Genomic DNA, 111,050 nt, shown 5'->3' on the forward strand with positions numbered 1-111,050 from the left:
GCACACCTGGTTCCCATATAAGGTACTGATTCCCTGAAATTAGAGTAACAGACAGCTGTGAGCCAACTTTCTCTAGAAGTGAAGTCAGTGCTCTAGTCTCTAAGTCAATTTCCTTAGCTCAAGGAAAGTCCACATTTCTAATAACACTCTGGTCTTCTGAGCTTTCAGAACATGCCTATAAATCTTTGATCACAGTGTTTTAGACATTTTGTAACCTACTTCTCCAAACTCTTCTAAAGTACTCTCACAAAGCAGTTTCACAGTGGGTGGGTCTCACCTCAATTAATCTAGTCAAGGAAATCCCTCACATCATGCTGAGCAGCTGGTCTTTCAGATGACTCTAGATCTTGGGTTGACAATTGAAATAGACCACCATAATAATAATAGAGTACTTTCTTGAAAACACCATGGGTCTTGTTACAAATGAATCATTTAGTATTATTTTTGCTATGAAAAGCCTTAGGGTAGAAATCAGGAGATTTGGAAATTAGCCAACTTGGACTCTCACATTAGGATGGGGACCACAGAGAGGTTGTTTGGATTTTTTAAGATTTACTTTCCCAGTCTTCCAACCTTGCTTTATTGCCTGTCCCACCTGCAGCAGTTCGGGTTTTGAGGCTGAGTGTAGAAAGAAAAGCCCAGAAAAGGGTGTGGTTATTCCATATGTCTGCTTTGGATTTGAACCAGGAATAAGTTAATAGTCGACCTTTGGGTCCCATCAACTAAGACCAAGTGTTTTGGCGTCACCAAATATGGGGTCACCAAATATATCAGCCAGGCCTTTAGTTGCAAAAGTCCCAAAACCAACAGAACAAAACAAAACCAAAAAAAAAAAAAAAAAAAAAAGATGAAAAGCCAAAATTTCTGGCTACTATAATCAAAATAGGAGCTCACTGGGGGCTTACCTTGAAGGCCTCAGAATAGACAGAGTGTCTGAACACTGAGCAGGAAGCACAGGCAAGATCACACCACAGAAACACTGGACTAGGAACACTCCTCACACTTCACAGGGCCATGCACATCAGTACCACCATTAGCACAAATTCTAGGCCTTCCAAGATTTTTAGGTCGTTCTGCTTCAGATTTGAGGTCTCTGGTGAGACTGGATCTTATGGTCCAGCTGCCAAGGACGTAGGGGAGTGACTGGCCTCTTCCAGGTTCCATAAGTGGAAGACAGAAGACATACTCTGTCATCCTGTGTCATAAAATGCCAGTTTTCCAAGGTACGAGAAGGGGGCTCATATGCTAAGCAGCTAATAAGAATGCCAGCCCCACCCAAGACAGGACTAAGGGAAGTGAGACACTGATGAAAGCTTGAAAACTCAGAGTAGGAGCAATTTATTGACCAGCAGCACAGACTTGAGACTGACTACATAGTCTTCAAGGTCCTGGGGACAAAGACATGATGCTCAAGGTACAGCTAGAGAAAGTAGTACTAACACTGTTCTAAGGAAAAGCTGTAACTGCCTGTGAAAAGGACAGTGGAGGCACAGGCAAAGGACAGAGTCTAGAAATCAGAGAGTTTCTCAGAAAAGCTTGCACAGGGGAGATGAAACTTGAAGGATTGCATAGAAAGCAAAGCCAGCTCTGGTATTTGTTAATCTTGCTCATTAGCCAGAATCTGGGTCATGGTATTTCCTGTCCAGTCCTTTCCTGTTGCCATGAACCGCAACACATATGCTATTACAGTTAAGGTCTAAAATTAGCATTATTATGGCCTCAGAGTTATTAGGGTTCTGTTTGTGCCTGTGTTTTCTTCCTTTGCTCTCCCCAAGTTTTGACAATGGCAAAACTTACTGACTACGTGTGCTGCTTTTGGCTATTTTAGCTGTAAGTGTACACTCAGAACTTGCATTTTAATTATAGCTCAGCCATGGACTGCTAATACGATCTCCCTAAGACCTGATTCCTCAAAGATAAAACAGGAATGAAAAATATTCGCCTCCCAGAGCCACTATGAGGATTAGCCGGGGAGACATCCTGGGAGCGCCAGCATAATGGCCATTAGCAGGGTCAGGCAGTTCACACATCTGTGGAATTGGGGATGATCCTGTCCTTCCCCAATTAAATGCTTAAGGGGTTTCATGAAGCAGCGGAGGGGCTACAAGAAGAAAATGTCTTCCAGGAAAGCAGAGTCCCAGAGGTTGTGCCAAAAATGTAAGACTATTGTAATAAAGCAGAAGCAGACAGAAGTTTCTTGAGCAATGAGACCCCCACCCCAACACCTTCCCTGGAGGTAGAACTGAGAGCCGGCTCCTAGACTGGAGTGCAGCTCTTCAGTCCTACGAGGCTGATTTCAAAAACAGCTGTCCTGACTCCAGGAAGGTTTGCCTCTGCTCTTTATAAGAAACGATGTGGCCAGATGCTGGCCAAGGCGGGGTCCCTTCTCCATCAGGATCTCAGAAGGGTGGAGAACAGAATGTCTGTTCAGCAGACATTGTCACATGCTGTCCCTACAACATCTGAGATATGTGCTGGGCAGAAGATTGAGGGGCACTGGCGGGGAGCAGCTCCCTGCCCTGTCCGAATAATAAACACAATATTTGAGGGGAATGTGCCACAGGCTGAAGAAATTTACTAGAGGCCAGATCCAGACATAAACACGCTGGGTGGCTCGCAACAGACAGTGAAGTGTGTGCGTGTGAATTTGGTTCTCCTTCTGAAGAGTCCTTGATATAATTTAGGAGCCTCTTCTTGCCAATAAGCCAAGATGTTCCCTGCCAGTCTGGCTGTCTGAGGAAATTCTGATCATCTGTTCCTAACATAGCTACCTTCTGAGTCCTTCGCATCCCAGGCATTGGAGGGAGACATGGGCTCTCTGGTTTCATTCTAAGCAAGGCGAGGAAGTTGCTTTGTAAAAATCCAGCCTCTGCCTTTTGAGCATCACTTGTAGGAAGGGTGTCTGCCTCTCTTGACTGCATATGGAAAAAATAATTTCATGCAGAGAACTCGGTTCTGGCGTTTGCCAAGCCCCTCATCCATCTGGGGGCAAGCCCAAGACTGGGAGCCACAGAGCAGCAGATCATGTTGCTATGGAAACTTGGCACCACACACCTTTGCTCCTCTGTGTCAGCCTCCTCCCCAGTCCCCCAACCCCAAGCCTCCGCAGTACCTTCATAAGCAGCACACCTTTTCAGAATATGGAAAACATTTCTTAATTTTCACACAGCTAGTTATAAGGACACCTTCCCAGGCACTCGGACAAAGGGAGAGTGCTTCCTTTTGAAGGCCGAAGCTCTGCTGATCTTGCTTCCTGACACTCAGCTGTGACTGAGACCCATGTTCTCCTATCTTTCTGGAAGACTTCTCTTTCAAATCCCTTTCCTGCACTGGTGGACTTTGTCACCATGCTGACGGCACCTCAGGCTTAAACGACCCGAAAAGACAAGAAAGTGAGCTTATTAGCCATTCTGGGCCTACACGAAGCCATGTGAGGTAGCACTAATTTTCCTGCTTTGCACATGGGGAAATAAAATTAAACAGTCAGTGAGCATAAGGGATGGTGAGCTAGTGAGATAGCTCCGTGGATAAAGGCACCCGACGCTAAGACTGACCCGAGTCCGATGCTCGGGACCTGCATCGTGAACTTCTGAACTTTGTCCCCTGACTCCCACAAGCATGCTATGGTATGCATGCACCTATGCACACATGCACACTCATGCATGCGTGTGCACGCGCGCGCACACACACACACACACACACACACAAACACAAATGAATATAAAAATATTTGAAAAATGAGGAATGGAACAAGGTCTCTGGACTGCTCTTACATTTCAAATGATCTCCAATCTCTTTCAGCCTTTATTTTACCAAAAAAATAAAAAATAAAAAAATACAGATGCATTCAAAGCTTTCTTTCTTTCTTGTCTGTCTTTTCTCTTTTGTTTTTGAGACAGGGTCTCTCTGTGTAGTCCTGGCTGTCCTGGAACTTGCTTTGTAGATTAAACTAGCGTCAAAGTCACAGAGACTGGCCCATCCTGCCTCCTGTGTACTTTGGTTTCTTAGAACCAGCTTTATCAACCAGGCTCAGTGGCACACGCTCTGGCACTAAGAAGGAAGATGGTGTCTGCCCTTTATGACAGGTGATAATTCCAGCATGGGGGCGGGGGCGCTGAGGCAGGAGGATATCCAAAAGTTCAGTGTCAGCCTAAATGACATAGTGAGCTTGATCCAAGTCTGAACGACTTAGCGAGCCTCTGTCTCAAAAAAGAAAGAAAGTACCCACTGGTTACAATCACACAAGGCAATGATTTTTAAAGTTTGTAAGGTGAGGAATGTACTGGGGCAATTCACATATACATATATGTAATGTGTAGAAAGGTACACATATTATATATATATATGTATGTATGTATATATATATATAGTATAATGTGGTAATATGGCTATGTATTACACTTCTTCCTGTATATGTATATGTGTGTTATGTATTAATCTATTTATATATGAACAAATAATACATAATTATGTATTAATAAATATACATACTTTTGTATATGTGTGTGTGTTTCTTCATGACTGCCTTTTACTAAGTAAGCATAATGATGTTTTCAAAGCTCATCCGTGTTTGGATGCAATAGTGTGTCCATGTATTACATTCAAAGCTCACCCGTGTTTGGATGTAATAGTGTGGCCATGTATTACATTCAAAGCTCATCCGTGTTTGAATGCAATAGTGTGTCCATGTATTACATTCAAAGCTCATCTATGTTTGGATGCAATAGTGTGTCCATGTATTACATTCAAAGCTCACCCGTGTTTGGATGTAATAGTGTGACCATGTATTACATTCAAAGCTCATCCGTGTTTGGATGCAATGGTATGTCCATGTATTACATTCAAAGCTCACCCGTGTTTGGATGTAATGGTATGTCCATGTATTACATTCAAAGCTCATCCGTGTTTGGATGTAATGGTATGTCCATGTATTACATTTCTTCATTCACTCATCAGTTAGTGGACATTTGGGTTGTTAGCTTTTATTGTTATCAGAAGTGTTGCTGTGAATGTTTGTATATAGCTTTTTGTGTGGAGTCCTGTTTTCCAAATGCCACACTGTTTCCCAAGATGATGTCACCCTTTTACATCCTACCAAAAAAGCACACAGTCCCAGCTCTGCACCCTGTTGCCAGGCTCTGGTGTGATTCAGTTCTTTCTTTGCTCTATTCTACTTCTCAGTTGTCCTCCCATGTGCACATGGTTATGGGACTTTGATGGTTACAGCGTGCTCTGAGTCAGTCGGTGGGCCGTTGTTTAATCGTAGCTGTGAAGCTGAGGCTTTGGATCATATCCAGTTTCAAACGTTATCAACCATAGGACCTAATCGTCGCCATTGGTTGCTTCTCACTCTCGGTCTCTTCCCTTGATGTAGGTTCCAAAGCAAACAGTGGGTACACACAGGTTTGATGTTGCTTCTCTGATTACCCTGCACAAACCTTGTCTGCACTTAAGATGCCACCAGTAGAGCTGGTGTTTGTCTCCCTCCCCGGAGCCTCTGTTAGCATAAGGCTTTGCCTCATGACTGTGAGCACTAATAGCACTGGTGTATTGTATAAAAGAGCCATAGGTTGCTTTCATTTGTGCTTCTTTGGCTGTTGGAGACTGACAACGTTTAACGGCCATCAGATAGCCCGGTTGAGTCACTGAGCCAGAGAAGTCACGCAGTGCAGGAAGGTCCATGGATCAAAGCAAGAAGCCGTTGAAGACGTTGAAAGAAACTCCCTGTGTGTGTGAATGGCTCAGTTCTGGTGGATGAAGGGCCACAGACAGCGGTGATGGACTGTCTAGAGACACACCCTTCTCCGATACCTTCATCCGGCACCTTCCTCCGACCTTTGCTTCTCCCTCTCTGACCATTCTTTCTCATTTCCTTTGAGAGGTTTTTCCATTGCTTCCCTCTTCAGCATTGGTACTCTCTAGAATTTCGTTCCTGAATTCTTGATCTTTTGACATCCTGGGTGATCTCTGTCTTTCTGATACTAGGAAAATTACAGAAGCTCTCATATAGTTACCTTGAGCTCAGATTTTTCTCTGAGTCCCAGTTCCAACTGTCTAGTTGACTGAACATCTCCACAGGAAGTCCTCTGGGCACTTCAAGTCCAGTGTTTCCCCTTAGGCCTCCTCTTCTTCATATGCCCTGTCTTAGTGATGATAACTATGTGGGCCCCATCTCCTCAAGTCGGGAAATCATTCCAAACTCTCCCTTACGCCAAATATTCCTAACCATACATGGTTTCCTCCCCAAAGCCCGCATACTAGTCTGATTTGTGTCTTCGTTGACTGTAGCATGCATTAGAGTTGTGTTGGTGGAAGCTGTCACTTTAGGAAAGAAAATAAATAAAAATGAAAAAAAAAAAAGAAAGAAAGGAAGAAAAAGGAAACAAAATGAAGCTGACCTGAATGAATATGCACATAGAATGAAGGTGGGCTCACTGTGGAAGGGCAGCCATCATGGAAATTGTACAGGCTTTGACAGAAATGTCGTTTTCCTGGGTCTTTTTCTAAAGCAGTGGTTGTCACCCTTCCTGATGCTGTGACTCTTTAACACAGTTCCTCATGTTGGGTGACTCCCAACCATAAACTTAATTTTGATGTTACTTCATAACTGTAACCTTGCTAATGTTATAAAATACAGTGTAACTGTGTTTTCTGATGGTCTTAGGCTACCCCTGTGAAAGTGTCATTTGTCCCACAAAGAGGTCATGATCCACAGTTTGAGAATCATTGCTCTAAAGTGTCTACACCAAATGTGACCTGTGACAATGCTAAACCTTATGGCTAAGAAAGTGGGAGTTGGGTGAGCTACCGCTGTAAAGAATCGCTGTGGAGAAAGATCCTTGTATAGTAGAGAGTTGGTCTGAGATGGAGAATCTTCTGGAAGCTGCTTGCCAGCTTGCTGTGACCTCTGACCCAGTCTTTCAGCTACTAGTCTTATCTTTCACCAACCTATTGTGATGGCTAAAGTTCTATTTTAAGTTTAATTGCTGTGCTTAAGAGATCTATAAAATAAAACTTCCTCTAACCCATTGGTTCTCAACCTGTGGTCACAACCCCTTTGTAGCACAAACGACCCTTTCTCAGAAGTCCCCTAAGGACATCTACATATCAGATATTTAGATTACAATTCACAGCTGTGGCAAAATTACAGTTATGAATTTATGAATGAAGTATGAAATAATGTTCTGGTTGAGGGTCACAGGGTTAAGAAGGCTGATAACCACTGCTCTAGCCTGTAAGCTTCACTTGCCCAAGAACCGATAACTTCCGGGGATGCTGAGGGCTGTTGTTCGTGTGAGATGACAAACCACAAGTTTGGGATTTTTGTAAGCAAGCTTGATTGCCCCAACAAGGTGGACCTGATCCCACACAAGTGGGAGATATGTAAGAAGGAAGTATGCCAGGATGTGTGCCTGCCCCTGATTGGACAGGGGTTTACCTTTATACATCTGGCTGAAGTAATTGGATGCCAATGATGAAATGTCAGTTTCGCCTCATATGTATGCTCTTGCATAATTTATTTCAGTATAAGCTTGGTTTTTGTTTTTGTTTTGTTTTGCTAAAATTTATTTATATGTGAATACTTTATCTGCATGTATATATGAATGCCAGAAGAGGGCATCAGATCCCATTACAGATGGTTGTGAGCCACCATGTGGTTGCTGGAAATTGAACTCAGGACCTCTGGAAGAGCAGTCAGTGCTCTAACCACTGAGCCATCTCTCCAGCCACTAAGCATCAGTTGATTTCTCTGAAGAATAAACATAATAAAATGGTACCAATGCTATCAGGAGGCTCAAATGGCAAAGGCCACGGAATGCACTTCGAAGTCACCTATACTTAACACTGTGAATATTCCTTGAAATCCTCCTGCCCCTCTCTCTACTAGCAACTACATCATCAGCATTTTCTGTTCACAGCCAGTCGGTGTGTCCGTTTGTCTGTACTGCTGCACTGACTATACTCTGAGATCAGGAACTCGGCCAGACCTTCCCGTGTCCCTAGCCCAGGGCTGAACACAGAGCTCTTGTGTTTACCAAGGCAAAATAGAAAACCGAGTCTCCGGGGAACACACGCTAACTCTATTCTTGGATTGTTTCTTTAAAAACATTCATTGCATTCTTATCTTCCTGCAGAGCCAGCCTTAAAATATTTCATCTGTGCACCTTCTATTTAAATAAAAGTCAACTGTACAGAGCTTACCCTTCTGTACTTAGTTCCTTTTGTCTTCCTTTGTCCTAGTCACTTCCTCTTTTCTGACTTCCTCCGGCTGAAGCCCATCTCCAGCTGTGTCGGTTCCACCCTGTTGTTTTTTTTGGGGGGGGGGGTATTTTTGTCTGTGCTGAGAGACTTGTCCCTAAAATTCACATTATTGCTGGGTTCCCAGAAATCTGTGTGGAGTTACCGTAACAGGGGAAGCGCCACCCTTCCTTTTCCCTTTCTGCAGCAAGCCCTTGAGGCCTCAGAATATCTGCAGCCTTAGCTCCAATCAGCCTGAGTTCCCATCTCCCAGCAGGATCCAGGCATGTAAACTTTTGACTCAGAGTCAGGAGCTATTAGCTGCATATCGTAGCTCAGGCCTGTCCAACTCCTGAGCTCAGTTGTGACAAAGTTGTAACACTGTCTAATGGATTCATAAAATTCTCCATTGGGTTTCACAGACCCTTTGAACTCTTCCCTTTGAACCCCAGCCTTGAGTATCCAAAATGAAGGCTCATTGCCTGATAATGAACCCTACACCAATAATTATCTTGATCTACCTGTAATTTAACCTGAACTTTTTGGTATATAAACAAACATTAAACAAAATATAAGATTGAATGGGATTAAAGTCACTGGATGGACCTGTGCCTTAAATCTGAGCACTGGCCAGAGGGCAAATCTCTGTGAGTTGGAGGTCAGCCTGGTCTAGATAGTGAGTTCCAGGCCAGCTATATAGTGAGACCCTATCTCAAAAGAAAGCAATAACGAAATAAAATACATTATGGCTGGTAAAGGAAAAATACAGTAAGACGTAATTAGAAGTAGACCAGGTGTAAGACACTAGAACATCTTCTCTGTCCCATTTAGGTTGGCATACAAAGTAATCATTTTCACCACGGTACACACACACACACACACACACACACACACACACACACACACACACACACACACGAAGACAATTAAGATTCTTGTTTCAGCTGCCTCTGTTGGTGGAGCACTGGCCAAGTCTCACAACTTCTGCTATTAAACTGAAGAGTTATTCAGCATGGCATCTGGAACTGAGCTGTGGGTTTATTGTGTCAGTTCTTGCCGAGAAATGAGCCTTAACGCCAGGTGAGGTTCTGGGATGAAAAGACAGACAGAAGAATATGGTGGCGCTGCAGACAAAAGCATCAGTCAGAATAAGGGGCAGGAGCTTTCAGACCCAGCAAATGCTCCATTCAGAATGCAAGGACTAGTGGGGCTGTGGGAAGGGATGAGGCATAGACGGGAACCATGGATGTGAAGCTGCAGGTCATAAAAGTTTCATTTTCAGTAAGGAAAGAGAAGACTGGCTTAAGGACTGGGATCTGGATGTGCGGAAAATACGTGGAAGACGAGAGTGACGGTAATGTCTGCGATCGCATACATTTGAACTCGGGCAGGCAAGCTGTGCATAAAGACAGAGGCTGGTCTGGCAGGGACTTTGAAGGCAAACTAAATACTGAAGCATATAAAGAGGAGGCAATCTGAGGTCAACACGGAGTGTAGATTTTGTTAATGAAAGAAAAGGGGTACTGGAGACACTTCAGGGGAATTTTGCCATTTCATTTGTAGACATGAGCATATATCAATAGCTTTACTGGGAGACATTTAAACCAGGCATGCTTCCGTAAGTGGTGAGAAGTGTATTATTTTCAGGCCAGGTTTATTTTATTGAATATTCTCTATATTTACATCTCAAATGGTATCTCCATTCCCCAATCCCATCCCTCTCCCCCTCCCACTGCTTCCATGAAGGTGCTCCCTCTCCCAACCACCCTCTCCACCTCAGCACCTTGGCATCCCCTACAGTGAAAAATGAGCCTTCGCTGGACCAAAGGTCTCTCCTCCCATTGATGCCAGAGAATGCTATCCTCTGCTGCATATGCACCTGGAGCCATGGGTCTCTCAATGTGTGCTCATTGGTTGGTGTTTTAGTCCCAGAGAGCTGTGATGGGTTTGGTTAGTTGATAATTTTGTTCTTCCCATTGGGGTTACAAACCCTTTCAGCTCCTTCAGTCATTTCTCTAGCTCCTTCATTGGGGTCCTTGTGCTCAGTCCGATGGTTAGCTGCAAACATCCTCCTCTGTATCAGTATGGCTCTGGAAGAGTCTCTGAGGAGGCATTTATATCAGGTTCCTGCCAGTAAGCACCACTTGGCATCAGCAATAGTGCTTGGGTTTAATGGCTGCATATGGGGTGGATCCCCAGGTGGGACAGTCTCTGGATGATCTTTTCTCCAATCCCTGCTCCTCAATTTTCCCTTTATTTCTTCCCGTGAGCGTTTTGCTCTCCCTTTTAAGAAGGACTGAGGTATCCACCTTCTGCAGACCAGGTTTTTTGATCATTCACACATTTTTGAATGATTGCAGGCTACTCCATTATTTATAACTTAAACTCATCTCCAATGAGTCTGTCCTACGCTCTGCTGACCTCCCTGCCTACAGTACACATGTTGGTAATATGGACAGTTATGTTAGTAAAGATAAGTTAATTCATACTCATACTCATATTCATACTCTCAGTGGTTGAAAAGTAGTTTTCATTAGTGTTTTCCTTTATATTTCCCCATACCCTTATTTTTTTGTTTTCATGAACAAAATCCAAACCCTTATGTACGCTAGGCAAGTGCTTTCCAGAACTTTCCAGAACTTTCCAGAACTCTGCTGCTCACCGACACCCCCAATCCCACTTCTATTTAATTGGCCAGAACAGGTCACGTGCCATTGTTTTCAAAAGAGCTAAGTATTCCCCCGGTGTCTGAATGCAGAGGTCAGAACTCTCTGTAAAAACCCAATGCACACATTTCCTTGGATGCCTATCTGCATCTGCTATGTTTGTAGTGTCACTTAAATGTCCTTACGACCAACATTGTGTAGCCAGCAGTGGCACAGCACAATTGTAACAGACCCCCATACCTTAGCACCATTCGACCCATAAGACAGCTAAAGCAAACCCATTAATAACCCATTAAAGCTCATAGTTCTGGGGAAATGTCTACATGTACTAACTTCTGTAGTTCTGCTTCTGGCTAACTGTTCTTGTTAACTGAAGTATGTCAACCCAGAATATGATTATTGACCTTAAAATTTCATCCTGAGAATGACTGGGGGCTACCCTGGGGGTCCCTAACATTCAGTGTAGTCACCATTGAGCTAATAAAGACTTTCTACTGGCTGAAATTCGTGTCCAAATAGTAGTCTCTGGTGCACACCCCTCAAACGCAATCCCTACAGGAACAGTTGTTTTGATTCTTTGCTGGTTCTCTCGTGTTTTATTTATTTATTTTAAGTTTGTGGGGGGGTGGGGGAGTGTGGGTGGGTGTGTGGGTGGGTGGGTGTGGTGTGTACTTGCACTAAGGTAGGTATCTGTGGGGGTCCAAGGCATTGCATACCTTCAGCTGGTTACAGCTAAGCTGCCTGATGTGGGTGCTGGGACAGGTGCTCTCAGAAGCAGTAAGTGCTCATAAGCACTGGACATTATCGCCAGCTCTCTTCAGTGCCAAGTCTTGTATTGGTCGAAACGACAGGAGTTACATCGCTCTTTACTTCTCTCTGCCCTGAGGCCCCACTTCCCTAGCTTCTCTGGAAGACTCAGCCCCTTCTGCCCTCTGTGCACTTCCTCTTCCCCTTCCACTTCCTTATTGCCTGACACACGAGACAACCCACAGGACAGACAGCAAACATTGCCCAATCTGCTATTTGTTCTTCCTGACTCTGACTAGTTACCAGATTTTTCAGTCTGTGACAGCCTATGATTTGTTGGTTAGATAGCCCAGGTGTTAAGTACTCTCCCTTTGTACGGGATTCCACAGAGCAGCCTTTGAATATTTGATCAGATCATCATGGACACCCCCTGCATTAAGAATTCGTTTGGCTTTGGTTAAGTTTGGTTTGGTTTTGTACATAATTCTTTAATCCATGATAGTCATACTTATAGATAAATGACAGTACATGGCCAAACATCATTAACCCATTGACAGATACTATATTTTAAGAAACTGACTGCTAGTTTTAGCTACACTGAAGTAGATCTTGGTCCACAATTACAAGTATTAGGCTTTTGTTCATAATCAGAAAGAAAGGAATGTGCTTCAAATACACTAAAATACATTTTTCTCATTACTTTTCTATTTATCATGTCCTATGTTGTAGTAGAGTGTTATTGTTTGTTTATAATTCACACCACAACAATCTTCTTCTTCTTCTTCTTCTTCTTCTTCTTCTTATTCTTATTCTTATTCTCCTTCTCCTCCTCCTTCTTCTTCTCCTTCTTCTTCTTCTCCTTCTTCTCCTTCTCCTCCTCCTCCTCCTCCTCCTCCTCCTCCTCCTCCTTCTTCTTCTTCTCCTTCTTCTTCTCCTCCTCCTCCTCCTCCTCCTCCTCCTCCTCTCCCTCCTCCTTTTTTGGATAGAGACTTTTTTTTTTTACTGAGATAGAACAACAACCAAAACAAATAATTTCTGGGGCTAGAGAGAAGACCCAGTAGTTGTGAGCCTTGGCTGCTCTTCCAGAAGATGTAAGCTCAGTTCTTAGCACTCACACGGCAGCTCACAGCTGAATGTAATTCAAATTCCGAAGATTCTGATACCCTCTCCTGGCCTCCATGGGCACCATGTATGCATGTGGTACACAGATATGCTTGGAGGCAAACCAGCCAAATATATGTGATTAAAAATTAAAACACACATGCAAACAAAAAGTGGTCCCTGATTCTTACGTGGCTGGTTGTCTGTCTTTCGCAGCTCTCATGTTTGTACCCTCTTCCTTCCTTCTGCCCTGTGATTCTCACTCTCTCTCTCTCTCTCTCTCTCTCTCTCTCTCTCTCTCTCTCTCTCTCTCTCTCCTGGGTTTTCTCTCCAGCAATCCTCAAAGCTCGGCCTCTGTCTCTGTGCCCAGTTATTAGCCACTGGTTCTTTATTGACCAGTCAAAAAAACAATTTTTGGCAGGGAACCAAAGTGGATGTGCAAATTCCCATGTAAGCATAAGTCAAATCCTCAACAGATGGTGCACACAAACACACACACACACACACACACACACACAGAGAGAGAGAGAGAGAGAGAGAGAGAGAGAGAGAGACAACAGCTATGCACACACACACACACACACACAGAGAGACATGCATACACACAAATAATCCATAAATGGAATTTATGAAATTCTTTATAAAAAAACAGAATAACTTTGACCTAAAAAATAGGAAAAGAGGTTTGTATTATTTTACTGCAATACCTTCTGGGAGACAGGAAAGTTTACCCAAAGGATGAAAGCTGAAACCACATCACTCTATGCTTGCTTTGTAGGAACCAAAGTAAATGTTCTACAGTGCCTTACACCCAGGCCTTTATGGCCCTCCACTAGGATGCAAGTCTATACAAAGACAAGGCAAAAGATGGCCTAAGGGCCTTTATAGTCCCACACCCTCATTACAGCTTCCCCCTCCCACTGAGGGTCTTACAGCGCTCCTCATTCACTAAGGGCTTTTGTGGTCCAGCACCCTCCAGGAAGGAGTGCTTCAAATTTATCTGGGCAGCCCCTGGAGAGTAGAGCAAGGACCTTGATATATGACCCAGACGACAAGCAGTACTTCTTCCCAGGGAGGAGTGTCTTATCTGAGTGGCCACTGGAATATAGGACATAGGTCCTGAGATGCAACCCATGTTGGCAGCAGCCAATCAACTTAAAAGTCAACTAAACCCACCAATGCTTGCATGCCTGGTCACCATTGCTGTAGCCCACCCATTACTAAGTGTATAAAAAAACTATACTGACAGAGGGTTAGGGATTGCCTCTCCTCTGGGTATAGGCCACCCCAGTGCACTGAACTAATAAACTTCTTGCTTTTGCCTTGATCTCCAATCTCTCATCTCATTCATGGGAGTCTCCTAATAGATAAGACTCAATTTGGGTCTTACAGCCACCCTTGGTACTCTAGATTACCTCTGTATCCAAATCCCCAGAGGAAAAACAGTAGAAACCAGACTCAGATCAATATCTTCTTACACTCAGAAAAGCTCCATGCCAGCTCCACACCCTCCCACTTAACCAAGAAGACCAAGGCTTGAACTTCCTGGCATCCTATGCCTGTAGAACTCCCAGTATGGGAAATGTTTAGACCCTGAGGAGTCCACATCCCTTTCTCAATGTTGTTATTTCAGCAACACTAAGAGAAAATTGTGGCAAGTCACTTTGAGGATATTTCTCAATTTACTAGTAACTTGCAGACCTGAGCTTTACCTTTTGATCTTACTCGGGTGACCTAATCTTAGTTCCAACTGCTTGTTGTACTACTGAAGAGAAGCACAAGACATGGAAGGAAACTTGGAAACACACAACGACTATGTCCTTGGAATCCTATTGGGCTAGAGTGTAGACCCTTTCATACCAGGAAGCAGCTGATCGAGACAATAGCAGGGATCTGCAGATGTAGGATGATGATACAGTCTCATCACAGGGACAAAAACTGTATTAAGAAACCTGTTGGACCAGAGAGATGGCTCAGTGCTCAAGGATATTTACTGAACTTACTTGAGTGAAGGTTTTAAGGAAGTAGCAGTGGGAGGTGTGACAAGCCTATCACAATGGTGCCACCATGAGACAAGTCCATGAAATGTAAAAGATAAGTGAGGAATAGAACCTCCTAGTGAAGACCGTATGGCCAAGAGCTGCAGAACCCGGCCAGATTAGTCTTTATTCACAACATGGACATCAATGCCCCTTGTGAAAGGGCTCATGTCTAGTCTAACTAGATGCACATCGAAAACTTGAAGCATAAATATATACTCTTCCATCTATATGAACTTACATTGATTTCCACAGCACTGATAAAATGTACATAGTAGCCCTCCTCCATGGAGGTATACAATAAGGAAACATTTACATATTTTTGGTTCCTGGCACAGCTCCTAACATACCAGGAACTGCTGGGATCCTAAGTATCTTGAATATGCTAAGTAGATAGCTGGCAGTTGGGAGTCCTTAGGAAGCTTCAGGGGTAAGGACAAGCAGGTTGGCAGTCTTGATTGGAAGTGTAAACCTCTTGCTTTTGCATTGATCTCTGATCCCTCGTCTCATTCATAAGAGTCTCCAAAAAGGGTTTCAGCCCTGTCCCTAAAAACCTGGGACAGAGGGGCTGGAGATTGAACTCAATCATCAATGGCAAACTGATTTAGTGATCACATCTACTTAACGAAAGCTTTGTGAAGAGCACAGCACAATGGGGTTCAAAGAGCTTTTCAGCTGGCAAACACACTTACCACAGCGCCGTAGACAAAAGTCCTCATCCTCAGGACCCTCTGCACCTTGTCCTATGGACATCCCATCTACCTGTTCATTTAAAATACACTGGCAGCGGGAAAGTGGTTTGTCCACGTCTGTAACCCTAACACTCAGTAGGTGGAGGCTGGCAGATCTACAGAGCAAGTTCCAGGACAGCCAGGGCCACACAGTGAAACTCTTACCTCAAAAAACAAAACAAAACAACAACAGAAGAGGAAAAGGAAAAAGAAGAAAGAGGGAAGGAAAGAAAGAAAGAGAAAGAAGGAAAGAAAGAGAGAGAAAGAAGGAAAGAAAGGAGAAAAGAGAGAATATAAATATATAATATAAAAAAAAGAATATAAAAAAATTAGCCTTCTTAAATTCTGTGAAACATTCTAGCAAATTATCAATCAAGCCCTACAACAAAGAGAGATAAAGTAAATGAGCCAAGGACACAATAAGACCAGAACCTTCAGCGCTGTCTCTTCTGAGTCGACCTCGTCTTCAAAAGTTTCTTTGCTCTCTCAGTGAGGCCACCTGTGACTCTCTGCCAGTGGATCAGCCCAAACCCCACAATCCAACGTGTCCCTGAGCTCTGCACTAGTGACCCTAGTGACCACTGAAAGCATTGCACCATGAGGCTTCTAGGAGGAAAAGTAATATCCAAACTATCAAATGACTTAACAGACTTTTTACGAAGATGTAAAAGTGGCCAACAGATACAAAAAAAATTCTCAACCTGACTAATCATCAGAAAAATTTAAAGTAAAACCACAATGACGGGCTGCAGAGGGGACTCGGTGGTTAAGAGCACTTGCTGAGGACATGGGGTCAGTGTGAGTGTGTGTGTGTGTGTGTGTGTGTGTGTGTGTGTGTGTATGTGTGTGTGTACATAAGGGCTTAGGAATAATGAGTGCTTTTAGCAGATATTGGGGTATACTTCATTACTTTTCCTCAAATATTCCAGGTCAAGATTTAATATTTGCTTGGTTTTTTTTTTTTCTACTTCATTCTTTTTATTTACTTTCCGAAAATGCCAAACAAACTTCCCGTGTTAGGAAATCCATTTCGACTCCATTGAACTCATCCACACCTCCTCTTGGTTCTGTCACGTTCTTCATAATTTAGCACATCCTTTATGGCCGTAATGGAAATTAAACTTCGGGAAAAAAATGGTGAAGGTTGCCATGTGATTGAGAAGACCTCATAGAACACGTAATTGAAGACAGAATTCTCTAAAGTGTGTATTTCCGTAGCTAGCCATGTTGATCTTTGATATCTACTTCTTTACTTGTTTTTAGACTGAGGGGTCGCAGTAGGTCCTTCTCTGTACTCACATGCATTCATTACCACCCCATTCCTCCCATGCCATCGAGGATGAGTCCCTCACTGGGGTGGGAGGTGTACAGTAAGACTTCTTTTCTTTTTTAAAGATTTATTTATTATATGTAAATAAGCTATCGCTGTCGTCAGACACACTAGGGAGGACATCAGATCCCATTACAGATGGTTGTGAGCCACCATGTGGTTGCTGGGATTTGAACTCAGAACCTCTGGAAGAGCAGTCAGTGCTCTTAACCACTGAGCCATCTCTCCAGCCTGGCTCTCTTTTCTTTTCCTTGAGATTGGGTCTTACTTATCCCTGGCTGGCCTAGAACTTGCTATAGACAGCAGGCTGGCTTCAAGTTCACAGAGGTCCAGACACTTCAGCCACCACACACAGCCTCTCCAGTAGACTTTTAATTCATGGGTGTTGAAAGAATTAATGATGGTGTTGGTGTGATCATCTTAATCATGGCCATTCGAGCTAACTAAGATACTGACAGGGAGCAGGCCTCTAATTATACTTACAAAAAATTTAAGAAAGATGTTATACGTTTGTATGTTATGACCTTGTTTGGAAATATCACAAAAATGAGCCATTTTTTGACAATAGAGTATAGAGTTTTTATTATATACCAGACCATATACTTGTATATATTCCCAAAATGATATAAAATAATTTTATTGTGTGTATGCTCCCTCTCCCAGCATTAGTTTTTGTTGTTGTTTTACAAATAAAAAGATGGCTACTCAGAAGACACAACATCCAAGTTCCTGTGGCCCATGGGTAGGTGCATCAGGATCTGAACCTAGCTTTGTCTTCATTAAAAGCACAGGGCCATTTCTTCTCACTGTACTGAATTAATTGTTGGGTTAATCCAAAGAACCTTTTACGAGACTAAGGAGGTTGTCAGTAAATACTACTAGGTATGCAAGTGAGGTCAGATCCCAATGATTAAGAATAACCTCGGTGGTGAGCGCAGCTCAGCATGAGTGCAAGCCAGGCAGGCCGTGGGAGAGCCTGGTGCAGTCAGCACTGGCCACCGCCTCCTCCTGAGTCACCACGGCCACTCTCGTCCCAAGCTGAGCATTCTTGGCCCGAGCCCTCAGGCTCCCAAAACTGTTGTTCACAAAGTCCTGAAATAGGGAAAGATGGACGGATCAGCCATGTGGCTGACTTGTCTGTTCCAGTGGGTGAAGAGAGGACCCTCCAGAAGATGCTCTCACTGTCTTGACAGCTGAGGACAGGCAGCAGTTGGAGGAGTCCTGCCCACCATGTTATTTCATGGATAAAATAAAAGAAAATTGCTTTCAAAAATAAAATAAAGAAATTAGTTTGGCCATCGAGGTCATTGAGGACATCAAAGAGAAACGAACCATCATCCATCAAGCCGTTAAATCTTTTTTCTGCCTGGAGAGATGGCTCAGTGGTTAGAGCACTGGCTGCTCTTCCAGAAGTCCTGAGTTCAAATCCCAGCAACCACACGGTGGCTCACAACCACCTATAATGAGATCTGATGCCATCTGATTTTAATAAGTACTCCATTCATGATGTGGTGATGTCTTTGCCTGGTTTTGATGTCATCTACTTCAAACATAAAATCAACGAGGCCTGCGGGGAAATGCTTGCCTCAGACAACCCTGATATTGACAACATGAGACACACGATTCGAGATGACTCCTTATCAGGGACCTACTGAGAGATCGTCACCCGGCCTCCGCGTGTCAGCTGGGAAGTTGCTGCATACGATGGTCCTAAAATTCCACCTTTCAACACGGATGTGGACAACCTAGCAGGAAAACCACCATCAGTCTTAGCTTCAGACAGCAGACACAGGGCTCTGAAAATGGACTTCCCTCTTCCTCCTTGGCCATTCAGAATGGACTCCGGTATCAAGAACCAGACCCGGCTAAACACAAGCTGACTGCGGTGAGCGCCGCGAGGCTCCGAGCACGCAGACCTGCTTCTGACCTCTTCCATCTTTTTAAGTGCCGACTCTCTTTGGAATACGAGACTTTTGTGGTAAAGGATTATTTGTACATTGTAAAGTTTTTATCAGCATACTTTGCAATGCTTGTATACACGTACAAATCCTGAGGATCCTAATTATAGCTCAGAACATTTGAATCGGTCAGAATATCCTGTAGGTGCTTAAACCCTAGCACAGTTTCGGCTTTGTGGCTTTACAGCAACAGAGGGGGTTTGGTTTACGGTTGCTGCTTTAGGTTTTGCTACGCACCTGAAGTGCAAACGAGGCTCGTGTAAGCTTGGGGTGGGGTTACACAGTGGCTCGAGTCAGAGCAAATGCAGCAGACAAACCCTGCTGGAAACTAGTGCTGCACACTTAACACGCGGCACTCAGGTTGCGGTCAACGATAACTACACACCCACAGGTTTGTAAACACGGTGTGGTTTTGTTGTGCGGCTGCGTTAGATTCAGGTAAGCGTTTATACACATCTTACCTTGCGGTGGCTTTGGCGGGTAGTGTATCGGCGTCTTTCACGGGAGCCTTTTCCTTGATGTAAGCTTTCACTGGGTACAGTCGGATTTTACTCTAGGTGCCTTTTCCCTTTAGAGCCCTTTCCACTGGACGCAGAAGTAACTAGTGAGAACTGGGAAAATCTGGAGAGCTTGGAAGGGCTCTGCCTTCATCTGCAGCCGCTTACGGATTTCCGTCCTGGGCGCGCGGAAAGCCTCCTGCCGAAGAATGGGTAGGCCTTTCTGATGCTGTGGAACGCGACTCAGCCAGTTTTATTTTCTAGTATTTCTAAAAGCAAATGTAGTAAATATTCTTAAGAACTCCTTTCTACTAATTATGTGCCTTGCAGCCCTGAGGACCTAAGTTCTATAACTGGAATCTGTATAGGAAAATTCAAAAGCCAGCTGCCGTGGCAGGAACACGTCATCCCTGGAGACACAGAGACAAGTGCACCCCAGGGCTCGCTGGGCAGTCAGTCCAACCCCACAGAGCACCGATGCCAAACGAGAGAGCATGTGCTAAAAAGCAAGGTAGACAGCGTCAGAAGAGTGATACCCAAGATTATCTTCTGACCTTTACCCACACCTTCACACACGGAAACACATACATGCACACACACACACACACATACACACACAGACACATATACACACACATACACACACCTACACAGACACACACACAGCACACAGACACATATACACACACATACATACAAACATATACATACACACACACAGACACATACACATACATAGACACACATACACACAGAGACACACAGACACATATACACATATATACACACATACATACAGACAGACACATATACACACACATGCATACAAACATATACATACACACACAGACACATACACATACATAGACACACACAGAGACATACACACACATACACACACCTAATAGTCTCCAGTTACTTCTTTGGTGTCCTGTTTTGAGCTAGGATTTCACATAGCCCAGGTTGACCTCGAACTCACTATATAATGTCAACTGGCCTTGAACTGTTAACTCTGCTGCTTCTGTCTGCCAAGTGCTGGCCTGACAGGCCTGATTCACGGTGCATTCTTCTGTTCTTTCTGAAGAGCAAAACTTAGAGGGCAACAACGCTGTGGTCAACTCAGCCAACCAAACTCGGTAAAAATGTATTGAGTTGAAGCCAAGCGGTGGTGGCAGCACACGCCTTTAATCCCAGCACTCGGGAGGCAGAGGCAGGTGGATGAATGGGTTCCAGGTCAGCCTGCTCTACACAGATAAACCTTTGTCACAAAACAAACAAAAAGTGGACCAAGTGGACAAATAGAAAGTAAGCAGGGGCCAAATTCAAGATGAGGTTCCAGAATGATTAGGATGTGCTACAAGTAGGCCAGACATCTTGAGAAAATACCCATGTAACTCCATACACATTATGGATAGATATGGTGGTTAAAGCAGTTATACACCCATCTCTGTGTGGGTTAGGCAACTTCTCCCAAACACCCACACACTCTGCATCAGCGGATGAGCTAACTAATCCATGGTGTCAGAAGGATGCTTCTGAGTGATTCAAACTTCCAGAGTCCGTGTTGAATCCTTCCTCTAACCTGGTCTTCTTTTTCCTTAAAGAATATTTATTCATTTATTTTATATCTATGAGTATATTGTAGCTGTCTTCAGACACACCAGAAGAGGGCATCAGATCCCTTTATAGATGGTTGTGAGCCACCATGTGGTTTCTGGGACTTGAACTCAGGACCTTTGGAAGAGCAGTCAGTGCTCTAAACTGCTGAGCATCTCTCCAGCCCCTGATACCCTGGTCTTAGAGCTGCTTATTTTCTTGTTAATTTTTTTTTCAGGCAGGATCTTGCTGTGTAGCTTTGGTTAGCTTGGAACTTGTGATCCTCCTACCTTAGCCTCCCCGCCACCCCCAGTGATGGGCATTCACCACACCTGGTTTGGATGAGCTTTTTGTGTGTTAGCAGTGTGGGTGTGTTAGCACCTTGAAGGGTTAATGAAGAACACGTGGAAAGCAGTGAACAGTCCGAAGCAGTGGATATACTCTAAACCCAGGGTACAAGCTGCTTAGGATTTTCCTCTGAATGGTAATGGCTTCAGATATGCTGATCTTGTCCGGGAACAGGCATTGAACACCAGTGCATGGGAATTCCCTCTGACCAGACAGAGGGACCACTCAAAAGTCTCCTGATTCTGGCTGGAGGGAAGGTTCCTCGAGGCCTTTGACAAAAAGTTCCTATTGTTGTTTTGTTTTGCTTGCTTAAGGCAAGGTAGCCTTGGCTAGCCCACAAGTTACTTTGTAGACCAGGCTGGTCTTGAATTTATACTGATCCACTGACCTCTGCCTCCTAAGGTTAAGATTAAAGGTGCGCATCACCAGACCCATCACAACACAAAATTATTTCAGGAAGTATTAATTAACGGGAGTCTGAATGGCAGGAGGGAAACTGCTGAAGCCCAAGAGCAGAATCAGTAGACTGGCGAGGTTTGCAGCTATTAACCGTTCCTTCTTAGGACCCCTCAGTGTGAACAGTCACCTCAGAGGAATGACTGGGAAAAGAAGCCCTGAGCCGGTGTCAAACTCCCGCAGTAGGGAGGATCTCTGGATGCATCAGTAGAAAACAAAGAAGCAGACACGGTAGCGCTGACAGGATGGTCCTCCGGGCAGGTCCTCTGGACGGGGTGAAGGGGCTCCACCAGTACACTTCCAGGGTGTAGGCACTTGGGCTCAGTCAAGTGTTCTCCTTCTATCTGGGCACCATTGTTATCCCCTTAATGCCTCTTTGTGTTGACCTTGTTCTTATCCACTACTTATTGGTTTGCTTTTGTCAAATCTGTGTCTGCTGCTGTCTGTGTTCCGCTCAGAGTCACATTGAAATAAACCACGCAACTGATATGTATCTGCCTCGGGGTGGCAGCGAAGGCTAATCATTCATATTAAATAAGCTGTATTGTTTAAACTGGTGTCCACGTGAGTAACTGTTAAAATGGTATTATTCTCTGTTCTTACTTTCCTTGTCATCACAGCTTTAAACCTCATAAAGTCCCGTCACACGTAGTTCTCGCTGGAGACATTCATCAGTGCTTATACACAATGCCATGAGATGTAAAGATGTCGGCTGGAAAGGGAAGAAAATCAGAAAAAGAGATGTACCTTTCTCTCCTTACTCTGGGATTGAATGCTCTGTTAAGTTGCTAAGTGGTTCTAAAACTCTAGACCTCCTATGCTCTCTCTCGGGGGCTTTTAGCTCCTCTCCTAAACTCATGGTGGGACTGCTATGACATCTCACTGCCACACATCACTGCTCCACGACCTCACCGTTGGCCTCCTGTAGTCACGGAGACCTTCTGCATTTTAATCGGAGAAAGCTAGATCCCTCCCTCCCTCGAGGCCAGCAAGGGCTTAGCCCACAGGGTCAGCCTGTAAGTAGGGCCTTGTCTTGGGGAATGCCCAGTGTGGTGGGAGGGCTGGGTGAGAGATTGGATGTCGCCCACAGGTTTCTCCACTTGGTTTCTCTAGTGTTCTCCTGGGGAACCCCAGCTCACTCATCTCGTTGAGACCACAGCGATCTCTCCCCCGGCTTGCCTTTGGTGGGCACAGACGGCTGAAGCAAGTGTCCTCACCTACACCTCACATTTCACACTGCTCTACGCAAGTTTTACACATTGCAGTCCTCTGAAAGTAATGCTCAGGTTAGTCAGAACCACTAATTCTCTTTCAAACAATGAGTAACAGAACTCAAATGTCCTCTAAGGCAGGCTGAAGAGCTGCTTACCTGCTCAAGTCTGCTGGAAAAAAATTCTTTAATGAACTTAGAAATTTGACTCAATAAACGTTTGTTAAGGAGGAGGGCCGTGAACACTGAGAGCGAGGTTAGTGGATTTGGAGAAGAGCCGCAGCTCTGTGGGGTCAGGGCCTCTGCCTACAGCAGGAGTTGTGTGTGACAAACTCTTCCTATAAAACCCTAAGCAGTGCTCCTCTACAAAGATCATCTCTTCTCTCGCATTCTTGATAATAGCTCATGAAGGCTAGTACCGCTTACCTCTTGCTAGGCCACTTGAAATAGAAAGAGATTAGGTGGGACTGGTATTGTGGGCCTTCTATCCCAGCTGCTTAGAAAGTCAGGACTTTGGGTTCACAAGTTCAAGGCCTGCCTGCACACACATACACACACACATACACACACATACACACACACTCACACTCAGAAGTCTGGAAATCTTACAGTGCATTTCTATGTAAAATGATAAAACAAAAGTGTCTCAAGCATGGAACAATAGTCGTACATTATCTATTTTTAAAGGAACATGCTATGAGGTAAACAGCATAAAATAAGGAAAACATATTTGCAAAAATAAGAATTAAAATGAGCAAAGAGCGACTTAGGGCTCCACTTGGGCTGGACAATGCACAGACGCTGTCAGAAGAAGGCACTTAGCAGACGAGGACCCTAGGTTGCGTGGAGGAGCTGCCCTCTGACCCGAGCCACGAATAAGCTTCATCTCTTTCCTTTACTTCCTCTTGGACTAGTACAACTGAGCAACTGCTCCTCTCTCTTAAATTAACTTATTTCTACCCAAGAACACATCTTGTTTGTAGATGAGGAGCCTACTTAAGGCAGGCACTGCCCTGCATTCCTTAGAATGCCAGCCAGTGCTGAAGGTTCTTCTAGGTCGTGAAGAGGTCAGTCTTGTTTTGTCTTCGAGGGGCGGCTAGGTTTATCAATGGTTCTCATTTTTTTCTTTTCTGCCCATCTTCCACCCTCGTTTTTTATTGTTTGTTTTGTTTTTTTTAAAGACAGGTTCTCACTGTGTCTGACTATGGCTGACCTGGAACTTGCTGTGTAGACCAGGCTATCCTCTCACAGATCTGTGAGTTCTGCCTCTGGTGGTGGGATTAAACGTTTGTACCATTTCACTTGGCTCCCCCGACAATCCCCCCCCCCCCGCCCGCACTGGAAATTGGTTTTTTTCTCCACCTTATTTTCATTAATCAACACTTGGTTAAGACTCCCTCATCAAGAATCATATTCATCAACTCCCTGCTTCCAAAGTTCGGTTCTCTATGCCATACAATCAGCAAACGGAAAGAATCTGGCTAGGATCCTGAATGGTGCACGGTTCTCAATGATTCTCCCGCAATCGTGAACAAAAGATGCTGGGATCAAAGGCTTATTCTTTCCTGCCAGCTCAGGCCAGGTCTCAACCCCAGCAAGACTCTGCCTCAGTAGCTAGCAGGACAAAGACCTCTAAGGAGGATACTTTCTCCCTGGTGACTTAATGTTCCAGTCATCAAAGACGGTGAAGAAATGAAATATAAAAGCATTAAAGGAATCATCCAAAGGATCCTGAAGTTATTAATGAGAAAAATGTCTTGGTTCACTTCCATTAGCCCCTGTACCTCTTCTTAATACCATTCAGTCCCCTTTCTGTCTTGTCCTGGATTCTTCTTAGAGGGCTCTTAAAATGAAGGATGGAGATCTTGAGCTCCCCCATGAGGCCGAAGTGTGTAAGTACATCTCCTTGGACTGGTTCTTGAATTTTGGAAGCTGTTTTGTGCTTCCTAGGTTTTTAGGTATTATTTAAGTCATTCTCGAATTTCTGAAGAGGTTGAAGACTGGATGTACCCCATTGTCAACTCAACCTGCTTCGTACTGAGAGATATGAAATAGATTTGAGGGAATGGTTTTCAGATGGTAATAGAAGCTAAAACCAGGACATAGTTCATGTATAGAATTGTAGTAAGAATTGTAGTAAGCCTTTTAGGTTAGGATAGATGGTAGAATGCTTTATCTAAATTGATAAATATGATGGACTAGGTATTAAGTGTACACTTTGTAATTTAATAGTTGTGCTCAATTTATATTTGAAAGGAAAGAGCCCTTTAACTGGACGAAGGCGGGGGCGGGGGGGTGTTGCGAGTTGCCCTGTGCTGCTTGTGTTCTGGTGTTAATTCTGCTTCCCCAAGAGGGGCTGCGCCGACTTCCTCCACATCTGAGCCATCTTTAGAATCCCACTGTAAGGTTTTAAAACAACTAATGACTTACCATATTCGGTAAGACAAAGGAGCAAAAGCCCCATTTTGCCGCACTCGCTGTTAGGTGTGTTTACAAACAATACTTTATCCTGAAGAAGCCTTATAGCTCTGTCTCCTCGATCAGAATTTCACAGAGGTCCGTTCATCTCGAATCCCAGCACTTGGCAGACAGAGACCGAGGACTGCTGGGAGTTCCAGGCAACCACAGGCTACAGAATCAGACCCTGTCTGCAAAGACACATAGAGGAAAGAAAGGAAGAGGGATGTGAGGAGGGACAGTCACACAGAAAGACATTGGGAGAGTTACCATGGAAGCTGAGAGAAGCAGGCCTGGTGGCACGTGCCTGCCATCCCAGCTTCCTAGAGGCTGAGGCAGGAGAATGGTAACAAAGGCTCAGAAGCTCACCCTGGGCTACAAGGTGAGCTCCAGGCCAGCTTGGGGTCCAGAAAGAAAAGACAAAGATTTGAAAATTTATGTATTTATTTATTTTTATTTTTGAGACAAAGTCTCACCATGTAGCCCAGACAGACTAAGAATTTACCTTAATCCCTCTTATTTCTGGGGTTACAAGTGATCGAGACCCACATGCCTGGGGCCACCAGTCTCAAAAATAGGGGCAGTAAGTAGAGGTTGTCATAGACAGTGGCTCAGACAGAGGTTATACAGAACAGAGGGAGCAGTCACTTCACACGGTGCTGCTGAAATCTGCAGGTCTTGTGATGATTGGAAGGGCATTAACTGGTGGGAGAAGTCGGATCTAACCACAGGCTTTAAGGAGGAGTGTTGGTTAGGGAATGGCTTAGTTACTGCTCTATTGCTGTGAAGAGACACCATGACCATTTCTAGCACGTGGGAGAGTCATTCAAAAATATTGAGTTAAGTTGTTGAAGGATGATTTCAAACACCTAATTTTCTGTAAGCAAATATAACTTCATTTTTTAAAGAGAAAAGTGGAAGCGGGAAAGGAGATGGTGGAAGGACAACAAAGAGGGGAAATAAAAAGAGAAGAAGGAAAAGTGCCTGGAAGCAGACGTCTTGAGACTCACAGTTTACTCCAGCAACAGCTCTGGTACAAGACAGCAGAACTGTACTCCAGCCTCTGGCACTGTTAACGAGTTAAATGGCTACCAACCTACTCTCTGAGCACCAACTTCTCTAAAGAAAAAACGAATAAATAAATAAATAAATAAATAAATAAATAAATAAACCAACAAACCTCAGTTATGTGCATTGTGAAATTATCTGGTTTATCTCTCCAACCCAGCATCCCGATGGTGGGCTGAACAATAGCGTTCAGGGGGCTGGAGAGATGGCTCGTGGTTAAGAGCACTTGCTGCTCTTCCAGAGGACTAGAGTTCTGTTCCCAGCAGCCACATGGAGCCTCTCAAAAATAGAACTCCGGCTTCAGAGATCTGACACCCTCTTCTGGTTCCCCCAGGAACTAGTACATACATGGTCTACATTCACAGAGATACCTACACGTACATAATTAAAATGCTAATGTTACAGTTCGAGTATAATGTTAGTTCCTCTTTTTACCCACATTTTCTGCAACAATCTCAGTCACCCCACCAGGTTCCAGTGTATTGCCCAGATTAATTCACACAGAGATGGTTCTGGTTAAACTAAATGGTCATAGAACCAAACCGAACGTCATGAATCTGGGAACTGGGGTGGTAAGGAGGACTAGAGATTGGCAGTGGTAGAGAGCTAAGAACGGATGGAGCAGGGGAGAGAGAGAACAGAATGCATCACATACACATGAAACTGACAAATAACTAAATTAAAAAAAATTAAAACATGGAAAACATTCCCTCTGTCGACTGAGGGTGATGCATCAGAAAGATTTGCTGACAGTGTGGTAATAAAGAATTCTACAACTACTTTTTGTTTATTAAAAACAATGTGTGGTGCTGGCAGTCAGAAGCAACACTCCACCATGAAGTTGCAATCTCCAACTCTATGCACCTTGACTGATAAAAAATTACTGTGGTTATTTTTCATTTGTAGCAGAATTATTCAAAGTTTGTATCATTCATTAAGCTGGATTTTTTTTTTCCTTCCAAGTCTTGCTAAATGCTGCTTCAAATGGAAGCTTCTATTCTGATACCAACTTCTTTTAAGTCAAATGAAGAACAGCTATACTTAAATCCCTCAACCTGGGATGTAAGAAAGTCACTTGTCAAGTAGGATTTAAGCAAGAAAAGAGACATCAGTTGGAAGCCAATCAAAAATGTAAAGGAGGGACCTGTGAGACGGACCAGTGCTCGGTGGGCAGACACTTGCCACTAAGCCAGAGGACCTGAGTTCGATTCTTGGAACCCACACAGTGGGAGCAGAGAAGCAGCTCTTGGAGGTTGTCCTCTGACCTACCCACATACCACATCAAGCCCTCCCACCCCAAATATGTTTCTTCAATGGGAAGGAATTTGAATAAAACACATTTAAAAAATACACAGAGTTCGGAGAACTAAACTGCAGTTTCTGAGACCTATGATGTGTATAGATATTTCAGATCTTAGAGGAAAAGGAGGTTTTTAGCTTTTTTTTTTTTTTTTTGTATGTTTTTGAAACTGTTACTCTTATAATGTTTTCCTGACTTCTTTTAGGCAATTTAAAAATATGTCTATGTGTCTGTACGAAGGCTTGTGTGGATACATGCGGGTGCCATGGAGGCCAGAAAAGGGCACATCTCTCTCTCTTTTTAAAGATTTATCTATTTATTATATATATAAGTACACTGTAACTGTCTTCAGACACCAGAAGAGGGCATCTGATCTCATTGTGGATGGTTATGAGCCACCATGTGGTAGCTGGGATATGAACTCAGGACCTCTGGGAGAGCAGTCAGTGCTCTAACCACTGAACAATCGCTACAGCCCATGGGCACATCTCTTGGAATTGGAGTTAGAGGTAGTTGTGAACTGCCTGATGTGGGTGCTGGGAACAGAGCACAAGTACTCAAGTCTTCTGCAAAATCAGTAGACATCTCTCCTGTCCCTCTTAAAGGGTTGTCTAAACACTGTCCTCGCAAACAAGTGTCGCTGTTGCCCCTCTGAGCCTGGTGTGCTGCCCGCTCCAGAAGACCGCTTCTTCCATCCTTCACAGTCTGTTCTCAGCCTTTGTGACGACATCAGTAGCACAGTGACCTACTGGTCTATCAGCCTTGACACATGTGGCCCCATCACCTTCATCATGGTGGTCATGGGTGTGTGAGCACCAGGCACACACAGTTGGGGGGCGGGGACAGTGAAGAAGGGACTGATTGGTACAGCAGGACTCAAGAGTGAGAAACGAGGGCTTTTCCTTACATAGCATCCAATGGCAGCATCTTCAGAAACAACAACAGCTCCATGTTGACCAGCCTGTGGCTTAAGGACTTCCTTTATCTTTTAGGGACCTTGACTTTGGTAAGATGAAATCACTGGGTTTGAGAAAGATCAGAAGTTCTGGACTAGCCAATATGAAGCAAAACTGGGGTTTATCATCCTCATAAATGGATGGTTTTAGTATCAATTTTAATCATGAGGATTAAAAAAGGAGCTGAAGGAGAAAGTAAGGCAGGCTTGAGCATGGCATGAACTCCTGTAATTGAAGCAAAATTCATTGTCTTTACAAATCACTTTTGATCAGTTTCATTTGCAAGTCCCGGGCCGTCCTCACTTCTGGTGGACCACGGGTGTTTGACAGTTTACAGGAACGGCCCGCAGATCTTAGGAGCGCAATGTGTTTATGTTTACCATTCTATTAAAGATGGTACAAGGAATATATTTTTGAGGAGACACACAAGGTGAGATCCAGAGGGATCCAGGAGCAGGGATCCTCTGCTCCCACAAAGTCAGGGAGTAAACACAACTCGCTCAGCAGCTTCATGTGGTCACTGACTGGGAAGCCGCCCGTCCCCATCCCTTGGTGTTATTTGTGGAGGTTTTGTAATATAAGCATGAATACTCAAGTAACTGGCCAGTAGTGAAAGAACTTAGTCCTCAGGCTCTGAAGCTGGAACTGGACTATAATCCTAAATTTCTAAGCAAGGCTTAGACTTCTTAGTTGCTAATCTCCATCCTGAATCTATCAAGAAGGTAAAAATTATTTCATTAGATTTTTTTTTTTTTTTTAAGTTCCCACCACCTTTACAATTCAGGAAATTCCGAGGGTTTTAGGATCTCTCTGCCAAGAACTTGGACAAAGACCAAATGTCTTTCTATGATACCACAAAGTGGCAATGAATTCAAGGGCATAAATTCCAGGGTATATGCAGTTAATAAGTAGTTTGTCGTGATGAAGCCAACAATGTTGTTAACTGGGTTTCAAAGGTAATGATAAATCATTAGGCTGCACTTATGTTTCATGGCAGTTGATTTCCTGGTAACTTCTTAAACTGACAAATTAATGACAGCAGCTTGTCTTTACTTAGTAATTACACGCCTGCCCTGCCCACTTTCATCTACTTCTAACACTCTTACTCTGGTTCATTTATATGATAATTAGATGTTACACATACTCATGGGACTGTGAGGCTGAACTGGATATTCTGATACTGTATTCCAGATAGCTTTTCTAAAACGGAGAAATAGATGCTTTTCAACCATTCATGTTTAGGCATTTAGATCTCAACTTTGCTTTTATATTCCAACACTTATCCTATCAAACCACGTGTTCTAACACAACCCACTAGACATAGCTAGATCCTTTAAGACTTACTTTATTTTTAAGTGTGAGTATATATATATATATGTATTATGTACCTACGTATGTATGTATTTATGCATGTATGTATGTGAATGCCTGTGGAGGCCAGAAGTCTAGGCTTAGATTTTTTTTTCAAATCCTACCTTAATAAGGATTTTTAAATGCTTTAACCTCTGTTCTAGCCAGAGATAGTGGAAAGGAAAGATAAATCTGGTAAGGGAGGGTGTGTTCTTTTGGGTGATTTTCATTCTTCATTGTCAGGACATCATCAGTTTAGTTCACACAAAACAACTGTAGCTCAATCCACTTGCAAACACTATTCACAAATCAGCAACAGCCGTATAATCCAGAAGAAACCACAAAGCTCTACCAATGAGCCCAAATCTGCAGAAGGGGCAAGAAGCCGCCCGAAGGAGAAGTTCTGTGGTGCGTTTCTCTTTATGAAGTCGTGACAAATGATGACCTGTGAAGAAGGCCAAGTGAGCTAATGTCAAAGTGTCATCAGTGGAAACCAACACCGTCAAAGCCCAACAGAGACCAGCAAAGAGAGGCAAGGCAAAGCAATGGCGCCACACAGCGTCTTCCACTGTCTCTCGGGTCAACCCTTTCTAAACATCATGTGTTAGCTCAAGTGTCTGCTCTAATGAAACATCACATGCCCTCTGTCCAGGCAGCATCCAGAAAAATACCATGTGTCTGCCTCAACAAAACATCCTCTCATAAGAGCTTCCAGAAAAACATCACATGACACAGCTGAGTCTCCAAAGAAACCAGAAATTTCCACTTTACAGAAGAGGGTATCTGGTGTGATCCCCTGGTACTGGTTACAGGCGGTTGTGAGCCACTTGACACTGGTGCTGGTAATAAAACGGGTCCTCTGCAAGACTAGTCCATGCTCTGAAGCGCTGAGCCACCTCTCTAGCCTCGATAAGTCAATCGTTTACGAGAATAAACCAGAGCCTTCTGTTCCTGACAGGGTTATAGGAAGTAGAAAACTTCTTTCTTCCACAAGACAGAATCTCCAATCCAGAAAGAAGGCCTCATTATAAACTGCACTGAACAGCACCTGGGTCTGTACTTTCTCGGGTCCCAAAACAACCAGAAAGCCTAACAGAAAGCAGAGATCCTCAAGACACCGGACAGTGTTCAACTCCCACATTTGTTCTTCAACTCTTCCTTTAGGGTTCCAGTACATCATGGGGGGCAGGATAAACATGCGTGGATAATGCTGGTAGTCCCGGCAACTGTGGATGATGACTGCAGTGCCTATAGAAACAACGAGAACATGGAATTATAAGTCAGAAATGTCATTCACAGTGTCTCTTGATGAGACCACTCATTGGGATGGCATTGATCAAGGTGGGGAACAAAGAAGTCCTAAGCCATTTAAACAGCAGGGCAAGTTAAAACAAAAGCCAAACAAAACAGAAATTACATTAAACCATAGGTCAGGTACAGTGGCACATACCCGTAATTCCAGCACTTGGGAGGAGACCGCAGAATCAGGAGCTAAAAGCCAGCCTCAAAAAATAGAAAATTCAGCGATAGTCTAAGCTAAGTTAAACCTTCCCGACAAAGACAGCTCACGGGGTAGCGGGCCTTGTGCACACACCCAATGAACCCAGCTGAGTTTTCCAATCTCAGTCATAGATTAAGCATAGAAAATGAGTAAGAATAGACAAAAAGACATTTAGAGACATGTGCATTCATGACTTTCTTAACAAAGACCCTAGAAACTAAATAGTCTATTTTACCCTGTGCTATTCTCATTAGAGAGAGGAGTATGGAACTTCTAACTGTGCTTCTTACCTTCACACACAATTTGTATGTTTTGAAACTGTGGGTGCTTCTGTTTTCAGTAGTGTGACTTTCGTGAGTGGCACAGACAGTGGCCACCTCATAAAGATTCAACAATGCAATCCCGGGTCTGTGACGCCTTAGGAATGTTTTCGCTACAATCCATGTTGGGGCGATGATAGTCGTTGTAGTGGAATCTGACCTAAAACAACAGACCTAAGCACAACTCTCCTTCAAAGAGCAGTCTGAGGGCTGATTGCATATGGATTTCCTTCCTAATGCAGGTTTAGACCAGATCATTTTAAAGCCTTCTACTTATATGGATTTTGAAACCTCTGGTAACATCTGTGCAGAAGCCCCAAACTATAAGAATGTTTCTGCCTTTGTTCAGCCATCTCTGGGAGCTTGTTGTCTTTTTAATCCTCTAAAATGTCAATACTAATGAGAGTGGGAAGCAGAGACACAGTGCTGATTCCACATGGCTAATGACCGGAGTTCAGTCTCTGCGACCCGTACGGTGGGAGGAGAGAGCCAACTCACATGGATTGTCCTCTGACGCCCACATATGCACTACGTAAATGTAATTACAATTAAAACAAATAAATTTTTTTTAAAAAAGCAAGCATGGTAGTGAAAACCTAGCATCCTAGTTACATATCAAACCTAAGGTCCAACCTGGGATACAGGAGACTCGGTCTTTTTAAAGAAGAAAGAGCTGGGTGTGGTGGGGTATTTCAGTAATCTCTGTACTTCTAGGCTAGCCTTGTTTACAGATTGGGTCCTGGACAGCCATGACAACATAAAGACCTTGTCTTAAAAACAAGACAAAACAACAACATCAGAAAGACAGACAGACAGAGAGAGACAGAGAGGGGAAAGAAGAAAGGAGGAAGGAGGAAGGAAGGAAGGAAGGAGGTGTTCTGTGGCATTGGTGTGGATGTGGTAAAGGTGGCACTGAACTGCTTTCTTGGGACTTTCTCGGTGTCCTGGTGCAGTGGGTCCTCCTCCGCTCACTCCTGTTCCACATTTTTTCTCGCTCTCCCAGCATCTGGGCCCTTGGAGGATTACGGACCTTTTGATACCTATGGTGACCAAGCTGCACTGGGAACATGACCAAACACACAAACAACAGTGTGAAATGTACCTTTGAATATTCAGTAATTGATTTCTCTCCTTCCCTCCAAAAAAAGAAGTAACTGGGGACAATAAAAACACGGGGCTAGCCTGGGACTGTGTATGGCCAGCTCAGAGCTGTAAACACACTAAGGTGTGGTTAAGCAATGGCTGTCATCATGATGTCATCGGGCATGTTTGAAAAGGTTGTGAGAACAGTATGTTCACTGTATGGTTGTCATAATTGCTTACACAACTATAGCATGGTTGGGGTATAGCTCAGTTGATAAAATGCCTGCTAGCATGATGAAGCCTTCCTGGGTTTGAATACCAGCACCATGTAAACCAGGGACAATGGTGTATGCTATAATCCCACGCATGCAGGAGGGAGCCTGGGAGAGGACAAGTTCCAGGTCATCCTTTGCTACATAGCAAGCTATAGACTAGCCTGGATTATATAACATCCTGGGTCCAAATAAAGATACACCAAAAATCCCTTGTTTCCAGTGTGTCCAACTCTGTGTGTATCCATGTCTCGGTAAATATAAAAAAGGACTAGATAAAAATAGCAATTATGGCTATCTCCAGACAGTGGAATTATGGGAGCATTTCTTTCTCTGTGCTTTTCTTCTAATTAACAAATTATCCAAATATACACCTTATTCTTGTCATTCCAAACAAATTCTATTTTAAGAAGAACCAGAAAGTAGCTTAGTTTTTTTTTTTTTTTTTTTCATAAAAAAAAAAAAAAGTCTCAACCAAATTCCCCAAAGGCAGAAACAGATTCAGGAAGCCAACTGTGCAGATGAAAACATTGCAATTGGAAACAAAGAAGTTATTTCCTAGGGGCTGGAGGGATGGCTCAGTGGTTAGAGCACTAACTGCTCTTCCAGAGGTCCTGAGTTCAAATCCCAGCAACCACATGGTGGCTCACAACCATCTGTAATGGGATCTGATGCTCTCTTCTGGTGTGTCTGAAGACAGCGACAGTGTAGTCACATACATTAAATAAATAAATCCTTAAAAGAAGAAGAAGTTATTTCCTATCCTGCCTAGAACACTCACAGGTGCTGTAGGGAGTATCTGAAGACCTTCATATCGTTATAATAGTTTAAGTTTTTTAAAAAAATGTTTACAATATGTATTTTTTACTATTTATAATATGCAAGTTGATACATACCATTTGCATGCCGATGCCAGTGGCAGCCAGAAGAAGGTGTCACAGCCCTACAGCTGGAGTTACAGGTGGCTGTGAGCGAAGTGGGTGCTGGAAACTGAACTTGGGTTCTTCAAAAGAGTAGTAAGTGTTCTTAACCACTGAGCCGTACCTCCAGTTCCCCTAATTCAAGGGATTTTAATTCTAGTATCTCTGGGATCCCATAAGAAGTCTCTCCAAGTATATCAGGCAGCTATGTGCCAGGAAGATCACTGATAGCCTTGAGTGATATCCTAGAATTTCTAAGAAAATGAGGCAAAATAGATCTTATCAGGAGACAGAATAGTATAGCCATTGTGGTGGTTTGAATATGCTTGGCCCAAGGAAATGAGTGGCACTTGTTGGAGGAAATGTGTCACTGTGGGGATGGGCTTTGAGACCCACCTCCTAGCTGCCTGGAAGTCAGTCCTCTCCAGGCTGCAGTTAGATCAAGATGTTGAACACTCAGCTCCTTCTCCAGCACCATGTCTGCCTGGATGTTGCCATATTTCCTCTCTTGATGATAATGGACGGAACCTCTGAACCTGTAGGCCAGCCCCAGTTAAATGTTTTTCCTTATAAGAGTTGTCTTGGTCATAGTGTCTCTTCTCAGCAATGGAAACCCTAACTAAGACAAATATTAAGAACTCAGACTCTATAGCCAAACATACCTCAGAATCCTAACTTCAAAACTGGTAGTTGGTGTGACCTCAGATCATTACTTAATCTCTGAGTGCCACAATTTCTTCATCTGTCAACGAAAGTATGATAATGTCTATTTATAATGTTTCAGCGATGACTAAAGTACTACTGCATATTAAATACTTAGCACAGTTTTGTACACTGTAAGTAGAAACCCAAAGAAGCTATTACTACTGTAATAAGTAACACAAAAGAGATGAAGTAAATCTTAGATCAAGAAAGGGCCTTGTGGTTGGTTTGAATGACAATGGCTACTCTAGGTTCATATACTTAAATGTATGGTCTCTAGTTAGCAAAACTGTTTGGGATAGATTAGGTGTGTCATTGGGTTTGAGTTTTCAAAAGATTCATTTTTCCCTAGGCTATTCTCTCTGTCTTGTGGTTCTAGGTCAAGGTACAAGTTTTCACCTCTTTCTTTGCTCTGCCATCACGGCCTCTAACTTTGCAACCATAGGTAAATCAAAGCTTCCTCTTATAAAATGCCTTGGTCATATTGTTCTATCACAGAAACAGAAAGGTAATTAAGACAGGCATACTCATTTTGATTGAAAAGCTGATGAAAGTCTTCACACATAAAAAAGAGAAAATATAACTATCCTGCAATGAAGGAAGGAGGCATTTGGGGAGGTGGAAAGATCAAAGCACAGAAGTGAGGTGACCATTGTGTGTGTGTGTGTGTGTGTGTGTGTGTGTGTGTGCTGTAGAGCTCTCAAGGAGCACCATCTCTTTGAAGACTGAGGAGAAAAGGACGGCAGGGACGGTTTATCTTACCTTAGGAAAGTTAATAAATGTGAATTCGTTCTAATCTTTATTCTGACACAGTTTTTACTTAGATATTTTGGGGGCGGGGCCGTCTCTCTCTGTAGCCTTGGGTGTCCTGGAACTGGACATACAGACTTAGCTGCTCTCATGGTCACAGAGATCTGACTGATTGTCTCCAGAGTCCTGGTCTTAAAGGGCACACCAGCATGCCTGGCTCTCACTTTTTGTAAAATAACATTGGATTTCTTTTTTATCAGTTTGTTTAATCTGAGTGTGTACTGAAATGCCTCAACTGTGCTCTTTGTGATCCCTTGGATCAGCAGATGAAACCAAATTTCAGCCAGTTTTAGGTCAAACAATCCTGTTCAAAGTTGTTTTCTGTGTCTTTATATACACATGGGATCCAAGCCTATGACTAGAGCACCGTGAGGAGGAAAGAGGTGACAGTGACAGTCCATCAGCAGGGGACTCCAAGGCTGGAACCCAAGCAAAGCCTATGAAACAAAGTTTCTTACTAACTTGCTGCTCTTGACTGGCTCATCTTGCTTTGTTATGCACCCCGGGGCCATCTGCCCAGAGATGGCACCATCCACAACAGGCTGGGCCTTCCCACTTCAGTCATAATTTTTTTTTTTTCAAATTTCATTGGATATTCTCTGTATTTACATTTCAAATATCACACCCTTCCCCCCTCCCCTCCTCCTCCCCCTCAACTTGCTTCCATGAAGGTGCTCCCTCTCCCAATCACCCTCTCCACCTCAGTGCCTTGGCCGGTTGATGGTGTTGTTCTTCCCATGGGGTTGCAAACCTTTCAGCTTTCAGTCCTTTCTCTAGCTCTTTCACTGGGGTCCCCCGTATTCAGTCTGATATTTAGCTGCAAGCATCCTCATCTGAATCTATGTGACTCTGGCAGAACCCCTGAGGAGACATCCATATCTGGTTCCTGCCAGTAAACACTTCTTGGCATCAGCAGTAGTGCTTGGGTTTGGTGGCTGCATATGGGGTGGTTCTCCAGGTGAGGCAGTCTCTGTAGATCTTTTCTTCAATCCCTGCTCCTCTATTTGACCTTCTATTTCCTCCTCTGCTTTGTTATCTCTTCTAAGAAGGACTGAGGCACCTACATTCTGGTCTTCCTTCTTTTTGAGCTTCATAAGTTCTGTGGATGGTTTCTTGGGTATTCCAAGCTTTTGGGGGGGGGGGCTAGTATCCGCTTATAAATGACTGCATACCATGAGTGTTCTTTTGTGACGTGGTTACATCGCTCATGATGATAACTTCAAGTTCCATTCATTTGCCTAGGAATTTCATGAACTCGTAGTTTTTAATAGCTGAGTAGTACTCCATTGTGCATATGTACCACAATTTCTGTATTCATTCCTCTCTTGAAGGACCTCTGGGATCTTTCCAGCTTCTGGCTATTATAAATAAGGCTGCTATGAACATTGTTAAGCATGTGTTCTTGCTAGATGTTGGAGCTATTTTTGGGTATATGCCCAGGAGTGGTATAGCTGGGTCCTCAGGTAGGACTATATCCGCCAGACTGATTTCCAGAGTGGTTGCACCAGTTTATAATCCACCAACAGTGGAGGAGTGGGAGACTTCAGTCATGAATTTAAAACTGCTCTATTGGCATGTCTGCAGGCCGATCTGGTGGAGGCATTTTCTCAACTGAGGTTCTCAAAGTACGTGTACAAACATACATACACAATAAATCTTTGTTTTCTTCTGTGGAGAACTCTAATATTCATCTTTGTTGTTTGACATAAGGATAAGTGACAGTAATAACCATTATCTCCCCCGTTTATCCTGAATGTGGACAGTCATGGTGTCATTTAGTGTGGAGCCCTAGCTGATGAATTTTGGAGCATTTTACTCAGTGTGCTTTCTTTTGCACTTTTAATTTGTGCATTCTGTGTTTCTGATCCAGTTACACTTTGAAACAGTTGGGGGAATAGAGGAGGGAGGAGAGGTTTACTGGATTCAGGAAATTCCCAACAAATGTACAAGGTTCTTCTCTGCCTTGTGTAAACAGTAAACTGGAGGAGAGGAGAGTCTTGGGTGGAGGGCCTAAAATTGTTTTGTAAAATCTGTGTAATTTAATCTATGTAATGACCCTTTTCCCTACAAAAACTTGCCTGTGCCGACCTACTCCAACAAAGACAGCAGCATCTGATCCGACAGAACAAATCAGACTTCATAGAACAATGGGAACACAGGTAGAAAAAGGAGAGCAAAGCTTTACAAAGGAATGAAATCCCAGGTGTGCACTTCTCTGGAGTGTAAAGTACCAGCTAAAGGCAGTGGCTACCTGTTAGCTGACTTTGACTCTTAGGAAACAGTGGCTTTCTCATGGCTGATTAACAAACTTTCCAACAGTGTAAAGATTGAAAGTCTTTTTTTAAATCTTCTAGTGTGTAGAGCTTTTCTGTATAGTCCTGGCTGTCCTGAAACTCACTCTGTAGACCATGATGGCCTTGAACTCAGTTATCTGTCTTTCTCTGACACCTGAGTGCTGTGACTAAAGCTGAGAGCAGAGGTTCAAAACAGTAATAACAAAATTCTTCCACACCAGCATTAAGTCCTAAACTTTATTTTTTCAGAACTTAGCATTTATCTGAAATATTCTAGGTCCTGAGATAAAGACCTTTGTTCAATTTAGTAGTAATTGTAGTCTTCAAGAACAAATAAACAGTGTACCAGAAAGGACTTACTCTTTAAAAAGCAATGTATTTACTTCTTAAAATCAACATTAGGCATAGAGATAGTTTTGTTTTTCAATGAATAAAGGAGAACTTGGCTATTTAAAGTAAATTATTAAAGTTAAAACAACATTTTCTCTTACTTCAAATCTAATACATGCTTACTACCAGAAAGACAGAGAAGCAGACAGACAGACAGACAGACAGACACGATGAACATATGGTTCTGTGGTACAGTACCTGCCTGGTGCATGTAAGGAACTCTGGGTAATATCTCCAGCAAGGGAGGAAGTGGATGGGAAAAAAAGATGAACATATCGGCAGCTTAGTGGAGAGCCATATGGTACTGAAAGAGGAACAGCCCAGAGTTAAGCTGTGTGGATCCAGGTCTCACCATTCCACATGTCACCTTTGTGAACTCAAGCTGTCTGATTTCTTCGCTTCAGTATCCTTATCTGTAGGTGAAATGATATAAAACAACTAAAGATTAAATTAGATAAATTCAGTGAATGTGACCTCTGGACACAACTTTCTAAGTTGCTAGGAGCATCTTAAAATGGGGATTGTGCTGGTTTTGATGCAGTTGAAAAGAACGCCTTCCATCTCAAAGTCACCTTCAACAAAAATATGCTTTCCTTCTCTTTTGTTTTTTGTTTGTTTGGGTTTTTTTTTTTTTTTTTTTTTTCCTTGCTAAATAGGAGAGAATTTCAGATAAAATCTTACTCTAGAGTTCACCCTAGTGGTGTGGGCATAGGGGAGCTGGTGGGCTGGCCACCTAACTTAGCTACTTCCCAGGCCCAGATCCAGGGCTTTGAGTTGGCCCACCCCAAAGTCTAGCCCAGCTATGATCCACCGGAGTGTGTGAAAGGGCTGGTCCTACAGATCCAAAGCTGCAGGTTCTCATGATACAAGGCAGCAACAGGATATCAGTCAGGAGTACCCATGCAGATCCAGTATTGATAGTGTAGCAGAAGGCAGGGGACTTCTCGTTGCAATGGACATCTGAAAGTAAGTGTGGACAAGGGGACACTGTGTGACACCCTGTGACACACTGCAGCTTCCACAGTGAGATTTTTTTTTAATTCTATCTTATTTTCTTTTGGGGAGGAGGTTGCAGGGGTGGAGGGCAGACACAGAGATGAGTGAAACTGGTGTGCATGATGTGAAATTCACAAAAAAGAATAAAAAGCTTATTTAAAACCTTAATCATAAAATTAATACTAATAATTCTAAAGCAAAGTAAGCTATGTTTTAAGTTTCAAGGTTTTATCTCCCAGAAATTTTCCAGATTGATAATCATTTAAGCTCGTTCATATACATTTAGCTTACACGGTTCCTTTGAAAGGCGACGGCACTGGAGGGCCAAGGGAAAATACATGTTATCAAGTGGGCCTCTAGCAAATGTCTGGTCTGTTTCTACCTCTTCATTTTACAGAAGACAATATAGAAACGATTCTGTCCTGAGACTGAGGTGAGAGGAAGCCCTTCATTCAGTCACCTCATGGCTTAACAACACACCCACCAAATCCACAAGGCTCACAAATTTATTACTTATCCATCAAGAGTGGACTGAGGGGCTAGTGAGAGGGCTCAGTGCTTAAGATCGTGGCCGCTCTCTTCTAGAGGACCCACAGGGTGGTTAACAACCATTTGTAACGCTAGTCCCAGAGATTCCACATCCTCTTCCAACTCTGTGTACCAGGCACACATGTGGGGCACAGACATCCATGCAAGTGAAACATACACATTTTTAAAAGATCTAAAAATGAAAAATTAAAGAAGTTTTATCACGATACAGGAAAATACAGTCAACTAACAGTTTAGTTAACTTTTCCTATATAAAAAAATTGCCTTTTATGTAATTCTCATGCAGTTGCTCACAATGATTATAGGTCTTGTCAGTTTCCTAGAGCCTCAGTTTTCAGCAACTAAAAACAACATTTTGAATATAAATCATGGCATTTCAGACCCATGTAATTTTATTTATTTATTTATTTTTGGAAACAGGGTCTATACTTGTCAGTTTCCTTAGAGCCTCAGTTTTCAGCAACTAAAAACATTTTGAATATAAATCATGGCATTTCAGAACCATGTAATTTATTTATTTATTTATTTTTGGAAACAGGGTCTATAATGAAGCCCAGGTCGACCCTGAACTCCTTGTGTGTGGACCAAATTGTCCTCTAAGACACACTTCAATCCACCTGTCTCTGTCACCCTAGTGCTGAAATAAAAGGCGTGCGCCCCCATACCCTGTCGATCCATACAAGTTTAAGATTATTTTTCTCAAACAGGTTTTTAATAGATAGCCCTTGATTGGCTCGGAACTTTCTCTGTAGACCAGGATGATCTAAAAGATTGAGGCCATCAGGCAGTACTTCTGTAGTTGTCTTTCCGATGTTGGATTCATGCATCATCATAAAGTATCTTTACTTAATGTAAAAAAATGTAATTTAAAATATACGTTTATTTAAACCAATAGTGGCACCAACTGGTTGACTATAACCATTCCCTGTAATAAGTAGTTACTACATAAAATAGCTGCCCAGAATGTATGCGTGTCTGTGTGTCTGTAGGTGCTGATCCGTACCGTTCCGAAAGCCTCCTGAAGGCTTCGGAAACCGTGGAAGGACTACCTGGTGCAGCAAATAAGAACCGAGAAGAGGAGGGGCCAGGAGAAGGCCGGTCAGCGCGAGAATACGCCTCGGCGCATGCGCACCTCCAGACCGGAACCGTCCATGTGCCAGATGGGGGAGGCGGAGAGAAAACCGCTTATAGATTTTGAAGTTCTACCTTCAAGAGAGAGTCTAGGCTGTGAGGAGCTTTGTGAAAAATATCTCCATGTTGCTCTCCCAAACTCCACATCAGGGTCCTCAGATAGACACCTAAAACAAGAGGTGCTTCTCGTTTCTCCCCCCTCCGCTGGGGCAGTGGTGGTCTGATCCAGGCCACAGACTTTCGCTCGTTTGCAGCGGGTTGGAGAGCGAAGGATTGAGCCAATTGCGGACCAAACGTCTTGGCAAGGAAGGGGGTGAGGGCGCAGCCCTTTGAGTTCCGCCTCGTCTCTAGGCGCTGGTGGGAAGGGGGACGTAGGAAACCCTGCCCTGTAAGCCAGCAGACCCGACGCCGCGCTGCACAGTGCCGAGCGGGCGGCCGGAAAACCGCCCGCCGGGACCCGGGGACGGGAAGCAGCCAGGAAGCCGTGCGGGAGGGCGCGCGCGCGCCCCTTTTTCAGCAGTGTGGCGGGGTCGCACGCACGCCCGCCTCGGCGGCTGGGCGCGGTTTGCGACAGTGGGGGGAGCGGTGGCGGTGGCGGTGCCGGCAGCTTTGCGGCAGGCTCAGGCCGGGCGTGCTTGACGGCGGTGTGGCGGAGGCCCCGCCCGAGGCGGCAAGAACCTGGAGGGAGGCGGAGGAATATGTCCGAGAGGGAAGTGTCGGCTGCGCCGGCGGGAACAGACATGCCCACGACCAAGAAGCAGAAGTTGAGCAGCGACGAGAACAGCAACCCGGACCTCTCTGGAGACGAGAATGTGAGTGCAGCCCCGCCCGTCCCGAGACCGAGGAGTAGAAGTTTCAGGTTCTTTGGTAACTGCGGACCGGGCGCGCGGGCGGCCGTGGGGGAGGGAAAGGTGTCACCCGGTGCTCGGGAGAACGCAGGCGTCCGGGGAAATCCAGTTTGTCTGGGGCATTCGAGCTGGAGCTGCGGCTGAGAGCAAGCAGAAAGTTGGTGAGGAGCGGATTAAAGGTCCCAAGGGTCAGATCATCCCTGCGTGGGAGAGGGAGTTTGTGCCTTTGGGGGACTTGACGTCGATTGCGAATCTGAGATTGTACTGGTTTAAAAGGCATGCTCGAGGTAAGAGATTGTTTTTGCAGGAAAGTTGGTAGGAGGGGGTCCTCCTAAGGATTCGAGGGGTTGTGTCACTGTAAAGCACTACCGAACCTTCCGGATCGAAAATATAGATCTCTGGCATGGGTTTACGTGACCATACGGCCATGTATGCCCTTTTCCATGGAAATGGGGCATTCCTTAGTGTTGACTTTGAAAGTTTTTGCTTAATATAAAGGGATTGTAAGGTTTCAGGCTACCGTGGTAAAGTCAGTGTTTGAGCCAAGTGTGAGGATTAACAGAAGTCATAGTGCTTAGAGAAAGGCTGTCCGGTAAAAAAATAATATGCAAGCGCTGTAAAAAGTACTACACACGTGTTCTGATAGTATAATAGGGTAGTGTAGGGGCCTTGGTCTTTCGTATAATAATTACTCAAAATTTAATGAAAATTTCAAATGTATTTATTTTTATAAAGATTTATTTATTATATATAAGTACACTGTAACTGTCTTCAGACGACACACCAAAAAAGTGCATCAGATCTCATTACAGATGGTTGTGAGCCACCATGTGGCTGCTGGGATTTGAACTCATGACCTCTTAACTGCTGAGCCATCTCTCCAGCCCCAAATTTATTTTTAATGAGGAAATTTGTCAGAGAAAAAAAAATTAAATGAAAGCTCATTTTATTTTTTCCGGACTTTTAAGGTACATTTTTGTGATGGTTTCTAAAGCTATATATAGCCAAATGATTGAATGATTGAGTTCACTTTTGCTTTGGTCTCTTCTAAAAGGGACTGAGCATTTTGGTATGTGTGTCTTTGACACATTGAGTCCTTTGGGTTCCTCTCCAAGGAAAAGTTTTTTGTTTGTTTAAGTCAGAATCTCCCTATGCAGCACAGGCGTTCCTCACACCTGTTACCTTCTTACTTTAACCGTCTCAGTACCTGGAATACACCACCGTGTCCTGCAAATTGAAGACCAGAGGCATAACAGCTCATTTGTAAAGCACATGCCTGACATATAGGAGGCACCAGGTTCTGTCTTCATCAAAAGATCTACTTCCCCATGTTGGTTTTTGTTTGTTTGTTTGTTTGTTTCGTTTTTTGAGGCAGGGTCTCACTTTGTATTCAGAGATCAGCATGCCCCTGCCACTAAGTGTTGTATCAAAGATTCGAGGCCAAAGGACTGGTTCCCCATTTAGATGGAGTCATATACGAATTTTTTAACACAGTAAGTTGTGGTTCAGCCTTGTTCTGATGGAACCATTGGTAGAAGTGATAGGCTGATTTTTCACGGCCTGCAACAGTTCTAAAACAAGATGGGATTTTTAACTGGAAAATCCAGAATTGGGACTTTTTGCATATAACAACAATTGACAGGTAAGGAGAAACAGATGAATGTGATTTTTCCTTTTAAATTAGGATCTTGATTATTCCCCTGCTGGCCTTTGCCTCCCAATTGCTGGGGAAACATGCCTGACTGAAAATGATTTCAGGCCAATTTAAACACGGAATAATTTAAATTTCCATTAGAGGCTAATTGTACATTTACATCAAATTTCAGTTCAATCACTTGTAAGTCACCTGCTTTGTGTCAAGTACTTCATTCCTAGGTGTTTTGTTGTTTGGTTTGTTTTTGAGTCTTGCTGGCTGGCTTCAAACTCATGGCTATTCTTCTGCCTCAACATTCCAAGTACTGGGATTATAGGAGTGAGACACTATGCCTAGCTTTATTTATTTATTTATTTATTTATTTATTTTTTGGTGTTATGTTCTAGAATATTGTGTTTTCTTAAGACATTTTATTTTGGACCAATGTGACATTTGAAAAACCTTAAGAACTAATGTTTTAAAATGAATTGGTGGTTTTTAAATACCTTTTGACACTTCTATTTGTTAATAACCTTTTGTAATACAAAACCAACTTTAGGAAGCAGTAACTTGACCACAAAAGCAGTGCAGATTTCATGGGCTTCGCTGTAACAGCTGTTAGACACACTCTGACAGAATGAATCCTCTACTGCTACTGCCCCAGGGGAAAAGATGGAAGTGCTCCAAAGACTGAAGATGAGAAGTTAGACTACTTCTCAGTATTTCCTGCAGCTCTATCTGTGTGGGCAGCTTATAATGCACAGACTTCATATGTGTGCACAAAGTTCAAGTTCATTTCCTGCATGTGCGTACAGTGTGGACCAAGGAGACTTCTTTAAAATTCTAAGTGGTTTATGTTATAAATAAGCAGACTTTGCATAACAGACGCTATTCAGAACTACATCGACATCTCCCCAGATGGCCACGCGCTCCTGCTTCAACCTGGGTAGCAGCCAGATCGGTTATGATGATGTGTAGGCCAGTCAGATTTATTCAGTTATGTGTTGGTGAAATATTGAATCCTAGCAGCTCTTTACCAGCAAGAGAACAGTTTTCCCCACATTTCCTTGTCCACTAGTGGCATTTTCCACAGACTGTGTACGAGTGAACGAGGCATTGTATTAGTGTTGCTGGTGTAGACCCGTGTCTTATTTAAAGCCCGGATTGCTTGTGTCCATTCTCTGCACTGTAAGTTGTCCACGGGTGTTCTAATGCATAACTGGAGTTTACTCCTGACGCTTCCCAACTGCGGCCAGGAATGCAAGTCCCATTTTTTTTAACACTTTTTTTTTTTAAAGATTTATTTATTTTATGTGTAAGTACACTGTAGCTGTTTTCAGACACACCAGAAGAGGGCATGAGATCTCACTGCAGATGGTTGTGAGCCACCATGTGGTTGCTGGGAATTGAACTCAGGACCTCAGGAAGAGCAGTCAGAGGTCCCTAACTGCTGAGCCATCTCTCCAGCCCTTATGAACACTTAATTCAGCCATCTTTTAATAGTGAAGTTCCTGGCTTTTAAATACCATGTGCATCTGTTTAATTAAGTCCCTTATTTACTGCTCATAGGACGATGCTGTCAGTATCGAAAGTGGTACCAACACAGAACGCCCGGACACACCCACGAATACACCAAATGCACCAGGGAGGAAAAGCTGGGGAAAGGGAAAATGGAAGTCGAAGAAATGCAAGTACTCTTTCAAATGTGTGAACAGCCTCAAGGTATGTACAGGAAGCTGTGGGCCGCAGGCTTCTCAGGGACTCACGGGCTCTCTGAGGTCTAAAGTATTTTAAAGCCACTGTGTTTAAAGGGTTTCTCTTTGTAAAAACTGAGTATTATAGTCTGTCACATTTAGTCAACTGATCTTTGTTTATCTTTGTCCTTTATTTAAATGGATTAATAGTGAGTATTGCAGGCTCCTGTTGGTTTATTTGTAGATCCAAATAAAGGACTTTAAGAAATGTTAGACATTCTAAATTTGGCTTACAGTTGTCTTTTAACAGAACATTGTGACATTTTTATAAAACTTCTGTGTTTTGGGTTCATCCACATGGCTCAGTGGGTAAGGGTGTTTGCTGCCAAGTCTGACAACCTAAGTTTAATCCTTGGAACCCAGATGGTAGATCAAGAGAATTGATTCCTGGAGTCATTCTCTGATGACCATGTGTCTGGTAAGCAGGCCTTCACACACACACACACACACACACACACACACACACACACACACACAATATATATATATATGGGGGGTGATTTTAAAATCTATTTGTACTTTTGGACATTAGTATTTTGCCGGTATGTATGTCTGTGAGGGGTTCCTGCAGGAGTGATTGGGAAGCAAACTGTACAAAGAGAATGAACACTTGGTACAGACTGACTTGATTATCTTGGACCAGACTAGTCTAATTAGATCAGGGAGTCAAACACCAGTTGGTTTTATTGTAGGCATGTTCAAACAGAATTTGGAAAAGGGTCTCCAGGTAACAGTAATTCCAGGAATACAGTAGCAGTTAGGGTATGACTACATAGAAACTATTTCACAAAGTATATGTGACCAGGAGGGTGGATTCTGTAAAAGACCTAGAATCTAATGTGGTCTCTGACAGATGGTGTAGATGTCAGCAGGCCATAAAGTATATGTGACTTTGGCTACGGACAGGTAATTGTTTAGAGGGGAAAGAGTGTATGATCATTTTAGGGAATTGGGTCCCTACTGAGAGCAGGATAGCAAAAAGGTCACAAGGTCTTTAACAACCCCCACTCTCAGCTTTCTGGATGGAATTTGGGTATTTGATTTTATCTCCTGCTTTGGAGAGGAACATTCCTGGTTCTCTTGGTGGTTATCTGAGTTCTGTGTCCTGGTTACTGTGCCCTCTGTAGTGTGGTTGCTGGGAATTGAACATAGGTTCTCTGGAAGAGCAGTATCTGCTCTTAACCACTGAGCCTTCTCTCCAGCCCCAGATCAATGTGTTTTCTGGTTGGTTTTGTTGTATCCTTGTGGTTTGTTTTGGTTTCTTTGTTTTTGTTTTTCTGAGATAGGCCTTTAACTCACAGAGATCCCCGTCTCTGCCTCCTGAGTGCTGGGATTGAAAGATATGTTTCACTGGTGCCCAGCAATACATATTTTCTTCTTAAGTTATGGTCTCTCTATACCTCTCTAACCTAGGCTTGCCTCAAACAGTCACGGCTCGGTCTTCCGAGTGTGCAAGTGCTGTGTCCAGTTTGATAACGTAAAGATGCGAGATTTAGAGGGAAACCAGGAGTTGGAGTTAATTATTGTATTCTTAGCAGCGTCGTTATTAATTGATAAAAACAGACCACTATCAGTAAGGACTGGTGGACTTTACATAGCTTATATATCCATTTACTGTTTTCTAAATTTTGTGGGCGTTTTTTCCTTGGTGTGTGTGTGTGTGTGTGTGTGTGTGTGTGTGTGTGTGTGTGTGTGTGTGTGTATTCTCTCCTACAGATGTAAATTTAACTTTATGAGGAAAAACCTTGAGTGGGAATTAATAATCTATAATATGCAAATAGCTTAAAGAGTTACCCTCCCCCCAAATCTTCTCCCTAAGCAGGCAGTGAAGTGAAGACACATCAAAAGATGAAGTAGGGCCATCCAGATGACTCAGTGGGTAAAAGCAATACCACATAAGCCTGTGCTCCTGACATCACCTTCATTAAAAACCAACTTCATAAATTGTCCTCTAACCTTTTCCTTCCCCAACACCCACATGCACAGTAATAATGAATTTTTATAAAAAGCCATGAATAAATAGATGAGATGTTCACCACCCTTAGCAACCAGGGATGTGAATCAAATGGCACAGATTCTGTCTCCCATCTCAGAGTAGTTGCTGGTTTTTAAATGTAGTGAAAGTGAAAACAGCTGTAAATTCTGGGGACAGAGGCTACCTGTACACTCTGGGTGGGGATGTAAAATAGTACAGCCATACTGGAAGCCAGGGACTCTTAGAAATTACAAGTACAGCTACCATATGATCTTGCCACACCGGGTCTACACATCTTAGAGGAACCTCTTTCCACATTTGTGGTAACTGTTCACAGTAACCAAGGCTGGTCAGCTTGGGTGCCCATCAGCAGCTGAGTGGACAAATGTAGGTAGAGTTATTTGATTCAGCCCTGTAGGATGAGCCTTAGGAGGGAGTTGACATCGGAAGGGAGCTAATGACAGTAGAGGGTGATACTTAAATTCAGTTAAAAGTTCTTCCTATGGGGGGGGAATTGTCTTAGAAGTCCATGGTTCTACTACAAACATATGTAGATTGTCCTGAAGTTGTTTGTATTTTAATGTTAATCCCACTTCTCGGAGAAGGGCTGGCTAGTCACTGAACCTTCCCATTTTAATTAGTAAAATAAAGGAAAGCCAGTGACTGCACTGGCCCAGGGAGGTGGAGAGGTGGGAGGAGGTCTGAGGACAGAGGGTGAAGGTCGAAGGTCATGGAACCTGGAGATTCCCAAGGACCAACTGGACCCAGGTGGGATTGATTGGCATTAAAAAGCTGTGAATGAACTTTAAGGATTTTATAGGTCTAATATCTCATGTAGAAGGGCAATTTGTATTTTTGTCTATTTGATGCAATCTTGCTTTGTAGAGGGTTTGTTGATTGAGTTGAATATATAAACCTGTATTAAAAGCTATCTGGCTATAGGGTTATATTTATGTGGGATTTTGGGGTAGAGAAACACCCCAGGACGGAGGCGGAGAACAGGTGGTAGAAAACCACCAGAGAAAGGAGTTGCATGGATAAGTTGGGCCTTGGTGGTGGCTCGAACCTGGTGCCAGAGGTGCGCGACTCCATATCAGGGTCCGGCCTGAGGAGTGAGACCTCAGGGCCAATAAAGAGATAAATCATTATTTATTTTTTAATATTTACTGCAACAAACATGTAGAAAGTACCCTAAAAAGAAACTGAAAACCTTTTCTCAATATAATTTTAGGTAAACTCTCAGCACATTAAGAAGCGAAGTGTCCATTATATTATGTTGGTGTTTACATTAACCTACTGGTTTTACATTCTGTCTCTAGGAGATGTTTTTATTGATTTATGTAATTTTGTGTTTGGGAGTGTCTTCCATAAATGTATGTGCATGAGGTAGTGGGGGGCTGGGTTCCCCAGGACTGTTCCAGGCTGTATTGACCCTCCCCTTCCCCCTACAAACACAGGATGCCAGAGCTGGTGTAGGGTTCACTGCAAAGCTACTGAGTCAACTCTGGGTGATGTTTTTAAGTGCCTTTTAAATAATTCTAAAGCAGAAGCCCTGGATTTTCAAGAGATAAGAAAATAAAAGCTAGAAGAAGTTAAAAGTGGAGACAAATACTTTAAAGTGAACTCAGAAGTCAGTGTTAAATACCAGAAGACTACAATAAAGCCCTAAGTCTGAACTGCAACTTAGAAAACTAAGGTGAACAACCCTGTGGTGTGCCACCCTGTGGTGTGTGTGTCTACCACATAGTCTAAGCTCTGTGTGTAAGAACTAAAAACAAACATCCCACAGAGTGCCCTCCCCTGGTGTATCTGACAGCATAGTTCTGACTCTCCACTGTTCAAATAGTCTTGAGGGGGTGATACTTGCCTATGATAATCCAGGTCCAAGGTTATTTAAAAACTCAAGATAAATTTGTTTGAATAGGACTGATTAATAAAAGCAGTGGCGGGGTGATTTAAGCCTAATACAGTCCAAAACCATTTGTTAGTCTATTATGTGAGAGAAATAACCATGTCCTCTGGGCTCAAGAACTTAAGATATAGCTACCAAAAGTTCTCAATTTATCAAGATTTAGAAAATGAAGGCTTGGTTTAAAAAAACAGGCAGACCAGAGTGTTTTGAAAATACATCTTCCTACCTTGAAATGTGAGTTTTTGTTAGAAAAAATCATATATTTTAAGATCTGGAAGCTTGTGTAATGTTACAATTTTAATGTCAGAAGTCAGTGTGTGTATGATATATATCTTAGTCAGTGTTCTATTGAAGAGACACCATGACCATGGCACCTCTTGTAAAAGAAAGCATTTATTTCGGACTTGCTTAGACTTTCTAGAAGTTTAGCTATTACCCTGGCTGGACGCAAGGTGGCTTGCAGGTACACTGCTAGATCAGGAGGAAGAGAACCTCCTCAAGCCCACACTTCCTAAGCATTCAGATGAGTCTGGGGCCATTTTTAGTCAATCAACCACAGTATGTAAGAGAGTGAGAGAGCTGAATTTGGAGGAGAGAAAGAAGGTTAAGTAGAAGTTAATTTGCTAATGGTTTTGTTTTTAAAAGTATGTTAAGGTTTTCTTATTTCATGGTGGTTTTACAGGAAGATCACAACCAGCCGCTGTTTGGAGTCCAGTTTAACTGGCACAGTAAAGAAGGAGACCCTCTGGTGTTTGCGACTGTGGGGAGCAACAGAGTGAGTGTGTGTCTGTGCACCGTGTGCATGAGGCGCTCACAGACACCATGAGAGCATCAGACCCCCTGGAATTACAGAGGATTGTTAGCCATGTGGATGTTGGGAGCAGAACCCGCTGGAACAATAAATATTTTAACCACTAACCTCTCTCCAGTCCCAGAAGTCTGTCATCTAAAAAAAGCTAGAATTAATTGTAATATACCAAGTATATTTAAGTAATAGTTTAAAAATATTAATTGTACATATTTACAGGGTATCAGTGATGTTTCAGTGTGTGTATACTTTATGTGAGGTTCTTTAATTAGTCATTGTTTCACGTTACCAAAGATGTTTTGTTACAAATATTAAAAGAGGACAAATCCTTATTACTTTTACTCACTTTGAAAAAGTTGTGATTACACAGATGAAAGGTATATTTAAATGTTTGGAAATAGAAATTATTACTAGGCTATTAAATATGGTTTACTATTACATAAAACGTACAGGATTTATAAGGCTTTGATAAGTATGCAGAGCTTTAAAGCAGTTTCTGTAATGTTAAGCTATAATTGCAACTAGAGTGAGAGGTAAAGAGAACGCTTTTCTGAGGCAACATGCATATTGTTTCTCCAGGTGACCTTATATGAATGCCACTCACAAGGGGAGATTCGGTTATTGCAGTCCTACGTAGATGCTGATGTATCCTTTTCTGAGTTTTTATCTTTGGTTTGCAACATTTATTTTGATAAGTACACCAAAACCTTAAAAAATTAATTCTCTAAAGTCACTGTCCCATCCTTCTTCAGGTAGGAGTGTTGTCCCCTGGGCTCCGCATCTGCCTCAGTTTGAATCTGTTAGGAGGATGGGTTGTGGGCGGGTGCGGGTGAGAGGAAGTGACGTGATTGGCAGAGACTAGCTGAAACCTCTGCTTGTTTGACCTGCTTGGAGCTTTACAGTTTTAGTACAGTTTCTGTGCTTCATTGGAAGTCCTTCTAAGGAATTTGATCAGCAGAGGTGAGGTGAAAAAATACGTGTGTGTAGTTAAGGAAATAACATATTCAAAAGTGAGTTATAAAGAAAAGGAAGGTCTTAAAAGCTAACAGATTAGCTCATGGAGATTTAAAAGCTGAGCGACTGTTGGAAGAAATATGACAGTGAGGCAAGGCGGCTTCAGTCTTCGGGTGACATGGGGGAGTGGACGCTCCCGTGACAGCAAGCCTGCGGGCGGGCGTACACCAAGTTTTGTAATAAATGTTATTGGAGACGGTCTTGGTACAGCAGTGGAGTGGAGCCGTTCCCCAGGCAGCTGGAGAGAAGTGTGGTGGGTGAGCTCAGTCGGCGTGGGTTTCAGCCTCAAAGTGCCGCTGTGAGTGTGTTTTTAAGAATGGGGCCTTGCTGAGTGGTCCTAGCTGGCCTTTCATTTAAGAGCACCCTTCTGCTGCTGCTTTTTGAGTCCAGGGACCCCTGGCTATGAGTATTTTCATATAAGGGAAGTGAGACTTACATATCCAAACCTTTACCAGTTGTTTGCAAGGTTACATTTATTGTGAACATTAGCTCTATTCTTTTTTTCAAAGTAGATTATGTTTCTTAACTGGCATTTCTCAGGCGGACGAAAACTTTTATACCTGTGCATGGACCTATGACAGCAACACCAGCCACCCTCTGCTAGCAGTTGCTGGATCTAGAGGCATAATAAGAATAATTAACCCTATAACAATGCAGTGTATAAAGGTGTGTCTTCTGTCCAATTGTAGATCATGCTACCTCGTGAAATGTCTCTAAGATGAACGTTGTCACTAACTTACGTACCTAATTTGATTTGTACCTTGCTTATGGTCTTTTTATTACTTTTACTTAGGTGTGTGGGGCGAGTGTTTCCTTCCCTCCTCCTACTGTGGGTCTTGAGGGTCCAGTGCGGCTTTCAGCATGGCCTGCACCTTACATGCTGAGCATCGAGTCAGCCCCCTTGCTTTATTTAGATTAGTCCTCTGGGGTCCCTGTAACAGAACGGTCGATAGTCACGCCTTTTTTGTTCAGTTTTTTAACTTTTCCTTCCCTTGCTTTGTGAGTCTTTAACTTTAAGAGCTTTTCCAAGGGACTGGGACTGGGAATTGTGGGCTCCGGGGCTCCCTGTAAGGAACACAAGGAAGCCAAGGACAAAAACGTTAACTGGACGCAGGTTGTAGGCATTGCTGATTTTAACCCTGGGTCACTGCCATCGTTTTTCTTTCTGTAAGTTTGATGGGTGATTTTCATATGTAGCCAAGGTTGAGTGAGAACTACTTGAAGGGAAAAGTTTTGTTTGGGGGACAGGGCAGCAGAGTTGGACACTGACTTCAGCCTTGCGTGTGCTAGGCTATTTATTGGACACTAGTTTGTGTCCCCACCCTTATGTTTCCTTTAAGGTTTATAAAAAAAATATTGGCTTTTGAGATTAAACAAAATGTTTTAAATTTATTATAGCACTATGTTGGCCATGGAAATGCTATTAATGAGCTGAAATTCCACCCACGAGACCCAAACCTTCTCCTGTCAGTGAGTAAAGGTAAGCTCACAAGAAACAAATGGCCCCTTAGTTCAGTTTGTTTTGGAATAATTGTTTGAAAGTGACTGGTTGTGTTCGGAGGATAAATAATTAAAATTAAAAGAAAAAAATGGCTTTACTAGGGGAAAGAAAGCCTTTATTAACATCTCATAGACCAAGACTTCAAAAATAGGCCTCTGCCTGTTAATGTCAGACATTGTGGGGCTGTGTCATCCTCGACTCTTCCTGTATGTGATAGTAGAACCTTATCCTCACACAAGTAAGGATATTACTGATAATGCTTTGTCAGTAGTGCGTGGATGCCAAGGTTAGGACTTCCAAAGGTTTGTAGTGGCTCAGTTCCCTCCAGGCTCCTCAGTAATGTTAACGGAATGTCGCATGTTACATAAGAGGCTGATGAGGTGGCACAGTAGATGAAGCCTGGCCATCCTCGGAGCCCACGTGCAGGTGAAGGAGAGAGCTACCTCCAGAGCTGACCTCCACATGCATGCCATGCACCCCAGGGCGAGTCCCTTCCCCAAAATATTAAAGGGAGAGCACTGAATAAAGAGCCAGTTTGTTTGTAAGAGATTTTGTTTTTGAATCCTATAAATTTCCTTTAGATAAGCCCTGCCTGATTTTTGTCAGTTTCTTATTCTGTATACCAGAGTAGCCACAAAGCCACAGAGAACTTGATCCTCCCGTCTTGGTGCGGAGGTTCCAGGTGTGAGCCACTACACCTGCTCCAACTTCCCTGGAACAAAGCATGGCGTTGCTCCTTGTTCCTGCACTGCTCTTAAAAGTTTACCTTGACTTAGACGAACTTTTCAGCTCCTTTTTGTTGTTGTTTTGTTTTAAAATGTATCAATGTTTTGCCTACATGGATATCTGCACTAATGCGGACCTGGTGCTCAGGAAGGCCAGAAGAGTTAGGTCCCTTGGAATTGGAGTTCCAGTTGGGAAGGTCAGCCAGTGTTCTTAACTCCTGAGCAACTTCTCCAGTTCCTGCTGTTTTTAACTGCTTCTGGGCTTTCTAAAATTCATTAGCTTGTTTTTTTTTTTTTCTACACTGTTATTTACCTCATCTCTTTATATTTCTACTTTTAAGTATGTACTTTGAGAATGATTTTCTTTATGAGTACACTGTCACTGTCTTCAGACACACCAGAGAAGGACATCAGATCCCATTGCAGATGGTTGTGAGTCACCACATGAGAACTGAACTAAGGACCATTGGAAGAGCAGTCAGTGCTCTTAATCACTGAGCCATCTCTTAAGCCCAATAATTTTCTTTATTATTTCTAATTATGGGTAGCTGTATAGGTATATGTGGGTATGTGCATGTGAGGGCAGATGCCGACAGAGGCTGGAGACATTCGACACTCTGGAGCTGGATTTAGAAACTTTTGTGAGCCACTTGTTACAGAAGCTGGGAACTGAACCTCGCTCTCCTGGTAAAGCAGCAGCTGTTCTTTCTTGCTGAGCCATCTCTTCTCTCTCTAGATTGGCCTTGAAGTCAAGGCTGCTCTCCTGCTCAGTGTCGAACACCGGCTCCCATCCCCTGGTCTCTTAGGGCTAGAATTATAGGTGTGAGGATTTTGCCTTTTTATCTCAGTGCTGAAGCTTGAAACTCAGGCCTTGGGTGTGCTAGGTGAGTGCTCTGAGCAGCATCCTCAATGTTTGCTGCAGTTTTCGTTCATTTCTGAGGCAGTCTCAGTGTGTGGCTTGAGACTTACTGAACATTAATAATCTACATGTAACTTAAGTTATATACCATGGGCAATAGTCTTAGTTTCATTGTACATAATAAAATTTTTATGGCTTTTACATATTAAGGGCGTACTAAATGTTTGCAGTAGGTGGGTGATAAAAGTCTGTCTTTCTGTGTTTACATTAGATCATGCTTTACGATTATGGAATATCCAAACAGACACTCTTGTGGCAATCTTCGGAGGTGTGGAAGGGCACAGAGATGAAGTTCTGAGTGCTGTAAGTTGAATCTGGGGTAATGGTCTTTGGTTTACGTGGTGACTGTCTTCCAGTGAACTTTTCATAGGCAAACATCTGCTTCATGCAGCCTGGCAGGCAGCCACTTTTTCAGTTCAACATAAAGATGTTGAACTAAACATGAAGGGGTGGAGCAAGTGTGCTCTGAAGTCCAATGTGACTCGGGTAAGCGGGAGGACATGGCAGTCATCCTCTCTGGATCTGGTGGTGGCGACATGCCGCTGGTCTAGGTCTAGACCCAACTTTTTTCTTTTTAATTCAAAAATCACCAATTGAGATTTCTGTGTTCTTGTTATTAAAGAACAAGCTTACCTAACTATATCTATAAGAAGTTGTTTGTTTGAAATAGAAATAAGTGATTTACATTGAGGAAGTCTTCTGATGTGCTTACTCTTGCATTTTACAGTGCCTCTTCTGCGTAGCATGCAAGACCAACAGTTTATGGTTTAAAAAAAAAACATTGTTCTTTGGAAACAAGGTCTCACTATACTGCCACTGGCCTGGAACTTGCTGTGTAGAGCAGATTGGCATCTGACTCACAGACAACCTGCCTCTGCTTCCTGAGCAGTGGGGACAAAGCCTGGGCCACTCCTTCTGCCCTTTCCTTCCTTCTCTCTCTTTCTTACACTTGTTTATTGTGTGTGCCTGTGTGAATGTGTGGATATACACTTGCCACAGTGCTCCCCCATGCTGCGATCGCAGGACAACTTGCTGGAGTTGGCTTTTCTGTTTCTGCCAGGTGTAAAACCAAACTCTGACTTGGTAACAGGCCTCTAGCAGGGGAGCTATCTCACTGTCCCAATTACATTAGAGAAAAGCTTTTGCTGTCTTTTTGCTGATACATTTTAATCAGGATCTGTCAGCTAGGACATGGTTAAGTTTTTAACTGCAGCCTTTGCAGGGTAACTCACTTGATTTTTTTTTTTTTTATGTTTATTACATAAATGAGTGCACTGTAGCTGTCTTTTAACTATTTAAAGATGAATCACTTTGAACCATATATGGAGGTGCCAAAACACTGAATTAGTTCAAGCTTATCTGCATTTGAGAATCATGACTACCTGATGCTACCATATCAGCTTCAGTATTTCTAGAAGACTTGGTATCATTCTACACCAGACTTTGTATGGAGTCAAGCAAGAGATGCCTGACTTAAGAGGGCTGGAACAATGGCTTAGCAGTTAAGAGCACTGACTGCTCTTCCAGCGGAACTGGGCTCAGCACTCCAGTTACAGAGCATTTTGTGTCCTCTTCTGTCCTCCATGGGCTCTGCACAAATGTGTGGTACACAGACACGCATGCAAAACACCAATAAACATAAATGATTTTTTAAGAATTTTTTTAAGCAAACACAGAGCCATTTTTTTGTTTGTTTTTGTTGATGGTGAAGTTATTACAAATAGTAACAAGTAGATTTATGAAATCAGTAAACACCAAAGCTAATGTTTTTGGTAAAATGGCTTCAGGTTTGTGTTGCTGCAGAATATCTAGGTGGGTATTAGATGTCCTCCTGGATAGAACTATCTGCTTTGTTTCTTTTTCCCTTTTGAGACAGGATCTCTTCATAGCACTGTTGCCCTGGAACTCACTCTGTAGGCCAGGCATGCCTCAAACTCACAGAGATCCAATTGCCTCTGCCTCCTGAGTGCTGGGCTGAAAGGCGTGCACCACCATACCTGGGCTTACCGATACTTGAAATGTCAGCAGGAGACACTCCATCCCTTCTGTCTAAATAGCATATCTGTACTGAATCCACCTGTGAGGTGATACTATAGTTAGTATTTGTTGTGCATTAGAAATGAGTAAACATTATGAAGTTATAAATCCCACATATATACTTGTAATACCGTGGGATGCTGATGTTAGAAGATTCTGAGTTCAAGGCCAGTTGAAAGAGAAAAACTAAAATTACTTTTTTTTTTTTCTTTTTTAGCCTTTCACTCATTTGAAAAGTGAGCCCTAAAAGCAATATAGGTTTGAAATGTTTTGAAATAAATTACATGGGGCAGGGAGCACTGATGGGACGGCCTCCCAGGTGGAGGCCTTGCTGCCCAAGCTGGGGCCTTATGTGCAGTCCCTGGTGGAGGGGGAGTGACTCCGGCCAGTTGTCCTCTACTGTCTGCATGTGCCGAGGCTCCTGTGTGCCACCTTCCCCCAACACATGCAACACACACTCTTGTTTAATTTGTTGCCGTATTTAAGTGTTTTAATGTGATATTTACTGTATCTTGCTTGTATTCACCCCCATCACTCCTCCCAGAGCTTTCTACACTTCCCTCCCTCCCTTTCTCCCTCTGCAGTGCAGTTTGGGTTGGCTGACAACTCCCGGGCGGGGCCTGCTCTGAAGGGAGGTGAACACACCAGGTGTCACAGCACTCAAGAACTGACTCCCTCTCTCAGAAGCAGTCTCCATTAGGAAAGGGACTTCATGTCCTCCTCCACTTCTCCGTGCTGGGATTAGTTCAGTACATTTAGTAAATGTAAGATTAAGTGGCACAAGAAAAAGTACAAGTTTAACAGTGGGAGGACTCGTGTCTGTTATAAATTGGAGTTGGACAAGAAAAGTAGTATAACTGTGTCAGAATGATTGTTTTCAACATTTGATGACCTTTAAAATTAAGGAAGATATTTAATATAGTTGTATAGATAAATGTAAGTTCAAGTAACTTGCTTAACATTTTTGCACTCTAGTAATGACAAATTAAAATTTGGGTGGAATATACTAGAATCTGACTTAGGATGTACCGAGGCGGTGCCCAGAATGTGGTCGATTCTGGACTGAAATGTGCTTGTGGCGCTGGGGACCTAGAAAGCGGTGTCTGAGGCTGAGATCATTTATGTGCACTTTTCTGCTTTACTCCTAGGATTACGATCTTTTGGGTGAGAAGATAATGTCCTGTGGCATGGACCACTCTCTGAAACTGTGGAGGATTAACTCAGAGAGGATGATGGGTGCCATTAAAGACTCTTATGACTACAACCCAAACAAGACCAACAGGTGACTGTTGTGTTGATAGGTGTGCTGTGACGTAATGCTGCTGCTGCTTTAGAAGCCCTAAAATATCCTAGCACCTCGGTATCACGAAGCTTCAGAGCTTTCAAATGGAAACCCTTATTTAAAATTTTCAGTCTGAATTGTTTTCATCTAGTTTATTGGCACATTTTAGTAACTTTGATGTGTGTGTGTGCATGTTCTTAACTCGTTATGTTGGAAGTATAAAAGTTTTAAATCACCTGAACCTACTGTGGGATAGAGAAGGGAAAAGACATAATAGTAAATTCTAATAATCTTCATTTGTTAATTAGTTATATATGAGTACACGGTAGCTGTCTTCAGACACACCAGAAGAGGGCATCACATCCCATTACAGCTGGCTGTGAGCCACCATGTTGTTGCTAGGATTTGAACTCAAGACCTCTGGAAGAGCAGTCAGTGCTCTTAACCACTGAGCCATCTCTCCAGCTCATAATAGTAAATTCTTTTCAATATAGTAAACCGTAATCGAAAACTGATTTCTAGCTATAGAATAGTTATAAATACAATCCTGCTAGACATAGTGGTAAACAACTTTAGTCCTCGTACTGAGGAGGCAGAGGCAAGGGCATTTCTGTCATTTGGAAAATTGGATGCCACCCTGGTCTACAGAGCAAGTTTCAGGCAGTTTAGGGCTACCTACATAGTGAGACCCCTAGATACGTAGGTAGGTATTGATAAGTTGATATAGTCTTGTAAACGATGCTTCCTTCATTATATAGAGAAAATTCAGATTGTGGAGTATTGGTCATTATACCACAGTGAAGAGTCTGTATTACTGAGATGCTTCACGTGTTTCTCTTGAAGTGCTGTAGACCTTAGTGTAACTGCCTTCTTAGTACTGGTTGTCAGGCACTTTTACTATAAATGTGTTCATGTGCTATACTTTCACCATAAGCATTATGTTTAAATATGCTAACTTTGCATTTTTATTTCAGCAAAGAGTTTATTTTCATGTTTCCAAATAAGATTACTAATAGGTTGTTTTTACTTTTGCTTTAGTAAGCTTTTACTTTACAAAGTTTTACCTTTTCTTTACAAAGCTTTAGTAAGCATTGGAGTACATTTATCATACTTTACTGACTTTTAAGAATTGGTACAACTTTTAGTTTCAACCTTTCAACATCAGGTGCAATGGTAAATTTATGTTTTAAAACAGTTGTTAGATCTCTGAAATATACATTAAATTTCACAGAGTTGCCCTGATCTTTTTGAAAGGGCTTTAACTAGTAATATATGCATTTGACCAGAAAGCAACTGAAATTGTAGCAGTTAGGAATTTATGTCGGCACGGCTTGGGGGGATGGGTAAGAGCACTTGCTATAAAGGCAGGAAAACCGGAGTTCAAATCCCCGGCACCCATGTAAGGCCTGGCGTGGTCTTGACTTACCTATAAGCCAGGGTTGGGGAAGGAGCTTGCTAGCTGGGCAGTCTAAGACCCACTGGCTTCAGGTCCAGTGGACGACCTTGCTTCACATTCATGGATGCACATGCACACACAGGTTTTTGGTGGTGTTTTGTTTTTGTATTGATAGCATCAGACCATCCTAGCAGGAGATCCTAGACTTGGAATTGCAGAGTTTGAGATGATAAGCTTAACCTGGGTTTATATGTGAGGGAAAAGGAAACATGATTGCCTAGGGTTATTATCATTCAATCTCAGATCGATAATTAACATAAGATGAGTCACGGTGGAGTGTGGCTCCAGTTAAACATTTGTCCAGCAAGGGTGATGTGGTTGTAGCCCCTTAACCAAGAAAGGAAGGCATCATGGAATCACTTGAAACTGGAATTTTCCACCTCCAGAATCTCTTGTTTATTTTCTCACAAATACATTTTAGCAGAAATGGAGGTCAGAAGACAGCTTTGTGTAGTCACTTGTCGTCTTCCTCCTTTTCATGGGTTCCTGACACTGAGCTCCGGTCAGGCCTGTGTGGCAGGTGCTCACAGCATCTCACCTACCCCAAGTTAATGCTGAGTTTAAACAGGAGAGGAAAGGAAGACATTGGAAAACTGACAGTGAGAGAATGAAAGTGAACAGCTTGGCAGGGTCAGCTTCATGTCTGTGCTGTGGAGCTGTAAAACTGAACTGGAAGGTGAAGGTAGGCAGAGCGCCTGCCTGATTGGTGTGAAGCCCGAGTTTGGTCCTGACTGCACACTGCAGTTTATAAATATAAATCCCAAACTGAAAAAGAAGGTATGATCCTACTATACTTTTTTCTTTTAACTTTTACATTTTCGTTCTTCCTTCAGGCCATTTATTTCCCAGAAAATCCACTTTCCTGACTTTTCTACCAGAGACATACATAGGAATTATGTTGATTGTGTGCGATGGTTGGGCGATTTGATACTTTCCAAGGTACGGAACACTAGAGTTAAGCTGTACTTGGTGTGTGTGTGTGTGTGCTCTGCAGGAAACAATTACTTATGAAAGTTATTAAAATCAATAAACTTTTAAAGTCTTATATTTTGGTGGATTTGCAGACATATTTAAAGAAAAAAGGTTGCTAGATATTCTTTACACTCTAGTGAAAAAAAGAATCAAGTTTAGAAGGTTCAACTGTCTGGGAACCAGTGATGTTGAAAATAAAGTTAAATCCTTATTTGCAAGATCAGGTGGGTGGGGTTGATGCTTACCAGCTACAGTTGCTCTGCCTTGTTGGTGGATCTGTCTCCATGGATTCCACATGTTCTAATTCAATCTGAGTGGTCAGAAGTATTTGAACAAAAGAATTACATCTGTACTGAACATGTACAATGAACTTCTCTTGTCATGGGCTAAACAGTGCAACTACAATATACACACGTGTTGCATTGAGTTTCATGAATGTGGTTATAACTGAAAGCATGTAGGAGGATGTGCACATACGACGTTACTTCAGGAAACCTTCGGTGTCTGCAGCCAGTTCTTACGTCTTTCTTTCCCTCCCCAAGTGCTCATCTAGAGGGGTGATTGGTGATGTGAACTGAACATGTAGGCTTGTCAGAGTAGGAGAGAGTCCTGCCTGGTTTCTTGATGTGAATGTCAAGGGGTCTTATATTTTCTTAGGCAGAACCTAGTTTGAGGGGCTTTTTTCCCCTTTTCGTTTCCTTTCGGGCTTAAACTTGCTGTTGTTGGTTTTATTTTCTCCTCTTTAAACTTTTCGTTTTGAGATAAACTACAGGAAGTTTTGAAGGTAGTTCAGAGAGGTCCCATGTTACATCACCAACTTTCAGTAGGTGTGCTGCTGTTATTGTTGTTGTAGATTTCTGCATTTTATGTGTATGTGTGTTTTCCCACATGGATGTCTGGTGTCCTCAGAGGCCAGAAGAGGGCATTCAGTCACCTGGAACTGGAGTTACAAGTCAGTAGCTACACTGTTGCACTCTTAAATCCTAAGCAATGAACCTTGTCATGTTGTGTGTTTAGGGCCTTGTTTTGTCAATGACACATGAATTTTGTCATTTTGGGAAATGTTACATACAGTTGGGGACCTTCAGACTGTATTTTACTCCGTAGGATTCCCTGGAGATCCAATCCAGTGTCTCTGTATCGTTGGTACCGTTGAGTGTTACCATTATTTTTAGTTGTATAAGCGATGGATGGATTGATTCACATTCACTGCTAGCAATGCTGTTGAACATCCTTTTCACGTGGTTATTTGCTATCTGTATTAGGGTTCTCTAGAGGAACAGAGCTTACAGAATGAGAGAGAACATGTGTACATGTGTATATGTCATATATTCATATATATGGGACTTATTAGGATGGCTTCAGGCTGTGGTCTAGTTAGCCAACAATGGCTGCCATTGAATGAAAGGTTCAAGAATCCAGTAGTTGTTTAGTACACAGGCTAAAGGATGCCAGTGAGGGAGTGGACTTGGTACCAAGAGCGAGCAAGCAGAGTGCGTCTTTCTTTGTCTTTATGTGGGTGCCTGAAGAAGGTATCACCAGGTTAAACATGGCTCTTCCACCCCAGAGATTCAATCAAGTCTTTCTACTTCAGCTGATTAGACAGAGAAAAAAATCTCTCACAGGGTTGCCCAGCCATATGGGTTTTAGTTAATTCCAGATAGTCAGGTTGATATTAAGTATCCTTTCTGGAGATATTTCTTTGAATCTTTAGCTGGTTTTCTAGTGGATTAAGTTTTTTGTTTGTTTTTATTGTTGAATTCTGAATGTTCTTTATATATTCTAAATATGCATCTGTCAGAAACATGCAAATATTTCTCTCAGCCAGTGGCTCTTTTCATGTCTTTATTAAGGGATCCCATTACAGATGGTTGTGAGCCACCATGTTGTAGCTGGGATTCGAACTCAGAACCTCTGGAAGAGCAGTCAGTGCTCTTAACCACTGAGCCATCTCTCCATCCCAGCTTTTTCCCCCCTAATTAGACGTGTGTGTGTGTGTGTTGTTGTTGTTGTTACAGTGCAAGTGGAACATAGAGGGCAGTTTTGGGGAATCAGTTCTCACACCATGTGGGTCTCAAAGACAGAACTTGGATCTTAACAGGCTTGGTGGCAAGTACCTCTTGCCAGTGCCAGGAAATGTAGTTTTATTAACTATAATTTGATTTTTTTGAAGAAAATCTTTCTATGAATTTCCCAACAAGCTCCACATTATAAGGATTCATTCTTTCCTTTCTCTCTCCTTCCTTCCTTCCTTCCTTCCTTCCTTCCTTCCTTTCTCTCTTTCTTCCTTTCCCTCTTTCCTTTCCTTGAATTACTACTGCTTTCTGCATCCTCAAGGCCTAGGGTTAAAGAAATTTGTGGGGTACTCCAGGCAGACCTCAGACTCAGCAATCCTCTTGGCTTAACCTCCTGAGAGTTGGGGCTGAGGTATGAGTCACCATACCCAGCTCATTTTTATACTTTTCCCTGACCTGCTTTGGTTAGGGTATTGAACGACTAAGACTGAATCTAAGCAAGTGCTCTGCCACTGAGCTACATCCTAATCTTGTATGTGGGCCATATCTTTTTTAACTTTTTCTGTCAGTTTATATTTTATATTGCTAACTACCCAAAAAGCTGTACATTAAGTTTATTTTATCCTATCTCTTAAGTCTGCCCTTGTACTTCCTACAGGTTATTTGAATTTTTATTTTGTTTATTTTGTTTTGGGCTATTGTTTTTCCTTCACCTTCTCTTCCTCTTCCTTCTCTTTCTCTTATACTTCTTTTTTGTTGAGACAGGGTGTCTCACCATCTACCCAAGCCAGCCTTAAACTTGCTCTAGTCCAGGCTAACTTCAGATTTGTTCTCATTCTCCCAAGTACAGACACTACGTAACGCTTTTTAGAATCTCTTTATTTCTGTCTAGCTTGTTTGTCTTATTTTTATGAATGTGTGTTTGTGTGTGTGTGTGTGCGCGCGTGCGTGCACTCGCGCACGTATGTGTGCATACAGTGCTTGTGTGCCACTGTACTGTGTGGAAGTCAGAGATGCCTTCAGGGTATTGCACTCAGCTTGTGCATTAGGACTTACCTGTAGCGCTGTCTTGTTGGCCCATGTGTAGCACTGTCACGTGTATTTCTTTGTGTAGCAGCTTTAGGACTTGCTTTGCTGTAGATGTCATATTTTGCATATGTAACTTTTCAGGTTGGCATATTTTGGCATATTGGTAATCAAAGGAAGTGCAGGACCCTGTCATTGCTTTGTCCCCAGTTTACAGTCTGATCCACTTATATTTGAGTCACATTGGCTAATATTTCTGCAGTGAAATATGAACATCACACTTACTGCTTTTTGTTTTTCCCTTCCTAATTTCAGGGTGCCATCCTAAGCCTTTTTTGTCTCAGAAACTTCCTGCAGCTATTCATTATAGGTCTACTAGTGACGGATTTCTTCATTTTTATCTTTATCTAGAGGAATATGCATATTTCTTGCTTTATAATGCCACCCCTTCCCTAATACTTGAAAAATATTTGCTCTTTCTCTGGCCTGCATGGCTTCTAATATAGAATATTCTGTCATTAACCTCCCACCCTTTTTTTTTCCTGTGTAACTTTTTCTGTTCTAACTGCTTTCAAAGTTTTCCCATTAGTTTTCAGATTGAATAGTACTCTGTTTTAGTTTGAGGTTTGAGTGTGATTTGGCTAGATGGGACTTTCTTTGATTTAACTTATTTATAGTTCATTGGTCTGGAATCTGTAGTAGAATTATATATTAGGGAAATATTTTGTCTCATACTTTGAACTATAACACTAATGATTTCGTTTTCTTCTCCCATTTTGAGACACTGCGTCTCATTATTATTGGCATATTAGATATTTTTGACACACATGCAGTGCAGGGCTTATTCATACTCTAGCACTGAGTTTTGTCACAGATTTTGTGGGTTGGCCCCTGAGATGACTGTCTTCCTCCTCCATCTGTTTCTTTTTTGTTGAATAATATTCTATTTGGATTGTCTTGATTGTTGCTTCTCTTTTCTTGTTGAGCCTGTCAATTACGTTTTCATTGTGTTTACTGCATTAGTTACTTGGTGGTGGGACACAATGCGTGGCAAAGGCAATTTAAGAGTTTATTTTGACTCCAGTTTGATGGACAGTCTCATGACATGGAAGTCCTGGCAAAAGGAATGCAAGGCAGCTGGTTGTCTGCACCCTTGTTAAGAAACAAAGCAGTGAATTCTGCTGCCTATTCACTCTGCTTTTGATTCAGTCCTGGATCCCAGCCCCCACACACTGGGAGGGTCTTCTTACATCAGTCACTAATCTACAAAACCTCGAAGACACCTTAGAGTTTGGTTTCCATAATGATTCTTAAGTCCATGAAGTAAGCTGGTAGTCAAGATTAGGTACCACAGTTATATTTTTACTAGGGCCTGAACATTTCAGTATTATTTGACTCTGGAAACTTCCTTTTTGTCATCCACCCAGTCATTTGGGGTTTTTGTTTGTTTGTCATTTGATGGATATCAACCCCAGGGCCTCAACGCCTGGTAGACAATTAAGTCTTCCACTAAGCTAGCCCTTGGTTCTTGGGGATCCTCTCTTGTTAGCAGGCTTTCTTACCTATTTAGTTGTGGAAGGGAGCAGTTCAGGACTGCCTTGCAAGTTGCCGGGTAAAAGGTAGTAATTCAGTCTTTCCACTGGGCCTCAGCTGATAACACCTTAACAGAGGTGAGGGCGATTCCTTACCACTTCTTACCTAGTGGCCTCTACTGGCCTTGGGTCATTGCTAGTCCTCTAGTACTAGCCAGGCCAAGGAGTCAGCACAATACTACAGAGGGTGAAGAGAGTCCAGATGTACTTGTTAGGACCTGAGGAGTGGTTTCTCAAAGCAGGTTAAACTGTGTAAATGCATAGACCTCTGTAGGCTGCCACCTGTGACTGAATGGCATCCCTGAAAAACTCTAGGATGCAGGTTTGTTATTCTAGGTACTTCTGGGATTGGCCAGACATGGAGGAGAGGTTGTTGATGAAATGTTTAGCAGCATTTCTGGCTTCTGTTGACTAAAGGCCAGATACAGTGCCAAAAATTTGGTAGTGTGGACAACTGGTAAGACAGTGATTGGAATAATTACTACAGGGAGATTGTTTAAAGTTAAAGAATGTTACAGGTTAAGGAATGTGTAATCTCATGATCTGTTCTGAGAAACATGACTGGTTCTTCTGGGTTGTTAACTATGGCCATTCAGGTTGCTTTTCCTCGGGTGTAAACTTGACTTGCTAAACAGTCTTAGAAAGCAGGTTCTCTGGGCTGTTCTAAAATGGTAACGTTTTCACTTTTTGAAATTCAGTTCTAATTATGTGTCTCTCATTTCTCTTTTAGTCTTGTGAAAATGCCATTGTATGCTGGAAACCTGGCAAAATGGAAGATGATATAGATAAAATTAAACCTAGTGAGTCTAATGTGACTATTCTTGGGCGATTTGATTACAGCCAGTGTGACATTTGGTACATGAGGTTTTCTATGGATTTCTGGCAAAAGGTAGCACATAATTTTACATTTGGAATTGTCTTCTGAAACGCTAATTCTAGTCTTTCCTGCCCTGTCTTCCTCCTCATCCTCTCATGTTGATTCTACTGATGCTGTGAATTGCTTTGGCTACCTACCTGGGCATTACACATTATCTGCAGTGTTACAAAAGGAAGGGGCAGTTAGGTGTCAGCAATGTTGCTTTTCCTAATACCTGTCCCTACGATACAGTGTTAGGTGTTTATCCTACACAGCTTTACCTAGAGAAAATCAGCATGGAAGGTATATCTAAAAATATATATACCTGTCTGCTTCTGCAATTTTGTCAGATGACTGAGCATTCTCTGACAGCTTTGTCAGAGCATCTCACTACCTGTAACTCTGAGGTAGAAGAAAAGCATCACTCTCGTAGGAAAACTGATATCATCCATGAAATGTCTTAGAGCCTTACAGTTTCAAGATTCCTGGGAAATATAATTATTTTTACTCTTCCTTATAAATCAGTAACAGATGCAAGATTTAGTCAGATGGGCCATCAAAGCTGGAGCTTAGGCCTCTCTAAGCAAGGAAGCTTACCTAGGATTACTGGAATGCCTTAGAGCCCGGTGCCCTGTTAATTTTATGTTTTCAATTCTGTTCACACAGATGCTTGCTTTGGGCAATCAGGTTGGCAAACTGTATGTTTGGGATTTAGAAGTAGAAGATCCTCATAAAGCCAAGTAAGTATAGAAATTGCTAAAATGTTCTAAATAGTAGCCTTATATCATCCTTAAATCATAGTTTTTGTGGTGTTAGGGGTCAAACTCAGGGCCTTACTAGTACCTGCTGGGCAAGGCAAGTGCATTACTACTGAGTTGTGTTATAGGGCAATTTCAATTTTTTCTTAATATTTCAGTTAACTTATTTATATGGTGGTAACAAGATAAATATACCAAATATGCTGAAATTTGAGGAAGAATTCTTAATGAAGATAGGCTGGTTTAAACTACACCTTTTCTCCTTTACTCGTTAAGGTAAATGCCATTCTGTGTGCTGTTTAACTCTTGTCATGTGTCCCCTAGGTGCACAACTCTGACCCATCATAAATGTGGCGCTGCTATTCGACAAACCAGTTTTAGCAGAGATAGTAGCATCCTCATCGCCGTCTGTGATGATGCCAGCATTTGGCGTTGGGATCGACTTCGATGAACTATTTTTTTCCTAGTAAAAGTTAGAATATGTTGTCTGTGTAAAGTAGAATTAATGTATCTTGCTAGCAAGGGGACATAGAGCATTTAGACTTGTTTTCAGCTTTCCATCAGGCTGAGCTGAATGTAGTGATGTTTACATTGTTTACATTCTTTGTACTGTCTTCCTGCTCAGACTTTACTGCTTTTAATAAAAATTTATTTTTGTAAAGCTGTGTTATTTTTATTGTGATGGAAACAAACTGGAAGAAATAAAGTTATACCATATCTTTTTGTAATGTTTACTTTAATTGGAGAAAGCTATTTACTATGAAGTCTTAAGTGTAAAGTGTATACCCAAACTAAACTTAAATTGTGGCTCTGCCATCATGTAGCCTTGGATATTGTCTTAGTTACTGTTCTTGGTCATGTGCTGTGAAGAGACATTATGACCAAGGCAACTCTTACAAAAGAGCAACATCAAAGCCCACTCCCAGTGACACATGTCCTCCAACAAGGCCATACTTCAAACCCTTTCAAATTGTGCCATTCTGTTAAAGCATTCAAATATATGAACCTATGGGGGCCATTCTTATTCAAACCATTATAGGTAAGTAATTTTGTATAATTGTACTTTTAATTTTCAGATGCAAAACAGCCAGCCTATTTAAAGTCACCTTTCTAGCACCTGAGGAAGAAGGACCATAAGTTTGAGTACAGCAGAGATACATCACAAGATCTGTCTCAAAGATAATTCACTACTTGAGGTCAGGCAAGATGGTCAATGAGTTTGCCATGCAGGTCTGACAACCTGGCCTCCACTTCGGAATTCGTGGTGGAAGGAGAGCCAGCTCCTAAGAGTTGTCCTCTGGCTTTCAAATGTGTCCGTACTTCTCTGTCATAAACATAAACATAACAAGCTTAAATTAAGAAACAACTGGGATGTAGAGATGGCTAAGTGGTTAAGAGGTCCTGAGTCAATTCAGCAACCACATGGCTCACAACTATCTGTAATGGGATCCAATGTCCTTCTGGTGTGTCTGAAGAAAGCACCGTGCACTCATCTACATAAATCTTTATAGGAAAGAAGAAAAAAGTCACTGATTTCTTACTGTTATATGTCTTGGTGGGTTTTGTTTTATTTTTCCAGTATAACTGGCAACTAGAACAGTGCCTTCTGCACTATAAGCACTAACATTGGAAGAATGAGATAAAGATAATGAAGGTAAGCAAGTAGCATGCCTAGAGATTGACTCTAGTTGAGCTGATGAAACAACTTTTAGAGATGGAAATAGATTTGTTGAAGATGCTGGATGGGTTAGGTGCTACTAAAAGACTTAGTGAACACTTCTCCACTGTTGGTGGGGTTGTAAACTGATACAACCACTGTGGAAATCAGTCTGGCGATTCCTCAGAAAATTGGACTTAGTACTACCTGAAGACCCAGTTATTCCACTTTTGGGCATATACCCCAGAGAAGCTCCAACATACAACAAAGACACATGCACCACAATGTTCATAGCAGCCCTATTTATAATAGCCAGAAGCTGGGAAGAACCCAGATGTCCTTCAATAGATGAATGGATACAAAAATTGTGGTATATTTATACAATGGAATACTACTCAGCTATCAGAATGATTTGGATGCATCTAGAGAATATCATCCTGAGTGAGATAACCCAGTCACAAAAGAACAGACATAATATGCAATCACTGATAATTGGATACTAACTCCAGAAAGCTCTGAACACCCCAGAAACAACTCACAGACTATATGAAGTTCAAGAAAAAAAAAAAAAAGGCTTAAAAAAAATCATTATGCTTAATCTTTACACACCAAGAAAACTTTGACTATTTCCAGGTTACATTTTGTTTTGCATGTACTTTATGCTCATTGTAACTAGTAAGATTTTAATGCATACTATCAAACCATTAAAAAAATCAAGTACTGACAAATGTATTCATATACTTTTATGCAAAAATGCTTAAAATCTGTACATTTATCTTTTGTTTTTTAAAATAAAGTTGTTCAATTTAAAAAAAAAGACTTAGTGGATTGCATGAGCTCCAAATGAATCCTCTAGAATATGGCCCAAAAGACCAAAATGGAGAAAAGGAAAATAGAAGAATAAATGAAGCTTAACAGTACATTTGTTGATCCAGAAGGAAAAGACAATGTTTGAAGTAATGAACACCTGCGTCCGCTGTGGGATTGTGTATGACCTAGGATAAACTGGATGGCTATGGCACTACCCCTCACTGAAGGCAGAACTGATAAGCCACTTGCCTCTTCCACACTATAGCATATCATGAGGAAACACTCCTCAGTTTGTCTTTTGAAGCTAGATTATAGATGATTGTCATATTCTGGCTAAAGTATTTTGTGATGATAGCAGATGGTCCCCTAGAAAGTAGCTTTCTCAAGAACTTTAATGCTACAACCCTGGGGACCAGAAGACATGGAAGTTATAGAGCTTATTTTGTTTGCAGGCATTTAACCAAGGGCACCATCACACTGTGTGGACCTATCTAGGGTATTAAGATCTAAACTCCCTCTTCCTGATGAGGGCAGACTGGTCAAGTGTTTGCCTGGCAGTCATGGCATCCTAAATTCAGTTTTCTCTTGTGTGCACACACCATGTAGCTATGTGATGCAGTGACCTCTGAGTTCTATGTTTTGTTAAATAACAGGGAGCCATTCATTTCTTTACTGGATTACACCTTCAATAGTGAAGGTACCTTTTTTAAAATTATATTTTTTTATGTTTTTGGACCAGTGTGGGCATGTATAAATGCCATGCTCATGTGGAGGTCAGATGGGAACTGTCTCTTACGATAATAGGTCTCGGGGACTGCACTCAGATTAGCAACAGGCTTTTTGTCTTAGCCCACTGAACCATTTCATTGACTCCAAGGAACGTTTATTACACCTTCTGTCCCCCTTTGTTTTGATGGTATATAGCCTGGACTTCCCCCAAACACTCCTGCCTCATCCTTCTTGTTGAGAATGTAGGTGAATGCTACCCGCTTAGTCATGGAACTTTTGAAACTATACAAATGATAACATGGGCATCTCAAAAGTAGATACAACATAATCAGCAGAGGTTTCAGGTCCTACACTGTCTGTAGGACAGTGTCTTTGAGCTGAGAGCATGTATTCTCTTCCCACAGGGATGAAGGGTACAGCGACAAACACTGGGCAAGTATAAGGATACAGTAAAATCCTGACCTGAGAATTACAGGACTAAGTCTTTTACATGCACTCCATGCCCAGCTCATTTATGAAAGAGAAGACTGGAGAGATGGCTCAGTGGTTAGAGCACTGACTGCTCATCCAGAGGTCCTGAGTTCAGTTCCCAGTAACCACATGGTGGCTCACAACCATCTGTAATGCGATTAGAGCAACATTGTACTTATATACATAAGATAAATAAATCTTTTTTTTTTTTAAAGAAAAAGAGGAAGAGAACAGAATGCCACCAGACCTACTTTTAGCTCTGAAGACAAAACTAGCTACAAAATCTGTAGGATACAAAATGAAAATGTAGCTCGTGTTTAAAAATGTGAATGTAAAATTATGATAGTAATTAATGTCAACTTGAAGGGCCTGTAATCTTCAAAGAGAAAATCTGGGCCTTGCTGTGAGGGATTATTTAGATTAGGTTAACTGAGCTCCAAAACCAATCCTAAGTATGTGATACCATTCCTAGGGCCAGGGTCCTGTTCTGGCTGCCTCTCCTTTTCCAGTGCTGACAGACTGCATCCCCTCTAAGTTGAAATATACCTTTTTTTCTCTTAAGTTGCCATTTATTTTGCTCTAGCAATGCAAAAGATGATACAAGGTTCTAAACAAAAAACTTTCCATTTTTTAAAAGAAGTTGTTATTTAGTGTCATTCCAAGTAAAGTTAAAATCTTATGTAATTAGAATGCAGTTTAGTATTAGCCCACACACTGTATCATGCAAACAATCACAGAAATTAAAGTGATATTTTGTAATCTATACATATGTGTGCATGCTCTTACCAGTACACTACAGACAGTACTCAGTGATAACTCAGTGGGGGATAACAGTAAAATGCTGTGTTCTTTCTGTGTTCATGAAGATCTAGGAGTGCCATATACCAGTGGAGTGGCAAGAAACAGCTGAGATGCTGTCTCCTGTCTCAACACAGTTCCATCGAGCTTCGGAAATGCAAATCCAAAGATAAAATTAATAAGAATTTCTAGATTCGGACAGCAACATTAAACAAAACACAGGCCTTTTCTGAGGAACAGAGAAGTGCAGGGCCTTGAGACAGCACTAGACCTCAGGGGAGAGACCTAGACAGATAAGTCACAGAGTTCAAAAACACCACTGACCACACCAACTCAGTCAGTATACGGGTTCTTCAGGGAGGGAGCGAGGATTAAAAAGCAAAAAAATAAAATTAAACAACACGGAAGCATGGCCCCCAGCCAGGTCTGAGGCTGAAGCGGGTTTATTTTGTTCCAGTCTGCTTTTATACCATTTAGTTGCATACAAACAATAAGGTCAGTTCTAGGTCAAGAAGCAAACAAGGCAATAAACAAAGTCCCAAGATCTCTGTTTCTAGGGGCTTATCCGGATGAGCAAGATAAAAGGAGCGGCACATTCAGCTGCCCAGTTTACCTTGAACTTTGTAAGCCCAAACGTAAATATTCTGAACTTACTTCCCTGTCCTAGCCCAAAGTCAAACTTTTGCCAAGTTTCTAGAATCGGCCCCTAAAGTTCTCCACATGCCCTATATTCTTTCCTCCTGGTATACTGTAGTACTAAATGCTAAAACCTGTTAAACTTCAAACTTTTTCAGCTACACACAACACAAAACAGCCCAAGAGGCTAAAGGGGGAAGTCTTGAGAGTTGGGCCAGGTATGACAACTTATGACACTTTCTTGCATTTTTGGTTGTGAACCTATCTATCCTTCAACAGCTGATCCATCTCTCCAGCAATTAGTTTCTTAAAATAAAAAACAAAGAGGATTAAAAAATGCCCTGGAGATAGTTGCCAGTGGTAGAGAACTTACATGTCTTGGGGCAGGGTTAAATTCAATCTCTGTATCCTCAAAAGATGGACTTGGGAGGAAATGAATGTCATATATATACTTAACAGTACTTTCCATAGTGAAGGAAAAAATTTAAAAGTCAATATAGATTATGAAAAAACTACATAAAATTAGCTTTTGCTGCTTATCAAAACAACAAAGGGCTGGAGAGATGACTCAGCATTTAAGAGCACTTGCTGCTCTTCCAGAGGACCCTGGTTTAATTCCCAGCACTCATACGATGGCTCATAAACATCTGTAACTCTAGTTCCAAAGGATCTTACACCCGCCTCTGGCCTCCTTGGGCACTTGAACCTCTGTGGTATACAGACAGCCATACACATAAAATTAATATTTTTAAAAATTAATAAAACACAACTCTGTAACTCATGATTTTATTTGTGCTGAGTTGAGCTCTGGCTTTGCCTAAGCTTGCACATGCCTGCTCAGCTCAAGTCAGCTCCTGAGGTTTGACTGCTGGTAGAAAACCAGGAATCTTTTCTTATCTGCAGGCATTCCTAGGCTTATTCCTTAAATAGCTTGGCCAATTTTCAAGTGCAAGTTCAAGTTCAAGACAAAGTTTGCAAATATTTTGGAGCTTGAAACTGGCCCAGCATAACTTCTTTCAGTCAGATCAAACATGGCCAAGAGGGAAGAAACACACTATCCCCTCTGCAAAGTCACAGTCCATGGGCTTGGATAAGGTAAGGATGAGACTGACATGTTTGCAACCTGCTTCCGGTGACAGGGTGATAGGACTCAGCCTGCCTTCAGGAAAGAACTACTATCTGGAAAGTTTCAAACTGTCAGCAGATCTTCTCAGAGTTAGAATTCGTACAGTAGCATCGTGTCACTTCTCTGGTAGCCATGGAGAAAGAAAGGCTTTATTTGGGCTCATCCTTTGACAGAACGTATCTTATCACAGCGAGGAAAGCATGGAGACAGGAACTGGCTCATATCTAGGTGGGTGAAAGAGAAGACAGCAGGCCGGAAGCAAGGATGCACTATCACTATTACCTTATGATACTGACTCACTGCTCTGAGCCAGACCGCTTCCCCAAGCCTTCCAAAGGTGAGGACAGTTTACATTCAAATGATGACAGGCTCTCCTGTCCTGCGTCTGCTTATGCCACTGCCATGCAAATTGCATTCAGTTTAACTTCATAAGGCCTGGGCTTTACAGTTCTAACATGTTTTCACAATCTCTTCTGAGAACAGGGCAATCACTGGACTGTGAAGTTCTGAAAAATTAAAATACAAGATTCGTGTGTGTGTGTGTGTGTGTGTGTGTGTGTGTGTTCAAACGTGTGCATGCATGCATGTGTGTGTTCATGTGTGTGCACACGAGTGTGTATAAGACCCACACACCTTGTGTGTTTTTTCCATACAACATTTTTCTCTGAAGTCCTGGATTGCTGGAACTCATTTGGTCGACCAGACTGGCCTTTAATTCAGAGATCCTCCTGCCTCTGCCTCCCAAGTGCTAGGATTGCAGGCATGCATCACTACCTCCCCAGCAAGTTGCATACTTTTAACACACAACGGCCCCAGGTAAAGCAGTGCTAACTATCTCACGAGATAAGAGAACAGCAGGAAAGGTTAGTGCAAGTTCAAGGCCACGATCTACACAAGGAATTCAAGGCTAGCCAAAGCTGTATGTGTGAGACCCTGTCTCAAAACAAAATAAAACACAACCCCAAAACAAAACAAAGAAACAACAACAAACCAATACCATTTGGAAGGTGGGAAATACCTTTGAGGTCTTAGATCTATTTCTCAAATTGTCCATGGATTCTTCAATATGTGGATTTCAGTTCTGGCTAAGATTTAATATGAAAAGATTTCTCTACTTGGATTTCCTCTAACATTTCAGAGAGGTCGGTCTAATCTTTGGAAGGATTTTCCTAATGAGATGAGAAAGCTGCCGTGGGGCAGGTGGATTGTGAGCACATGCTCGTCTGGGGCGGCCCACTGGAGTAGGAGCGGCCCAGGCTGACGGTGCAAGCGTATCTCAGGATATTGACAGGAAGTAGACAAAATAAGATAGATGATTGACATCTGCCCAGGTCTAGTGCTTTAAGGTTATAAATATAAAGGTTTTGTGTCTTTTATTTGGGAACTAAATAAACAAAGATGGGGTAGAAACCCCCAATTAAAATTTACCACAACAAATGGTATCCAATTTAAGACCATTAGAATCCAAGCTTATGGCCTAAAAAGGCAGGTGAAAAGTCAGGCTAGCCAGATGAGACCTGGTTTATTTAAAAAAATGAAACAAAACAAACAAACAAACAAAAAACAACCAAAAGCACAGTAACAGACCAAAGTCTCAGGGCACAGTAGCTGCAGCTTCTCCCAAGCTTAGCACAGTTAAAGTATGCTAGAGAGAGAGAGCTAGGCCTCAAGCTTAAGCCTGAAGCAGCACAGAAGAGAAAGCTTGGAAAGGTCTGACCAGGATTCTCCTAAGGTGGAACCAGGAGCTCTGAGCGATCTGAACTGCTAGGGTAGGGTTGGCGACAGCACAGGAACAAAATAAAAACGCCCAGGCATCTGAACTGGTAAGGTATTAAATTCAAAATTGGTAAACTGGTAATACTGACATATATATTTTCTTTGAGAGAGAGGTCAAAATGGAGCAGAGCTGTAAAGAAAAGGGGCTGCTGTATTGGATCAGTCTTTACTTACGATGACTTCAAGCGGCTGGGAGAGAGGCTTTGTATTAGTGTCAGAAGGAAAGAAGAAAAGGTTTTGGCTTCACCAAAAGAGGGCATCAGATCTTGTTACATATGGTTGTGAACCACCATGTAATTGCTGGGATTTGAACTCAGGACCTCTGGAAGAATAGTTACTGCTCTTAATCACTGAGCCATCTCTCTAGCCTGTAATTACATAATTCTTAAAGTTGTAATATAAAGTTCTAGTCCATTTGAAAGCTTCTATTTCAGACTGTTAGAGATGATAAAAAATGCAAGTTAGGAACTATTAAGGATGGTTAAGAAATACAAATTAATGAATAATAAATAATAAACAATGTTTGACAATTCAGATAGATAGTCTTTAAAAACCTCAAAAATCAACAGAATATGGCATTTAAAGATGTTTTATTAATTAAAGATCTTTTTGACCATGAGACATGTCAGCTCCTGGCAGCACCGCATTTAATTTGGAACATGAGAAGCATCAATAACCTTCATATGGAGTTGCTTCAATTGTGGAAAGCTAGCCACTGGGTAAAGAAATGATCATGTCTGAACTACAGACAAAACGTTGTCCAGAAAGAACATATGGACACGGGGAAGTTGACTGCTATATTCATAATTCCTGCTTCATAAATATGTCTGTCCGAAGGCTGAAGATGGATGCCCCAACTCTACAGAGATTATTGGGTAGCTGTCCAGACAGCCAGCTGTCTATCAGTTCTAGAAGGCTCCTTGCCTACACTTCCTGCATACTCAGGTATTATTCCCTCTCAGGTATCTGACAGGCTGAAAACTTGATAGTTAAAGCCTTAAAATTAAGCTTCAGTTATTTAGGATTTACGAAGATGTTTTAGTTTAAAAAGATATTTTTAGGTTGGTAATACAAGTTGAGTTAGGTACAAAAGTTTGAATATGCTTCTTCTTCTTCTTCATGGAGGTAAAGCTGAAGACAAGGAGTGGATCCCCGTCACCAAGCTGGGCCGCCTGGTTAAGGACATGAAGATCAAGTCTTTGGAGGAGATCTACCTGTTCTCCCTGCCCGTTAAGGAGTCTGAGATTATCGACTTTTTCCTGGGTGCATCTCTAAAGGATGAGGTTCTGGAAATCCTGCCAGTGCAGAAGCAGACCCGGGCTGGCCAGCGACCAGGTTCAAGGCTTTCATTGCTATCAGGGACTACAATGGTCACGTTGATCTTGGTGTTAAGTGCTCCAAGGAGGTTGCCACTGCCATCTGAGGGGCCACCATCCTGGCCAAGCTTTCCATCGTCCCTGTGAGAAGAGGCTACTGGGGAACAAGATTGGCAAGCCCCACACTGTCCCATGCAAGGTGACAGGCTGCTGGTGCGTCTCATCCCTGCCCCCAGAGGCACCAGCATTGTCTCCGCTCCTGTGCCCAAGAAGCCTCTGATGATGGCCGGTATAGATGACTGCTACACTTCAGCCAGAGGCTGCACTGCCACCCTGGGCAACTTTGCCAAAGCCACCTTTGACGCCATCTCTAAGACCTACAGCTACTTGACCGCTGACCTCTGGAAAGAAACCGTGTTCACCAAGTCTCCTTATCAGGAATTCACTGATCATTTTGTAAAAACCCACACCAGAGTCTCTGTTCAGAGGACCCAGGCTCCAGCTGTGGCTACCACATAAGGGTTTTTATAAAAGACAAAATAAATGAACTAAGTCTGTTAAAAGTTTGAATACACCAGGATATATGATAGATAATAGAAATTTTTCTATAACTGCCAAATGCTGAACATTGTAAATGTGTATCATTTATTCCCCAGAGAGGGAGAGCGGGTATCAGTGGCAGTAGATCCTGGGCGCTACTTCCTTTAGATATTGTTTGTGTTTCCAATGAGCCTCTTCTGGAAGTGCATACATTAAAAAAAAAAAAAAAGAAAGAGACACTTAGGCCAGTTGAGGCGGTGTGTGTTTGTAATGCTAGCACTTGGGAGGTGCAGGAAGGATCAGGAATTCAAGGTTATTCTTGACTACATAGCAAGTTCCAGGCCAGCCTAGACTATGCAAAACCTTGTCTTAAAAAAAGAAAGACAAATAAATGAATACAAATAAAAAGAGCAAAGCAAAGCAAAAAAACAAACACCCCAAAGCTGGGTGCACACCTTTCATTGCAGCACTTAGCAGGCAGAGGCAAGCAGATCTCTGCGTCTGATGCCAGCCTGGTCTATAGAGTGAGTTTCAAGACAGCTCGGGCTACATAGAGAAACCCTGTCTCAGAAAACACCTCCCCCTTCTTGCAAAAGTAGGAAGCCTTAGTTTATTTAACAACAACAACAAAGGCATTTTACAGCAAAACTCCCTAAGCAGCACCAGACCCTATTCTTAGTGGCAATTATCAATTAATTCATCCCTTAGTCCTTTCAGCGACCCTGAAAAATATGTATACTTGTTCTCATTTTGCAAACGATAGACTAAAGAAGCTGTTATATAGCTTGCTCACAGTTTGTACAGCACATCAGTCGGGGGTAGGGAGGAAACAAAAGCGAAATATAAGAAATATAAGCAAGAACACAACTACTTATTAAAATTAGTACTTAGTGGAGAAAAAATACTTACGGACCTCCATGGCTTCGAGGTTCACGAGTTCTACCTGGACTAGATAATAAGACCCAGTCATAGAAATAATGAGATAAAAATACATTAACACTTTTGAGATAGTGTTTATCACAAAGAACGCGATGAAAACTTGACTCTCCAAAAATCAGTTTTTCAAGCTTTACGGCTGGTTACGCTGAACCACTTGCCCTCAGTATAAAATGAAAATATTTACCCCATTGGGCTTTTGAAAGGCGAGACTGGGTGAAACAATTCTGGCAAAGGCGGCACATTGTTACTCTTAAAATGTTACACAAACATCAGAAAGGTCCGTATTCCAGCACCGTATTTAGAAATTTTGACTCACACAGGCACGGAAATCACGTACTATCGGTTCTAACTTTCAAATTCTCCGGGTTAGCCTTCCCGGAGGCCAGCGCACGGCACTATGGGATTTGTAGTCTTGGTGCGATATCGGCTCCTCTTTACGGCCTTAGAAGGAGGAAATGTGTGTAAGGACCCGGAAGTACTCGTTCCTGAGAGGCGTGTAGGTTAGGAAGGGAGGGTCAGAGGTCGCCGGCCCTGATGCGTTCCCGTGTTGCTATGTAGTGATAGGATACGTTCCTTCCTGCAAATTCTGGAAGGTTCTTGAGTTCAATTAGGACAGTGGCTGCCGAATTCCTGGTGTCCGACTCGAGGTGCTCGCTGTCCGAGCAGAGGCGCCGAGGGCGCTGCCATGTTTGGCTGCCTGGTGGCGGGGAGGCTGGTGAGGATGGTCCGGGCGGTGGCAGGGGTCGGGGACTGAGAGCTGGGTGGTGGCCCGGTGCACGGCGCTAGGAACGCGAGGAAACCTGGTCGTTGTCTTTCTATCTAGGAGTGTGCTACGCGGAATGGGACGCTGGCCCAACTCTTAGTTGTGTTTGAGAGGCTGTCAGGATATTACTGCATACTATTATTGAGTGCGCATTTTGTTCCACCTGCTGGGTTGAGTGCTGTAATTACTTGTTATTTCAGCCTTCTGTACAGCATTTTGCTGTAACCGTGGTAACTCGTGAGATAGTCATTCTCTCTTTGCAGTTCAGGAACTTACACTCGAGAGATAGTGTAATTACTCGCTTAAATTGATGTCACTTAGAATTAAAACTGAGATTTGTAATCTCGAGCTAAGTGTTTTCCTCAAATTTTCAATTGCACGGGCAATGAGGGTTTGTTGGTATCTTTGAATGGCTCTCTTTCAGAACTTTACTGACCCAATTTAAAATAATATAATTGCAAGTTGCCTAATAGAAATGACTGAAATGTAGGTGTGAGCCATATCTGTAATAACAAAAGGATTCGAGTATAATGCTTTCTTTTTGTTGAAAAGAGATGTCCTTGCTTAGCCAGAGCCTTAGAATTAAAGGGAGTGCCAGGAGTAGTTGAGGGATAATCCAGAGAGAATCCTGCTTGTTTTTGTAGAAACCGTCTTGAAACGTTCACTTCTTTATCTTTAGAGCCGTTTTTCTTTGTTTCTCCTTGCTTTGTTAAATTGTGCCACACCAGTGGTAAGCGAGCGCTCTACTCCTGTCTTCACCAGATTTTGATAATATTCTGTACTCACTGCTCTTAAGAAAACATGTGGTTCCAGGAAGCCACGGACTTCTGTCTCCAGTTAATGGGAGCCTCCTGTGGAGGTGGGGTAGTGCTAACCCTGCCGAGCTTCTTTTGGTATGGCCCAGTGGGAGCTCTGGGGTTGGAAGATGAAAACAATTTGAGAAGAACGTGTTACTCAGATGTCTGCCATTAATAAAGCTCAGCTTGGTGCTGGGGCTGAAGGTGTGTGCCACCACATCCAGCTCAGAATTATTGTAAGCCCAAGATGTGGGTTCGAATCCCAGTACCACAAAAACAAAACAACAAAACCCCATGCAGACCCTGTATGTTACGTTGTGAGACAATCTGGAAGGGAATTTAGAGCTGTTTTATTTGCCCAACATCAAATTTATATGATAAATATCAGGTGGATAATTTTTTCAAGATAAGATTTTTTTGGCTTTGAATTGTGTATCATTAGGCATAAATGAAAATGAAGGACACATAGACATATTAATAACATCTTAGAACTTTACATTCTTTTGCTAGAAAAACCACCTACTAAAATTTACAAACCTAATTTTCATTCTTTGGTTTTTTTCTTTTTCCTTTTATTACTCTTAGGGTTTCTCTGTGTAGCTGCAGCTGTCCTGGAAGTAGCTCTATAGAATAGGCTAGCCTCAAACTCAGATGTGTCTATCTCTACCTTCCCAGTGCTGAGATTAAGTCTTCATCACCACAGACTTAGGGTTTTTTTTTTTTTTTTTTTTCTTTAAGGAAAAAGAACCCAAAGAAAGGTCCCACCCCCCCACCCCCCTTTTAAGGTCAAGGATTAGACTGCTTAGTTGGATATGGTGGTACACCACTGTAATCTTAGCACTTATGAGGTATAGACAGAAATTTGAGGTTGGTTTTGATTGACTACATATATCACTCAAGGCCAGTGTGGGCCACATGCTCTATATCCTGTCTTTAAAAGGGGATTGGGATGTGGGTACAAATTTATAGAATGTCTCTTGCCTGTGCAATAAAAACTGAAACAAATACTTATTTTGCCTTACAGTTATTTCATTACCTGTGGATACTATAGTTCTCACGCCTTCCAAGAAATATATGTGCTAAAACTTGGTGAAATTGAATTTAGCACTATAGGAAGTTTTGTATTATGTTTTTGTTCATTATTTTTTTTGTGGTGGGACATTTTAAGTTAGGTCAGTAAATTCATAACAGGGATTCAGGACTTGACCTTAAGCACTCAGCCCTGGTCAAACAGTTATCTGTACCTGTAAATCTGACGCCTGTGAACGGAGGCAGAGGATTAGGAGTTGAAGGTCATCCTCCGCTCAACTTGAGGCTGGTGTGAGCTCCTGAAACTCACAGCCTTCACATCTTGGGCTTTAGATTAGTTTACAGGTAGTTTAGCTTATAGAATTAAGTTTTTAAGATTCCTTGCATGGTAGGATAGAAAATTATAGAGAAGAAAAAGTAAGCATTTAAATAGCAGCAAATGTTGGGCTCAGAAAATCAGTTATATGCAGGCATTAAAAAGTCAAGGTTTGGGTAGGGTTCTGGGTATATGATAGCACATTCCTTTAATCCCAGCATTCAGGAGGCAGAGCCAGGCCTGGTCCTCACACTGAGTTCTAGCTATGACAGTCAAAAGCTACCTAGAGAAACCCTGAGTCAAAATAGAAATCTTTAAATTAAATGTTTAGTCTTCAGAATAATTGTAGTGATGTAGACTTGTTGTTTTGGTGAATAGCAATTACAATTCCTAAAATAACCTAAAAATACCTTTAAAAATCCCATATAAGCTAAAATTTAGACAGTCTGTTTACCTGAGTCCTCTCAGAATTATTATTTTAAAATGATACATATTGATTCAGCAGTATCAGTACATAATAAAGACAAAACTTTGTCTACTGGATCCAGCAGCCCTGACCTTAACACACAGGTGGCTTCTGGCTTGCCATGTAAGCCAAGGGTGGCTGTGACCTGATTTCCTGTCTCTTTCCAGGATTATGTGCCACCATACCTGATTTACCACCAGTTCTTATGATTCCCAAAAGTAAAGTTTTCTTTAGTTTGAAGATTTAGTGGTAAATGCTAATCTCTGCAACTAGTAAAGGAATAGGGTTCTGAGGACCTTTGGTTTCAGCATTTTTAATATTTTTTTATTTTTAATTAGTTACTTACATCCCAACTGCAGTTTTTTTCTCCCTCTTTCCAATCCTCCCCCACCCTCTTAGCATTTTTTAACATCATATCATTACTTTATTTCATATATATATATTTGTCTTTAAAAACATGTATTACTGAGCTGGGACTGATAGTATACAACTGTAATTTCAACACATCAGGCTGGAGAGTTAAACTGTAATTCTAGGCTAGCAGAGGGGTGTGGGTGATTTACATAAGCCAGTACCAGACCAACCAGGGTTACAGAGCAGTATCTGTTTCTAACAAAAACCATTTTTGATTGATTAATATTCAACTCATAGCCTAACACCTTTATACCTCAAACCTGAAGAAAAATATAACAATGTATTTTTTCCATGGAAGCATTTTATAGTCATTTTGCAAGTAGAAACGTTAGAAGTATTTAAAGTGTGACCATTTTAAATAGCAAAATCACAACGAAAGCCCAAAGTGGAAAACAAGGCACTAAAACGATTGCAGAAAGGAAGGACATTTGTTCACACGTAGGGTTGAGGCAAGAAAGCACTACACAGCCTTGTTCCACTTTAGCTGGAAATGGTTTTGGTAAAGCAACTTAATGTGTTTTGTTGTTCTGTCCCAGAAAGTGTTGGTCAGCCATGGAGAAATCCTACAAGCCTTGGCTTTGGGTTATAAGTGTTAGTGGATGAATTTACAAATCCTAAAATATTTGAGTACCCATTTTAATTACCTGGCCTTCAGATTGAGGATAAAATCCTAATAGTGTTCCTATGGACATAACTTTTTTTCTCCCTCTTTCCAGGGAGCCCCCCAGCCCCTACCCTAACTACTCACCCCCCCATTTGTTTTTCAGAAAAGGGCAGGCCTCCCATGGACATCAACCAGCCATGGCATATTAAGTTGCAGTATGACTAGGCTTTCCCCTAGGAGCAAAGGGTCCCGGAAGCAGGCAGCAGAGTCAGAGGCAGCTCCTGCTCCCGCTGTCAGGGCCCCACATGAAGACCAAGCTGTACAACTGTAGCACGTGCAGAGGGCCTAGGTCCCACGCAGGCTCCCTGGTGTGTGATCCAGTCTCTTACACTTTCTCATTTTTATACAGCTTCTGTATTTCAGACTGCATCTCATGTGGTCCAGAAAGCCTCAAACTTGCTACATAGCTGAGAGTGACTCCCCTGGGATTCTAGGCCTGTGCCACTACGTGCTCATTCCTAACAGTTCTTAAACCATATTTGTTTTTGTAGGTAAAAACTCATTCAGGGAGCTCTTGAGAGAATGTAGCGGTATTTTTAAAGGAGCGTTTTAAGGCTAAATATTTGGTTTTGGATTTTATTTTTTGATGTATTTGGTGGTTTTGTAATTAGGCTAACAAAGTTATATTAAGTGTAATGGCCATACTGGTGGCAGTTTGTAGCAGTACTAAAGGTTATAGTCACTCATCAAACTCTGGAACTAAGACTGGTTTTTTATTTTCTAGGTGCAAACAGCTGCACAGCAAGTGGCAGAGGATAAATTTGTTTTTGACTTGCCTGATTATGAAAATATCAACCATGTTGTGGTTTTTATGCTGGGAACAATCCCATTTCCTGAGGGGATGGGAGGATCTGTCTACTTTTCCTATCCTGATTCAAATGGGGTGCCAGTGTGGCAGCTCCTAGGATTTGTCACGAATGGGAAGCCAAGTGCCATCTTCAAAATATCAGGTCTTAAATCTGGTAAGAGTAACATTCAAATAGTGTCACAGTTAAGCTTTCTTGTTAATAGTGTGACATGAAGTACAGCTTTTTAAGGTTCCATCATGCTTTTCTGAGTAACAGTGTATAATGTTCTTTTTGTAAGGACAGGTGGTACAGAAGCATTTGAAAAGTAGTAAGTCAGAGCTGCTTAGGCATGCCGTACTCGTCCTCTGGCCCTGAAGGAAACCACATTCACTATTTACTTTGGACATTTCTGAGTTCCTAAGCATTTTAATAAAGGACCTTTTTTCCTTCACACTTTATAGTATGCAAATCTGTATTAAATACAAATAGAATCATAACAGTATAGAAAATACAGTTGAAAGTCTTCATTATATAAGTTTGAACTCTTACATGGATCAGTTGGTAGTGTTCTTCGTGCAAGCATATAAAAAATAAGGTCTGTCATGTGATTGTCACTTCAGCATTAAGGAGGCAGAGGTGGGTATCCTGGGAGTTCGATGTGCCGTCAGTGGCTAAAATGGCAGGCTCCGGGCCAATGAGAAATCTGGCCAGAAACAATGTGGACAGTCTCAAGGAGTAACACCCACGATTGACCTTTATCCTCTACAGACATGTTCATGTGCTTTCACATATGTACTTGACATGTACACGTGGATATTTGCTTCCTTGTATATTCACATACTTAGATAAGTGAATATCCACAACCGAATTCACACATGTCTACTTGCACGTACACAAACATTCACACATGTGAACTTGCATGTACACACACTATTTAAGTCTTCGTCTGATCTCTAGCATTCTTTTGGTTCTTTTAATAATGAGGGGGCATGATCTTTACTTTGAAGTATTTTTTTTTTAAGAAATGTTAAAATAAGCTTAGATTGGATGCCATTTTCTGCTGCTGAGTCTTTGTTTCTAGATGGATGTGTATAATTTATAGAAATTACACATGGAAGCTTAGCAAAATTTAGGCAGTGTAGATAACATGTTTGCATACTTAACAAATTGGTGTCTGCTATGGGAGTTTAAAGATAGCAGTTCATTCTTGTTTTCAGTAACGTTTTTATAGAGGAAGACAGTTCTGTAGATCATCATTTAGAAGAGTAAAATGTAGATCTGGGAAGATGACTTGGCTAATCAAAGCACTTAGTATGCAGGCCTGACAGCATGGGTTTGACACACCACAGTACAGAAAGGCTTCACAGTTCAGTCTGTTCCAGAAGAAGAGTAGAAAGCTGTGACTGAGGAGTGCTGTGGAGAGGAGGAGACAGGGCTTGTCAGGCCTGTGGTGAGGCCCTGTTGGCCTTCTCCTAGGAGTGGGGACACTCAGAGTTTGAGAAAGTGCCATGCACAAGGCCAGTGTCGATCGTACATGGAGTGGATATTATTGGTAGGTCACCAGTTCTTCATGTGCCTAAGGCACAGACCTGTTTGCTCATGTCACACAAAGTCGGTGCACTACAAATGCAAGCAGATGACTTGAGTGAATGGAAGTTCTAAATAGACCCATGTGAGTAATTATGACACTTAATGTCTGCATAGAAAACAAAGCAAATTGAGGTGCTGTTGTAGTTTCCATCATAAAAACTTTAATGTCTGCAGTATTATGAGGTAAAACATTTCTCTCCAGCTGTAAAATGGCTTATTTAGCTTAAATTCCTACTCACTTCTTTGTTTTGATATGACTGGATCCAGAGTCCTGAATCACAAGTCATCTACAAATATGTTTTTTTATGTATTTTATCTATATGACACTGTAGCTGCCTTCAGACACACCAGAAGAGGGCATCAGATCTCATTACAGATGGTTGTGAGCCACCATGTGGTTGCTGGGATTTGAACTCAGGACCTCTGGAAGAGCAGTCAGAGCTCTAACCACTGAGCCATCTCTCCAGCCCCTACAAATACGTTAATATCTGTCTTAGATAAATTTGAGAACTTTCTTTTTTAAAAAGTTAGGAATGTATACCTTAGTGGTCAGAACACTTGCATACCATGTATAAGGCCCTGGGCTCAAGTCCCACAGTGGGACTCACCTGGAATCAGGCCCATGGAATTTGTGCGTGTCCTGTGATAGGACTATCAGATCTGCCTGGCTGACGTCACTTGCTGGGTTAGAACTCTGTTCCCCTGTTCTCACACTGCTCTTCTCCACTGCATATTCTTCCTTCCTGTTCTTTTCAGCCGCCTTGTCACCTTGTACCTTCTAAAGCCCTCGGTCTTTGTCTCTGACACTCTGTCCTGGGCTGCGGGTTCACCCTGTGGGTCCTGCCTCCTTTGTCACCCTTCTCTGAGGAGGTGGCTTCTTTAACTGAGCACAGCTTATTTCGGAATCATGTTTGTTATAGTATGTATACTAGTTACTTTTCTGTTGTTGGGTTACAGGATTACAGGCTCTTTTAATAGACTTGTGTGCTTAAATGCTTCTGCTAGGAACCATTAAATTGTTTATGCCTTTTTAAAAAAAGCACACATTAATGTAAACTGATACATTACCCAGACAGTTCATCATTCTATTGATGTCCAACATATGCTGAAGTTTATTTACTCTCCCCCTTTTTTCCCCCGAGTTTTTTCTTTGGTCTGTGTAGCCTTGGTTGACTTGGAATTAACTGTAGAACAGATTGGCTCTGAACTCACTAAGATCAAGCTGCCTCTGACTTTCAAGAGCTGAGATTAAAGGTGTGCACCACCGTGGGGGACTGACTATTCATTAATGGCTTAATGAACAGTTAGGATATTTCTAGATAGTTGGGTCTTAAAGTACAGTTGCTCGGTAGGTAAAGGCACTTGCCATCAAACCTGATGGTCTGAATTCAGTCTCTAGGACTCACGTGGAAGAAAGAGGAAACTAACTTACTTTGGATTCTGATCTCTGTACCTATACATAAATAAAATAATTTTGTAAATGTGTATGTGAACATATATATATATATATATATATATATATATACACACATATACATATATATATATATGATATTTACTTTGGGTAAGCTTCGAGGAGCACAGTGCTGGATAATACAGGACTTGGATACTTTGCTGTTGAAGAATCTGCTCTATTTTTGCCAACCCTTGGTATGATCTGTCTTAGACATGCTAGTATTACTTTAGAGGAAGTACCTCATTGTGGATTTTTCTTTTCTTTTCATCTCTTCTCTTCTCTCCTCTCATTTTCTTTCTCCCTCCCTCCCTCCCTCCCTCCCTGCCTGCCTGCCCCTCTCCTTTCTTTTATTTTTTGAGACAGGGTTTCTCTGTGTAGCAGCTCTGGCTGTCCTGGAACTCACAGAGGGCTCAGAGATCTGTGTGCCTCTTTTTCCTGAGCATTGGGATTAAAGGAAAGGTGTCCACCACCACCTCCTGCTTCTTCATTGTGGGTTTAATGAACATTTTCCAAATGTTTTATGGTACTGAGAATTCTTTTTTATGTGCCATTTTTTTCCTTCAAAGACAGATGTCTTTGTAGCACTAGCTGTTCCAGAAACTCACAGTAGGCCAGGGCGGTCTCTGCTGTGCACCGCCGTGCCCAGCTCTTTGATGTGAGCTCAGATCCTTATCTTTCTTTCAGAGATCTCTCCCCTCTTTGTCCCCCTTCTTGCTCTCTTTCCTCTTTCTTTCCTCCACAATCAGGAGGACTTGCCGTGTAGTTTTAAAACTTGGCGGTTTTTCTACACCAACCTTCCGGCTGGTTGCTGGTGCTGGGCGGCAGCACATTCTGCCACTTCACTTCTGGAAATAAGTTTTGAGAGTTGTTGCTAGAGAGATGGTTCAGTGGTTAGAGCACTGACTGATCTTCCAGAGGTCCTGAGTTCAATTCCCAGCAACCACATGGTGGCTCACAACATCTATAATGAGATCCAGTGCCCTCTTCTGGTGTGTCTGAAGACAGCTACAGTATACTTATAATAAATAAATAAATATTTAAAAACAGAGTTTTGAGAGTTAATATAAGTTCTTTTTCATATTTATGATCTGAAAATACCCTTTTTCTCTTTGATTACCTTTTTTGCTTTCTGTGGTATGTGTATTTAATAGATGTTTACATTTTGTACTCTGTATAGTATAGTCTGTATGGATTATGAGTTTTGTTTTCTGTCCAGCTCAGGGTGTGTTTCAGAAGTCTTCAATTCTTGGGAAATGGGTACGCAGTAGTCACAACACGTGTTTGAAAGACAGCAAGAGCACACGTGTCATCACTGAGCACTTTCACGTGCTGTCATCTGCGAGGCCTCATTGCTTCGTTTTCAAGTAAAATATAAAGACAAATTACTATTTGTTACAAACTTTAAAAAGGAGTGTACATATGTGTGTAGGCACAAACGTGCTGAGGTCAGAGGGCAGCTTTTGGAATTTGGTTCTCACCATGTGGATACAAGTTAATGGAACGTGGGTGTCAGGACTAGCAGCAGGTACCTTACCTACTGAGCCGTCTCGCTGGACTGTATTTGGTTTAAAAGAATAAAAATAACATGAAAATAAACAAACAATAGAAACTGGCTTGGAAAATGATGGAAAGATTGGATTCATGTTGGTCTGTATTTGTAGTAATAAGCAGTATAAGAAGAGGAGCAATGAATTGTGGGAAGAAAATACTTGTGGTTTGAAGTTGAGGCCTATGTGACATGGCAGAGCCTTAAGTACCAAGTGGGTTGAATTGCGTGCCAGTTGAAAGCCAGAATTTTGCTGTCTTATTTTATATACAGACTCAGCATTGCTTAAGAGGAAGGTTGGGATCATCTTTGTAACAGGTTCATGTTTTTTAATCCTTGAGCTATCACTTGAAGCCCAGAGTTTTTCAGCTTGGTTAGGTTGAGCAGAACTGTCTACCATGTCAAGGCTGGGACGACGGTTGCTGAAGTAGCTTCAGGTAGATGTGGCTAAAATTATTCTTAGAACCAGCAGCTTTCCGATCAGCTAGTATTTTCTCCCTTTGATTATTTTTCTCCTGTCTTTGGCATTCGTTTTGATTGAATATTTTAAAGTTTATCCATAACTGTATTTCTTTCTCCAAGACTTTATCATTTACTTTTTACAACATTCCATGAATTTAGAAGTAAATATCTATGTATGTTGACGACTGTGAAGTGAAGTTTTTCATTTTTATTTCTCATCTTCCGGCTTCCTTGTGTGTTGGTTCATTTAGTACAATTCTGACTATAATGATAAATTTAGGACAAAATATTTTTGATTATTTTAAATTAAAAATATTTGTCTTAATGCGTACTATTTTTATACTAAAGTTTAACATTAGTGGTTGGGTACTTTTGTTTTATCTTGTCTTTGAGACAGGACAGGATCTTTCTACATAGCTCTGGCTGTCCTGGGACTTATCATGTATACCATGTTGGCATCGAACTGCTAAGATCAGCCTGCCTCTGCCTCTTTGGAGCTAAAGGCATGTGCTCCCATGTCCTGCCAATAATGGTATTCTTGATAGACATCAAAGAAGTCAGGCGATGGGAGCCAGATGCTCTGTTGAGATACTCTGCCAATTTTCTGTAATGTTTGGAGTTTCCACATTTTCCAGAATCAAATAACTTATAGGCAAAAAGGCTATTTACATACTTTTATTTTGACTAAGTTTGGTTCACCAAAGCATTTCATTTCCAGGTGTCCTGAGAAGTTTCTTAGTGGAGTACAGCTTCAGTTTTGTCAGCAAACTCCTTTTACTGGCTATAATCTTCTCATTAACATAAACAGTACTCTTAAGAATTCAAAATTCACTTTCACATATACCTATTTTATCTCACATTTTATTTTAACACCGTTTATTGCTTTCTTCAATTGTTTCTTTAAATGTCATATCTGAGTTTTCAAAGTGGTATTTGTCCTTTGTGGTATTAATATTAAGAATCTTTAGAAATCTTGATACTGCTTTCAGCATTCAGAGGGACAACTGAAAAGTGGTTTCACGTTGATGCCTGTTAACCCTGTAGCAGCTGTGCGTAATAAAACGCAGTGAAATGTTTCAGTTTGCGATGATTCAGGATTATGAGTGTGATACTTTTAAAGTTATGGGTTAAATTTTTGATTCTGGATTTGGAAGTAGAAAGCGGTTTCTCTTGCGAAAGATAAGTAAGTACTTAGAAGAATATAATGTATGTCTATCCATGTTTATGTGCATTTGTCTGTCAAAGTGTTTGCAGAGTTCATGTACCATTTGAAGAGTTTGTTGAAGCCACAGGCACATAACTGTTCATGCACACAAAGTTCACTTTCAAACCTTCCTTTTCTCTGTAGGTTAACTATCTGTAAAGTGTTTCAAGAGAAGGAGGAAGTAGCGCAATGCCTCAGTCAGGGAGCACTTCAGTGACATCCGCAGTGAATTAGATGGACAATGGGAAACAGAAGAGGCCAAGATTGGAAGAGCAGGTGGGGGAGTAGGACCTTAGGTCAGATACGAAAACACTTACGTAGAGCTTGACAAATTTTTGTTGTCTTTACAGCACTTTTAATGTGTGATTACACTTATTAGAATAATAGTTACTCAAAGTGCCTGTGGCGTTAAGAGAAAACAAGTGTTTATGTGAATAAGTACTGTAGTAGAGCTTTTATAAACTACAAACTTGTTATTAGTAAAGGATTATATTTTGTGTTTCAGGCCTTCAGAGTAAATTAGGTACCTTGTAGTTGAGTTTTCCTTTATACTGTTTTGACCAAAGCCCAGTTATGACATATTATTAGTCTGAAACTCAGGTTTTTAAAACAGCAGTTCCAGAAGCTGGAGTGGCTCAGTGGTACGAGCACTTGCAGAGAACCCGGTGCAGTTCTCAGCACCCACACGGCAGCTCAGCTCACAGTTTGTAACTCTAGGTTCCAAGCATCTGATACCTGCTCTAGCCTGCATGGGCTCTATGTACACATATGGTACGTACATGCAGGCACTCACAGTACACATTTAAGTAAATCTTAAAAACATCACAATTGTTTTTTGTACTGGGCATCGTGTTTGTGATATGAATGTGCGGCAAGCATTCTATGCCTGACTTACATTCCTAGTTCTGCATCAGAGAAAAAGAAATTCGTGGAGAATAGAAGATTTGTACAAAGATTCCTTATACTACTTTTCCCATTTATCATTTTTGGTCATATTTGTCCTTATCTAGATACAAAAGAGAGTTACATTTATTTATTTGTTTTTATGTGTGTGTGATGTGTGTGTATTGTGTGTGTGTGATATGTGTGTAATTGTATGTGTGATTGTGTATGATGTGTGTGTTTGATTGTATGTGTGTGTGATTGTGTGTGTGATTGTGCTTGTGATGAGTGTGTGTGATTGTATGTGTGTGATGTGTGTGATTGTGTGTGTGATTGTGTGTGTGTGATGTGTGTGATTGTGATGTATGTGTGTGATGTGTGTGATTGTGTGTGTGTGATGTGTGTGATTGTGATGTATGTGTGTGTGATGTGTGTGCGCGCACGTGCGAGCTCGAGCTCACCATGGTACCTGTATGGGAGCTGAGGATTCTGTCTCTCCTTTACCACATAGATCCTGGAGCTTCAGCTTGGTTTGTCAGGAATCTGCATTCACCTGCCGAGTGCTCTCACTGGCATCGGTCTGACTTGTGAAAGGTTTGAGAGTGTGTTGTAGTCAGTGAGCTCCTTCACTGCTGAGTGTGCGAGCGCACGCTGTGGGGCTCCATGCCATAGTCTTGCCTGTAGACGGTGTGGTCAAGTTCAGTGGCAATGCAGACACAGCACCCATCCAGTGTGCAGTGTGCAGTGCTTGTCATTTGTCCCCAAATACCTTTTATAAGTGTTCGTCAGCCTTCTCTAAGATTACATCGTAACACTATTACAATTAAATACCTATTTAAAAAAGCTGTCCCCAAAGAATAATTGGCAGAAATATGGGTGCGCATCCTTTTTTTTTTTAAAGACACCATTTCTCATTTTATAACATTGGCTGTTCTGGAACCAGGGTGGCCTTGAACTCAGAGATCTGCCTGTCTCTGTCTCTCAAGTGCTGGGATTAAAGGTGTATGCTACTACTTACTGGCATATGTATTTTTTTTTAAATGGGAACTCTGCTTTTGTTTTTCTCTTTTGTGTGTGTGTGTGGCATATGTGTGTGCACTTGCCTGTGTGTGTATTTGCGAGGCCAGAGCAGGACTTTCGGTATCTTTCACTTTCTTCCTTATTCTAGAGGGGTAGGGTGTCTTACTGAATTTGAACCACCACCTGCTAGAGAGCCCCAGAGACCTTTTGTATGTTCTGCTTCTTAATCCCACGATGCAGTTACAGGAACCTTAAGTTCAGTGCAAATCTCCTTTCTGAGCCATTTCCCTAACTCCATAATTTTGTTGGCTGGTTGATTTTGGTTTGGCCCCAAACTCACCATGTAGCTAAGAATGGACTTAAACTTCTGCTTCCACCTTCCAAGGGCTGGGATATAGGTGTACATCGCTGTGCTCAGTGCCAGGGGTCTTGCTATACTGCCCACATGCTCTTAACTCGGGGCGTAAGGAGTCTTCCTGCCTCAGTCTCCTGAGTAGGTGTGCCATCACACCTAGTTCTAGGTGTGCTCACTTGACCAAGATGGCTTAACCGTAGTTCACACGAAATGGCACTAATAACCACAGTGCAAGTTCTACAAGCATTACATGTAATAACATATGCAGAATGCAAGAATTAGATAAGACATGAAGAACGGCACAGTTGGTGAGCAGTTAATGATTGCTTTATTTTCAGAGTTGTGAAGTGCCAAGGTTAGAAGGGATGTTAGACATCACCAGAGAGACTGAATATGGTAGCATCCCCCAACCACCTTAGTCTCAGCACAGAGATGGGGCAAGCAAGTTCAAGGCCAGTCTGAGCTACATGAAATCTTGTCTCAAAAAAACCAAAAAGAACCAGACATCATTCACATAATGAGACTAGTTTAGAATAGTTTAGTTTTATACCTCAGCTAAAAGTTTAAGCTTGCTGAGAATAGAAACTGTTAATATCTTCTAAATTGGTAGAGTTTGGTATTTCTGTACATATATTTTTAAATATCCAAATTCAGATATGTTAAATATTTTTATTTAAATTAATATATTTACTAACAATAAAGTTTTAAAATATACTTTTTGAAACTGTTAGTGAAAAATGTGTTTTCATACTTGTTATCCTGTTAAATATAGAACAAAGAAATTTTAAGTATACATATATCTACATCTACACACACACACGTGCGCACGTGCACAATCTTTCTGTTCATTACTAAGAATGCTCTTAAGATGTTTTTGTAAGTTTGCAGCATATGTTTTCATATTCAGATGTAACTATGGCAACTGCTTCCCTTTGACATAAGCATTTTCAGTCTTTCTTGGTCGCTGTGCTCACATACAGCATATGAAACAGGACTTGCTAGCTTTTTAACTTTCCCTTGAGGACTGAACTAGATGATTTCATGATTTTATTCTTTTCTTCCGGCCTTTATACACACACCTTTGAGTGCTGCTCCTAGGAGATGCCCAGGTTCTTCTGCAGCCTGTGTCTTACCAACTGTGATTGGTTGGCTGGCCAGTGCTGGGATTACAAGTGGGAAGCATCACACGTGGCTTTTGTGTGTATTCTGGGGGTTAAAGTCGGGTGCTTGTGGTTGTGAGGCAAGCAGTTTCCCAACTAAGCCATCTCCTCAGCCCCATTACCTAATGCTTTTTAATAGACTAAAGCTTATTTTTATCTTGCAGTTACAGAGGTGCAGTAGGTCATTTCTGCATTGGCTGTGTCTTGCTGTTCCAGTCTCAGACACTGTGGATTCAGTCAGAGTTATTTCACTTTCAGCTCACCATTTATTAACTTTAAAGAAAAGGGGTTGGAATGTGGTAGGAAAGATGGAGGGATGTTAGAGTTGCTCAGGGCAGATTAGCTAGCTTTTTTTGTAAAGGGTTATTTTAGTCTTTCTGGGCTATAGGAGGTCTATATGGCATATTGCTCTTTTTTTAATTTAAATTTATTTAATGTATCTATATGAATACATTGTAGCTGTCTTCAGACACACCAGAAGAGGGCATCAGATCCCATTACAGATGGTTGTGAGCCACCATGTGGCTGCTGGGAATTGAACTCAGAATCTCCGGAAGATCAGTCAGTGCTCTTAACACTGAGCCATCTCTCCGGGCCTGGAATATTGTTCTTTAAACAACTTTAAACATATGAGCTGTATTTTTAGGTTCCAGGTCATACAAAAATGAGATGGGAGCCAGATTTTCCATTGCACTGACATAGAATCTTTTTTTTTTTTTTTTTTGGTTTGGTCTGGTTTGGTTTTTTGAGACAAAGTCTCTGTTTAGCCTAGGCTGTCCTAGAACTCAGTATTGATCAGCCTGGCCTCAGACATAAGGATTCATCTACCTCTGTACTGCACATGCTGGAGTTAGAGACTGGAGAGGTGATCTTTATGGCCCTTTGCTTTGTTTATCCATAATGGCAAAGAAAGAAACAGACTGGAAGTTTTATAGACAGAAACACAAAGGGAAATTAAAGAATATAAAGAAATACATTCTAAGGATGATTTATGTTAGCAAAGTCTTAGATACTGGGTCATTAGATGACAGTCTCAGCTGAGTTTCTTCAAGTAAGTGTTGATCACAGAACTGTTTCTAAGGACTAAAAGAAAATATGGTATTTTACTCAGTCATTTAAGACAAACTTATCATTCAGTATTTGGTAACATCTTGAGTATTTGGTGAAAATATGTGTGCAGACTCTGAATGTAGATTTATGTGCAGAGGTAATTGAAATGAAACAGTACGAACGTGAAATCAAGAAGCTGTACTGGTTACTGGACCACTTGCTATGACCAACACCTGAGCAAAGCAACATAAGGAGGAAGGGTTATGCCTGGGTGTCATGGCTACAGGAACCTGAGAGCTGACCACGTTGTATTTACAGTCATCAGAAATCAGTGGGTGGCCAGGTTGCGGTGGTGCATGCAGTTAATCCTAGCACTGGGGAGGCAGGTGCAGGTGAGTCTGAGTGTGAGGACAGCCAAGGCTGCACAAAGAAAGCCTGCCTCAAACGAACAGATGGATGCTTGTGCTCAGCCCTTTCTATCCAGTCCAGTACTCCAGCCCATTTGGTAATCTTACCACATTCAGGATGCTTGGGTGCCCCATTTACCCTAAACATTTTCAGTTGACACAGCCTACAGTCATCTGAGAGGAGACCTCTCACCACGAGGGATTGGGTTGATTATTAGTTGATGCAGGAGGGCCTAACCTACCATGGGTGGAACCATTCCTGAGGCATGTGATCCAGGCTGTGTACGAATCCAGCACAGGGCTGGAGAGATGGCTCAGTGGTTAGAGCACTGACTGCTCTTCTAGGGGTCCTGAGTTCAATTCCCAGCAACCACATGGTGGCTCACAACCATCTGTAATGGGATCTGATGCCCTCTTCTGGTGTGTCTGAAGAGAGTGACAGTGTACTCATGTAAATAAAGTTAAATGAATTAAAAAAAAAAAAAGAATGATAGCTAAATATGAGCCTGAGAGCAAACCAGCAAGCAGTGTTTCTCTGTAGTTTTGTTTCAAGCTCCTTTTGAGTTCCTGTTATGCATCCCTTAATGATGGGCTGTGACCTGCCAGTGTAAGCTGAGGGAGTCTGTCTTTCTTTTTCTTTTTTTAAAAGATTTATTTATTTCATATATGTAAGGACGACACTGTAGACACTGTAGCTGTCTTCAGACACACCAGAAGAGGGCATCAAATCCCATTACAGGTGGTTGTGAGCTACCATGTGGTTGCTGGGAATTGAACTCAGGACCTCTGGAAGAGCAGTCAGTGCTCTAACCACTGAGCCATCTCTCCAGCCCTCATTTAATTTTTATATATTTACTTATCGTCTGTCTGTGCGAGCACTCCATAGGGTATATGTGGAGATCTGAGGACAGGTAGAGGTTGAGTCCTTTACCTATGGAGCCATCTTGTTGGTCCCAGAGTTGGAAATTCTTTAAAAGGTGTATAAATGTAAAAATGAGAATGTATTGAATATTAATGGGTAGAGAAGATGATGTTCCTTACTTGAAAAATTATGAGTCACTTCAGGTTTCAGAGTTCCAAGATTTGAAATACTGTATTTAATGTGCATGTGCAGAGAAAGAGGACCATAGACACCCACTAGAGACCTGCTCATGAGATTTATCTCCAAGATGGATGTATTTATTCTGTGTTGTGTGACTTTTCCTAGACAGGCTTGTGTGTTAGAGGTGGGGAGCTTTTCAGAGTTCCAGCAGCAACATGTGAAGTGGGGAGCCAGCCTTAAGGTCTAAAGCAGTGGTCATTTAGATGGCCGAACAGGGACCTTGAAGTGAGACATCCTTCAGTTACCAGAATCATAATGATAACCTTCCTCCTGTCTAATAAGTTAAATAAGGGAGAGATTCCTCATTTGCATAGGAATTTTCGTGAGTACAAGTTGGCTTGAAGTTTGTAGCACCTGTCAATTTCATTCAGGAGAAGGAAGCCAGCACCCATTTGGAGCCATGAATATTGCGCGAACCCCGTCTGTTGCCCAGATTGGAATTTCGGTGGAGTTGTTGGACAGTCTGGCTCAGCAGACTCCTGTAGGCAGTGCTGCCGTGTCCTCCGCTGACTCCTTTACACAGGTGACGCGCACAGACTTTGTTCCTGTTTTGGCCCCTCCCCCATTATGGTATATTTCACAAAATTGTACATCTGTGGTTAAAATAATGTCGTGGTTTATGTCTTTTGCGAAGTCACTAAAACTAGGTACCATATCCACGGCGCTGCATTCTGTGCTGTATAAGCACATGTATGATCTGATGTCGCAGCAGATCTGCAGTATACATTCAGTGTGCGGTCTGTTCATACACTTTGCACCTTTGGCAAACCCCTCCCCATTTCCCTAACCTTACAGCCACCATTCTTCTGTCTGCTTTCATAAGCTTATAACATATTTGAGCCTTTAATAAAGCATTCAGAACTTTTGGTCTTTTTAGATGTATTGTATAAGCACACCGTAGCTGTCTTCAGACACACCAGAAGAGGGCGTCAGATCCCATTACAGATGGTTGTGAGTCACCATATCTGGTTGTCTTAGAACTTATATTCCTTAAACCAAGTTAAGATGCAAATACTTTAAAATATTAAGGTCTAAACTGCACATTAATGTAACTCACTATTATGACCCATTAACTTTCAGTTCACACAGAAGATGTTGGACAACTTCTACAACTTTGCTTCATCATTCGCTCTCTCTCAGGCTCAGATGACACCAAACCCGTCAGAAATGTTCATCCCAGCAAATGTGGTTCTGAAATGGTATGAGCTAATCCCAATCTCTAGTATCCAGGCTTAGTAACTGTATATATTTTGCCTGTGAATATATGTCTTCTTTCAGAAGTAAACATAGTCTTTTACTGTGGATATCAACATATGTTAATATATTACACGCTAATGTCTATTTTGTAGCATTCAGATCTGGAATAGTTCATATCCTGTTACATGGTAGCCATTAGGAATTCATGGAGATAGGGAAAGAGCTGTGTTCTAGGGATCACTGTTAGGGTGTATGTTGAGTTAGAAGTACTATGTTGACATGTGAACAATGGATGAGAACATTTTCTCCCAGGGGCTGGAGAGATGACTCAGGTTAAGAGCTCTTAGAGCAGACTTGGGTTCAGTTCCCAGCTCCTAGGACAGAGAAGGGATCTGATGGCCTCTTCTGGCCCCAGTAGATACCACACATACATAGTTCACATACATACATACAGGTAAAGTGCTCTTTTACGTAGCAATAAAATCGCCAGTCAACCAGCATCGTGTAGCTCTCATTACATCTTGAACATATTGACTATTGAACTGCTTTTCTCAGACTTCCTATGTTTTGTAGGGGTTTCGTTTCACTTTGAATGTCCCAGTGAGGAGATGTTGAGGAAGCTTTGTAGGCAGTAGTCCTCTCTTGCAGCGAGGGGCACCAGAGTATACTGCGTTTACATTTTGTCCCAGTGCCGGTGTGACTGAACAGTCTGCGATGGTTCTGTTCCTTGACCTTCTTGCGTTGGCTTTGTCTGTGGGGTCAGGGAGATCGCTGCTCTCTGCCAAGGGCTGTCGGTTCCTGTCACCTCAGGCCACTGTTCTTGCTCTTACAATGACTTTCAGGGTCACTTTCTTCCTACTTTTTTTTATCATGGTGTTTTAGAAATGTCATAAAGGGGGCTGGAGAGATGGCTCAGTGGTTAAGAGCACCGACTGCTCTTCCAGAGATTCTGAGTTCAAATCCCAGCAACCACATGGTGGCTCACAACCATCTGTAATGGGATCTGATGCCCTCTTCTGGTGTGTCTGAAGACAGCTACCGTGTACTTACATATAATTAATAAATAAATCTTTAAAAAAAAGTCATAAAGGTATTGTTGATAAAAGTGGTTTAATATGTTATGAAATTGTGATTGAAATGCTCTTATACAAATTTGAATTTTCTTTTCTAGGTATGAAAACTTTCAAAGACGACTAGCACAGAACCCTTTCTTTTGGAAAACATAATTTGAATAAAATAATTTGTCATGTCATATAAAGGCAAGAAGTCAAAAGGGTCATCATGAAGCCTACCTTTCAAAAAGAACCTGCTTAGTGACTATGAGACTTATAAAAACCCTTATAAAAATTCGAACCATTGAACAAGGAAAATGTTCATTATTAATTCCTTCTCCCTTATAAGTGTTGTATACTTCTTGGAGGCAAACATTTTGTACAAGCTGTCATTCATTTCTTAAAATAAACCCTACTCACAGCAGTAGTGTCTGACATACCACCGCATGTGTGACCTTCTTGTTCTTACAGTATGTTGCTAGAGTAGTTAAGTCTGTTTATTGCTTGGGTTTTAGGCTCTTGTGTGGCCCAGGATGGCCTGTAATTAGTGCTGTGATTACAGGCTTTTCTCCATCACACTCTAATCAAATATATCATAATTGGGGAGCTTTCAGAATACATGCCAAATATGTTTTAAGACGGGAAAATTATCTTCAGAAGCATTTCTTTTTCAATTTTTTGTTTTTGAGACAGGGTCTCATGTGGCCCAGGATAGACTCACAGTCCCTCTGTAGCTGAAGATACCCTTGTTTCCGATGCCCAGACCCTGCCTCCTGAGCACCGGCATTGCAGGATGTTTACCACATTTGTTTAGGACGTATTTCTAAGATTAGCACGTTTGTTGTTTTTCAATCAAGAGAGGTTCATTGTGAGATTTTATATCTGCAGATTGATATGTTTTTATTTAATAAATTTTCTATGTTTGATACCAGTGAACTTTTCTTGAATATTGTTGATGTTAGTAGAAATTAATAGAGAATGTAGGACTCAGTACCTTTGCATATGAAGTCAGAACTTTTTGTCTCACTTAAGAAGATTAATACTAGTGAAGCATCTTAACTATAATGAAAAGTCAGTATATTAGCTTCTCGTCCAAGGAGCACATACAGCAAAGGAGCCACTGCGTCCCGATATACAAAGAGAACTTAACAGTTTTGGAGCTTGAGTTAATTTTGTCCTGTTTTGTCAGATAATTCTAAGAAGTTGGAAAATTGGTCACTGATGGTGCGCTGTCTTTTTGTCTTCAAAAGGTGTAAGTGATATGAGGAGTAACCAGATTGTTAACAGTGTCTCTAAAATACATGAACCTGTGCAGAATTATTTGTTAGAGCAGTTTGCAGTCTTTTGTTGAAACAAGGATCTAGTTTACTTGTACCCCCAACCTGCCCTTAGGAAAGTTCTTGTCAGTTTGGTACTGGGTTATGATTGTGCACAGTGATTGTGCTCAGTCCTTCTTGTAAACAAACGATTGTTCCGTCATGCACCCCGATGGTGGCTGTACAACAGCTTTTGCTACTCAAGACAGAAAGCATTAACTAATTTCAATATAATTGACAGATCCAGAATGATTACTGTACTAGCATATGTGTAACCAGGACCCTAGATGACCAAACCCAAGCTACAAAACTGACACACAGATCAACTGAGTTCTCTAGTCATGTAGCTACGTGTTTTTACCTAGTCAAAATCTGTTCTGGGGCTGAAGAGATGGTTTAGTGGTTAAGAGTGCATGCTGTTCTTTCAGAGGACCTAGGTTTGGTTCCCAGCACACACAGTGGCTCACAATCATCTGTAACTCCAGCAACAGAGAGTCTGACACTGTCTGTTCCCCAAGGGTACCAAACATGCTGATTGTGTACAGGCATAGATACAGGCAGAAACCATCTACATAAAACAAATGAATAATCTTAAAGAGAATCTGCACTGCCTATTCAATGATTTGGTAGATAGAGGTAGAAGTTATTTAACACGAACTGCTCCTTGTTTTGGTGAGAGGACCTAAGTTAGTATAATTGTCTAAGACAGTCTGGGTCAGTACATATACAGGAGTTTGTTTGGCTTCCGGACCAGATGGTGAGAGTTAAATTTTGGATGACCTTTTCTAGTTGAGTTATTCTTGCTCTTGCAAAAGCATTTGGCATAGCATGAACAAACGGGCTTCCATTTCCAAGAACTCTCAGATATGGCGTGCACTCCTGACATGGTGGACGTGCATAGTTATCCCAGGGAAAAAAGAAGAAAGTTAAGTATCTGAATGATTAAAAAAATTATATGCACAAGACGGATTTTTGTGTAGAATGCATATATATATAAGCCTGCCTTTGAGGTAAGTGATTTTTTAAAAATTTATTTTTATTCTTTAATCCTTTTTAACAGTCCAGACTTCATACACCTCCTGGTCTGCTTCCTTACTTCCCCAACCCCCAAGAGATAAGTAATTTCTAATGGTTCATAAAATAATGGGAATGTTAATATTATTTATATTTAGAGTAGTCCAAGATGTCTAAGGAAGTACCAAGGGGGATGATGATAGTGGACTGGAGAGAAAGCTAAGTGGTTAAAGCTCAGACTGTTTTTGCAGAGGACTCAGTTCATTCCCAGCACCCATGGTGGGTGGCTCAGCACCACCTGTAACTCCAGCTTCAGAGGACCTGACACCTCTGGGCCCTGTAGGCATATACACAGACATATAATTTAAAATAATCTTTTTAAAAACAAAAAACATTTTTATAAAAAATATAACATAGATGTCAGTAACATTATTCTTAGTAGCCTAAAAGGATGGGAACAACACAGTTGTCCATCAACTGAGACTAGATTTGGTGTTCTTTGTCCCATAATGACATATTTAATTTTCAGTAGAAAAGAATGAATTAGGGTTTGAGAGATGGCTCTGCTATTAAGAGCACTGACTGGACGGTGGTTCGGGGAGACATACCTTCCACCTCAGACCATGGCCAACTTCATCCTTAACTTCGAGGAGAAGGCACCGTCAATGGTGGCCGCTGCCATGACTTACTCAGAGTCTCGATTGGCCACATTTTGGCACTACGCCAAGGTGGGCTGGTTCCCCCAACCCCTGGTGAAATTCCTACAGCTATTCAGATCATGAAAAAAAAAAGTGCTAAAAGTGGCAGCCTCAGACACCGTACAGTTAAGTGCTGAGTGGCTTGATGGCCACTGAGGTGTGGATGTGGTTTTATGTTGGAGAGAGCATAGGCAAACGTGGCACTGCTGGCTATGTCTGAAGACCAGTCTTTAGATTCTGATCTAAGTTCTTATTTGAATGTTCTTGGACCATGTGTAATGGGACTGCAATCTGAATAAAGTCTTAGCTGTGGAATAGCAGTGTGTTCTCTGTCAAATACTGCACAGTAACTGTTAAAAAAAAAAAAAAAAAGCACCGACTGCTCTTCCAGAGGTCCTGAGTTCAGTTTCCAGCAACCACATAGTGGCTCACAGCCATCTGTAATGGGATCTGATGCCCTCTTCTGGTGTGTCTGATGACAGGGACAGTGTACTCATATACATAAAATAAATAAAATCTTGGAAAAGAATGAATTATACATAGTGATGGCTTGGAAAATCTTGAAGACATGGTAAGTGAAGGAAACCAAATACTAATTTAATTAGAATAAAATATCTAGAAAAGGCAAATCTGGAGACAGATCAGTGGTTGCTTAAGGCCATTGTGACTTACTGGAAAGGATTAACTTACTGGAAGTGAGGTTGCTTTGGGGGAGGATGGAGGTATTCTAAAATAAAGAAGATAAAAGTTATAAAACAGAAAACCATGCTTGCTCTAAAGTCAGACTGTTGATACTGCTGACACAGCTTTGAGCAAACTAAAAGCACTGTATTCTTTAAATGGAGACTTGTGCATATAGATTATGTCTTATAGATTCTTAGAAACTAAGGCTAGTGTTGAAATAAATATGTACATGAAAGTCATGGAAAAAAGGCTACAGAAATAAAAGAATTCTTGATTTTAACCGTATCTTTTTTCCCCTCTTCTCAAAGTATTATAACAATGAGAATGAGAAGGAATGGCAACTAGACTGGAATCCAGACCAGCATTCGCAGGGTCTTACATGGTCTCCAGCAGCCTGTATACTCAAAGGCTGGGTCAGTCCTGCAGTGTTGTGGGAAGTGGAGCCCAGTGGAGGGCCACAGAGTCATTTGGGTCATAGCCAGGAAGGATAGTGAGACTGTTCTCTTCCTGTCTCTTCACTGCTGTGCTGCCCTGAGGTGAGCTTTCACCTTGTGCTTCTGTGACCTTATATCTTTCTTTGACTCTTAAAGCAGCAGGGCCTTAGAAACTGAACCAAAATAATCTTCCTTTGAAAAAGTTGATTATTTTGTAGCAGTAGCAGAAGTTAAACAGTCTTGTTTTAGGTTCATGTCCGTATTGGGTATCTATGTCACAGGCTATGAGCACATTAAAAATGGCTAGCAGACATCTTAAAACACCCGTTTTTTTTCTTTGGTTAAAAAACTCGCCCTGCCCCTGAGCCAGGATCTCAGTGTGTAGCACTGGCTGTCCTGAACTTCACTATGTAGACTAGGTTGGTCTTGAACTTAACAGCGATCTACCTTCCTCTGCCTCCCAAGGCCTAGCAGCTTCAATAAGTTTTAAAAATTAATCTCTGAGAGATGTTCAATAGTTTGCTTGGCATTTTTCAGATTTTAGGTATTCTAAAACAACTTTAGAATCCCTGACTTCCACACGCAGCCTTAGGGGAAAAACGTAGAGTCAGTGAGCTGGCTTTCCATGTAGAGGCACTTCCTTACATAGTCTTGCCAACCTGAGTTTGAGCCCTGAACCAATGGAAGGAGAGAACCAACTCCACAAAGTTGTCTTTTGAGGCATGCATATAACCTCCCTCTTCTTATATATGCACACTAATAAAGTTATGGACACATTGAGAGTAGTCACTGTCAGTAACGTAATAATCATAATTATAGATTGTTCTGTATTTCAATAGTGGCACTAGAAGATTCCACTTTCTTGCCTAAACACACACACACACCAACTGCATCCGTTCTTTAGCCACAGACAGACAACATTGCTTTCTGTAATGGCCTTACTTAGGAAATACAGTCTCCTAGAAGAGACAAATTCCCATTAGGGAAAATAAGCTTTTCAGATGGCGTTTAACAACTAGCTTGGCAATAAAGCTTCGTAATGACAATCTTCAGGCCTGTGTTTTCAACTGAATGACAAGTATTTTTTCCAGATGGCAGATAACCACTCCCAACAGAATTTAAGCCAGCATTCTTAGGACGGTTCCAGTAGCCCATATGTTGAGGAAGACAATGCAGTGGAAAGCAACAGGCAAGCTGGGTTTATTAGCATTATCATAACAACATCTGAGCCAAGCTGCCACCATCTTCATGAGTTCAGCTGTGCCTGCTTGTAAATGATCACCATAGCTACGCTCTTTGACAACCGGCCTCAGAAGGAGGGCTGGGGAGAGTATAGTACGGAGTACCCAGATACTCCTCCCAACCAGGCTCTTGGGGAAGACTAGAGAGGAGGTTTTATTTGTGTGGCCATTAGGGAGATGTTAATCTAGGCTGGGTGTAGATCTTCCAGTGTGATTATTTTAGAGCCACCCACTCTTCTGTGCAGGATCCCTTACCCCCTGTGCTATATAAGTAAGTCTAATTGACCTGCTGACTTTTCCAGAGTGAACTTTGGTGGAATTATACCTTGGTTTAACATTGGGGCCTTCAGAAGAGTGGTTATGTCCCCCAGGGAAGGAATTCTTGCAACACTGAGGGTTATTCTTTAGCTGTTGAGGAAGAAAACAGGAATAGATAAGAAATAGCCTGAACTTACACGTGATGCTTATTGGCTAAGCTAAAAACCCAAAGACTTACAGTTCAAGGCTCTGGGAACTAGAGACTTGTGGCTCTAGGTTTTAAAAGCCAGAGATGCTTATAGCTCTAGATATTCAGACTAGACACTGGCCAGAGGCTGTGGCTCATGCCCCCAAAACGAATGATTATTGTTCCAATCTTCATGTGCAAGCAGCTCTTAATACACAAGTCAGAGGCTTCTGGCTCTGGGCTTTGAGCTTTAGTATGAAAGCTCCCACATTTGGAAGTCAGACTTCAGCCCTTAAGCCTTTGATGGCTTTCAGGACATCTAGGGATTCAGGCTTGTGAGTCTCACCTTTGGCTCCTTGTGGCCCCTTCTGTGTAGTTTTAGCTGTCTCATTTCTGCCACTGGTCAGTCTGAGAAACTTAACTTTCTTACAGCTGCTAGGGTAGGCCTGAGGCGAAAACCAAGAGCTCTTCTGTTCTTTGTGCAACCAGTTTAAATTGCCATGGTGATAAAGACCGCAAGCGGTCAATATAAGACCGTGTGGAAGATGCTCTTTATTTGGGCCTGATATAGGAATACCAAAGGCAATAGACTGGAACAAAGTCTTCTGTAGACTGGCCTGAATGTGGGAAACAGCCTGATAGGAGTATGCCATGCTGTGAACAGGCTGCTGTATACACCGCCACAGAGAGCGAGCTTCACCCTTCTCAGGCGTTCTATAACAGGCCAATCATAGAAGACCAGACACTGGCTCTTATTGTATCAACCGCAGGTATTTTGTGATTTCACCAGGGTGATGTTCTCCCATCCTGAGGTGCTAGGGGAACAAAGTCATCCAAAATTCAGCAAGGCTTGTCTGCCTCTGAATAGTGTTCAGAGTCAGTGCAAATTGCCGTCATGACTGGAGCAAGTTGACTCTGAGGTTTTAAGAACTGTTTACTGTTCTTGCTTTGCTCTCAGCTCTTCCTGCCCATACCCACCGCCATGACAGACTTGTGTCTCTGGAGTTGTGTGCCCAAATACACTCCTTTTTGTGTAGTTCCCTTGGTCATGGTGTTTTATCACAGCAATAGAAATTTAGCTAATACAGAAGGGAGAGAAACCTTTCCATCCCAAGCGAGTGCATGTGCAAAAGATGTAGTTCATGGTGAGAGCTTGCCACTCGCCAGAATCCTGCACTGGAGCACCAGCTCCATCCTCAGCCCTGCCACCATTTGTTACCATCTTGTCACTGCAGGCACACTTTTATATTTCTGATACTTTTTCATCACTGAAAAGATTGATTTTGTAATTAAAATAGCTAAAGACCTATATAAGACAGACAACTCGGGCTAAAGAGATGTCTCAATGGTTAAGAGCACTGACTGCTCTTCCAGAGGTCCTGAGTTCAATTCCCAGCAATTACATGGTGGCTCACAACCATCTGTAATGAGATCAGATGCTCTCTTCTGGTGTGTCTGCAGACAGGGACAGTGGACTCATATATAATAAATAAATCTTTAAAAAAAAGACATAGCAATGGGGTACAGAGCTAAACAAAAAGTTCTCAATTGAGGAATATCAAATGGCTGAGAATCATCTAAGGAAGTGCTCGACATCCTTAGCCATCAGGGAAATGCAAATCAAAACAACTCTGAGATTCCACCTCACACCAGTCAGATTGGCCAAAATCCAAAACTCAGATGACAGCAGATGCTGGCAAGGATGTGGAGAAAGAGGAACACTTCTCCACTGTTGGTGGGGTTGTAAACTGATACAACCACTCTGGAAATCAGTCTGGCAATTCCTCAGAAAATTGGACATAGTACTACCTGAAGATCCAGTTGTTCCACTTCTGGGCATTTACCCCAAAGTCGCTCCAACATGCGACAAAGATACATGCAGCACAATGTTCATAGCAGCTCTATTTATAATAGCCAGAAGCTGCAAAGAACCCAGATGTCCTTCAGTAGATGAATGGATACAAAAATTGTGGTACATTTACACAATGGAATACTACCCAGCTATCAAAAACAATGACTTTATGAAATTCTTAAGAAAATGGATGCATCTAGAGAATATCATCCTGAGTGAGATAACCCAGTCAGAAAAGAATAGACATAATATGCAGTCACTGATAATTGGATACTAACTCCAGAAAGCTCTGAACACTCCAGAAACAACTCACAGACTGTGTGAAGTTCAAGAAAAGAAAAAAGAAAAGAAAAAACCATTATGCTTAAAGAAAACTTTGCACCAAGAAAACTTTGACTAATTCCAGGTTACATCCTGTTTTACATGTACTTTATCCTCATTGTAACTAGTAAGACCTTAATGCACACTATCAAACATTTAAAAAAAAGCCAAGCACTGACAAAAATGTATTTGTATACTTTTATGCAAAAATGCTTAAAATTTGTGCATTGATCTTTGTTTTTTGTTTTTTAAAATAAAGTTGTTCAATAAGATAAAATCAAGTACTGACAAAAATGTATTCATATAGTTTTATGCAAAAATGCTTAAAATCTGTACATTTATCTTTGTTTTTTAAAATAAAGTTCAATTTAAAACACACACACACACACTCACAAAGACATACCTCTCTGAAAAGCATGTATAGATGTTAGATAAACATATCAGATGGTGGTCCATATCCTGTTCTAGGAACTGCAAATTGGAAGATGCTGAGACACTGCTGCATCTTGTTAAAATATCCCAAGTCTAGAACAGCATCATCTCCAAGTACTGATGATGATGGTGTGGACCAACAGCAGCTCTTCTTGGAAATGCAAAATGGAAAGTTTCCTTGGAAGAGAAATTTGCAGCTTTTCATGAAACAAATATTATGAATATTATTCATCAGTAAAAAAAGAACTGTCAACCTATGAAAAGAAACCTTAAATACATACAGCGAAGTGACAGACGGTAATCTAAAGAGATTACAGATGACGTCATTCTAGACAAGGGGAAACTGCTAAGACTGACATTGCCAAGTGTGGGGAAAGAAATGTATAGGTAGAGGAGATGGTTTTAGAGTATCAAAATTCTTATATACCGTACATCGAAATTCTATATACATAGTACAGTTTGAGTGCCTGCTTGACATGCTTAGGAACAATAGGCCTTGCTGGTCAGCTGTCTTTAGTATGAACATCTGGAACTCAAAGTGTTAGAACATCTTAGACTTGGCCTGTGACTAGCCTTCAAAAGCCTTAGATTTGGGGGTTTTCAGACTAGGCATGTTTATAGTATGGATGGCCACATCATTGTGCATTTGCCCAAATATCAAACACTAAGAATGAACCCTATTATAGACTATGGACTCCAGGCCATAAGGGCTCAGTGTAGGCTTGTCAGTAATAAAAATGTACCATTGGCTCTCTCTCACACATGCCTTTCTTTCTCCTTTTCTGGGGCCAGGGAATTCGTCAATCCAAGAGCAACTTTCCAATTATATACATATGTATATATATTATTATTGTTATAATGTTATATATGCACCACTGTACTGTGGGATGTTGGGGTGAGGAACATTAGGTGGGTAGGGCTGGGTGTCTGGGTGGGTGGGAGGTGAATGGGAACTTTCTATACTTTTTGTTCAGTTTTATTATGAACCTAAAGCTGCCCTTTAACAAGACTTTTCAAGGGCTGGAGAAATGGCTCAGCGGTTATAAGCACTGACTGCTCTTCCAGAGTTCCTGAGTTCAATTCCCAGCAACCACATGGTGGCTCACAACCATCTGTAATGGGATCTGATGCCCTCTTCTGGTGTGTCTGAAGACAGTTACTGTGAAATCATATACATAAAATAAATAAATCTTAAAAAAGCAAAAAACCAACCAAACAAAAACAAAACTCCACAAATAAATAATAACACTAAAGATTTATTTACCAAACAGCTAAATCAGGAGGGATGCATTAAAAAAAACCCTCCTTTTGAAAGAGAAAAATCAAAATGACCTGTGTGTGAAAGGATTGAGAAAGCTGGGTAAAGTCCCCGGCAGCGAAGGGTAGGTTTGTTGTCACCACGGATGATGGGTGGATAAACAGATGGATAGTTTCGCAAGGGTGTGATTGAGGAGCCTTGAGAAGGATTTCCACATTCGTTCTTAGCATAGCTAAGATTGTAAATTTGCGTCTCTGTGTTTTCTAATTAAAAATAAAAAAAATAGATCTGTGGCCAAAAGTTACTATTTACAATTTGGAAAGTGTTGTTTTATACACGAGGCTTTGTTGGAATTTCGTTGGGTTTATTCGCTCTTGTGCTTCATTGTTCCATATACTCCTCATGACTTTCATAAGTCATTTTTTTTTTTTTTTTAGATTTATTTATTTTATTTATATGAGTACACTGTAGCTGTCTTTAGACACACCGGAAGAGGATATCAGATCCTGTTACAGATGGTTGTGAGCCACCATGTGGTTGCTGGGAATTGAACTCAGGACCTCTGGAAGAACAGTTAGTGTTCTTAACTGCTGAGCCATCTCTCCAGCTCCCTCATAAGTCATTCTTATATGGACCTGTACATTTCAAGCTCAGTACGGGGACAGTATAAGCAGCTGCTTGCTCATGGTTAAGCTGCTCTTGAAGAACTCAGTGAGACGTCAAGACAGAAAAACAGTTCTGGGGACATTGCTAAGGGATCCCAAGGAAGGAGCTGCCACAAAGTTTCATGGGGATGGTTCTAAAACAAGACATCGAGAGTAAATTATAAGTGATGGAATGATAAAACAATTCAAAGGATTATATTAAGAACTCAAAATCTTATGTGATGTTTACATTTACACAACATTAGAGCATCTGTCCCCTCATTGAAAGAAGTGTAGTATGCATTTGATTATGTTTGATATCCCAGATTTGGGGTGCAGTGCTGTGGGAACAAAGATGGGGAAATGAATAAGACAGTTCTCCCCTGTGACCTCCTGTGGTATGGAAAACAGAGGTTGCTACACTGAGTATAAGATGGTAAAAGTGTAGACATGTTCCTTTGGGGCCACAGGAAAACATCATTTGTAAGCTGTCTGTTGGAGAGTTTTTAATTATAGATACTATACACACAATCTACACATATATATGCATATATGTTTATATATATTTATATATATAATCTCAATGTAGTTCTGGCTGTTCTGGAACTTGCTCTGTAGACCAGGCTGGCCTCAAACTCACAGATTTCCTTCTGCCTCTGCCTCCAGAGTGCCGGGACTAAAGAGGTGTGCCACCATTGCCCCGCTAGGTTTTCAGGTGTTGATTCTGTGGCTGCGGATATGGCTCTGTCTATGAAGGGGATGCCATAGCTGTCAGCTGTCAGAGACTAGAAGCACTAGGAGAGGAGCCTGTGGGGATGGTCTCGGTTGGCTTGGTTGAGGGGTGAAGACCTTCTCCTGTGGGCAGTGCCGTGTCCTGGACTGAATAAGTGGACAAAGGGAGCTGAGCAGTGTCATGAACTCATTGCTCTCTTCTCTGCCAACACAATGTGAGCAGCTGCCTCAGGCTCCTGCCTTGGCTTCCCTCTGTGACAGACTGTACCCTAAACTAAGCTTAAATAAATGCTTTTTCTTTGAAGATGCTTTTGTCAAGACAGCAAAAAGAAATTAAAAAAAAAAAAATGACACCAGGTGTGATAGTGTCTGTGACCCTGGCACCGAGAAGGCAGAGTCAGGAGGGTCTGAGAATAAAACAGTCATCAAGAGACACAGGGCCACTGAGGATAAACTGGTCCCTTATGGTCAGCTTTAGGCCCTACCTCCTATTTCCCTGCTAACACTAAAAAGGTAAATATCAATTTTGTCACTCCTTAGGCTTCCTGGACACAAAAATGGGTTGTCTTTGGTCTTGGGTAGAAGCCTGGAGTTTGATCTGTTCCAAAGATTAAAACATTAGCTACTATTGTCTCTTAAGAGTTAATCCAGCTTACACAGTGGAGTACTACTCAGCTATTAGAAACAATGACTTTATAAAATTTCTAGGAAAATGGATGCATCTAGAGAATATCATCCTGAGTGAGGTAACCCAGTCACAAAAGAACAGATATAATATACAGTCACTAATAATTGGATATTAGCCCCAGAGCTTTGAATACCCAAGAAACAACTCACAGACTATATGAAGCTCAAAAAAAAAAAAAAAAAAAAAAAAGAAAGAAAGAAAGAAAGAAAGAAAGGCCAAAAGTAGAAGCCTCAGTCCTTCGTAAAAAATAAAACAAACAACAACAACAATAAGTGTATAGCACCCTCTCAGAGTGGGGTACACCTAGACCTTAAGTCATAATAACTCAAGAGCTAAGAAGATAGCCTTGTGGTAATTTTTGGTATTTAAAAATTATTATGTTTAATCTTTACAGACCAAGAAAACTTTGACTTTTTCCATGTTACATTTTGTTTTACATGTACTTTATGCTCATTGTAACTAGTAAGATTTCAATGCATACTATCAAACCTTTAAAAAAATCAAGTACTGACAAAAATATATTCATATAGTTTTATGTCAAAATGATTTTAAAAAAATCTGTGCATGTATTTCTGTTTTAAAAATAAAGTTGTAAAAAAAAGTTAATTCAGCAGGGCCTGCCGATCACCTGGCCCGAAGTCTATCCCCTAGAAAGGCTGGTTCAGCTGTGGAAGTGTTAAGGATCTCAGAGTGTTGTCTTCTTAATGAGATGCCACACGTATCCTTCCCAGAAGTCTCTCTGTGAAGACACTGAGAAGGGCCTGTTGAGTTTCTGAGGCAGACTCCAGAAAGACTAACTTATTCCCCAGTAAAGTCTCTCATTAAACCTGGAGGTCATTCTTTCAGCCAGACTGGTCAGTAGTTGTCTTAGTCAGGGTTTCTATTCCTGCACAAACATCACGACCAAGAAGCAAGTTGGGGAGGAAAGGGTTTATTCCACATTGCTGTTCATCACCAGAGGAAGTCAGGACTGGAACTCAAGCAGGTCAGGAAGCAGGAGCTGATGCAGAGGCCATGGAGGGATGTTACTTACTGGCTTTCTCAGCTTGCTTTCTTATAGAACCCAGGTCTACCAGCCCAGGGATGGCACCACCCACAATGGGCTGGGCCAGGGGTGGCTCCACCCACAATGGGCTGGGCTCTTCCCCCTTGACCACTAGTTGAGAAAATGCCTTACAGCTGGATCTCATGGAGGCATTTCCTCAACTGAGGCTCCTTTCTCTGTGATAACTCCGGCTTCTGTCAAGCTGACACAGAACAAGCCAGCACAGTAAGGCCCAGGGATCTTCCTGTCTCAGCCCAAGTCACAGCTGGGCTGGGCCATACCTGGCTTTTTACTAGCCTGCCAGGGATCAGCCTTCTGCTGGCCATGCTTGTCCAGCCTGTGCTCCTTACTCACCGAGCTACACCTCTGCTCCAAGTTCGTTTTAAGCCCTTACTAGAACCCGAGAAGCACTTCTCTAATGGGTAAGCTGAGTGCTCCGCGGAATCACGTGGTATAGGAGGCAGAGACCAGCATTTGGCGCTACCTGATCTCTCCCTCACCTTCCATGAGAGCAGGTAGGACTGCACGAGTTGCCAGGCAGTGAACAGCTCAAGAACGAATCTTGCTTCTGTTCTCTTTACAAAAGCACCAGATAAAGTTTCAGCCCTTTGTATCTCATATTCTGTTGCTGGATGGCCCAGTTGGATGTGTGCACACCTCCTCCCCCACATGCTTCTCTAGAGAGCAAGGATCTTTATGGGGGCGGGGGAGTGTCGGGGCAAGCTGAGCAGTCCTTTCCAGCCGCAGCTGTTTTTCTCTTAAAGTGAAAGGTTTGATGTGCTGTTAGGTGGATTAGTTTCTATCCAGAGCCGCACAATCTAATCTACCTTAGGCAAGTCTGTCTCATCTTCCTATTGGCGTTTTTTCATCCTCTGGTATTTGAAGGATCATCATGTTAACAGCATGCAGTTCTGCTGCAACCACGGGGGTAACTTAAGCTAGGATAAAATGGGCCTTTTAAATCTGATTGTGATGTGGGAGAGGGGACAACCTGCCTCTGTTGATACTGCCACAATAGTGACATTTAGTTGTTTTTATGAATTTGTAAGCAACAAGGTCACAGACCTTGGAGTGAGTTAGTTTGGGGGAGTTATTGGGGGGTGATATAAAGTAGGAGAAGCTGCAAGAGTCAGACAGGTAGGAACAGGAGGGAAGGTGGGTGGGCCGTGTGAACCTTGGCAGTTTTGATTGGTGGAGAGGAAAGCATGCCATCTTTGCATGTCTGCCTTTCAAATTTTCTTGTTGTCTATGTCTGAACCTCTGAATCACCTTCTCACATGAGCTGTGGCCGCATGCCTGTCCCCTGGTCCTGAAGAGTCAGTGAGGGCTGTTCCCTTCAGCTTCTGGAACACAGCGTGGTCACTGGGAAATTTGTCCCACCGAGATCATGCACAATACAGATGTGTGAATTCCAAAAGGACATCTGGATGTTCTCAAGGAGTCGGAACACTGCACACGCAAGCCAGCACATTTCTACCACCAAACGGCTAAAATGTGGGGGAAAGGATGGAAGATTTACGATGGGCCAAAAGGAGAGGAGGGGAAAAGTCAAAGAAAAATAGGAGTTAGGAGAAGACTGCTTAGCTTTCCTTAACACACTCAAGCAGGCCACAGTGGCCTTTCCCCCTC

The 111,050-nt window shown here is 41.9% G+C and overlaps 2 protein-coding genes across 4 annotated transcripts; both read left to right on the forward strand.

Moving 5' to 3' along the window:
• Positions 1–41,333: 41,333 nt before the first annotated feature.
• Positions 41,334–66,814, forward strand: EED (embryonic ectoderm development). 2 transcript variants are annotated; one of them, XM_080911640.1, is made up of 12 exons: positions 41,334–41,828; positions 45,067–45,219; positions 49,821–49,913; positions 50,526–50,591; positions 51,501–51,626; positions 52,359–52,440; positions 54,317–54,408; positions 57,291–57,424; positions 59,714–59,819; positions 65,216–65,374; positions 66,008–66,081; positions 66,424–66,814. In XM_080911640.1, exons 1-12 carry the CDS (start codon positions 41,715–41,717, stop codon positions 66,548–66,550), a joined length of 1,326 nt encoding a protein of 441 aa, XP_080767766.1. In that variant the 5' UTR covers positions 41,334–41,714; the 3' UTR covers positions 66,551–66,814. The 2 variants fall into 2 exon arrangements, with proteins under 2 accessions (XP_080767766.1, XP_080767767.1); XM_080911641.1 differs by having other exon boundaries at positions 65,216–65,285; positions 66,424–66,563.
• Positions 66,815–77,407: 10,593 nt separating this feature from the next.
• HIKESHI (heat shock protein nuclear import factor hikeshi) lies at positions 77,408–97,056 on the forward strand. 2 transcript variants are annotated; one of them, XM_080911758.1, is made up of 5 exons: positions 77,408–77,612; positions 82,071–82,308; positions 94,740–94,891; positions 95,449–95,567; positions 96,737–97,056. In XM_080911758.1, the coding sequence occupies exons 1-5, from the start codon at positions 77,583–77,585 to the stop codon at positions 96,789–96,791; spliced, it is 594 nt and encodes a 197-aa protein (XP_080767884.1). In that variant the 5' UTR covers positions 77,408–77,582; the 3' UTR covers positions 96,792–97,056. The 2 variants fall into 2 exon arrangements, with proteins under 2 accessions (XP_080767884.1, XP_080767885.1); XM_080911759.1 differs by lacking the exon at positions 82,071–82,308.
• The last annotated feature ends 13,994 nt before the right edge of the window (positions 97,057–111,050 follow it).

The sequence above is a fragment of the Micromys minutus genome (assembly GCF_963924665.1).
Source record: "Micromys minutus genome assembly, chromosome: 2".
NCBI lineage: Eukaryota > Metazoa > Chordata > Mammalia > Rodentia > Muridae > Micromys > Micromys minutus.

Coding starts and splice junctions, on each gene's coding strand:
- EED (XM_080911640.1), top strand. CDS start 41,715: ATGTCCGAGAGGGAAGTGTCGGCTGCGCCGGCGGGAACAGACATGCCC. Junction 49,914..50,525: donor CGACTGTGGGGAGCAACAGA/GTGAGTGTGTGT, acceptor TTGTTTCTCCAG/GTGACCTTATATGAATGCCA. Junction 57,425..59,713: donor AACCCAAACAAGACCAACAG/GTGACTGTTGTG, acceptor TTCTTCCTTCAG/GCCATTTATTTCCCAGAAAA.
- HIKESHI (XM_080911758.1), top strand. CDS start 77,583: ATGTTTGGCTGCCTGGTGGCGGGGAGGCTG. Junction 77,613..82,070: donor GCCTGGTGGCGGGGAGGCTG/GTGAGGATGGTC, acceptor TTTATTTTCTAG/GTGCAAACAGCTGCACAGCA. Junction 82,309..94,739: donor AATATCAGGTCTTAAATCTG/GTAAGAGTAACA, acceptor AATTTCATTCAG/GAGAAGGAAGCCAGCACCCA.